Raw genomic sequence first — 144,179 nt, 5'->3', positions numbered from 1 at the left:
CCAACAGCCAAGGTCTTTTCTTCACTGCATTGATCTTGCCAGAGCTGTCAGTCCGGAGTAAAAAAGTCCTAAATTTGGTCCTAAAAGATAATTACAAGGTTGTCTTCAAGTTTATATCAAATGTATGTAGTTTTCTTTACAGGTCTGATCTTATCTTTAGATCTCTGTCAATGCAGATCTCATACTTCAAAACTCTTTTATTGTGAGGAAGCTCCACGCTGAAACATTCATGATTCAAAACTAGAGTCAGTTTGTTATTATCTTCCCCACTATTTTTGCACACTCACCTGAATCTCTTCACAGAGTTACATTTTACTTCTTAACTGTGTACAAAGACAGATGGGAATTCTGAACAAAAATGCTCTTTACTTAAGAAAGAAAGCATAAGCAGGCCCATAGCCTCCTCACATCATCATCATTATACTATAGACTTTCCAGAAAATTACTTCCCCTTGCAGAATCCTGGGTAACTCCATCATAGCACTTTACATTCCACAGCAATCAGGTGGGGTGTTTTTTCTCTCATAGTCTTTTGAAACAGTACCTTCCAAAGAAAGTGTTCCTAGTTGCATCACAGTTAAATGCTAGTTGAGCTTCTGGGTTTCTCAGCAAGAAGTTGCAAACTTCTCTATTGGTAGAACAAATGTAAAGATAGATTCACATGGGGGAAAAAAAAAGAAGGGGAAAAAAAGAAGACCAGCTGTACCACCCTAAGATTATCTTCAGTTTCCTATCAGACCTAGTAGATCATATTCATGACATGAACACTTTAACTGAGTGAACAAATCTATTCTAAGGGCTTTATATATGTACAGGGATGTCTTTTTTGACAGTCTGCAGGAAACGAACTCATTAATGTTCTTTGTGGCACCCAGTCAGCAAAGTTCCTTTGAGCTTAAAGGTTATGTTGAAGTCCGGTGTCTTAAAAGTAAAGTACACGCTTAAACGGATTACAAAATGAAATGTATCTATGCCCTCGCTTAAAGGCAAATATGTGCAAAAACACTGCTGAAATGATAGTTTTATGGTAGCTCATTGTCTGGAATAATTGCTCTTTCAGAGTGTAAGATTCTTATGTAACTCCCATTTGCTTCAGTGGGAGTCTTTTATTGGCTTCAAGGAAAATGGGAAAGAATTTTTATGCAGAGTGAGATGCTGCCACTTCCCTCATCACCTGACACTCAATGTATGCTGGAACAGTGTTCTTAATGAGGAGAGGAGGTAGGATGAAGGGGGAGAAGGGGCTAAAACCCATTAGCTTCCCTGTTAAATCCATGCCTGGGATTTTATGAAAGGACTCAAAGAAATTGTAATGCAATAGTATCCGGTCCTCACAGCTATTTGCTCAACAGCCAGTGACAAGTTCAGATGATGTAATGCTTCTAGCATGTACATTGTTACTTAAGAGAGTTGCTAATTAATACCATGCTGAAAGAGCTTTGGTTGGGTGTCAAGCTACTCAGAGTTGGTCTCTGCAGCTTAGGGAATGTTTCTGCTTCAGCTCCCTCTGTTCTTAACTGTGTGCACAAAGTCCCCTCTAAGCAAATCTTTTTTTTTTTTTCTTTTTCAGGGTTGTGTCTTGGGTTTTTTTTGCCTCAGGCCTCTTAATTGCTACATACACAGCATATGACAAACACTGCTCCTAAATGATTCTAGCAAAATGAAATTTCTCGTGTGTCCTGACAAATTATCATTAATTTCTTGACACCAGAAAATCATTCTGGCAGTACTTTTCTGGGACAGGACCTGGACTGTAAGAAATTTTTTTAAATGGAATGGAAAAGCTATTTAAGAGTGATCCTTTCAAACTATCCATGAGAAAGTATTTGCTCTAGGGATGCACGTGATTTTTTTATATGCAGCTGTTTTTCAGTATTTGGAGTGTAAAGTTCTAGTGATTAACTCACATGCTAGGATTAAATACATGTCCAGGGTCTGCAATGATCTTGCTAGATAAATTGGAAAAGGCCTTCAACCTCAGTCAGATTTAGAGGTCTAATGCCTACAGACAGTGCTTATTTCCAACAGAAGCAATTGAAGTTAGACACTTACCTAAGAACTAGTCATGCAAACACTTTCAAGAAACTAGTCCTTTGCACCTCCTTGCACTATTTCTTAGTGATGTTTCCTGATATGTAATGAATATTAATTAATATTTAGAGGAAAGGAACTGGAAATATAATATATAATGCATATTAATAGAATATCTTATTTCCTTCCAAAGACAATTATTATTCTCTGAAGTGATATAAACCAAACTGACGCTCAGCCTTAGATCATTTGTGTGTTGCTCTCATATAGTTTACTTTTTCATTTACAAACCAGGGACAAGTATATTTATATCTGCCTGCTTTAGGTAGAAGATTTATAAACTTCAGGAAGTTGGGGTTTTTTTTTTAATTTAAATAAGGACAAAACAATCAAGAATGAACACTGAATTGTACACATACTTCTCATTGCTGAAGCCACTGACCAGAGTTAACATGAAACAAACCCATATCAAAAAGTATTCACAAAGCTAGAGCTGTCTCTGCCTGGGACTATCTGCTCTCATAGGTATATAAACACATCAGCATGCCTGCATCAGGATCGCACTTGCGTGCCGAGGCCTGGCACTACACCACAGGTTACAAAACAAAGTTCCCAGCAAACAGACACACTTTTTTCACAGATCAGCTCCAGACAGTAATACACCTAACAGCCATTTAATTAATAATTAGATGTGATCTATTTGTAGCAGTGGAATCTCATTGAGGATGTCCATCCTTTTTTGGAGAGTTCAGAGGAACTGGCTAAAACTCTATCTGTTGCAGCTGAATTCCTATTGTCTTGCAAAATTACCTAGACCCAGGACATATTTCAATTAATTACTAGGAATTTTACTATTTCACTATAGCTACTTAAACGTGATTGGCAAATATCCCATTCAGTTTATTGGGGGAGAGATGAAAAAAAAAGAGATTATTGTAGGTTTGCTGAAAGCCAGCTTCTCTGAAAAAGCTATGAAATATTCTCAAATGCAAACTGGATTTTCTACTGGAAGTACAGCACAACACCCTGAATGCCATGCCTATAAGACGGTAACAGAAAAGCTGCTTCATATGGTTAATCTACGAATGCTGTGAAGGTTAATCTAAGGCAATATGACACGAGTCAACTACTAAATGACTAATACACAACCCATGTTACATTTATTGTCTTTTTAGTTAAAATTTTGATTGTATGATAACTCATGAGAAATAGAGTGTGAAGGGTGGACCAGGGATTGATAGAAGTCCCTGGTCAAAATGCTTGAATGTCTTAAGTGTTTACAAACAGTAAGACTAAAGTGATTTCAGGGAAAAAGTATGCTGGTGTCCCTAGCCAGGTTTCTCACTTAGAAAAATTATAATCCAGTGGGGCTTTGTGTTAATATTAATCCTAGACTGTCTTCAGAGGGCCCTCGATGCAAGAGGTCCAGTCTTCAGAGGAATAGCGAAGTGGCAGAATATCTGAAATAAAGCACACATGTCATTGTATCATATCTTAACTAGGTTGCTGTCAGGATGATTTGTTAAATGCAAATTCAACAGGGACTGTGTAGAATTGTATCTTGGCAAAAGCTCCAGGTAAGTTATTTGTGCTATATATAGCAATGACTCAATCAGTAAAAGAAAGCATAAGGAAGGCTTAGATGAAAATTGCTTATGTTTGAGCTTTCAGAACAAGAAGACATGAAACTGTGATATGAACATAGTATTTTCTGATATTTTAAAAAAATCTTCAGGTATATAAAGCTAGAATGTTACCCTATTATGTTTGTTTAGGCCAGTTCAGAAAGTCTAAAGCACCTAAAAGCTCCAAGCAGTTTTTCCTATGGAAGCTGACAATAGTACAGAATAGTACAGAATTAATGAAAGGGAATTAATGGTTTTTGTTACACATGGCCAAATTTTTATTCCAAAATCCTCTAGTAAGTGACTGGTCCTTCCTCTGGGCAGAAAAACAGATATGCTGAGACATTACATGGATCCTGCCCTTACAAACATGTTTTTTCTTCCATGTCCAGGACACAAGTCAATGCTTTTCCTTTAATAACCTGAAACAGCTAGAAAAAGATTAAGATTCGATCATCCCCAATGAACATCTAAATCTGACTTCAAAGAGACGAGACACAAATGCAACATTTTTATTAGTAAACTAAGCATGGACCCAGGGTGAATTCTCTAGCACTTGTGGGTGTGTTGCACAACACAGCCTGAGTACAAATAGTTTCATATGTTTTCTAAATCTATGTCTTTCCTCTCAAAAGATAGGGCAGACTTATTCTCACCGCTCATTGGGAATAATCCCTGCAAAATACTATTCCCAAAATTCTGCCAAGGCAGTACCTAGAAAAGTACTATGAACTTTTAGGAACAGCAGCGTTAGAGCCCATGACCTGGCCCCACAGTAGCTACACCAGTAAAAATAGTATAGAATTTTAGTAATGTATACCATTTTGTATATAACAGCATATAATACTTTTATAGTTTACATAGTATGTAACAATATAATAGTGGTCATAGTGGTAGATTAGACGCAGGAGTTATGCAGATGCTCTACCTCCTTGGCAGGGTGCCCAGGAAGCCCAAGGTATCATAATTGTCACAAAAAGTGAATGATTAGACTCCTTGGGAAGGGCCAGTAGGTGTGCACTTGGGGTGAACTAGATTGCTTCTGTGGCTCTATTAAACATATTGATGAGTTCTATATTGACTGTAATGGGACCTGGCATGTATGTAGAAGTCTACATATAGACACCTAAATTTGGGTCAGTTTAATTTCATCCAATACATAGTTATTATAAGGATTATCTGGTTTGTGCCTAAGACATCAGACATGAGGTAGTTTTTCACAACATAAGGACAAACAGAATAACAGACTCCAATTGTCTTTTAATGAGACAAATCAGGCAACATATTCAGAGGGTGTAAACTATCATAACTTTATTGACTTTAGCAATGTCTTTAAATTGTGTAAGTGGTGTGTTAGACCCTGTTTTCCTAAGTTGGAGGTGCTAAACACTTTAAGCATAAGCACAAAATCCCTGGTGACGTAATGCATCATGTCCACCTAAACCTGATGGAGCACACTGTTTTAATCCAGCATTTCTGTGTACTGTTAAACACTTTCACATGTCTGGCTAGATAAAGTGATCAAAAAATTAAGCAGTTAGAGCCTTTGGTAGTCTTCTGGTCTAAAAATGCAAGTTTTTACTGTTGATGATGATTCCCTGAATGGGAATAGAATGACTAATGGAAGGCATCTAGTTGTGTAGAGACAACAGCACACAGCTTGCATAAGACCTTGTGTACAGTTGGCAGCACACAGTAAGATTATTGTTCATAATAGAAACTGATTATTAAATGGTGTCATAAATTAGAGGGGATCCTGAATAGAAAAACACAGACAGTGGGTTAGACTGAAGCCACCCTACCAACTCAGTTTAGAAGGGGATTTGCCAGGTGACTGAGGAAGACAAACAGCAGCTTCAAATGGCACAACCATTTATTCTCCTTGCATATATCGATGTGAAAAGCAGAGGCAGTCTGCAGCTGTTTTAAATTGGCTAATCCCCAAACCTGCTCAGCTGAGAGTAAAGACCCTCGGAAAACAGTAAAAGTTCTAATTATTTTAAATGTCATCCAGACTAATTCTCCTTCTATCAGCGAAGACCTTATTGAATAGAAGGGTCAAAGGACAGTTTTTAAATGCTCCACTATATGACAATGCTGCTTGATTCACTGATTAATCCATTTTCCTGGCTTTTGATTCTGCTGTTGCTTATGAAAAGGCTTCCATTAGGATGTGTAAAAATAAATAAGAAAGAACTAACAGAGTGTCCTATTTTGGTTTTAAAATTCAGGAAATAATATTGAGTATTCTAGTCCTGGAATGTACTGAATTCTCATACAGGGTGCTTCCTAGCAAGGCCTAGTAACTGACACCTCTGTTAGTGTGAGAACAAATGCATGAGATTAAGGTTTATACCTTAACATTCCTGAGTAATTCCAAGTGGAATTACTTGCTAAATCTTTGACAGTGTGTCGTGGTTTCAGCCCAGCCGGTAACAAAGGACCACGCAGCCGCTCGCTCACTCCTCCACCCTCCTCCGGTGGGATGGGGAGGAGACGGAGGAGAGAAAAGAAAAAGAAACTGGAACCTCGGGGGTTGAGATAAAGGCAGTTTACTGGGACAAACACAAAGAAAAATTACAACAACAACAACAGCACTAATGAAAAAGTATACAAAAAAGAGTGATGCACAGTGCAACTGCTCACCGCCTGGGACCCAACGCTCCGCCACTTCCCCCACCGAAAAACAGAGACTACCTCTCGGCTCGCTCCCCATTTATATACTGAGCATGATGGCACATGGTATGGAATAGCTCCTTGGCTAGTTCAGGTCAGCTGCCCCGGCTATGCCCCCACCTCCCAGGTTCCTGTAAAAATTAACTCTATCCCAGCTGAACCCAGGACATTATCCACCCCTTATTCTATACCTTCTACATCATGCCCTGATCTTACATTTTGCAATCAACCACTACTACTTTCCTTTCCTTGTCTTATATATAAGTATATGAACTCCCTCCCCCCCCCCCCGACCTCGCACACACACACACATGGTGTTCCTTTAGCCTATGGGTTATCCCTCTAATGTGTCCATCGATTTTGGGGGCTCTATATGCTGTAACAGTTATTCAGGATAAGAGAGAGATGGTGTGAGATGTTGGGTTGTTGTATGCTGCCTCTGGAACTTGTGGCTAGTACACTTGGTGCAACTCATGCTCTTGGTCTGCAGGTCGAAGATGTTGATGTTGAGGAAATTGCTGGGTGCCAGTTCAAGTTCTATCGCTGTTGTACTTGGCTCAGTTTCAAAAGTCCATCCTGTAGTCATTTGGATAATTCTCACAACAATACCCTTGATTGGCATATAGACACTATAGATACAATGACATGCATTGGCAGGTTATTTAGCAGTTAAATATCATACAGCCCAATTCACTGGCTATTCTCTCCCAAAATCAAATCTCCCTGAGGTACAGATTGAACTTCCCCATCCTTCTGCATCACCCACCAGGTGTACCCAGGTTCTTGAGCAAAAACAACCCCTTGAATGGGTTTGCCTCTGCTTGAGGGAGGACTAACCCAGACTGTCTTTCCTAACATGCTCCTCATGCGCACTACAGGGACTTTATCCCCTTCTACAGTATGTGGAACTCTTGGTTGGGCAGGGCCAGCCCGATTGGCAGATCCTCTAGTATTAACTAACCAGGTAGCTTTTGTTAAATGTGTATCCCGATGTTTGAAAGTTCCACCCCCCATTGCTCTCAATGTAGTTTTCAGCAGTCCATTGTATCGTTCAATTTTTCCGGAGGCCGGTGTGTGATAAGGGATGTGATATACCCACTCAATGCCATGTTCTTTGGCCCAGGTGTCTATGAGGTTGTTTCGGAAGTGAGTCCCATTGTCCGACTCGATTCTTTCTGGGGTGCCGTGTTGCCATAAAAATTTCTCTTCAAGGCCCAGGATAGTGTTCTGGGCAGTGGCATGGGACACAGAGTATGTTTCCAGCCATCCAGTGGTTGCTTCCACCATTGTAAGCACATGGCACTTGCCTTGGCATGTTCGTGGGAGTGTGATATAGTCAATCTGCCAGGCCTCCCACTGTTTATATTTCAGCCATCACCCTCCATGCGACAGGGGTTTTTGCCACTTGGGTTGCTTAATTGCATCACATGTTTCACATTCATGGATGACCTGTGCGATAGTGTCCATGGTCAAGTCCACCCCTCGATCTCAAGCCCATCTATATGTTGCATCTCTTCCCTGATGGCCTGAGGTATCGTGGGCCCACTGAGCTATAAATAGCTCACCCCTACGTTGCCAGTCCAGGTCCACCTGAGACACTTCAATCTTCGCGGTCTGATCTACCTGCTGGTTGTTTTGATGTTCTTCAGTGGCTCGACTCTTGGGTACATGAGCATCTACGTGACATACTTTTACCACTAGCTTCTCTATCCGAACAGCGATATCTTGCCACAGTGCGGCAGCCCAGATGGGTTTACCTCTGCACTGCCAATTGCCCTTCTTCCATTGCTGTAGCCACCCCCATAGGGCATTTGCTACCATCCATGGGTCAGTATAGAGATAGAGCACTGGCCACTTTTTCAGCAAGGTCTAACGCTAGCTGGATGGCTTTCACCTCTGCAAACTGACTCGATTCACCTTCTCCTTCAGCAGTTTCTGCGACTAGTCGTGTAGGACTCCATACAGCAGCCTTCCACCTCCGATGTTTTCCCACAATGCGACAGGACCCATCAGTGAACAGGGCATATTGCCTCTCATTTTCTGACAGTTTATTATACAGCAGGGCCTCTTCAGCCCGTGTCACCTCTTCCTCTGGCAACATTCCAAAATCTTTGCCTTCTGGCCAGTCCGTGATCACTTCTAACATTCCTGGGCGACTGGGGTTTCCTATGCGAGCCCGCTGTGTGATCAGTGCGATCCACTTACTCCACGTGGCGTCAGTCGCGTGATGTGTAGAGGAAACTTTCCCTTTGAACATCCAGCCCAGCACTGGCAGTCGGGGTACTAAGAAGAGCTGTGTTTCAGTACCAACCACTTCTGAGGTGGCTCGGACTCCTTCATATGCTGCCAAGATCTCTTTTTCAGTTGGAGTATAGCGAGCCTCGGATCCTCGATATCCCCAACTCCAAAACCCCAGAGGTCGGCCTCGGGTCTCCCGAGGTGCTTTCTGTCAAAGGCTCCAGGTAGGGCCATTCTCCCCAGCCGCAGTGTAGAGCACATTTTTAATATCTTGTCCTGTCCGGACTGGCCCAAGAGCTACTGCATCAACAATCTCCCGCTTAATTTGTTCAAAGGCTTGTCGTTGCTCAGGCCCCCATTTAAAATCATTCTTCTTCCGAGTAACTTGGTAGAGAGGACTTACAATTTGACTGTAATTTGGAATATGCATTCTCCAAAAACCCACAACACCTAAGAAAGCCTGTGTTTCCTTTTTATTAGTTGGTGAGGACATAGCTGCTATTTTGTTGATGACGTCCACAGGGATCTGACGACGCCCGTCTTGCCATTTTACTCCTAAGAACTGGATCTCCTGCGCAGGTCCCTTGAACTTACTTTCTTTTATGGCAAAATCAGCCTCCAAAAGGATTTGGATTATTTTCTTCCCTTTCTCAAAAACTTCTTCTGCCGTGTTGCCCCGTACGATGATGTCATCAATATATTGCAGGTGCTCTGGAGCTTCACCTTTTTCTAGTGCAGCCTGGATCAGTCGATGGCAAATGGTGGGGCTGTGTTTCCACCCCTGGGGCAGTCGATTCCAGCTGTACTGGACGCCCCTTCAAGTGAAAGCAAACTGAGGCCTGCACTCCGCTGCCAAAGGAATGGAGAACAATGCATTAGCAATGTCAATTGTGGCATACCACTTAGCTGCCTTTGATTCCAGTTCATATTGAAGCTCTAACATATCTGGCACAGCAGCGCTCAGCGGTGGCGTGACTTCATTCAGCCCACGATAATCTACTGTTAGTCGCCATTCCCCATTGGATTTCTGCACGGGCCATATGGGACTATTAAAGGGTGAGTGAGTCTTGCTGATCACTCCTTGGCTCTCCAGTTGGCAAATCAGCTTATGGATTGGGATCAGGGAGTCTCGGTTGGTGCGATATTGTCGCCGGTGCACCGTCGTGGTAGCAATTGGCACCTGTTGTTCTTCAACCTTCAGCAACCCCACAACCGAAGGGTCTTGGGAGAGACCCGGCAGGGTAGACAGCTGTTCAATCTCCTCTATCTCCAATGCAGCTATACCAAAGGCCCACCGGTACCCTTTTGGGTCCTTGAAATACCCGCTCCTGAGATAATCTGTACCAAGGATGCACGGGGCCTCTGGGCCAGTCGCAATGGGGTGTTTATGCCACTCATTCCCGGTTAGACTCATTTCAGCTTCCAATACAGTTAGCTCTTGGGATCCCCCTGTCACACCAGAGATACAGATGGGTTCTGCCCCTTTATAACTTGATGGCATTAGGGTACATTGTGCACCAGTGTCCACTAGAGCCTTATATTCCTGTGGGTCTGATGTGCCAGGCCATCGAATCCACACTGTCCAGTAGACTCGGTTGTCCCTCTCCTCCACCTGGCTTGAGGCAGGGCCCCTCTAATCCTGGTTAGAATATCCATTACTCACTTTCTGCACACGTGAATCAGAAGACCCTTCAAGAGGATCAGAAATGAGATCAGCCCATCTACTGCATCTGGGGGACTGCTCACGGGAAGCTGGAGCAGCAGTTTTCCAAGAAGAATTCTCTTTTCTGGTTGCTTTTTCTCGCAACTCCTGTAGCCGTGCATCCAAGACTGAGGTAGGTTTTCCATCCTACTTCCTCATGTCCTCTACATGGTCATGCAGGTAAAACCACAGGTTAGCCCGTCGTGTGTACTTTCTCTCTCCTCTCTCTTGGGCACAGGAACGCTTACTCCCAATAACTGTGATGCGGGCCTGTACAGGTGAGGAGGAGGACAGATCCACTTTGAATTGCTGGAACTCTCAGGACAATTCCTCTACAGCTGAGACACAGGCCTGTAGGGAGGAACAGAGACTCCCTTCGTATTGCCGGAGTTGGACAGCCAATTCATCCACCGTTTGTCCATAGCCTTCTTTCCAGGACATTAGTGCCAATGAGTTGGCATAGGTTGGTGGTGCGCTTCGTAGAAACTTCCGCCACATGGGTTGTGTGCATTGGACTTCATCTGGATCTGTGGGTGACTGTGCATTTTTTGGATCATTATAAATCACCTCCAGCATGACTAATTCTCTCAGGTACTGGATACCTCTCTCCATGGTGGTCCACTTGCCTTGGTGACATGTAACTTCATCCCTGAAGGGGTATCTTTCCTTTACACCTAACAGAAGTCGCCTCCAGAGGCTGAGGACTTGTGTTTTTCTCCCAATCACCTTGTCGATGCCCCCTTCCCTAGACAGAGATCCCAACTGCTTGGCTTCCTTACCCTCTAATTCCACACTACTAGCCCCACTATCCCAGCATCGGAGCAGCCAGGTAACAATGTGCTCACCTGGGTGGCGGCTAAAATCTTTTCCCATGTCACGCAACTCACTCATAGATAGAGATCGGGTAATTATTTCAGGTTCTGCCTCTTCCTCCTGTTCTCGCGATGATCCTGGTTCATCTTCATCTCTCACTAAGCGAACTGATTTCTTGGTGTGTTTCTTTTTCTGTACAGGGGCGACTGATACTGGCACAGGTGGGTTCTCTGGTTTAGCTGCAGTGTCTGTCACTGGGGTAGGGGCAGCCATGGTGCCTGTTGTTGGGGTATGGGCAGCCACGGTACCTGTTGTCGGGGTAGGGGCAGCCACGGTGCTTGTTGTCGGGGTTTGGGTAGCCACGGTGTATGTTGTCCTGTTTTCCATCTTTTCCCCCTTTTCCCCCTGAGGGTGCTGCATAATATCAAGCAATGTTTGGTAGATACTGGCCAGGGCCCAGCACAGTGCAGTGAGTTGTACGTCTTTGGAATAGCCACAGCATTTGTCTTTCAAATATTCTACCACTTCATGAGGGCTCTGTAGTTGTTTGGGAGTGAACTTCCAAGCACTGGCGGTGAGAAGTTCTCTAGATACCTGCCCACATCCTCTCACATGCCGTGCCACCCATGAGTATCCAGCTTTGGGGGAGATCTCTGGGTGGTCCTCTTAAAAAGCCTTTTTGTAGCCCTAAAAAAGACCTGAAAAATATTCAGGAGGCATAGCACTAACAGCACACTGGCTTGTGCATCCCAAGGATATTCAAGATTCTCGAAAGTTGTTGTAATTAGTCAGGAAAGAAGGGAGGCGAATGGACGGGGGGAAGTGTCTCCCCCTAACTTCCCCATGGATTGGGTGTAATTACCAATAAAATCTGACAGAAGGTGACCAAAGTATGGAAATTATATCACTGACTGTCCTGGTTTAACCCCAGCCAGCAACTAAGCACCATGCAGCCGCTCACTCATACAGATACCAGCTTAACCTCATGACCAGTGATGTAATCATTTCACAAGTCAACATTGCCCAGTAGAGCAAAATGATACTCCCAATCACTCCCCCAGAGATGAGATACACAACTACAGGCAATACATAGAGCATATAAGAACTTACAAAACACCACCATGTAAAAATGAAACAACATTGTGACTAACATCTATTTATCTAGTGTAAGAAATGCGTATGACAAATTTGTTTCAACACACTCTGGGCAGATCTGTTGTTATCTGAACCCTTCGGGCCCCATGTTGGGCGCCAAAAAGGACTGTCGTGGTTTCAGCCCGGCCGGTAACAAAGGACCACGCAGCTGCTCGCTCACTCTTCCACCCCCCTCCAGTGGGTTGGGGAGGAGACGGAGGAGAGAAAAGAAAAAGAAACTGGAACCTTGAGGGTTGAGATAAAGGCAGTTTACTGGGACAAACACAAAGAAATTACTACAACAACAATGGTACTAATGAAAGAGTATACAAAAAGAGTGATGCACAGTGCAACTGCTCACCATCCGGGACCCGACGCTCTGCCACTTCCCCCACCGAAAACAGAGATCACCCCCCGGCCCGCTCCCCATTTATATACTGAGCATGATGTGACATGGTATGGAATAGCGCCTTGGCTAGTTCAGGTCAGCTGCCCCGGCTATGCCCCCACCTCCCAGGTTCCTGTAAAAATTATCCCAGCTGAATCCAGGACACAGTGGCATGCCAGTTTTGGGAAGTTTTTTTGTCCCTGTCCTATCTGCCTCCCAAATCTGTTTGATTCCAGTTCCTTACACCAGAACTAAATGCAACTCCCCTTAATGCCAGAAAAGCCTGTTTGTGGGAGTGGGGCATAAATAGGGTCTGTCTAATGAGCTAGATTTTAAAAAGACTGTATTATGGGGGAAGGAAGCTGGAAGTCAGACTGAGGAAAATGTAGTATATTAACTACTCTCTGAAAGCATAGTAGAGAACAAACTTCAACTACTACATTTACATGTAAAATCCAGAAAGAAATCTTATCTGTCCCATGCTCAATAGAGTGTAGAGCACTGTCTTAGAGGACACACCCAACCCCTTTTCGTGAAAAATGGGAGATATTTCCATGAAGTAAAACAAGCAGGAACATATTTGTATAGAGTAAGCCAAGATTTGACAACACATTCTTCTGAAGAGGGGAAACATTTGGCAGATTACCCATTGAGGAAAATTTCTGCCTGAACTATTCTGCTGCTGGATCAAGCAAGGAAGTAGGAGGAATTTGTGTCTCTCTCAATCACGTACCTTTGCCACACCTTCTGTGGGTGATTAAATAAGCAAATCCATATGAAAATAAGCAGCTACATTGCTTTAACTCTATAGAAACAATGGCATCTAAGGTATTAAAAAAGTGGAATAAGGTAATTTATGCTTGAAAACATATACTATCTTTAAAAGAATAAATTGAAAAAAAATTCTTTAAAAACTGTTAACAAAATGCCTCAGCATTATTAGATAAAAATAAAGAATTAAAAATAATTTAATCTATTATCAGGTGGATTAAATATAGAAAAAGGATGGATTAAAAGGAAACTTTTCACTACCATGCCACTTTTCTGGTCCTTGAAATTGCTAGGTGGGCAATATGGCACTAAATGTGACTAGCAAGAGGTATCAAGCCTCGTACTAGCATGTAAAACTAGCCAAGCTTTGGAGAATAGCATAATAGACTGGGACTCAGGAAAGATGGTTCTCATCCCAATTGCACTACTTTCTTCCTGTGTTACATTTTAATTTGGACACTTTACTAATAATGTAATTTGCAGAACATTTTGAGGTCTCTTATTCTCAAAGCTGTCACGCAAAAAAAGATAGGTAACATTACTGATATCTTCAGGTATGATTATCAGAACACTTTAGTGAAGTATACTTGCTAAATATTTTTAAAAGTACACACAAAGTAATATGCGGGACATTTTGAGGAAATTCAGATTTAGGAACATCAAGCAATTTTTCACATGCGAAGTCACTGATCAGTTCCTTCTTTTCGCATCCTAATGTGTCTTTCCTCCCTAAGCACAAGCATACAGCTGAATCAACTCCTAAAGCTAAGTCCCATTTAATGAAAAATTAGCAAATTATTTGGGTTTTTTTTCAAATTTTTGAATTTATTGATTCTATGTGATATGTTTCCTATACATACAATGAGCAGTACATGGAGATCGTGTTCTGCCAGCTGAAGAAAAGAAGAAGAAAAGAAAGAATAAGAGGAAAAATACCCGAACAAACAGTTCTTCTAAAGCGCTGTTAAAGGTATGGGCTAAGTATACTAGAAGACATATAGAAGTGGCTGAGATTGATCTCTGTGTGTACAAATGGTATTGTGTCTGAAGCCTGTTCAGACAGCAGATGATATTCTGTACCAATTGATTCTGAATTAAGTGTATTTTAATTTATATAAGGTACTTTAAAATAACCCGTGTTGGTTATGTGATTAATGGCCCACCTCTGCACACAGAGAGGATCCCAAAGGCACAGTGGCAGGTGGGGAAACCCAATGACCGTGTCAGAGACCTGAGCCCCTGCCCGCCCTCCCCAGGGCCGTCCCAGGGGACACTCAGCCCCGCAGGCTGGGGGGACAGCCAGCAGCAGCCGTCAGCCAAAAAGCTCTCCAGAGCACCCTATGACCGTGGGGGGTTATGAGAGACCTGGGGACTGCGGGACGTTTTATCAGATGCCGGGAAGAGCATTTTGGGATTGCACAAGGATTATGATGGAATGGTTTGGGGAGGAACCAAAGGTGGGAAAAGGAAGAGGTCAAGGTGGTTTGAGGCCACGTGTCTGGGGTGCCAGTACCCAGAGAGAGCAGAGTGTGTGTGCGTTGTGGCGTACATATGTCAGTGTGGGATCGCCAGCGAGACACGCTGGACTAGCTGGCAAATAGGAAAGGAGGCTTGGGACCCAGGATGAAGCACTACCGGAGGGACTAGGAGGTCCAAGGCAGCTGCAGGGGAGACCGTGGGTTTGGGGGTCGACTGAGAGACCTGTGTGCATGTGTGTGTCTGTGTGCAGCTGAAGGCCAGGGAACCCAAGGCTGGCTACCGGGAAGACTGGGTGTCTAAGGCCAGTTACTGGAGGGATCCACAGTGTGCATGACGGGGTGTGTGTGTAGGTGTGTGAGGAGGTCTGAGGACCAGCAACCGGCGTGGGGCTGCACCCTTGGGGACTTGTATCCCCATGTGCTAGGAACTGGGAACTTCGGGATCCAGGGGAAGTTATTAGGTTTCTGTGTATCATCTTCTTCAAAATTAAATTTTTAGTAACAGATACGCTATGAATAATAAATAAATCTATTCTTGAATATCAAAACCAGGAAAGCCAGCCAGCAGGTTTAGCCCCTCCATCTGTGAGCTCTGGAGACTTGTATTCTTCTGCCCTCCCAAGGAATTTTTGTCCTGAATTTGTCAATAGCAGTCAGGGTCACTGGAGACATCTACTTTCCTATTCTAGAGGAAATTAATTGGATATTTAATTAATCATTAACTTGGGATTATCTTCCATGGGTGGAAAATTAGTAGACCCGTTTCAGGTCTTGTTCTTTGATACTCATGCATGTTATTATCAGTTATATTATATTAATCTTATTTTGATGTGTTAAAAATAACTGCTTAGAATGATAAAATCCAAATCTCATACCTGTTTTTACTTGAGCAAATAAATCTTTTGGACCTATTTGAACATTTCTCCACTCTTTCCTGTTCTGGCTCATCACAAATTTAATATAGATGTCCTGAAGCATTTGTCTGTCACAGATTCACTCAGTTCACAAGGAAAGGATTTGCTTGGCATAATGATTGTCTTTCCCTGGCAGCCAGACAGCAAGGTCTGAGTTGGGAAACTAATGTGTGGGAAAAGGTACAGGGGAAAGTGTCTGTATTCTGTCAGAGGTAATGGACAATTATAAAGGAGACTTCAAACATTAGATAAACCTGTTAAGCCCTTTTGCTTACATCTCTATTGCAATTTAAATGTAATTCTGCATCTTACCTATACGTATCTTAGCTAGCTTCACCTTCATTGTTCACATACTGAGAGAAAAGAAGCCTCAGACCCTGGGTACTTTGACTGAAACAACCTTCCAGTAAAGTCACAAAGTATATGCATGGTATATCTGAATAAGACAGACTTTCAAAGGGAGCATCTCATATTGCTCTTGCAAAGTTTCATATTGATACGTTGGTATAGGTGTTCTAAGAAAGTGCATGTGGAGTTGGTACTGATTTGCCAGTTCAGTTGGTTACATGGATGAACAGCATTCTTCAAGGCATCTAGATATTGCCAGACTAAGTTTTTTTCACATTCCTGTTGTGAGTATCTAAGGAAATAAAATGGTACAGGCCAATACATCTTTTTGGACAATGGAAACGGCATACCTTTGGAATTGTAATGCTGAATCAAATGAATACCAATCTTAAGCCAAGTACATAAAGATGAATAAATTGCCATTTGGCTAACTGATTGCAAAAGCCTTAACAGACATAATAAGTATTTCTCTTACTGGGGTTACTGAGCATGTTTTCAAACATAAAAGACTTGATATATGTATTAGGTTTTTAAAATGACTTTATGCCCCAAATAATCAAAAACTATTTTAAGGAAACTAAAAGAGAAACCAGAACTTGTAAAAAAAAGTTCAGAATGAATTGCAGTTCGCTGAATTATTTCTCCATTACGTGTATGTGGAGACAGTTCTAATATGAAAATAACAACATCCCCATCATACATGAGATTTTTAAACATATTCTTTTTAATTGCAGTAGGTACTATAATTATTTTTTTTCTTACATGGTCAAAACTGTGAACAGCTTGTAATATAAATATTGCTCACTTAAAATTAGTTAAGAATGGAATTTAAGCCAATAGTATTATCCATCCTTAATAGAGAACTTGTATGAGGATATAGATATATAATTTAGAAAAAAAATTCATTACTGAAAGGGCTGTCAGGCATTGGAACAGGCTGCCCAGGGAAGTGGTGGACTCACCATCCCTGGAAGTGTTCAAAAAAACATGTAGATGTAGCACTTCAGGACATGGTTTAGTGGGCATGGTGGTGTTGGATTGATGGTTGGACTCAATGACCTTAAAGGTCTTTTCCAACCTAAACGATTCTATGATTCTGTACAAAAGGAACTGGTTGCTTAGAAATATATCAACATTCATCACTGTGCCAAATAAGTGTAAGACCAAAGAAACACTTAAGCCCCACCTAAGACCTGATGATACAATGTAAGTGGCTTTGGACACTCAAACCCTTGTAGATAAGGGTGAATTTCATGCAGAAATCTAAAGATAAATTGATTTTGCAACACACTCATTTAAAATATACAATAAATCCTCCTAAGAGAATACAGAAAAGAAAACAACTGCTGTGGTTTAAGAACAGAACTTAGGAGTCTTTACCAGCATTACAAAATAAGTGGCAAAGGCACTCTCCCAAGGAATACATGATATAAAAATGTCAGAAACAGCCAGATGAAATAATGACAGAAGCCAAAGGATTTGTTCCTCTGTCTCCCATCCACGAAAAAGAAAAAATGTTTTGAAATAAAAAAATGGTTTAGCCTCTTTTTTCTTTATATAAAAGCATATAAACAGGCATGCAAGAAGTCTCTAGGCAAGAATTTATGCTGACATGTATGCAGAGTAATGTAAGTAAGTCTCACAGAGGGCACTTAAATAAATAGGCTTTTAAAAGTATATTTCTTATAACTTTTCTTTCCTACCCTAGAATCTGTTTGCTCATAGTAAAAGAAATACATAAAATGGTGTGGAAGATTGCTTTTGCAAAATTGTCAGTATTGGGCATTGAATCATAATATTTGTTATATCTTTTAACCTTAGCCACAGCATGTGAAGGGGCAAAGTAGATTCATGAAAGGAGTTTTGTATGAGTCCTTTCATTCCTCTTATAAAATGAATAAGATTTCAATGATGTTTTAGTATATATTTCATTATTATAAAAAGGGCAAGAGACAAAGGCAAAGTTTCACGGTTTGATTGTCCTCCCCAATCAAAATGTTCCATAACTGCAGTGAAGTGAATTCTGCTAATGCTGCTCACCTTTGTTCAAGGGACAATAAAAGGACTACAGATGATTGTATTGCTTATTAAGCCCAGTAGTGCAAGCAATACAGTCTTTACGCTTGGTGTCTAAACAGGGGTGAATTTCACCTGGAGGCAACTTTGGCCTTTTGTACTAGCAATTATATTATTATAAAATATGAGTTTTACAGATGAACTAAATCCCATCTAGAATCTTCACCCAGAAAAACCAGCACTGCTGTGCCTTGTTCAGAATTTTTCTATTCCAGAGCTGGCATCCAGGTGTGCACTTGAAAAACATCTTTGATTTTACATCTACAATAAGCATAACACAATTTAAAAGCACAGATGCCACAGAGCTTAATTTAGAAACTGCTGCTTTTATTAAATTTAGCTACTTTCCCCCTGCAGCTTTACATCAATATTGACTTCAAAGCACTAGTAGCTTTCATTAAATTGAATTACTTTCTCCTGTAATTTGAAAAGTAATGAGGCAGCTACTAAATGAAGCTGTTGACAAAACAAGAGCAGAGGCTATTAAAAATGACATGGCAAAGTGTGAGTCATAAAAAAATGATGGTTAGTGTTCAAGGGTGGTTTCTTAACAAAATTCCACAAAACCCACAAAATAAACAAATGTCCTCAGTCATCTTCTGTGTGCATCTAAGAAATGTGAATTCTACCTGATTAATTCTTTTATTTCTGTTCTGTTTCAAACAGGTTCTATAATGATGCGCTGCCCATTGTATCCGAGTATCTTCCAGTTGTGCATTAAGTGATACAATCAGCATCTGCTACAATTAACATCTGTTTTGTGTCATTTGTTCTTTCATTCTCCCCAGAGGGAGAAGTGGAGTTTCTTGTTACAGCAGCATTTTTGTTTTGGTGTGCTTTGGAAGTGCCTTTCCAGGAGGAAGTGTTCTTGGATTTATAGACAAGCAGATACAGATAAGGTTCTATAAACCTAATTAAAAATACTGCAACCAGTATAGGAAGCCGAGGATGAGTTTAATGTACTTTCTCTATTCTTCATTGCTTCACACATAGTGGCATTCACAATAGCTGGAGTTCCAAATCCTAAACCCTTTATACCTGGAGTTGATTTTCCTGGATTTCTGTATTTCTTTACAAAGATGCAGAAATGGGAAACTGTGACCCAGTCCTCTTTTATCAGGTTAGAAAGAATTGCCCACTCAAATAGAAATAAATTGAGGATGCTTTCCTTTGATCTTGAACTTTACTTCTGTCCTGCTTGCAGTCAGTGTCGGTTGCTAATTTCATGCAGGAATTGACTTTATCTTTGCAAATGGTCATTTGGTTGTAGTACAGCAACCCAATATGATGGCACTTTTTACCAGTAGCACATGGCCATTTGAACATTTGACATATAGCTTTATTGAAAAGTCTTCAAGGGAGGAAATGGATGCACATATGAAGTGATGAATGACAGAAGAGAAACTCCCCATTGGTACTCTTTGGGTATGTCTCCCTTTCCAAATGGTGCAGGACAGCAGGTTTGGTTTCCTGTGACCTGTTAAGGTTTCAGGACCAAATGTCTACATAACGTTTTTACCAGCAAGGAATTTTATGTCATTTGCCGGTTCTAGTTCACACCATATGCCAATAATGAGAAAATTCCTGAAAAACTTTATGTACAGATTGCAATCAGGGCATTCTAGATAGCACCTAGGTGCATGGCTTCAACCTTGGTTGCATCAGAGAGTGCATCTTCAGAGAACTGTAATGCACTTCAGTGTATACAGAAAGACTCCCAAGTGTAGGTGTAATGCAAATTCATATCAAAAATAATACTTCTCTGCACTCTATGACTAATAAAAATTCAAATGATCATAACATATTGTCTAAATAATTCATTCTGGAAAGCCAGCATTCTTCTATAATCAACTCTATAATCAAGTGTGAAAAAGAGGTCTGAGAGATTAAGAATAAATATTTGTCCTTTTTGCATGGATAGCGAAGGTATCTATTGTTGTGGTCAAGTTCTACTGTCTCCTGGGCAGGGATTTTGTTTTTGTGAAATTTTAGTGTAGTGCCTACTGGTTGGGTTGCCAGAATGTGGTAGGAACCAGTGGAGGATGAGCCTCACAAAATGCAGTGCAAGTGCAGCAGTGACCTGACCTGAGCTGGCTTTGGTGCCCAATAACTCCACGCAACACACCACCTCTTGTTACCTGAGTGACAACCATAACAGATGGAGCCCAAAGTCATGGACTAAAAAAAACCTCAATGGACATTTTATGGACATTTTACAGACATTTCACAGTGGTGGTCCATAGACTAAGGGAATGATATCCATGTATATATCAGAGGATGGGAAGGGGGATGGTGGTTAATGAGGATGTATTGGACAGAATGGGACCCCAGCATGACACAAATAGTATGGTGTAAGGGGTGGAGAATGTACTGGTTTTGGCTGGGATAGAATTAAATTTCTTCAAAGTATCTTCTGTGGCCTTATATTTTGGATTTGTGCTGAAAACAGCGTTGATAATGCAGGGATATTTTCCTTACTGCCGAGCAGTGCTTACACAGAGCCAAGGTCTTTTCTGCTCCTCACCCCACCCCACCAGCGAGGAGGCTGGGGGGCACAAGGAGTTGGGAGGGGACACAGCCGGGACAGCTGACCCAAACTGGCCAAAGGGATATCCCACACCTATGACATCCTGCTTGGCAATAAAAGCTAGGGAAAGAAAGAGGAAGGGGGTACACTCGGCATTATGACATCTGTGTTCCCCAGTAACTGTTACACGTGACGCAGCCCTGCTTTCCTGGAGATGGCTGAACACCTGCCTGCTGATGGGAAGCAGTGAATTAATTCCTTGTTTTGCTTTGCTTGCACATGCAGCTTTTGCTTCACCCATTAAACTGTCTTTATCTCAACACACAAGTTGTCTCACTTTTACCCTTCAAATTTTTTTGCCATACCACTGGAAGGGAGTGAGCTATCAGTTGTGTGGTGCTTAGCTGCCTACTAGGGTTAAACCATGACAAATAAAAAACAAAAACAAATTTCAAAACCCAAAGAAAAATAAATGGTTATTCAGATTTACTTACTCTTTATTTATGTTCTCATCAAAACTAAAATTCACAAAGAACCCGCAGGGCTCAAGAGCTGTGAATGTTGAGTTAATCAGTCAGTTGCCCAAGTATGGATTCAAATACCTCATTTTAGACAATTCCTTTAGAAAATGTAAGATACTGTATCTTTCCTTAGGAGTTTAAACTGGTGTCAGTGTCTTGATCAAAAGCAAGGATCAGCTTCTGAGCTGGTGCTTTTTCATTAACTAGTGCTAACTCACCACAAAAACCTCTCAGGGCAATCAGCTCCCCAGAACTGCCCCCACCCCAAGTATTCACATCACTGTTTAAAGGACCAATTTAGTAATGTGACTGCCACCCTGGACCACTCGAAAATATTTGAACTAAATGCAGTAATTGCTGTACTATTAACTAACTCCCAAAGATGTCATCCATTAAATAAGAAGCCTGTTCATGACTTCTAATAAACTTGTATCACAAATAAGCCTTACTGACAGGTATTGCATGCTTGGCATTTGTCTCTCAAAGTTCTCTGAAACAGGCACTGAACACAGTAATCACTAAGTGTGCTTCTTATTTGCTAGACTGCAAGGAGATTTACTCATGAAAAATGATTCTTAATTATGTTTCATGGGTGATAGCCAACCCTACTATAACAAAATGAATGTATGTGACAATATTATTGACTCTTCTTTCCAGAAGATCATGTTAAATGCTTAGTGTACAGCCCCATGTCTGTAGAGGGCTATGGATCTGACAGGAATTTCAATGATTTTTCAGTAGCTGGCTTGTTAGGAAATGCAGAGCAATAGTGTTGAACACAACTGGATGCCTGCTTAATGGACACTGTCCAACCTTAGATCTATATAGGGTATGTTATAGATAAAGTACCAAAGAGGGGAAAAGAAAAACTATTAGTTAAATGTCTAATTTGTCTCCCATTTACTTCAGTGTCATTTGATAGCTCCTTTTATGGAAGTTTCATCAGGATTAGAGGGGTTTGTTTTATTTTATTTTAAAGACCAGAACATAAAGGATAAAATTATTATTTGAGTAACTTTACTAAGAAGAAAAACTTTACATTGAGGGAGGACTCAATGAGCATTTAAAAAACAAAACCTTTTCTGCTAGCTGAACATGACATTGACAGTAATTCGTTCTGAAGAGCAACCCAGTGTAATACTTAATGTTTTTACATTCAAATAAGTAATTACATCTCTCATGGCATAATGCATTCTGCAAAAAGGGACTACCAAATTTTTGTCATGATATGTATCCTATTTTTACTGTCATAAGTCCTGTGAGGCTAGAGCATAGGCAGAATGAAGAAGAGAGAAAGGAAGGAAAGAAGTGTAACTTTATATCTGGAACTATTTTCTTAGTCTTACATGAAGTATATGTAAATTTTAATGATATACTTAGTTCAGTTTCAGAACAAAGAGACTTTTCAAGGGACTTTGTTGTAAAATAACATTCTGTAGAAGTCATAGCAGACAGAATGGGAAAAGTCAATCTCCAAAGGCACTGCACTCATTTTTACTGAGTAATCTTTAATAAAAACTTTCTTGTGGCAGAAAAATATTTAATTCAGCTTTAAAACTGATGCATTTTGAAACTGCTGCAGCTATCCATCAGCTTGTTGCCTTTGCATGGTCCTCCGTCTTACTGTAGCCTTTAGGGCACCATCACACAGGTGTGGTCTTTTTATAGACAGCATAGAGATCATTGCACCTATGCTCTGATCATACAGGATAAAAGCTGGCATGGCACAAGAAGTTTTGTAACCACACTGTTACCATGCCCAACCTGATAACACCGGATGAGAAGTCACACAGTAAGGCCAGCAGGCTGCCCAACAGTCTAAAAGTCCAGATGTCGATAAACTCCAACTGATTAGATAGAAGGGGCTGGTGAATACCAGTGACAGGTCTTTTATCCACCACCAGTGTAGGATGTCTCTTCTAACTGGGGGAGTTATGCTAATATAAGAGAAGGTGTGTCTTCAAATGGCACACCTCATGGGCATACTTATTTCTGTCCAAGGGTCTTTCAAGGTATTGTTTTTAAAGTTATTGAAGGTAATTTGAATTATGCCAAAAACATGAATCTCCAATCAAACTGCTATTTTGATTTCAAACCTTTTTTTTTTTCAATAGCAACCAGTAGTTTATAGCGCAACTGCAGATTTCTTTTTGTTCTATATAAAATTTAAGATTTTTATAGAGTTTATTATAAAGGCAACCATACTTTTTTTTCCCCTCAAACATTATTAGAGATTCATCTTGCTATATTGACAAATGATTTTGCCTACATTCAAATACGCCTATTTGCTTTTACCTCTCATATTAACAAGGCTATTTTTTCTGTCTATACAAACTTTGTAGTTTTGATTCTATTTTCACTGAGCCTGGCAACTGCAAAATCAAAATTAAATTGGATTGCTTATACATCTGAATAAAAAGCAAACACTGCCTATGGGGATAGAAGTAATCATACACAATTTAAACTACCCCTTCAGGAGCCTCCAAATATGTAGGGTGTTAAATAATAAGATGTGGACAATAGACTCTGTGGATGATGACTTTTTAGAAAAAGCAAATGTTGGCATGGGAATATTGTCAGTAATGGAAAGGAAAAGAAGTAAATTCTAGTTCAAAACTGAACACGAACTCCTACTTGTTTCTCAAGCAGGACAATTTTTGTCTCTGAGGTGAACAATTATTCAACTATATACTTCCATGAAAATGCTGGAAATGTTCACGTAGCTCTACATTAAAAGCAAATTATAAGGGATTCTTGAAAAAGGATCCTAAGAGCTATTAGAAAGCTCTATACTTGTTTCTTTTTCTATATGGCTACTTTATTTTTAAATCCTAGATTGTGAGCTTTCTGTGGGTTGTCTTGTTCAAAATGTGTAGAGTACAGTATGGCTCTGCTCCATCTAGGGTTCCATAAGGCTTCTCTCACTAAGGTGAAATGTAGGGGCTTTTCCTATACTTATTTTCATCACCAATATGAAAAAACAAGGCAACCCATTAATTCATAATAGACATATTATGAGTAATGAATACAAACATTTGTCATAAAGGAGGACTCTCTAGTTGAACTCCTGGGACCTAATTTACCCTGCTCACTCTTGTGAAAGTCAGTACTCTGTCGAAACTCATCAGTGTAAGAAAATAAAAACTATACCCTTGATGGGCAGATAGATCTTCAACATCTGTTAGATTTTTGTCCTTTATACATATCCCAAATGTCAGACCTTTACTGCAATGTCTTCTTGTCACAACTTTTTTCGTTAAATGGACTCTGAATTTTTCAAATTCACATGACTCCAGCAATCAAAATTTTAAAGCAACTGCCAGATATCAGAAATCAAAGGACAAAATTTGCAAGAACAGACAAACAAAAACTACCAGTTTCAAGTATTGCTTGTAAGAATGGGATCAGCATCATGAACCAAACTAAACTTCCAATCTGAAATGATGTTGCTCTCATGTAAGTTATTACAATTCAACAAGCCTCAGCCTACCCAAAATGAAATGAGGTCCTAAATGCTCTATATTCACGCCCTGACATACATCAATGGGCTACATCTGCACTATACCCAGCAGCCTGTTTGCAACTGCATTGTCTTTTTGGCAGCCTAAAAGCCTAAGCTCAGGCTTCCTATAAATTCCATTTGTCTTTCCAGGGCATGCTGTAGAAGCAGGCAATGTCACAGAAGACAGAAACACAAGAATAACTCCCTTCCTTTCTTTACTCAGACTATTTTATCTGGCTGATATCAGTCATGTTGATAATAGCAAAAAAAATGGATGGGATACACAGGGAAGGACCAAACAGCCAGAGTATGTGGGGGTGCCTTGAAGTGAATTCTACCCTCCAGATTCCCGCTGAGTTTTGCCCCAGGAAATACAAGCCAGAGCTGTTTTAAAAGGGTTCCCATACAGGCAAACAGTATGGACAAGTGGCAAATTTCATCACAAGTCTTCTCTGACCCAGCCACAAGAAATTCAGTGTAAATGTGGCATAAGTTTTTCTGCTATAAATTCCTAGTATGTTGGAGGAGACTTCAAACTCACTGAGTCCAGCATTTGGCTCAAAACCCTGCAACCCCTTCAAGAAAACTGTTTTAATTAATTTATTCCCCCAAATTCCTCCTACAAAAAAAAAAAGGCATAAAAGGAGAGATATTTTGATAATTTGGGTATTTTGCAGTCTTTCAACTAATTTCTGTTTTTCTTCTCACTAGTCAGTAAAAAAGGCAACTATTTCACCACTTTTCAAAGCCAGTAAGCGAAAGACAGTCAGAAAAAGAAAACATGTTATTCTGCTCCGTAAGTCCACTGAGAGACTTCAGTGGCAGCAAATCAATTCACAGGAAATTGAAACTATATCGTTTACTAGATTTTGGAAGGAACAATCCTGGGAATTATTTAAAAGGATGTGCTAGAAAGCATCTGAGGGAAAACCAAACCAAAACAAACAAACAAAATAAAGCCAAAAACAACAAAAGAAACAATAAAAGAAATCCAAATCACTTTAAGTAGGGGGGGGGGTTTAAGGATGTGGAGGCCATAGCTAAAGAACATGAGACAATTTCCAGCAGAGGTTACCACAAGTAGAGTCAGGAAAGTTCAGTGGGTTAATGTGTATGTATATATTTGGTATTAAAGAAGGTCTTTCATCTCATTAAGGCAGCATTAGGAAAGTTTGAACAATAAATGAACCAAGAATTAAATTATTAGACAATGGGGGGTGGGTGGAAATTATGTTAATAACAAAGGACATTATGAACAAATACAGTATTATTTTTCAAGATAACAAATATATGAGTCAAATTTTTGGCCATACCCCAAATACAGAGAAACTGAGTCATAAATCAGGTAAAAGTATCATAAATGTCATCTTTGCTTTGCCTTCAGATTTGAAAGTCTTGTTTTCACCTAGCTTTATATCAACTGTATGGCATCCTTGGATTGATGCAGCCTCCTTTGGTACAGTTAGGAAAAAAAGAAAGTTCCTGTTATTCAGGGTGATTCACCAGAAACCAACCAGCACCTCAGAATGTTTTGTAATTTTTTTTTCCTCTTGAAAGAGGTGGTGTCCTGCATACATTATTTTCCGTTGTATTTTTGCATTAGATGACTGAGCTCTGGCACAGGTTGCCCTCAGAGATTGTGGAGTCTCCATCCTTGGAGATATTCAAAAGCCACCTAGACACGGTCCTGGGAAACCAGCTCTAGGTGTCCCTGCTTGAGCAGGGGGGTTGGACCAGATGACCTCCAGGTGTCCCTTCCCACCTCAACCATTTTGTGATTCTGTGAAATGTGATGGTTAATAGTGCTTATATGAATTATAGTATTCCATGTACAAAGTTATTACTGAGATTTGAAAACCACCTCAGCATATGACAGTATAGATATTAATTTTTTTACAGTGGTCAAATGGTTTGATTTCAAAGAAGTAAATGCCAGCCCAATTGTTAGCATATTTTATTTACTGTCTGATTAGAAAATGGTTCTGCTCATCCATTCCCAAGCATCAGCAACATTTCTGAAATCAGGTGAGGAAAATCAATAATCATTTAGAGAAGTGTTAAGCTACATCGAGTATTAGGTTGCATGAATCTCTGTGACAGAAGGAAAGGAATAAGAAAAAAATCAAAAGCCAAAGAGAAAGGGAAGGCAGGTTCACAGATGCAGGCTGCACTCAGGAGAAGCAATGCCCAGAGGTAAAATTTTGCATAAAACCCATCTGCAAGAGCCACAGAAAAAGGCTGACAGTCTTTCAGCTTCATGAAATTAATGAACAGCCTCCTAGAACTGATCAAAAGTATAGAGAACCATAAATTCTTTTTTTTTTTCTTTTTGATTTTACATAACTGTCTCTCAGTCTGTGAACTACTTTGTTTATCTTTGAATCGTAGCATTCATATTTCCTTGTACCATCACCTGTGCCTGGTGTTAAGGGTGACTGGCATAACCATAGACATGCTGTTCCTAGCTGAGAAGAGTCCTATGATATTGGCCTACTGGCTACCTAGCCCTATCCCATACACCAGTTCTTAGGGAGATGTGAAGTGCTCTTTTCTTCTAAGCTACATGTGCCAGGTATTATAATGCAGTGTGAGATAACTCCTGATGGCAAGTGTTAGCCTGAGTTTCACTGGCATGCTGCATGTTCCTGACCTTTGTAACTTTGAGAAATAGAAATTCACCTCAAGTATCAGGTCAATCTTCTGTGAAGGTTATTCATGTATGTGCAGCAGTACTCAGGACTCCTCACTATTCTTTTCTGTTGTCTCTTTGAAAGGTAGTTGCAGAGTAAAGATACAGTAAAGGGTTGGATAAAACAGAAAGACCAAAATTTGTTCACAAAAGACTGGGAGAATTCTTGAGAGTAACAACCACAATTACAAAAAAATCATGATCAGTATGTGGGCAATTCACAAAAATACAAAGTGCAACAATTGTCACACATCTTTTAATATAGAAATAATGGTAATGATATACAACAGCTGTATTTCCTTTTTTTTCTTATTCTCTTATCCTCCTCCTCTCCCCACCCCTAAATATTTTCTGCATAGATCTACATATACTAGTTTGCTATTATGAATAAAAATTGTACAAATAAGAGAGGCCGATGGAAATGAACAGGAAAAAATATGACTATCACATCATTAGTTTTCATTACTGCAGTTTAAATGTGTTCATGATTTGGTGTAGCTATATTTTCCCAGGAGGATGTATTATAATGACTATGTTTTCAAATGATCTCTGATCTCATCTAGTGCCTTCTACAAGGGACAGATTTTCCAAAGGACTAATGCACCACAGTGCATTAGGTGTTATTTTATGCTGATATTATATCCTCACCTATAGTTTCTAACCTTGTAGTCCAGAAATCAGACTTTTTAGAAAATTTAGTGTACAGGTTGCGCTATACCAACAAAAATATGAGTGCCTATTTAATAAAAACACCACCACTGTTGGTTCATTAAGGTTCACTTTGGAACCTTTGCATCATTGGATTTTTGTCCTGATTAATAGAAAAAAAGAGGCATCTATACTTTGCCCTCTGAGTGTTCTCGAAACAGTGCTAACAATGAGAGGTTTAGGTTGTGCAATACCATACAAAATCATAGCATGTATTCTATATTCCACCTCATAATAGCAGAGAGTAAATCCACATAACTAAATTAAAGAGGTCCTTGTTCAGTCCCCATAAATATTCACTAAATGCAAAGAAAAAATCAGAGCACTCTCATAGCATTTGGGACACTTTTGGGGCCAGGCAAAATATCACCTAGAACTGATTCAACATGAGTCCCCTATGTCTATAGAAACAAGTAGCTATTAGTTTGTCTGAGACTGCTCCAAACAGCTGGCTTTTTACATTATCCATTATTTTTACAGTGCTTGGGTTAAATTCTGGCTCTGCGTTCAGCCCGCATAAATAGGCTGTGTGCTGGGGGGTCTGCAGGGGTTGCCAAAAGAGCTCCTCTCTCACAAAGAAAATTAATGACAGTAAAATTGTTTCGCGGTGCAGGCCAGAGTTTCTGTCCCATCCATACAGCAAATCCAATTCTCTTCTGCTTTGTTTCCTGAAACCTTCATGCTGGAAGAGATATGCTGCATTGTATAACCAGGTATTTACAAAACATTTATTTCAATAGTAGTAATTTTTTTAAAATACCATCAATTTAAAGAGACTCTTGTTTGCTTCCTGAGTTACCATTTTGTATTGTTGACCAGGAAATGAGCCTGGGAACAGGAAATCATGCATGCTCTGTTGTATAAGTTCATGGAGGTAGCAGACTATGAATCCAAATTAGATGTCCTTTTAAGAAGCCTTGCCAATGTTTATTTTCTGTTTGTTTTTGAAGAGTGTAGAGTATACCATCAGCTTGTGTAAACTAGCAAATTTCCCTTGAAGTCAAGATAGTTGGTCTGATTGACACCAGCTGAAAATCTGTCTTGAGCTTTTAAAAGTCACTGTGATTAAATGTCGGTGTTATTTTTCTTGCATAGTATTGTCTGCCAAAGTGGAAAACGAAGCAAAAGTTTCAGGGATAGAAAAGTTTCAGCTATGCATCTCAAAGACAGCTGGGACAATGGGCCATTACAGGGAGTTGCTTCTAACATGACAGTAAATGTAACAGATGTTGTTTTACTAAAGCTGTGTCCCTTAAACCAATAAACCCTGTTCATTATGCCAGGGCATAAATGCCCTGGCAGAAAGAGGTCAAGGGAGCTGTCAGCTGTGTCAAGGACAGAGTTTGTCTGAAAGCCAAAGAAACTGTAACTTCACTCCCAAAAGATTCAGGCATGCCAAGTTTCAGACCAGCCCCCGTAAGAGAAGGCAGGGAATACCAAGCTCAAGGCATATCTTGGGCAGAAAGGCATCTTGCAATGAGACCATTCCCATGTCTGCTCCTTTCCTTTGGGTAAAGTAAATTCTACCTTGCTTGGAAGATCTTCCTGTGTCTTAGTGTACTAATGTTATTAACAGAAGTAGGAGGTACGAAGACTAGTCAGCTTGCTGTGTAAAAAAGCTGGCATCCGGAGGGATACACCCAACTGGATCATAGCATAGCACTCCAAAAAGACATATGGGGATAAGCCTGTGGAGAAAATCTGTGTATTGGAGGGAAAAGAGCAAGATCTAAGAAGACTAAGCCTACTCATGGAATTATAAACAGTCCTACTCAGGCTGTTTGAAGTAAAATGAGAGACAGTCATTCTTGTGATTTGCCTCCAGGAGAAGTATTTTGAATAATCTGTATATCTCTTTGTTAGTATTTTTTCCTCTGAAATAAACTCCCATTGTTTTGGATGTTCTATAATCCATACCACTTCCTCAAACATTTCTAACCCTGAATGCTTCACTTCCTCTGCTCTACACAAAGCTGTTCCAGTGAAATCAAAGAACATTTTCTTACACCAGTTCATTCACCACACTCAAATCTCTCTGGTTTTTTTATGGAGCTAATGTAGAAAAAATTTGGGTTTTGCAGAGTATTATGTTATCTCATGGTATTGCAAAGCTTCCGACTTTTACATTAAACTTCTGAGTTGAATCTTCAGCTGATATAAATAGGCATGAATGGACTGACACAATACTTTAGGTCTGAAGAGGTCTGCCAGTAATTACAAGACTGAGTATCACGCATCTGAAATAGCAAAACTCATCATCACTTTCAGCAGACTGTCCTATTTTGTAAAAGACATGTTCTCTGGTGGGCTCTTTGGACTCCTGGCAGTGGAAATTCTGGACAATGTTTAGAGCTAGATGAAGGTAACAGGCATATACTCAGCCTGAAGAGTCATATGATGAGACTGAAATGTTTTTTATGGAGAGTAATATGAAAATATGACTGTAGTATAACATCAACAATAGTGTTTGTCAGTGTCCGTAGAATGCCCCCACCTAAAGAATGAGAAACATCAACTAATCCCTACTAATCCCAGCATTAAACTTCCTGATCCTGAAGCCACTGTTTGAGCATATTATTTGTAGACTAGTGGGAAGCACTAAAGGAAAGGCATAAAAAGGATACCTTCTATCAATAGATCAACCCTGTCCCCCTTAAGATCCTCACAGAGAAGCTAATGAATCATGGCCTTGATGAGCAGACAAGTGAGTAGATTAAAAACTGGCTGAATGGCTGCACCCAGAGAATGATGATCAGTGGCACAAAGTCTATTTGGAGGCCCGTAACTAGCAGTGTACTCCAGGAATCTACACTGGGTCCAAGCCTGCTTAACATCTTCATTATTGATCTGGGTGAAGGGGGATAGTGTACCCTCAGCAAGTTTGCTAACAACACAAGACTGGAAGAAGTGACTGAGACACCAGAAGATCACACTTTCATCCAGAGGGACCTCAACAGGCTGAAGAAATGGGCTGACAGGAATCCCATGAAGTTTAACAAGGAGAAGTGCAAAGTCTGGTAACTGAAGAGGAGCAACTCTGTGCACGAATATATGCTGGGGGCCATCCAGCTGGAAATCACCTTTGAAGAGAAGGACCTGGGGGTCCTGGTGGACATCAAGTTGAACATAAGCCAGCAATGGGCACTTGTGGCCAAGAAGGCTAACAGTATCCTGGGCTGCATTAGACAAAGTATTGCCAGCAGATTGAGGGAGTTGATCCTTGCCCTCTACTCAGCACTGGTAAGGCCACACCTGGAGTGCTATGTCCAGTTTTGGGCTCCCTAGTATGGGAGAGACATGGACATACTGAAGAAAGTCCAATGAAGGGCCACAAAGATGATTAAGGCACTGCGGTATCTCTCCTGTGAGGAAAGGCTAAGAGGGCTGGGACTGTTTAGCCTGGAGAAGAGAAGGCTCCCGGGGATCTTATTAATGTCTATAAATACCCAAAGGGAGAGTGCAAAGAGGACAGAGCCAGGCTCTTTTCATTGGTGCCCAGTGCCAGGACCAGAGGCAATGGGCACAAACTGATACAGAGAAGTTTCCCTCTGAACATCAGAAAACACGTTTTTCACTGTGAGGGTGACCAGGCATTGGCACAGGTTGCCCAGAAAGGCTGTAGAATCTCCATCCTTGGAAGTATTCAAAAACTGTCTGGACATGGTCCTGAGCAGCCAGCTGCAGGTGGCCCTGCTTGAGCAGGGGGGGTTGGACCACATGTCCTCCAGAGGTCCCTTCCTACCTCAGCTGTTCTGCGATTTTGTGATCACCCTACACTTGAATGTCCCGGTGAAATGGATTAGCTACTTTTCTGTAAAGGTCTCTTCTTATTAAAGCACCTAGTACCAATAAGACATTGTGCAGAACAGGCAATGCTGATCCTTCTTCCGCTAAAAACATTTGAAACACTGCCATAACTAAAACTTTATGTTGATGTCATAATTTGGTGAACAACTTGCTTCTTTCATAAGTATTCTTATAATTAGGAAAAGCAAGGCTATCATTACTCCAGTTTTCGATAAGCGTCACAGATATTGGTGGGGTTATTCTGTTAAATGATTTACCCCAGTTTAACTGAAAAGATAATCCAACCTTTCATTTATCAAATTGGCAGAATTATATCTAACAACAAACAGCTTGACTGCTTCATAATACAGTTTGCTAAATTTCCTAGTGCACAAAAACTGTCTGTTGTCAGTATTGTTACTGTACTGAAGATGCCTTTGTTATCATGCTTCCTTGGACATGCTCATGGTACAGCAGGACTCCCTCCCTCCCTCTGTGATTTCACATGAACATTTCCAGTGACAGAGCCCTGCAAGGAGTCTGCCATCCCTCTAGCCCCGCTGTGCAGTGCAGTATCACCACAGACATCCTCTCAAGATTTTCTTTTTCTTTGTAACTCCCACCTTTGACTAGGAAGGAAAAGAGGCATTTATGCTCTTGCTGAGACTCAAAGCAGCTGGGTTAGGTGGGAGGAGAGACACTACCTCTATTTCACAGTCACTTCTGTCACTAGGCATGAGTTATGAGAGTGAGACTTGGGTAGCAACTTGAACTGTGCAGATACTTTCAGTAACTCCAGGGTCAAACCCAGAAGTTGTACTGAATAACGAGTCTTTCAGCTAACACATACCATGCAGTCACTAGGTTGAAAGAAGCTATTTCCTTTACATTGGCTTTTTGGGGACACAAACTGCATTCCTCATGAGCAGCATATCTTCCTTGCACTGTGAGGATAACCCACATATTATCGCATCTTTTGTAACTTTTCGCCAATGCATATTCTCTGGATTTTCACTCCTAACACATTGCTGTCTAGGAATACGTATGTCTAGAGAGTATTGCTGATCAGTGAACTGATGGAGATACACAGTGAACTACAGATTGGAAGGAACAAGCAAAGGGAAGAGGTTTTTTGTTGAACAGACTACAGGAATTTAAGATCATTTTTAAGGTCTTTGTAATAAATTCAAAATAAAATTATGGGTTGGCACCCTTATATCTAAAGAGTTAAATAATTAAGTAATTAGCTCTAGAAATTAAGAGAAACTTGATGATTGTTCAGGTTAGAAGACATCATAAGACGTTCTTGCTCACTAATCTAAGCAACTTGGGACACCTATGGCAAAATTATAGAACAAACCACCCTCCATCCTGTCTTCTGCTTAGTGGATACTCTTCTGAAGAATTTGACCATGATCCATCACCTCCAGTCTCAGAGCAGTTCTAAGAGGTACCAGTTCCCCAATAGTTTTTATTTCATTAGAGGATTCTGAGAGGTGTAGCTCTGTATTATAAGCAGTTTCAAGGTATAAAGATGTATTTCTGAAATACAATGAGGAATATTTCTTATTTCACCTCAGTTATCACTAAATAACTTTAGAGCTGTATTTGCAAAAACTCATTGCAAATCAGTTTCCTCTGCCAGTCCTACAAAACAGGTAAATGTAACTCAAATGGACACCCATTTAAGTGATTTGTTTGCAGAAAGAACAAAGCTTACAGGAAAACTGTTTACAGAGAGTTTGAGTGCTTGTGAATGAACCTTAAAATTTACATCAGATTTTTGTGTATCAGTATACCTCAGCAAGCTCTTATCCACCTACAAACAAAATTTGTCAAACTACAGACAAATTCTCCTTCTCAGCCCCACTGACCTCGGTATTTGCCTATTTTTACACACCAAAGAAAAACAGTGAGCCTTGAAATGTTATTTGAAGATTATTTGGTGTGGGACAGTAACCAGACAGTTTTAAAGTACTGAGATCAATCTTTATTAAGATTTATTCTTTATATTGTAGCAGCATCTACCAGTTCTATTCAGGGACCACGTGATACAGGCACATAAGTTTGTCTCCTAATATATCAAAGTGCCCTGCTTTACTGTAAGAGGCATTTCTCATATTCTCTGAGACCTCAGCTATTCTAGCCTTCAGCTGCAAATTAGTCTCACCTTTCTTGTTAAAGCCCAATTCTTTGACAGACTACGGTTGTTAAGTTCTTCAGTATATTACAAGTGACATTGAGTCCTTTGCCTATGCTTTTGACTAGTGCTAAATAAGAAGCTGGGTTGGAAACTCAGCCTTCTGGGGACTCATAGACTGCAATTTTTATAGGAGTGGTTCTGGGTTGTTGTTTATGTGCTGTACTGATGTGAGATAAATAAGAGCTGAATATCTTCTGAGACCATGGTAGAGATGGTGGTTTTCCTTAAGTATATTTTAGGTGTTTTGATTGGACTGTACTTCTCCAGGGATTGTAATGAAAACTACAAATTGAACTGAAGCATTAGCAGGAAAGAAGTCCTAAATCAAAGAACAGTATTTTTATTGTGTACTAGATGCAAGAGCGCATCTCATTCGAGGTATGGCTTCCTCATTTCTAGGAGAAATCTTTACATATTACAAGATAATAACATATTACAAAATAATTGTCTTGTAACTTTTAGAAAAGTGCTTTAAAATTATGTGGGCTTTGAAGCTGCTGGAGCAGAAGCTTCGAAATACAAACTGCTTTAACATTAGTGCCAAGCAAAAAAATCACTGCATCTGCACAATCTGCACATTATTGAATATGTTCACTATAACATGCTTAAACCCTCGACCAGTGGCAGAAGGGCAAGTCTTTATCAGCAAGCCACCAAACCCATCTGTCTAGCTATACCTTTTATTTAAAAATGCAAACTGATCTAATTTACCCCGTAATTCTTACTGGATATAAGACGGGGGCTCAGAGCATTTCACAAAACTATTCTTTGGCTCAGTTATAGCTGTGCCAGAATAGGACTATCATCTCCAGTACAGCAAGCACTAAATCAATTCATACAATGTACTACTTTGTGTACTGAACTGGGCTAAATCCAAAATCTGGGACTAAGTCCTTCTGCATAAAATGATTGCTCTGTTTCTCTGCTTAGTACAGCCTGCAGCCCCAAAGGTCTTGGAGTCGTTCTGACACAATAAAAGAAATGCTTATTCAGAAGACATGATCTTTCAGTAGGAAAAACCCCACCCACCACCACCAAGAAACAGATGGATTTCAACAGATAAATAAGGAATGAAGATTGAACTGACTACAGGGAGATTTATTTAGCAACTGTTTCCAATTTCTCTTTGGGATGTACTGTAGCAGCAATTTATGAGAAGTCAAAGCCAGCTTGCTATTTATGTTGCATATAAACAGCCCTAAGTAAATAATTAAGCAACTGAAGTACTTGTTTTCCAACTGTAGGTTAAGTTTGGAAGTCTTACTACCCCCTAGCACTTTTTGTTTCTTGAGCATCCTAAAAATAATTAGTATTACTACAGATTCTTAGGAGTCTCTCAGCCTTTGGAAGTAATTCCAAAAAGATATGCAAGCAAGTTTAATGCAAGTTCTTATATTTATTCTAAGACAATACTCCTAATAAGGATATTGTCTTCATAAAAAACATTCATTCAGAAATAACTGCAAACACACCAAATAAAGTTTGTTAAACTGCATAAGCAGTCTTTATATTAAATAAAATTTCAAGGAGATTATTTCTAATATTGCTGGTGTTAGCTGCAGCAATTTCTGTTCAGCTGAAGTAAGTGGGACTTCTTTGAACAACTGAATTTGTTACTAAACAGTTAGCATGTGCTGACATTTTTATTTTGTTATAATGCTTATTCTTTAAATTAAATTAGTGAATTTAAAAGCCCAAGAGTTATTGCCACTGGCAATTGAAGTCTTTTGTGTGCCTGTTAAGAGATATAGTATTGCAAAATTGTTCATGTTGTTTGGCCAGTGTTCATAACCAACAACGTTGCTGCTAGCCTTCAGACACTCACCCCATTGTTAGTAAAGAAAAAAACAATATTGGATACAGCACTGGGGGCAGTATCCCCTGATACTGAATTGAATAACTAGGGTAATTATTGCAGAAATCAGTGTGTAGTGAGACATGGAGCATCATAACTGGCTGTTTTGGTTGCATGTTCTTTACTTTCCTCCTTTGGTCCCTCGTATTTTCCTATGCCTTACTATATTGAGCTGGTCTGACTGGGGGGCTTTTGCTGGCTTCTGGAAACTTAAGACTCATTATTAGTACTTTTTGCAAAGTGCTATGGTGGTTTAATGATGTAGGCATCTGTCTCCTAGCAAGCAGGCTAAGATGAACAAGACATTTAGCACAGATCATTGAACAGCTGATGGCAAATTTCAGGTGTCACATTATCATCCTATTTTAATATGGAGCAGGAATGACACTTTATTGTGTTTTCACAGTCCCCTAATACATGACAAGGACTTCTCATTCAATAACAATAATATCAATAAAATCAATAGTGACCATATATAAAATACTATTTCCATCGTTTATTCCTGACAGCAAAGGCAGGCTAAAGCTATGGCTGACAGCATGGCTTCTTTTCCCATATGCATAATGTATGTCTTTATAAAATCATATGTAATTTTCTGAATACTAAAGTATGCTGTCATTTGTATATCTAAAGCTCTGTAAGATGCATATTATACACTGAATGAAACAAAACTCTTCAGGCTTTTCATTCCTTGTATAATTCCCTAGAGTTCCACAGATGCTAGAAAAAGCCTTAAGACATAGAAGTGTGACAGTACAGTATTTCATACAGTATTTATATAAATTTCAGTACAGAATATTGCACTGTATGAATAATCTTTGTAACTTCCAAATATTTACATTTCTAAATCTGACCCTTTGTAAGACTACAGAAATTGCAGGAAATAAACCTTCCCTTGTGTATTCATAGGAAGCTGGGTTATCTGAGTTTCAAGCCAAATTCAAAACGTATTTCAAAAGCAATTGCCACACAGAAGACACTGTTTATGTGAGTAACTTGGTTACATCTCTGCCATATGAAGTAAAGTGCCGTGCATTTTCCTGAGCATATGTATCAATACACACAAAAAAGCTACTATTACTTTTCTTCTTTTAAATCCACTGAGAATCCATAGACAGCTGACAGTCTGACATTTACATAAAACTTGAAACAGAGTACTTCACTAATTAAAAACCTGTAAACTTACAAACGTTATCCCAACCTGTGTTTCAGGCTTGGTTCCAAAAATACTTGATGTATAATTTCTAGATCAGACTGTCCCCTGTGGAGAAATCAGACACAAGGAAGTCTGCAAACTCTCTAAAAATTCCTCAGTATCCACAAAGTTTAGGAAATGTTTCTTCGTTTCCTTAGTTTATGTCCAGTACTACGAGCTGTCTGCTGACATGAGTGCAGGTCCCACGTTCCTTAAAACTAAAGTATTCTCATATAGCCATCAAAATGGTGAGAGACTGTTAAAGAATTATCCGTTTGGGTCCAACCATTTTCTTTCATACTAACTCTTGTTTAGTTATGAAATTAGCTACTCCAGCTGGAAAGGATGCCGCATAGCAGAAAAATGCCTTAATTGATCCTTAGTGAAAAGCTCACCAGGCAAATGAACTACGCTTCACAAATACTTGACTCCTCTCCAAATGACTCCTATGCTTTTCTTCTGAAAAGATTCCTCATGGAGCAAGTCATAATGGGAAATACCACAGGATCATGGGAAAAGGTTCATATGTACTCTTCCCTGCTTCATGTAAGTTTTTAAGGGCCTACTGTATATTGTGGGTTTACATTTCTTGATACTTTAGGCCTTTCAAAATTATAAATGGCAGATATCAATGTATTAAACCAGCTTATTTTCTGTTTTTTGGCAGAAGATTTTTATGGATCAGTTATAATAATGCTTGTTGGGTACTTATAGGTCTTTCCTTGGAGGCAAGCTAAATATTATGAATAGCATGAATGAAGCTTTACTTTCTTGTTGATTATCCTTTTTTTTATTTCGAGTTGAGAACATAATTTTGTAACTGCTCAGTTAACCAATTCTTCAGCATTTAAAAGCTGACTTTCTTCTATATTTTTTCATTAAGCTGCAACAAGTTTTCTGAAACTGCTAGTTACTCATTTGGGCTTTCTGTGAATTAGTTTGTGACCATCTGGCATACAGTTGCTTTGCATGCAGACAAAAATACCAATGTTTAGCTCCCACTCTACAACTGCTTGGAAATGTCTACTCATTGACTCATTACTTACCGTAAATACAGAAGAGAATTTCTCAAAAAAGCCATTGTTAGCTGGAATACTTATATTATAACAGGATAGAATCATTGCACGTGGAAAAGCAACGGGACTCCAAAATTTGTGCAAGGGAAGATATGAGGAGAAAGAGTTCCTCACCTCCCTTTCTTCTTGTCACTGTGTCGGTTAGCAGAGCTGCTCGCAGCAACCATTCACACATGTCGTAGGCAGCCCCCACTTCTCCTCCCACCAAGCACTAACTTCACCATTATGGCACCAAGGTTCCACCCCTGCCCCCTTGCACAGGAACTCCCAGCAAACATAGGTTGGGCTTTATGGATGACAGCGAGGAGAGGAAGCCAAGATATGCAGAAGAACAAAAAAGACATCAGGAACAAATGGAGGAAAAAGGCAGAAATGTGGTGCGGCAACTGTGTTTCCATATGGACTCCACGCCCATCTACCCAAAGTGAGGAGGTTATGGTTATGACCGAAGGTGTGACTGTCTTGTTCTTTCCCTCAGCCCAGGCTCTGCACTGCCAGAAAAAGGGGTGCACCCTACTGCCTGGGCAGCAGAGCAGGGAGCTAGCTCACTGCCCAGGCTCTGCAGCACCCAACAGGTCTCCCATGGGCTCCTGAGGAAACGGCTGGGGACCATGGGCCAGGCAGGGGACAAGGCCAGCCTGCAAGAAAGCGTCCCACCTGTGTGGAAAGGGACACTACGGTTGCATTCACACCGTGGCGTTTCAAATGTCTCCCTCAGCAGTTCTGTGTGTCCTCAATTTCAGAAGTGGCCTTACTCCACTTTATGTTCTGGTAACCCCAGCTGTCGGTATTGCAAGGCCTTTCTGTGTCACTGCTTTGGTGCTTTTAAGAAAAGGCGGTGCAAGTCTACCTCAAGCCTTTGAGTGACTTGGAGTCCCATCAGAAGCAAAGTCTACTTGCACTTTGATTTCAGTTCTGAAAAATGGTTAATGCCGGTATTGCAAAAGCTATATAAAGCTTCTTTCAAGCTGCCACCACCTGCAAAAAAAGGGGTTATACATCAAAGACTCTTTGTCTCCCTCATCAATTGAATAATTTCCCAAATGGAACTCCCAAGGTGATCATCAGTCTTACAAGGCCAAAAAAGAATGTGTAATATAAAAACCTGCTTGTCCCCAACAAATGTAGCTAGGAACATTCACACTAGAAACATTTACCACAACAGCAAATCATTGGACTGAATAAAAGGCGGTGGCTTTTTTATAATCACTTCCTGACACAGAGTTCCCCATTACAATAAGATGGCAATCTGTTCCCAAAGACCCTGGTCAAAACTTGAAAAAATTACCAGAAGTTTTATCCATAAAACTTCCAATGCAATTAATGGAAGTTGTATGCCTAAATGGCCTTTATAGCTTTTAGAACATCAGACTATGTCTACTGCTTGGTCCGACACTTGCAATGTTTAGGTCAGAAACCCCCCCTAAATTTTGGGTGGCTATTATTTTTTTCTTCTTGAGGCAGAACAAACAATTCAAAAATAAAGGCTGTCAAAGGTACGCTTACTGTGTAAATTAATTTTATTCAAAACAGATTAAAAAAGCTAACAAAGCTTGCCTAACTACATGAGGTAGTACATGTAGCAAAACAGAAGGCAGAATATAGCATTCTGAAATATGAAGAATACGAATAAGTTTACAAGTTGGAAGGAAATAAATTCAACAACAGAAACAAAGTATACCAAAAATACAGTTTAACAGCTTTTCAGTCTTAAAGCACCAATACACTTTTCATAGAAAGAAACAGTTATCACCACTACATGTTCTTCATATACCATAATATGGTAAAATTAATGCACAAGGCTGTTCACCATAAATGAATTTCTAAAAATGGTGAAGCAACAAATGACACAATTGTCACTGGGCTCCGTACCACTATACTTCCTGGCCCGCAGGAGTATTTGCCAGGTCATGAGGAGCAAGGTGAGCCTTTGTTACCATTTTCTTTAAGTTTTTTTTTAACATTTACCCTCATATTAATGTATAGTATACGGATATCACATACAGCTTAAGGCCTCAAGCTTGAAAATTTTTATGTATGTGTATAATTCTATGTTTTTTCTGAAACCCAATTTATGTAAATTGAAGGAGTCACATGGCAAAAACAAAGCATGCGTATGTGCAGAACTGCATTGCAGAACTGATGGCTTATTCCTTAATTTCAGGTTACTCCTCTATATGAAAATTTTCTTAGATCCTTCAAGGTTATATACGTCTATCTCTCACTTACCCATCCCAAGATCACTGAATATCTGTGAAGGACTGGGCCACAATGAATTGGTTATTCAAACTAAAGAGCTTAGCAGCATCCAATAAACATTTTATTAACATACTGAAGAAATAATAAACATCAATGGCCCAGTCTCTTAAAGATATTTCTTTAGAGGAAAACATGCTAATACGACCCGGGAATTCCCTATATTTTATATTTTCCACTTTATTTCAAAACAGGTATTTGTACTTGTTATGATTAGTGTGAAATTGAAAACAGTCTAGCTCTTCATTTATGCTTGCATGGCTAATGCTACTGTAAGTCATCAAAAAGTTATATATATTTTTATTTTACTTTAAGGCATGACTTATGATATTGAATTATTGGGATGGCTTCTTTTATGTACATTGGAAATAAAAACTCAGGCCTCCCTATGGTATAGTTTTAAGGTTACTGTTAGTGGCATATATAAAGCACCATACAACAATATATTCAGATGAAGAAAACAAAGAACATTTATGAGCTTTGAATTAACTGTATAGGAGTAACTGCTAAGAAAATATAGCAATATTTAACACAGGATTCAAAAAATTGTTATATATCATTATAGATTTTCAACTGAATTTTTCTCCCATGTTTACTTTTACAGATTTTTTCCATTAAGATATATATGTAATTTAAACTTTTTGGTGGAAAGCAGTATACATCTTCTGTACAATAATGTTACAGCTTTATACAAATTTTAGGAATTATAAGAAATGGCCTTTATTATTCTCTTCCAAGTGCTCTGGTTTCAGTTGCCTATTTTACATTTTACTTGCTAGACTTAAACAACAGCAAATACTCTGAATGCCTTGCTTCCTGGAGGGTTCTGTAAACTGAAACATAAAAACATTCCTAATGTTATTTTTAAGACTGCAACACTCCAATGACAACTTTTTTTAATTGTTAATTACAGCTCTAGGATCCTGCAACTCTTCTTGTGACTACTCATAACTTTAGCTAAGATTTTTTTTTTAAACTGTTATAAATAAAAATTACATGAATTTCAGATTAATTTTTCTTCCAAGAAGCTTATTAGGAATAACTTATAACATAAAAAAGTTCAAGTAATCCTTTGTGATGAGGGATTCTAGTTTAAAGAATAAAGCTCTATTGAAGCAAAATATTAAAAAAAGGTTTTAGGAAAAAGAGAAAGCATGCACCTTATGCTCACTATTCCAATAACTATATTCAGAGATAACTTGCAGAACCAGATCGCTTGTTTGTTAGTTGCTTATAGGCTGAAGAATAGATTTTGAAAGAGAACTGATATTTTACAAAAACAAAGGAAATGCCTTCTGAATGGATAAATATCTGGCTTCAAAAGAAATTAAACAAAAATACCCAACTGCAATGAAATTGTTTTAGGATAAATATTTTTGTCCTATAAAATGAACCAGCAAGTCATGTTTAATGGTCCCATTGTTTTCTCTTTTCTGGGGCATACGTGGGAAGGAAAGGGAAATGTAGGTGAAACTGAGGAAGTGCACAATGAAACAGGTTGCCTGCAACCACATTACAATCCATCATCTTCTGCTTCACAGAAAATTTGCATGGGACTGTTTTCCAAACTGCTGACCTTCTAAACTTTACCAAGATGGTAAAGTACAAATGATTAAATTTGCAACACTTTTCCTGGCTACATCTATACTCAATGAGATTTATATGGAGAACAAAAGTGTCAGTAAGGAAGCACTCTTTCTGAGGGAACGGGATGGTCATGGGGAAAGGCCAAAGAATATGTAAATTCAGTCACCCGCTAAGCAAAGGAAATCCATATTTTACAAGTTTCCAGGTTTGTTGAAAGGTTTGAGTGAAAGAGGCAAGACATCCCCCCACCCCCAATTAAAAATAAGAAAAAAATACTCTATCTTTTCCTACTTCAAAGTTCTCTACAGAAACTTTTGGAGTTTTTTTCCCACACAAATTTCTTGGAAAGCCTATAGTTTTAGATGTAACAATCATTCTTAGCTTTACAAGGACTAAAAGACTGGTACAAGGTTTTTTTTAAGGTAATTTCTCTTTCTGCCTTTAGAACCTGGAGAACTGTTTCAGGGATTAAATTTAATCTGCAACATGCAGCCACACTTTATCATCACAGAACACATGAATACACTGAATACAACTAAATGAACTTTCACAGCATCTCCATGTCTTTCAGAAAACCACTGTCAAAAACAGTCAAAGCATTAAAAAAAAACTTAAAAAATATGTTTTAATGATTGTGAATTTTAATGTTTGTGAATTTTATTTATGATCCAGGCTCACTGCTTCAATACCATGTAAATTAGTAATGAACATTTCATCACGAACCAATGAACCTGCATCAGCTACTAGTACTCATCTATTGCAGATCCTCTAGCTTGGGCAGAATAAATCACTAATGTTAATTTAAAAAAAATCCCAAAGAAAGCAAAGGCAGTTTTCTTATCAAATATTGTGTTAGTTGCAACAGAATCAGCAAAGTAAAGAGGGTTATTTTATTTCATAAGCAGCTTTCTAGAGCAATGATTTAGGAGCTTAGAGGAGGCAGGCACCTCTGGTACCACAGCTTCTCCAAAGTCACCACAGCTGTTACACAAGCTTTGTAAATCACCCATGTTAGCCTATTTGTTTGGTTTCTAGCACTGCCCCAGGTACAAAGAGACACCATGCAAGACTTTGTAAATCTTATCGAGGTGAAGGGTAAAGTGTAATCTTTGAAACTGGGCTCTGTACCTTTCTGAATATATCCCATTTTGAAAGGAAGCAATGTACACCTTTCTTTTGTCTACTGGCATAACATCAACATAACCACCCTGGTTGCGGACTACACCAGCATGTACTGCTGCCCGGCAGATACTGGATATCTAAGAAAGAATGAGGAGAAGATTAGTTTTCATTCAGCCTTTTATTTCAAAATTGTTTAGAAGAAAACTAATAAAGACATTTAAACCAAGTTCTAGGAAACATAATCATATTTATTGCATGACTGATTTTATTAATCTTACAATATTTAAATCTGTTTTTTAGAAATTAGGCCAGTTTATAGCAATGCAGACACTGCCTCTTCAAAGACCTCCTGCAGCATGACCCCCAAATAATTTATTTCAGGCCATTTCAGTTCAAAGATCAGGAATACGTTTGAATTCTTGAGCCTTTCAAAATGAAAGGCTTTATCAGCCTTCCCTTCAACAGCAGAGAGGCAGTAAAACCCAAACCTTAGTCAATTATTACAGATCAGGAGATTCAGTTTCAACTCCAGCCAGAGCCAAACAGCGGAACTGTAGAACAGCAAAGGCACACCGCAGTCATATGTTTCTCAGAGTATGTCGTACCCCAAAATGGAGACATAGACTGCAATAATTCCATCTCTAGATGCAAAACCTCAAACATCAGTGAAATGATCTATATTCAAAGGGAACATTACAATTTCCTATCCAGGCATGGACAAACACTAAAAGCTAATTAGATTAAAGGCATAATATGAGCATCAAACAGAAGATAGAGTTCTAAAATAATTCCTTAGCTATGACAGTTGATTAATGGCAGACTAATGGCTTTAGCTCCTCAATTCTAAAGAGCTAAATAGAGTCAGGAGGTAAGCACTCTCCAGTTGCTTCAAAAGAAGAATTTTTAAATCAGAGTCTAATTCCATAGACACTATGCAGGCAAAATTAGGCAGCACTGTTGGGCCCCAGGCCTTGAGAACAAAAACCCAGGTTGAAGCAAACACAGACCCATCATCAGTGCAGGAAGAGTTGGTATGCAAACTATTACAGAAGCCTGATACCTACAAATCAATGGGCCCTGAAAATATCCACCCAAGAGTGTTGAGAGCTGGCAGATGTCATTGCAAGGCCGCTCTCCATAATGTTTGAGACATCGTGGAGATCAGGTGACGTCTCAGAAGACTGGAAGAAGGCTAATGTCACCCCCACCTACAGAAAGGGCTGAAAGGAGGATCCAGAAAACTATAGACCCATCAGTCTTACTTCAGTCCCTGGGAAAGTTACGGAACGAGTCCTCCTGGGGGATACCACAAGTCAAATGAAGCACATGATTGGGAAAAAACAGCACGGATTCACCAACGGCAAATCATGCTTGACAAACCTGATCGCCTTCTACAACAAAGTAACCTGCTCAACTGATGTGGGGTGAGCAGTGGACATAGTCTACCTGTATTTCTCCAAGGCTTTCAGTACGGTTTCCCACAGCCTCCTCCTAGAGAAACTGATTCTTTATGGTCTAGACAAGTGGTCTGTGCGGTGGGCGGGGAACTGGCTGACGGGCAGCACCCAGAGGGTGGTGGTAAATAGCTCCTTTTCAAACTGGCAACCTGTCACAAGTGGGGTCCCCCAGGGATTGGTATTAGGCCCAATGGTGTTTAATATCTTCACAAGTGATCTGGATGATGGGATCAAGTGTACCCTGATAAAGTTTGCCGATGATACCAAACTGAGTGGGGAAGTGGACACTTCGGAAGGCAGAGCCACCCTGCAGGAAGACCTGGATAGGCTGGAAGAGTGGGCTAACAAGAACCTTATGAAGTTCAACACGGACAAGTGTAAGGTCTCACACCTGGGAAAACACAATCCAGGAGTGCAGCACAGGCTGGGATCTCTCCAGCTGGGGAGCAGCTCTGTGGAAAGGGACCTGGGCTTCCTGATGGACCACAGGCTCAATATAAGTGAATGGTGTGCTGCTGCGGCAAAGCAAGCCAGCAGGATGCTGGGTTGCATCAACAAGGGCATCACCAACAGAGATAAAGAAGTCATTATCCCACTCTACTCAGTGTTTGTCAGGCCACACTTGGAATACTGTGTTCAGTGTTGGTCCCTGCTATACAAAAAAGATGTGGACAGGCTGGAGAGGGTCCAGAAAAGGGCCACAAAGATGATCAAAGGACTGGGAAGCCTGCCATATGGGGAAAAGCTGAGAGAACTGGGTTTGTTCAGCCTCGAGAAAAGAAGGCTTAGGGGAGACCTTATCACCATGTTCCAGTATTTAAAGGGTGGCTACAAAGAAGATGGAGACTCTGTTTTTACAAGGAGTCACATGGAAAAGACAAAAGGTAATGGGTACAAGCTAATGCTGGGGAGATTCCAACTGGACACAAGAGGAATAGTTTTTCACAATGAGAACAATCGGCCATTGGAATAATCTCCCCAGGGAAGTGGTGGATTCCCCAACGTTTGACACTTTGAAGATTCAGCTGGACAGGGTTGCTGGGTCCTCTTGTCCAGACCGTGCTTTAGCCACAAAAGCTTGGACCAGATGATCCTTGAGGTCCCTTCCAACCTGGCATTCTATGATTCTATGAAAATTCTCTGTGAAGTTAACAGCAGCTTCATGTGAGTGAAACCTACATTCTCTGGCCACTAATTTCTCTCATGAACCTACATAGCATAAATATTATCCACAGAAGAATTGCTCAGTGACAATCTTGATAATGTTCATTAAAATAATTGATTTAAATTTGCAGTCCTCTACTACTCTTTCAGCATTTTAAAAATTAATCACCAAGAAGAATGAAACTTCTTAGATACTCCTGAATGTACGTCTCAATCTTCAATACACACCACAGCAAAGTGTAGTTCCAGCTACAGTGAATCTCCACTTAAAGCCAAGTTGTTTAGTGGAAAAAGTCCACTGCAATAGGTCTTTCCACAACCAACCTAAGAAACTTAGCCAATATAAATATCAATAGCTGGTCACACAGGCCACTATTTAAACAAGAATTGCATTTCTTCCAGTTATAATTGGAATAATTTGTATCTGTTACCATAGCTATTTTGTAATCTCAAGGCTATATAAAATCAGTAATTTAAAATGGCAATGATTTTCCTACTCTTATTCCAAGCACAGAACTTGCCAGTTTCACTGTTATATAGTTTGTCTTTTAATGTTACAATATTTCTAGGAGTAAAGATTTTAAATTGTTTATGCAAAGAATCATTTGCAAAGACACTTTAGAGTTTTTGTTTTCACACTGCTGGCTGCAGTTTTTGAACATGCCAGAAGGGATGCCATTTATGCTCCTCTGTACTTTTTCCTTCCCCTCCCAGGGCTGCAATACTTTTGTTATATCCTGAACACCAGTAGTTACCTAATTATTAGGATTATAGTATCCTTTATGTACTCATACTATGGGAGTAACTAAAGATCAGACTGATCGTGTGCAATTTCAAATATACAGGGGGAAAAATGGCCTCCTCAGTACAGGATTACAGTCTAAAGAAACAAAAGACAAGGTTTACAGGCAGTTAACTACAGTGAAGAACTAGAAGAACACTATTAATTACTAGTACTATAATACAGTAGCAACTTTGTCTTCAGTTTACAGTGGAGATATAAAAAAAGCTAGAGGTACATTTGGGGAACAGAAAGATCAAAGATTGTCACCTCTGTAATAGTAACCAAAAAGCTACACTTTGTGTCCGTCATTAGACAGGTAGGTACCTTCATAATTACATTTGAGGGTAGCTAAGATACTGGCTGTTCCAATGTTATTTGGAAGTTTCTAGTCAAGTAAAAAAGAAAGGAAAAGGCAAGAGATGGAGATTTTGACAGAAGAGGCTGACTACTTGTTGGAAACTATTTCCAGTAAAGGATGGGGTCATTGTTAGGGTTGACAAAGCAGCTGGTTACTGGATCAATGAAGTACAGCTAGGCTAATGCACAACATTTTAAAGCTAAAGGCAAGGCACTTATATGGGATATGTGAAAAGGGAGAGGTCAGAAGAATGGGATTCATGAGGCCAACTCAGAGGCCATTTTCAGATGAAAAATAAACCAATATTCTGATGCTGTTTTCCAGATGAGACTAGAGAACAAATGTGCATAGTTTTTGAATATATGAACAATTAAATGAGTATAAATTCATAATTATGAACTAGCTTGTAAGAACAGACATGAATAAATGCATATGGTTTTATCAATATGTACAAAATATAATTTTTTTTGAGAAAGTCTTATCTGCTTTGAGCTTTCAAGAATGTTTCACTGGCTTGGCAATCTTCATCTAAATGGAATCAGATTTCAGTTCTGATGCTATAATATTTTCTATACTTAATAATATTATGTCATCCTTACCACACTTCCTTGAATTGCTAAGGTGAACCTCCTGTTAATTTAAGCAGAACAGGATTTCACACTTAGGTCTATCATAAATTTCAGCATATAATTGATATTTTACATTAGCAGCCTTATGTCAGGTTCTGGAAGTCTTCATCAGAGATTTGGGGTTGTTTCTTTAATTTTGATGAACTCACTCCAAAGGATATATAAGGCAGCATTTTTAAGTTAACAGAAACATTTCATACAGCATTATATGACCATGCTTTATTGCTGTGCTGTGAACCCTCTGAAATTTGTTAGTATTTAACAGGTCATAGAATCTGAATACCAAGCTGCTTAATTATTTTCCTTCTTCAGCTACTCAGCAAAATACCAAATATCTACCACAGCATAGCAGTACTCTGCAAAGGCATTTTAACCACATTGATCTCTCCCTCACCATCACAGGACTACAGAACTATTTGATAGATTTTGACATCATATTGTTTATATTTTATCACAGCAGAGAATCATGAATACTTTTGCACAAGTATTAGGGAAATATTTCCATATATGGTTACTGAACCAAAACTTAATATGGCCAAAGTCCTCAGATGGTATGAAATTACACAACCCCATCAAATTTTTTAGATAAAAGACCTTTGTTGATCTCTAGCCCCCAAAAGGAGGTTCAATTTTTTGTAGAACTGCTCAGACAACACCCATAATGTAGTCACTACTGGTAAGAGATTGTCTTTGGGAAAATGTCGCCTACTGTGAAAACAACAGGATAAATATAAACCTTAATCTCTTTAGAAATTCTTACAAGGCAACTGGAATGTGGTTAAGAGCTTCTAGCATATACACATCTTAGGTGTGTCCATTAAAATAAAATTTTACCAAAAAAATCTGCAAGTGAAAGAATTTTCAACTGAACTATTGTAGCCTCTCCTTCTCTCTATGAAAACGTTTGTTATTTTGGTACCTTGATAATCCAGGGACTAACAGTAAGAACAAAGGACAATCTCTGTACAGGCAGGTGCTGCAAGATAGTCTCCAACAGAGTTCAGACAATCACATTGGGCCTGACATGATTCAGTTCTTGGGAAGGTTTTTATTTTATTTCTTAAATGAGGTCATATTGAAAAGTGCTTTAAAAATACAGATATTATTAAAATGCTTGTCAACATGACACGATTCTGAAATTACAGAAATAAGACTCAAAAAGTTTTAGACAAAATGGATTACCCAAAGTTGAAAGGTGGAACCACCTCTTCAGCACAAGATAGGGGGAAACTTTCTTTTATTCCTGTTCTCCCAACAAGACAAAGCATTGCCACATGGAAACTCTTAGTGGGGCCAGCAGGGACAAAAAGCACAAAGGTGGCGATGTGTTTGGGCCATAGGAAGAATGAGTAATTTGTACTTCTTTCTGCTGAGAATGACACATACTACAGTTCTTATTCATACCATAATAGCTCTATTCAGAAAACACAGTAATTGTACCATAAGCTCAGAATAAGAGATACTTTATCTCTTGCAATCTACCTCCAGACAAGTGAAACAAAAGATCAACTAAAAAATAGGAGGCAGAGAGCACAGATGGATGGGTATTATGTGAAAACTCCCCACAAACATAAGTTTATAGATGCTGGCTATATGAACCATGGCTGTGATTTACCTGCCACAGATAAAGAGACAATAGCTAGCAGACTGGAAGAATGGAGGAAGAAATAATGGGGGGTTCATTTCAATCAAGTTAGGGACAGTCATTGCAACATCAAAGGAAAAAAAGAATGGGAGGAAAAAAGGCTAAAAATTCTGTGGGGCACTACTGATAAACGAGAGCACAACTCTTCTCAGGAACAAGGAGGAAAAGAAGTCACTGCAAAATATGAAATTACTTGAAGAACAAATGTCTGATCAGACCAAAACCAGAAAAGGAAAGGTTTAACTAGATTATTCTCATGAATACTACAAAAACAGTTTTGCAAACATAACTTTTTGCATTAGTCACATCAATTAATATTATTTGCTTTTTTCCTTAATATCTCTGAAAAATATTCTTCCTTTACTGAATGCAAGTGGTCTAATCAGTAGTGCAAATAAATAGCCATGTGCATATATGCGTACATCCATATACATATATATGCATTTTTGAAACAAAAGAATTTGCAGGAATGTCACAGAAACCCCATCTTTTTTGTGGAATCAGCCAAGTAGATCATGGACTGCAATTTCAAATACATTTGCTGTGACAATTGGGCAAATAAATTTTCTGTATCAGTGAACAAATCTGTTAATACATGAAAAACTGCAAAAGAATACACACTTATTAAATAGATCATTCTCTATAAATACTTTACCTGAAACTAGTTACATAATACAATGCACAAAATACTCGATCATATAATTTGGTGAAAATTTCAATAAAAAGTATCTGAGTTTTAAAATAATTTAAATGTTAGCAACAAAAGAACATTGTAGAAAATCACATAATACTTATACCATCGATGGGAACATCTGTACAAATACAGGTAGGACACATCTGTCTACACCTGAGAAGGATGCCCTAGGACCCTTCTGTAGTAAATGGAGAGGAACAGACATCTCTATTAGGCAATTAATCTCATACTGAGGCAGACACTCTGAAAAGGTCAAATGAATTCTGCTCTGCAGATGCCTATTTATCTCCTTTACCACTATACTGTATGTACTGCAAACTACTATAAACATAACCTAGAATAGCACCTCCAGTGTAGATATCTACCCTGACAGCATCTGAAGTTGATACGAAGACTCCCATCCCTGGTTTCTTACCTGTATTTATGTCCTTTTTTTCCTAAAAGCAGTATGGCTGCACACATTTCTATACAATGGAGATGAATAATGAGATAGTACATCTAAAATAATTTTAAAGCATAACTCTATAATACTAATTAAAGTCATCTGAGACTTCTCCAACCAAAGCAAATACATATTCTGAGATGTTCTCCTGTGTAAGTTAAACAGAAATGGGTCTTCTTTCTCCTTCAACAAAGTATTTTCTAACTCACTGGGAAACTTTGGCTGTAGCCTTTGATTGCAACCACCGAACTGAAAGAAAATCTTCTTCCACACAATGGACTTTCATTGAATCTATTTTCACTGCCCCTCTTACACACATTAAGGTCCCAGTTCCGCACGCACCAATCAATTATCTTCCTGAACTGGAAGTACTCCTCACACATGTAACATGACTTACGGACAAGAGTGTTTTCAGGACAAGTTACTCAGGTAATCTAATGGAATGATCAATAAATACTTGCATATTATTTTCACACCTTTCAAAGCGCTGGAAAGTAGTGAAAATCATCATCTGACCCAGCTGGTTGCCATACTATTCCTTATGACAGCTAAAAGACAGTTAAAACATACAGTTTACTGGCAAAAATGTGAACTGCTCTCTCTGCCACTACATCTTGCCTTGTCCATAGAGAGATGACAAAGGAGGGGCATAAAAAAGAACTCTTTTTTCGTTCTTTCTCCCCACTTCAGAACTAAACATGATGTAGAAAAGACAGGGAAAAAAAGGTGACTAGGAAACAGAACAACAACCAGAAAAAAATACAGTATTTGTCTGTTAAAATAATGTGACAATGTGAGATACTTTACACAAATATATCAAAATCCTGCTGCAAATATTTAGCTATCTACACAGATAAGAAATATCCAAAATAATGAGACTCTGGACATTTATTTTCAGAATAATTTTTTTGGTTAGTTTAATCTCACAGAAGTTATGGTTGCATCAGGGTCTAAAGAGCAAGTATTTAAATAAGTATACACTGCCAATACTGAACAAATCAGTGGGAATTTTGATAAAAAATTGAAAATATGGGTCCAGAGACTACCGAAGTCTACACTGAGTTTTCAAAAGCTTTCCATATCTTCAGCAGCTGAGTACTACTAACTTAAATGGGAGCCTCTGAAAAAGAACATTTGAAATGACTGTGTAAAAAATCAGCATATGGAGGAAAACTGGGTATCTATATTATATCTTACTATCTTTACATTATAGCTTTTCATAGGATTTTATATTTCATTATATAATGTAATGTAAATCGCTATACTTACATCAGAGTAAATTCGTGTTCCAATTACACGAGCATAGTGTGGATTTGCCTGCATACAGTTGCGAGGACAATACACCCTGAAATATCAAAAATAAACCACACAGAGTTAGAAAGAATGGTATCAGAGTATTACTATATCATATTCAATATCAGCATTATTGAGTATAAATCAGTTTGATGATGCATACATATGGGTCCATACCAATACTAAAAGGCTGTCAGTTTTTGAGGCTTTAACAATACAGGTGAAAACATTGCTGATGTCAGTTGTGGTTCATAACGAAGTGCTTGAAAACATACTTCAACAGGTCTGGTCTTCTTCCCTTTGGGTAAACAGATGGTGTTCTTGTTCAACATATGTGAGGCCAGTAGAAAAGCCAGTGAGAAGAGAGACTGTTCACTCTTATATTATTATCTGTTTCTACAGAATCCTGTACAAACTGCACAGTTGAATACCTTCTCAGGAGAAGCAGATCAGAATGAGGACCTGCTATGTTGCTGATGACTTGGTGATGCAAGCCAACTTAGCAAATTCGAATGAGGGTGAGCACTTGGCATCTGTGACTAAAATGAAAAACTTTGGAAAGTAATGCAATTCCTAGCTGATTCTAGGAGATCAGAAAGCTACTGAAACAAAGACTGTCTTTATTCAATTGCATTCTTTTAACCTTTGAGAAAAACTCTGTGTGATTCATGCCTGCTATAGCTCCAAAATGCACAGGAAAACCATGTGGGAGGCTAACAGTTGTACAGAAGGTGTCAAGCATCTTATTTGGTGTCGTGGTTTAACCCCAGCCAGCAACTAAGCACCACGCAGCCACTCACTCACTCCCCTCCATCCAGTGGGATGGGGGAGGGAATCAGAAGGAAAAAGGTAAAACTCATGGGTTGAGATAAGAACAGTTTAATAGAACAGAAAGGAAGAAACTAATAATGATAATAACAACAATAATAAAGTGACAACAATAATAAAAGGATTGGAATATACAAAACAAGTGATGCACACACTCATTGACTGATGCCCAGTCAGTTCCCAAGCAGCGATCCCCCCAGGCCAACTCCCACCAGTTTATATATTGGGCATGACGTCCCATGGTATGGAATACCCCTTTGGCCACTTTGGGTCAGCTGCCCTGGCTGTGTCCTGTGCCAACTTCTTGTGCCCCTCCAGCTTTCTTGCTGGCTGGGCATGAGAAGCTGAAAAATCCTTGACTATAGTCTAAACACTACCGAGCAACAGCTGAAAACATCAGTGTTATCAACATTCTTCTCATAGTGAACCCAAAACATAGCACCGTACCAGCTACTAGGAAGAAAATTAACTCTATCCCAGCTGAAACCAGGACATTTGGTAATTGCAATATGCTACAAGGAGGAAGTGTCAGTCAGCTCAAGGTCTATTCTGTGCTGGTTTATTTAAAAAATGGGTCATGCACTAATGGCTTTGGAGCCACCCTACATGGGGCAGCCCTGGGCAAGTGTTCTTCTCAGGGATGCTATCCATGCTCCAATCAATATTTGGCATGTCACACCACTTGGGCATGCTACAGTCTTACCAAATAGGTAATTCAAACAGTCTGATGCAGCTAGGAAAGAGACTTTTGTCTGAAGGAAGCAAGATGCGAAAGCAGCCTCTTGAAGACCTGCTGATTTATGATTATGGCATGAGAGGGGAAAAAAGAGGTTGTGCAAACAATGCCATAGCTGATGACTGCTTGTAACTTCTGAGACTACATTTTCAGAATTAAGTTAAGAGCATGTGCAGAATCTTGAATGAATCACTGCTGTTGTGAAGTTTCTTAAGTTGATACATCACAATTAATCAGCCATTTTTAACCTTGTTTTTATTTTTAAATTTTCTTAAAGACAGAACCTATTTTTCTCTTAACGGAGCTAGTTTTAGTTTTTAATAATAAAGAAAAAAAAGAAAAAGATAGAAGTATGAGATCGTACCCGTCCATTCCTGCATTCCACTCCTTCGCTTAGTTCTCCACACCTTCCAGCTAGAAATCCAGGAGTCATAGCCAAACACCAAACAAGTCCACGGACCCAAGTGCTACATGAAGGGATGTTTTCCTAGCAGCTCTGGCTTTGTACTTGCTTCCTGTATTGGCTGTAGGATTGCTATGAAAGTAATCCTGTGGATATCTCCAGCTTAGCTTGCGGTAAATCATGCTACAGTGTATTTACCTTTGACTCATCTATGGTTTTAAAAACTGTTACTGATTTCCTTCCTCAAAATATTGTGGCACAGGCTCCTTTCAAAGAGTTAAAACATAGGCTTCAAAGAAATGGCATATATATTTAAAGCTGTTAACTGACCTGCAGACCACACCTTACCTTAACCATATACATTTCAAATTTTTTGCAAACTTATTTGCTCACTCTATCCTCCGGAACTCCCAAACAAGTTGATAACTTCTATGATAAATGTCTGTATCATATCCTTTTATTGTATCTGTTTTACAGGCAAATAAACTGAAATAAAGTGTATTTTGCCCAAGGTGCACAGATGTAATAGTGGACAATGAAAAATAAAACCACATTTTTCTTTGCAGTCTTTAGTCTAACCAACTATGATTTCACTAAGATTTACCAAGGGACCAAAGAAAGATCTTTACGGGCAAAAGAAAGTAAGAATCTCCTAGTGAAAAAGCCTGTAGATCATCTTTACCTACCTGGCCTTCTAATTTGACCAAAGACTAAAATACCAGTAAAACATTTCTGGCTTCACTTTTACAGCTACTGTTGTCACCTTTATCAATGACAACTATAGATAATTAGTAACTGACAGAAAATGTGGCAGCACTTTAAATTAATAAAACTCAAAGAATTTTACCTTGGACAGTGTGAGGCTGGTTTTTGAAATGGGCACAGTTGTTCCACTGTTGTTTCACAGGTGACAGCTTGAACTGAAGAAAGTAAACCAGAAACAAATAAATATGTGCTACTTAGAAAAAACGTAACTCAAAGTAGTAATGAGTTTATAAGAAATAAGTGCTAACCTGTTACTTTAGAGACAGTGAATGAGTTAGCAGACTGGTATTTTCTGAAAAAGAAATAACAGAAATAGTCAGTAAATAATCTCAGTGTTTTCTTTCAGCTAGAAGAATTTTTATTAGAGAATCTAGAAATAAACTCAAGACATTGTCCCCAATCAATTTTTACTCACAGCACCCCCTCTCCCCAGTTGTGAATCTATTTATTGCAATGACAGATTTACTTTGTACTCCCAGTGAATCTGTTTCAAAACCAGGAATGCAGGTTAAACTCCTTCAGTAATTTAATTTGCTAAGAAAATAAGTGCACTAGGAACAAATTATGCAATCTGTTTGTCCCTCAAAATCTGTGGTTGCTCAGAAGCATCCATCTACCAGAAGAGATCATTCACTTCCCCCTAAAGGTTCATTCCTACAAACAACTCCAACACTGAAAAGAGTTTCTCCTGGCAGCCTTTTTGAAAATTTTCATTAAATTTTACTTTTGGATCTCATGACTATGTTCAATTATCAGCAGTATCACTAAAACCCCAGTATAACACGTAACAGTCTGTTTTTTTCAGTAATTATATGGTACCCAGATGTATCTATTTCCTGTTGTTTATATAAAGTCAGGTATATATATTCTGTTGTTACATTAAAATTGATGAACACTTCTATTTTAATCCTCTTTATCTCCTATTTTCCTCCTCTTTATTTCTCTTTTAACTCATTGGCTATGCCTCTGATTCTAATATTTTTCATCTGTAACAAAGAACCTGATGATGCTTTTGGCACCCATAAAGTTATTTATTATTTAAAAAAAGCACCAAGGAAATTACTCCCTATTCACCTTTGGGGCAAATTACTCTGTGTGCTCCACAGCACTGCAATTTGTATTCAGAAACTGTTTGCTTGCGTTGGTTTATTTGGCTATATGGCCCACCAATTTCATATTTGCTCATTTATTGGATTCCAATGAGTTAGCTCATACTTCTGTTGCCCTAGCATTGTCCAACACTGATGTGGGAAGAGTTCACTGTATTCTGCTGTCAATTAGCTTATTGAGATATTGTTAAAAATGGTATCCTATACTATGAAAATGCAACAGTTGAAAAAACATCTGTATTAGCAATCCTCATTATAAATCAAAGGAGCTGAAGATTAGGAAGTTTGCTGTATGTTGCACTGACATTCCTTTTTTTGTCTTTCTGTTTTGCAATATGCATTAGAGGCGAGATCTACTTCATTTCATCTGTTCATTGACTAGATACGTAGTCTATGCAAGGCTCCACCTAGAGACACTGGTGAGAGTCAGGTAGCGGCAAGGTATCCCCAGCCTTATTGATGGACCTTTTGAAGGCTGAACTTTGGTAAATTGTATTTATTTATCCCAAAGACTTTGATTTATAGGCTGACTTATGAAGCTCATGCCTGATTACAATATGTTGTAAATTCACTCTAAAAGGTGATGTCCTAAATACTATAGGACATTAATGAAGAATTATGTCATCTGTGTGCAAACGTGGCAGCAGGAGTTTCCTGAAATATACTTGTAGATAGGAAGATATAGATATGGTCCTCTAACAGTCTTTTATTTATAAGGCATCTAATTTTTTTTACAACACCTGAATCATAGAACCAAAACCAAAATGGCCATTACTGTTCAGCAATGATACAATTATCCATGCCCATAGCAAACAAAACCCAGTGTTAAAACCTCACTCTGAGTTCTGATTCTCAGAGGATAGGTGCTAAACACGCTCTGTAAACTGGACACTCATACAATTTTGTCTCATACAGCACAGAAACACATAGATTTCAAGTCATGGGAAATAAGTTCCTTCTAGTTTGAAGATTTTCTACAGTTTAACTACTCCTATATTTGCAAGAAAGCTGGCTTCTAATATGTTAGTATTTATATAATCAAGATTTACTTCCTTGTCTCAGAGCATTTAAAAAAGAGATTTTTAGGTAGGGTAACTTAAACCACAGTCAGATCATCAGATGATCCAAAGAAACAGATTGCTATCCATGCCTTAAGTGCTACCCAGGTAGCCCAAATTATAGACCACTGAATTTAGTCTACCTGGTCAATGTTTCTCTCTATCCTGGATTACGTAAATCTGTTGAAAAGAGAAATTATGACAGGTGTCACAGCATGTGGCATTCGTTCGCACAGCACAGAGTGAGAGCACAGCCTCTAAGGATTACTCATTTCCTTACCCTTGGGTTCACACCTAAGCCAAATATATCACTCAGCAAAATTCAGTTTTCTTTCAGGTTGATATTACTCCTACATTAACTATTACACACATGCTACTATTACACATATACTAACTATAGACCGAAATAAGGATAGCAATGTACAGCTCTGCAGAATACATTATGATATAGTGAAGTGTAATTGCAAATATTAATATCTTAAGATTCAAACATACTAATATTGACATTGTCCTATCATTGGATAATTACATATGGAAACAGACAAGTATTCTCCACTTCTATGCACTGTTTTTCGGGTTTTTCTTTTAGCATGTCAACAAGTATTTGGATCTGTTTTCATATATCAGCCTTGGGGCAAGCACCTGAACAGTGTAGTACACCTCCAAATGAAGTTTCCACAGTATGCAGTATTATTCCATCACTGGCCAATGCAGAAATTTTGCAAAATATTGGTGCAAAATATCATATGTAAATTGCGGAATTGTGCTGAAACTATCAAACATATAGGAAGAGGTGTAATTTCTACTCTATTCATACAGTTCATATGCACAGTACAAGATGGTCACTTCCAAACACAAACTTGTAAGATTATTGCCTTGTTAGCTGTCACAGATTGCTGTGTCCATGGTCCAACCCTGGAAATATTACCAGCTTTGTCCAAAACATGTAAAACAAGCTACTTCGGTGCCAGTATGTACTAGTTTTCTACAATAAATATATACACATACAAATGAATTAACTGAATATTCCAAATATTGAGATTATTTAACTACAAATTCTAACTTACTGCCCAGGTGATTTTGTAAATTATTTCACCTTCCTTCGCATCATTATTGGATCACTTCTCTCCACCATTAAACACTGGCTAAAGTTTCAGAATGGATACAATACCTGTATATCCACATGCCTTTTTACAGCATTTTCATATTCTTTATGATAAAAAGTATGAACAAAATGTTATTACTGTGACATATTTTGTATGAAATAAAAAGAAACTGGTGAAAACCTTTCCATACCATTTAATTTTAAGAAAACTTACCCAACTGACTGAATGCCATTTCTGTAAGACTTGATAAAGTAATTTTTCCTTCCTTGTCTAGTGACATCAACCCAACCACCTTCATTGTCTAGGATGCCATAATGTATGGCAGCTTTACAAATACTGGATTGCTGAAAAACAGAGTAGGAGAAGCAGTTCCATGTCAGACAAACCCACTATTTTACATTGTAATTTATTTGTGGAAAAAACCCAGGTTTTAATTACAATGTGTCATTAAAAACTTGGTAGGTAGTCTATTAAGTTTGATGTGGTCTACGTAGGTATTATTTCAAATGAAGAAAACACGACTTTCCCTTACTTAGAGATAAACTATACTCATTTACAGTATACTTGTTTACAGTAGCTATTATTTCCTCTACTGTTTTTCAGTTCTATAGAATAAATTATGTATTTTCAGTTAGCATTAAGTTTACACAAGTAGGTCTATCTTACTGAAACAATTTATATGACTGTACCCACCAACTGCTATATTTCTCCTTAAGTCTCATCTTCATATGTTTACATGCAAGTATGTGGACACAAAAATTCTACTTCTGTGCATGTATAAGAAGCATGAAGTACATTCGGACAGTACATGCAGAATAGCAGAAGCAAACTTAGATCATCTGATGCTCTCTTAAACATTTGGTGTAGGCTTTTATTTTTGGTGAATATTGACTTCTTAAAAATCAATTTTTAATATTATTTTAACTAGTATTCCAATAGAAAAGACATGTCATTAAACATTCTACTGATACAAAATCTAATTTAAAAATATTTACCATTTCATAATGTACACTTCCAATAACTTTGGCTTTGCTATCCAAACAGCCAGCAGGACATTCATACCTAAGAAAATAAAATACAACTTGGTCTTAAATCCTGGGACTACAAAAAGGGAAAATATTGCAGCTCACATACAAATAAAGCCTTTTAGAATAATCTCAGAATGACAACTGTAAAATTTACCATACCTATTGCAAGTTGTTCCTTTGCACTGATCTCTTAGCCTTACTTCACATGAAACAATCTGAGCTAAAACAAGCAAAAAGCAATTTCACTGCAATGAATTTGATACTATGTAATTCAAATTTTTTGACCACTTGCAAATAAGATAGATTCCTTACACATTTGCTGTGTGCTTATTACTTCATTTTTCTCACTGTCATCAGTGCCTGTGGAGCCTGAAGGTGAATGAGTTCTTGGCCAGCTTTGCACCGTTGCATCCTGGGCTTTGGATCGCTGCCGTTCAATCTCATTGGTTTCCTCTTCTGGTTCGTGGGGAGAATAAGGCCTTTCTGAATCCTCTGTTTCAGAAAATGGGAAAAAAAATAATCTCGCAGGAAAAAAAAAATAAATCAGTGTTTGTGGAATATAAATCCTTTACCATGTTTTGGTAACATGGCTTTGCTCTCATAAAATGGTGTATGAATACAAGCAAGAAACCAAGGAAAACTTTCCACTGCTTCATAAGTTGAAGAACTCAAGATTAATAATACATCTCAAATATGTTTCTGATGCTGATAAAAGGTAGATTTTTTTTCTAGCACAGCAGCAGAACTAAATGTGTATGAAAATGCTCTTAACAATCCTGGTTTAGTATCTTTATGCTATCAGAAAACCAGTAGAACAAAGATGATATTTCTATTATACATTGGAATAGCTTCACCAACTTCATAGGTGACTTGTAACTAAAGAAGCTGATTTCATAAAAACATACACCTGAAAATGAGGTCTTTCTATTCATACATAATGAAAATAATTTTGAAATACTCATCACTGAATCTACATTTCTTATTTAAGCAAGAACCATAAGGAAGATATTTAGGCAGACTTGTGCAGATTTTATGGTCCATAAGAAATTTCAGAAGTTACTAACAAAAATTGCTTAATTACTTGTACACAGAGTAAACCAAAAAGAAATAGCAGCTTCATAACATGCTGTGTTTCAATGCTATAAAATATGACTAGAATTATGAAAATTGTAAGAAGTTAATAATGATCCCAGCTGATATTTTGTTTAATTACTAATGTCTTCTAGTCTAGTTCTTGATTCTTCTTATAGTAATGCACATGGCTATGCCACTGAGATAACTTTTCCCTATAAATAAACGACTGCATAGACTTGCACTATTATTACAAAAAGGCATACAAATAGCACCCAGCAACAGCCTACATCTTTGTGTACTAGAAGACCTCAGCTGGCACTTAAATCAGCAAGAGTTCAGTACACTCCACTCCCTCTGGTCAGGCTCCGCCTCATGTACCTTAAGTACATTATCTCATTCATCATAGTAAAGTAGGACCCTACCAGGTTTTTGGGCACATGCGTAATATATTCTAGTCCACTATGTTAAAGCATAATGAGGAAAGAAAGCAAAAGAAAGGTTACATGTCTCTTCCCATTTATAGTTGTACTGTTGAAATAGTACATACCTCTGTAACAAAGATTTTCTCTGCAACCTCCTCCAAAACTAGGGGGACATGCAGAACAAGGACGGCCAGGTTTATAAGGAGCATGACCCCACCAGTTACCCCTTTACACGGAAAAAAAAAAAAAAAATAGCAAAACATGCCTTAATAAATTAACATATGAACATTAAACAGCATTTAATATGTGAACAAACAAATGATGAAAACCATCAGACACTTAGGACAATAACATTGTTTTGATATTCCCAAGAAACAAGCGATAGGATGAGAGGAAATGGCCTCAAGTGGCACCAAAGGAGGTTTCGATGGGATATCAGGAAAAATTTCTTCACTGAAAGGATTATCAAGCACTGGAACAGGCTGCCCAGGGAAGTGGTGGAGTCACCATCCCTGGAGGTATTCAAAAGACGTGTAGGTGTGGCGCTTAGGGACATGGCTTAGTGGTGGACTTGGCAGTGTTAGGTTAAAGATTGGACTTGATGATCTTAAAGGTCTTTTCTAACCTAAATGATTCTATGATTCTATACCAAATGCACAGGAAGTAACTGAAAAGTCCATGAAAAAAAACCTTAAGTACTGCCATAAGCTGCTATAAGATCTTTTCAGATTGGCATAGCACCATAAGACTAAATTCCTCAATTACATGAGAACAGGCTCTGCTCTCCTAAATAGAATATCCTATAGAATTTGATCTTAACCATGGGCTTCATAGTACACATTCCTTAAAGACACAATGGGGAGATACATTTAATTTTCAGACACTACAACAAAGATCTCTGATGTTGTATGCTAAAACACAGGCCAGAAAACTGAAGCTCTAGAAAATCACAAGAGTATTTGTACAGCCAAAGGCTGCCTTGGGAACAACGCTCTACTTTGTAACAGTACAAAAAATAGAAAACCCAGACTGATTTCTTTTCAGATTGTTTCCTGGGTTATTATAAAGCACCTTGCCCCCTCAAGATATTTTTGGGTGTCAGCCTACTTACTTAGGAGAATAATTGCATACAAGATAGACTGCCTTTGGCCAAATCTGTCCCCAGATGTTCATGTTATGACACAAATTTATTGCACAACCGATTCTGCTACTTGTAGCCCAAACAACCTATGGAAAAGGAAAGAGAAAGACATGTGAAAACCAAAGCTGATTAACATAAAATCAAAACTGTCTCCAAACTTAAACATATAAAACTCAAATTGCAAAAATGATGTTACATTCCCCTCTGTTATAAATGGGTTGAAGTGACCTAATTACAATGTCCAAAAGGCCATGCAGTTATATCCTTATTAGAAAGAAAAGCTTTACCTTGATACAAAAGATACGGCTCTTATTTTATGTAAATGGTCTAAGCATATATTTGGAAGCGTAGCAAAATATCTATAAAACATGATCCGAAGAACTGATTCTTGGAATTACAATTAATAGATAATCGTGAGTTAGATGTTAGGTTCCTGTGCCCTGGAGTTCTCAGCACAACCTAAGGACCCAGAAGGGTTTAGATTAGTAAGACTGAGAGAATAGATATTTGTCAGCAGTGAAAGGAGATAACATAAACAATAAAACTATTCACAAAAAAACTCACACACTGAAAAGACTCAAGTCATGGATTCTAAATTAATATGCTTTCCTCTCATTGCAATCTGAGGTGGCTGTGCTCCTTTACTCATCTGTTGAAACAATTTTCATTGCAGATCTCAAAATGATCTGAATGACAAAGGCTGGAACGTTCAAATTAGACAAATATGACAGGTGTTAAACTTTTATAAATTCAAGATAAGCCAACTGTGTAGTTCCAGCAGGATACAGGAGTTGAAAGAGATAGGTACTGTGAAGAATTAGTACCACAAAGAACTATATATATGTATTGTAGATTTTGCATGTAATGGATAAGTGTAATTAAAGGTATTTTTACAGAAATGGTAAATAAGAATATGGAGGTAACTGAGTCTTGAGATTAGATACAATGGGAAATAGTGCTAGTAAACAGAAAAAAATGTTTAAAAATTAATAATTTAGAAGTTTTCTAATATTATATTGAAAATTCTATAGGGATTTTAGTATAATCTGAGGATCATGTATGTCCCATTCACTGAAAACATGACTGGTCCCCTCTGGAAAAATTCAGGCTAGATACACAGAGTTCAGAAGTACCAAATAAATTAGTTCTTATGCAATTTCAAAACCTTGCTGAAGTTAAAGCAACATGTTAAAAACTGTTTTTTAATCTGAGGAATTCACCTAAGAAAACTTTTTTTTTTTCTAACTGTGCTGTTTCTTCAGCATATTACAGAAAGGACTACCAGCATACCAGCACAGAGACTAGATTATGCAAAGTGCACTGAGCAGTAGCACTCAATTTAATGCTGGGTTTTGTAAGCTTCTTCCTTAGTCCTGTTAAGGAAGTGATATTTATGAGGATGAAATCTAAAGATTCACATGAAAACCCTACTCTATGTCACCGATACCCAATGCTTTTAACTATGGAGTCTAATAACAAGCAGCCCCTTTTGTGGTTTAGTGCTATGGTCTATGCTGCAAGATTAATATGTTCTACGTGTCATACAGCAACCTAACTGGAGGTCTCAACCACTCTTCTCCATAGCTGACAAAAACCAAACCCACCTACATACCTGTGTGTAATGTGTACAAACAGGACCAGAGCATTTGTAAGGACAATATGGGTTGCATTCATGAGGATGGGGATACGTGAAATCTCTCACTTCATCATACCATGCTTGGACATGAAATGTTGGAGGTCTGTACCTATGAAAGCCAGTAGTAGTCTATTAGATCGTTCAAAAGTTGCAGCTTCTATCATTCTTCCTTTAAGTAACAAACAAATTCTGTTAAGACTTAAATAAAAAATATATAGTATAAAACAGTATCTTAAACTACCTGCCCCAGTGTGCCCCCAAATTCTGTCCAATTGATGGAAGAAGGCTTGCAGGCCCATGCTCCCATAGACAGGTTTCAGCCCACGACTCTGCAGATCTCTCCAGTTCGGTGTCCCATGTCTGCAATTTGAAAGAAAAGAAAGGGACACCTCCTTAGAAATACTTGGTGTATATCTCATACTAAATAAAAAAAAAAAAAAAAAAAATAAAAAAATAAAAAAAAAAAGATCGTCCATTTTTAAAGCTTCTGTTACTGGGGCAGAAGACTGAAGAAAAAGTGAGACTTGACAATTGTATGCCCCATTTGTGTTACATAAGAAAGAAAAACGTTTTCACCAAGAGAAAAAAACGTTTTAATCCCTTCACAGCACTCCCTTTAGAAAGCATGTGCAGCCATGCCACAGTGAATAAAGCACAAATATGAAACTGAAAGGCTTAGTTCAACTTTCCAAGCTAAATTAAGTGCATTTTCTGTCTTGTGAGATTTCTTTTTAGTAATAGGCACTTTTTTAGCCAAAAGTGTATTATCCAACACACTTTCAACGTAAGGCTTTACTTCCTCTAAACCAATAGTTTATCTGAAGTGAAAGCAATTTTCTCTTCTTTTTCTATAATCACCTTTTTAAAAATAATACACAGTGCAAACACAAAATAAGAAAGCTAGAGTAAGGTTGTCATTCATTGATTTTATGGCTAGGCTGGCAAAAAAGGAAGCATTCATGTTAGTAAGAGGCATGCTTAGGAAAAGTTAAAGAAAAAAATTATGAATTATTGTTTATCACAATTGTTATCCTTATTTTTTATTCTTTAAGGGACAAGAAAGAATAGGCTTGTAGCTGAAAGGCAAATGCAAGTCTCTTTCTTTCAAAAGCATACTAAAACCCACTCCTCTTGAAAGACATTATACCATACTGTGTATGTATAGTTCTTACTGCACTAAGCTGGAGTTTGCTCAAAGTGGTCCCTCTTGTGCAAAGTATCCATACCGCTGCTTGACTTCTTAAATCTCCTGATAGTTGCAGAAATAGTTTCCAGATACCTGACTCTCTGATACCAATGCTCGGGTTAGGAAACTGAAATATTTCCAGGAAGAAAACACATCTCTTGATAGAACCTCAATTATTTCATCATAAGTTCAGACTAAGTTTCATAGAGTGAGACTGTGTTATCTAAATAACAGTAATTCAGTATTTCCAAACCCAAATTCCCATGCAGACATTGGAGATCATGTCTACAAATTTTTGGCACAGATTAAAGGTAAAAAACTCCTTAACACAGCCAAAGAATACACAAACATAACAGACAAATTCCATGTGCTAGAATTTATTTTTCTTTTGATTTTGACATGCAGTTTTCACCTTATTAATTAGATTACTCATTAAAAACAAATATGTCCTTGGTTATGCAAGACCATGATTATGTAAAGACTTTAATATCACTCAGTTTAATCCTAGAATATCTGTTCTTAGTTTTTTTCTTCATAAGTCTCTAATGCATTGCATTCCATTTTGTCTGTTATTAATATCATCAGCAAGTAAGAAATTTACAGGGTACATTTTGACTCCCCAAATGCAACATTTATTTTGACAGAATTACTCTAACAGTATAGTAATGAAAGAATAAAGCTTTTAGCCCAAATACGGATACAAAACCCAGACTTTAGGAAACAGTAGGAATTTTCTATTCATCCTACTGGGCCAGTATGTCAATGTCATAAGCCATAGCATTCTTTAATTGCCATAAGAAAACATTCTAATCTTAAATCAGAAAGTTTTATAAGACAGTTTGTATAAATCTTTTCCTCTTCCCTTTCCTTGTCACACCATCGTAGATGGTTCTTCTTCCTATTGTACCCATTGTAAAAATCAGAGTAACACACTTTTTCCACATATATAATTTATTCTTATAAATTGTAGTACAATTGCTTGATCATTCTACAATAGAATCATGAGACTGTCAGTTTTTAAAACAAAGGCCACTACAGTTTGTCTTAGTTGCATATATTGTTATGACATTAAGTCGCCTCAAAATCTTGTAATACTTAAGATTTAGCTCTGAATATGAACATGTCATAAAGTTAACATATTTCCCAAATAATTGCTGTTAAGAATGGTTTTACCAACTGGATTCTGAAATACAAATTTAGAGTAAATTAGACTTACACTAGACCAAAACACAGGCACCTGCTCACTTTTAAAACTTCCCACTTCCAAAGCCAGCTAAAATTTCTTGTAGCTCTTGTGAACCTCAGAATGCCACAATATATTCTCTTGTAAAGCCTCCCCCATTTTCTCTAAAAACAGCTTTAGCAATCTAATCTTTATAACACTGGAGAAAGAATATGAGTTTTAAAACTTGATTAATTCATATTTCAGTACCTTTATAAAATGTCTGTGATACTATCTCATAGGAACTGTCTCATATATCAGAATTTAAATACAAGCATTAAAAGACTGGTATCTTTTTATAAAAAAATGCACACAGTGTCACAGAACACATTTCATACACTAAAATTCTGATGAAAAGTGGTAAATAAAAAGGTTTATGATAAAAATAATCAGAAATCTTACAGTAAATATTTGCTTCTGTGTACAGACTGAATTCACCCAATCATACTGCATAACCCAAACACACAGTAGGCTAATCAATCAACGGATAACCCCAACTTCAACATGTTGTGAAACGTGAATCATGTGTCAAAATATATTTTGGGTTTGCAGCAAACGATGTGACATGTCTTGCTTTTCTCCCCAGTGCATGTACCACACAACAAAGTCACTTCAGAACAGTCAGCTGTTCAGGAAAAGCTCTCCGTGTGCCACAGAAGAAAGGACTCATTCATTTGTTCCTCAACCTTTAACACCTAAACCCCTTGTTTTTAAAGCCAGATATAAAAACTACCTCGCATGGATATTATGCACATATATCTAGCATATTTTGTCATCAGAAAACACTGCCTATTGTCCTGCCAGCCAATGTTTAGTTTGATCCAGGGGGTTTTTTGGATAAGAAGAGGTCATGAAAAATATCAACCTACAGTACAACTTAACACTGCCTCTTCTTCATCAAGACTATATTTGAGTTCAAATGTGCTCAAATATACAATGGTTATTGTTGCTAATGGAGCCTGTTATTTCAAAGCTACTTCAGGTATCTCAGTGCCAAATTGCAGTCCATAGTATGGAGGAACACCAAGTCGATTAGCAGGATATAGCTTAATTTCTTCTTCATTTTGATTATTTAATTATTGGTTTGGGGTGTGATGGAGTAAATACTAAAAGCATTACATACTCAGATATAAAAAATCTGTCAAGTGTAAATTGCACTTAGGAAACAACCTCTTTAATTGCAGTATTCATTGTCCAGCTGTCTCATTTTCTCATCAAAGCTACCACTTCCTGAAGTGTCTGGTAATCGAAGTTAGATTGAAAATAAAACCTCTCCTATGTTACATCAAATTTATGAAATATTCTGGGAGAAATGACCCAATGTCCCAGTTCAAAAAAATTTCCTTGAGATCCAAGTCACTTTCTTGATTGCCAGAGACTTTCAATGGAAAAAAAGGAATAAAACACTCCTAAAGCCAGTGGGAAAAAAAAAAAAAGGTAGAAGGGATTAGAAGTCACTGTTACTTGGGGTCTCCAACCCCTACCAAGAAAGAAGCAATACAAAACAACTCCAAATTAATAGTCTGTCAATCTCCAGGATCACTCTAACGATTTTTAATAAAAAAAGGGGAAACTGACATCCTAATCCCTGACACAGTTCTTTGGAAAATGTTATCTTACATTTTTATCTGACTATTCCAGTGATGCAAAACTTTTACACAGGTGCTAATAACATCATGAACAGGTACAGAATTTCTGAAAACAAATGAAACACTTATAAAAGAAATCTGACAGACTGCAATCCCATATCACAGGTAACAGAGTAAATTAGCTTAAAGGTATTTTTAAAGGTAATTTCTACAGTTACATGTAGTTGGAACTTAAACAATTCAAAAGATTTTGTACTTCTTTGCCAACTTGCCTAAACATTGCTTCAGACTGGATCAAGAAGAGGAAGAAGCTGCTTTACCTTAGTCATGACACATTGATTTTTGTCCTCTTCCAGTAGTTAAAATAGGAGATCCAAATTTCCCTCCTAAATTAATTATTCTGGTTGAAGTTATATGAAGAAAAACTGTGTATGTTAATTCTAAGGATTAAAAGGCTGTTAATTTTAAAGTATTTTCATACTAATCCAGTCAGATTAGCTCTAAATATAATGCATGTTATCATATTTGTTCTGTGTTTGCTCACATAGCAGGCTAAATGAAACAAACGTAAAATAATCTGTATAAGTATAAAAAAATCTACCTGCTTACTGGAATAGGAGTTTTGTTCCTGTGCTCTTAACAGCATTCCCTAGTTTCACTTACATGATGGCCAGCTTTTGGCTTCAAACAATGAAAGCAACTCCATATACAAAGAAAGATAGACACATATGTTTTCATGTTTCATTTCATGAAATTCAAAAGGCTTTTGTTCTCCTAGTGTTCCCTTCTTCCTTAAAGCAGTGAAGAAAAAAGATAAAGGCAGGAAAGCAATATATAAGGAAAGGTTTCCAAAAACATAAAAATGACCATTCAGAGCAAGTTACACAACGAAGAACTTCAAACAAATATAGAACTAATTAGTGAATCTTTAAAATGCCAAGGTGCTTGGCATTTTAAAAAAAGCCAGAATAGAAGTGGAAGAATATTAAGAGTCACAGCAACATAGGTATTTTACGTCCTATCAGGAGTAGGCATTTCTCATACTTTAACCACATCATCATTAGTGATATTAAAATCTTGCTACTGAAATATATACTGACCTGACATAGTTCTGATGCTTTAAACTTAAGTCAAAAAGTTCTTCCACAACATTTATCATCAGCAGCTGGTATTTTACAGATTTAAACTAAGGACACTGCTAAAACACCTTAACTCTTTGAAAAAATTGGTACAGAAAAAGTTCAAAAGAAATCTCTGCATAGCTGTAGGCAAGGATCCTTTTGCTTAATGAAGGATGAATAAACTCTTCAAACACCATTACTTGAAAATACAGGAAGTTATTTCTTTTCATAAAAAGGGTGACTACGGTCTTTTGAAATGGAGGTGTGTGTGGCATCTGATTCCTCATCCACTAGTTCCCTCATTCATGCTCTGACATGACTAGGTTTCAATGACTTTGCACTATCAGATTTCTTTGATAAATACAGGGTGCTGATGGGACCACAAGAAGATGGAAGTGCAACTACGCAGCAGTCTGACAAACTTCTTGGCTGCCAATTGTTTGATACTACGTGCAAGGTAATTCAACCTGTTTATCAAGAAAAAGTATTGCTCACATTGTCAGAAAACTACATGTGGTCTACCTTTTGGGTAAGTGATCATCATCAGGGTTGGTTTTCTACATTGAGATAGACAGGTAGACACTGAACACATCACCAACTGCCCAGCAACACAAACCTACTTGAAGCTATTTCTTTTGTTTCACAGGACTCTGTTAGAGTAGCAACAAATGTAAAAGGAGTTGCTAGCATGTCTTAAATTGAAAAATATCCTTCTACTTTTCAAATCTTACATTTTTCACTTGCAAGAGAAGATCACTCAGTGATGCTAATTATCAAGACCAAAAGATGTTACCTAGCAACTGGAAGACACAGCGCTACTGCAAAGATGAGGAGAAACTCAAGAGGTTTTTTGCCCTCTTGTCCATCAGCACTCATGATGTCAAAGTGGATGTAGCTACCAAGTTACGTAGCTCTCTTTCCCTTCTCATGTAGAGCAAGCTCACATCTGCACCTGGCTTGAGAAATGCAGGTTGTACTTTTCTGCTTTGGACATAAGAGGGCAAGACAGGTGCAAATCAATACATACTCAAGTCTAAGAAAATGGTATATGCTGTACCATTTTGTGCTCGACAACCTCTTCAGTGCCATAGTTTCTTCCATGATTCTATTGAATACAGGGTTATCATGACAAATACAGCTTTCTGACTCATAAACTACATTTTACCAGAGTAAAATTTTCAAGATGGCCTTTGGTTCAGTGCTTTCTAACCTTCTGCGTACACAAATAATTGTGCACCAAATCTACAGGAAATAATGAGTGATCACCATTTGAAATGAGAAATTTCAGCTTATGGAAGCCTGATTCCATTATCTCTTCCATATTATACTTAGGCACTGAATCCTTCCTAATTTCAGCTTTCACAGATAACTGTTTGTATATGCAGACTTTGACTAGTCTTTGACTACATGACAAGTCATGTAAATGGCTTTTATAAGTCACGTACCAGTTTTACAAGTTTATGGACCTGGTCTTAACTAGAAAGACATTAAATCTCTTATATTCCAGTCTGTATCTGATGTTTCATCTCTTTGAAGTTTCTCCTAGATTTTTGTCCACATCTGCTTTAAGGATGAACTATATAAGTAAAAAAAAAATACTATTTTAATTAAGCTACAGATGATAGTATCACCACAAGTCTACATTTGCTCTGTGAGCACACAGGTGTACATTTCTTCTGATTCACATGGCTAATTCAGACATCTGGTACATTAAATGGTGCTAACAGCAAAAGGGTTTTGGGTACCATTATGCTGACAGCTGACGGCTGGAGTGTTGAGTACACACATATTTCTGAAGACTGTAGCAACAAGTGACTTCGGACATTTAGGTTTTCATGAAAGCAAAGGATGATGTCCCTCCTGCCCCCATTATTGCCTACTGGTTTAGTTCCAAGTGGTGAGCATATTCTTTAATCCAGACCTTCCTCTATAGAAACAAATCATGTTTTTATTATTCTAATGATTTTTTTTTTTTTTTTGGTGGCATTCATGGGAGCTTGTCTGTGCTTTGTTGAATAAAATGAAAAACTCAAATATTTGGCAGAGATTGCTGAGTGGTAGGGTGGTGGTGCTGACTGTAACTTTAGAGATGCTCATTGTGTTTCAGTGTTTTATATAGAAATTTCCAAATTCAGAATGAAATGACCAAAACCCAACAAAACAGGCATAGGTAAAATTGAGTTTACTGATATTCAAGATCAAGATACCGCAAGGCAGACTTCCTCAAGAAAGTGCTTATTCAATAGTTAATCAAGATACTATCTTGATTAAGCTCTTAACTTTGCCAAATGTACTCTTCCTAAAACCCCTAGGTCATGCAAATATAACTAAGTTCTCAATAATACCCCTCTCTATGACAAACAATCTTTCCTTCTAATGAAACATGTACATTCAGAACAGAAGATCCAGAGGCTGGAAACCAGCTTCTTAGCTATCCAAGAGGACATACAGTTCTCTGTAGAAAGTTACCAACATAACCACTTCCCTTTTACTCTTGTATTCTCCTATGTGACAGAAATGGTCTACATTAACTTCTTATGTATCATTGCTGTGAAGCATGTTTCTTCCATGGTATAATTCATTCACACACAAAACCCCATAGTTCAAAGCTCAGTGCCGCTCTAGACTTCATCATCTACTCTGAATAGTCTACAACTGACAAGATGGCATGGTCTATAGCTCAGATGCTTCTGCTATCCAAAACAGTATACCCACACAGTAAAACTGCTGTTTCAAACTTATATTTGAGCCTCTATGTACAGCAGGAACTTCCAGCCCCTGGAAGCACCTATTTCACAGTAAGAGAAGAAAACATTTAGCTCTACATACTTCAGCCTTACAGTCTCAGTAGGTTTGTATACTTTATCTAGTGCCTTCCTGTTTCAGCTTTGGAAAACAACTTGCATATCATCTGCGTATCATGATTATTTATGCTACTTCTGCTGCATTTCTTAGAGTTCACAAAGATCTACAATCTAAAACATTCCCTTTCATGAAGCCAGCAGTCAGGATATGATGCTGATCTTTTAGACTGGGTTGCAATACCACCATGACTGAATTCAAAGCGCATTAGGGGTTTTTTTAATTTAGATCAGAGGTGTGCTTTTGAAATGAAAGTCCCGATCACTCGCACTTACTGTGTATCACAGACCACTCTTGCAGTACAAACTGGATCCCTTCCAGACAAAATGCCAGGAGGTCTGCTCTAGGAGCGCATCTAACACTTGTTCATGGGTATTCAGTCCACACAGATTAGACCTAGTTCAAAATAAAAACCCCTGAAATGCAGACAGCATGAATGTCAGGTGCTCAGCACCAATTCTTTTGCTCTACAAATCTGCTCTTACTGCACCACGCCACTTGCCAACAGAGTCATTGCCTTCATCAGTATCCTGTTAAAACCTAGTACACCGTCAAAGACATTCACATAGATACGGGACTATCAGCATTTCACAAATGTTCCACATACGCTAGACTAGCTGAAGCTAAAACCCTGGTGGCAGATTAAACTGAATGGTAGTAGCAGTTACTGACTAGCTGCCGAGTCGTCTTCTACTCCGGAAGGTTACGAGTTTTGCAGCAGGGATGTTGCATGCAATACGGATCTTCTGAATGCTTCTGGTTTACAACATATCACGTTAAAATAAACCACAACTAACATGAGTTTAACTTTACAGACTGGACTACAAGTTGTGGTATTTAACCTCTGTCAACATGGGGTTCAGGTAGTGTGCAGACTGAAACCACTGTTCGGCTTATGGAAGAGCTGATGTTTCAGTGAGGATACCGCAGCTTAAATTACAATTCATCAACAGCCAAACTAATCACATAGGGTGGGATTATCCTCCTCTGAATTTAAACAGCCTCAAAGCAGATACCTACATCTGAGCTAATTATCTAAATTACCTTTGCAGTTACATGGACAAATAAGCATCTATAGAGGGAGAGAATTTTAGCTACCCACCTTTAATTGAGATAAACTATGTGTTGGAAATTCTTATTTTCCTCTACTAATTATAAAGGACACTGGCTCAAATGCAGGCATCTGCAGCACAGGCATCAAAAGCTTGGTGAGATGAATCTCACCATTTGTGCTCTGTGAGTGTTAAATCAAATAAGTACATTCTCACCCAAGGCAGACCAGCATAAGTGAGTCCACCAATTATACCAACTGGTATTGCAACAGAACTGGCAAGCTCAGTAGCTCAAAAAATATTTTCCAGTAAAATAAAAAAGAGGACAGTGATACCATTTTAATTGGAGAGACTTTCATATATGTAGGAAGGCAGAAAAAAATCATATGGAATGGGACTATATGGATAAAAAAAAGAGCTAAAATTTAAGCTCAGTAAAGATGGAAAAGTAAGTACAGTGGGCACCACTGAAAGTAAACATTTACCATGGCATAGTATAAATACCTCATTGCTGTATACATTCTAAATATAGGGAGAGAGTGGTAAAGTAAATACCACAGTACAGTATGTGTATTTATTTACTTTTTAGTAGAATCCACTGTATTCTTTAAGACTAATGACACTGAGAAGGAAAAAAAAAGGAAAGATGAAACATAGAATGAGAAATGCCATAGGCAAATAAGCCAGAAATACAGTTAAGAACTAGAAATCAGCTGCATGCCATCAGCACAGAATGACAGAAAGGTACAGCTGAAAATAACTTCAAGAGACTGATCTTGACTGTAGTCTATCTAGCCTCTTCCACTGAGCCAGAATCAAATATATGTGTATTATCTACATTTTTAAAATTAAAACTAATAACAGTAGTTTCAGAATAATATTTACTGTAATTTTCTTCTGGAGTTTTATGATTGTAAGAGTGAAGAGGATTTCCTTGGTATGCAACTTAAACCTCCTGCCCTGCAATGCTAGCTGATGTTTTATTGCCAAGAAAAAAGAAATCTCTCTTTCCTGTAACAACCTTTATTTACTTCCCAGATTAAAAAAATTCAGCTGCTTCACTCCTTCAATCTTCCTCATAAATCACATATTCTGTGTTTATAATCAATCCCATTAATCTCTTTCATTCTCTCTAGAATGGCTAGACCATTCTTAAAAAATGAGCAAAAGTGGACATTGCATTTCAAACATGGTCTCACCAGTTTCACACAGAGAAGTCTCCTTTCAAAGATTGCTGCCTCATATTATCTTTTAACTTAGTGCAACTCCTGCATCATTTTATTGCAGTGTTACCTCTACGTTTTATTCCTTGTATTTTACCTGTTTGATTTCTTCCTTATTCCATACCTTGCAGTTAAATTTCATCATGTTGACTGAGGCCATTACTTTTGTCAAGTTCTTCTCATTTTGATCGTGTTCTCTAAAACAACACCAACCTGTGCCCATGTTAATGTATTCTGCAGTTTTCAAGTGTATTCTTTGCTCACACAAGTCATAACCTAAGTACTTAACCAAAAAGGGACGGGTTCCAACAGTGTCAACACCTTCAATCTTCTGCCAGGTTAACAGGGAGCTTCTGTCAATTTTCACTCGGAAGAATGTCGGCGTGGACAGCGTCAGAAAGTCTCCAGAGTCAAAAATATGACACCTACGACTTCCTTCTGATATACTATGCTGGTTAATTACTGGGTCATAAAAAAATAAAATAGATTGGTTTGACATTATCTCTTCTTGATGAACTGACACTGGCAGTTTTCATCGGCTTGGCTTTCAGTTATGCTTAGGTGAGCCATTTTCATCTGTACCAAGGCTGCTGAAGGAAGTCCATGGAAACTAATGATAATTAGCACATCTGAAAAGTCAGTAACTTGCACACAACTGAGATGCTTACCTTCAGTCATTTGAGTTTGAAAAAAATTGTGGCCTCCATACTAGTCCAAGGTCCTTTACAGTATACAGCAGAGTGACCACAAAAACCCAGGGGTACTGAAACACCAGACAACTCTCCTTGAAAATACAAAATGAACCATACTAACTAGTACTGATATACCCTTTAAGAACAAAGAGATAGGACAGCTAGAATTGCTAAACTTCCTACTACTAAGAAAGTTAGGCATTCATTTTCCATTGGAGAACTACTACCTCTCTAGAAATGAATGGCAAGGACCTTACATGCTACCATGCTGTGGACTGGCGTTTACAGAGCTTTAAACTGGGCAGAGATCCCTGAATAGACCTTGAGGTTTCAGCTACTCTTTTGGAAAACAGTAAAAAGCAGGGAAACTGTGGCTTTTGCCTGGAAACAGGAAAGAGGTATGAGGCCAAAAATATTGTTCCCGAACACTGAAAAAATTGCACCAATATTTAGAAGTATCTCCCTATTACAGTTTCATGTGTTTGAGCTTTTTGTGTTCAAAAAGTAAAACCAGGAATAGGAACCAGCAGACATGACTAATCACATTTAATTCTGTGTGTACTCTATGCACGTTAAAAAAACCTTGCTGGAATATTCAGCTTTCCAAGGGTGTTCTGAAACGGTACATTTACTTTGCTACCTTTCAAAAGCATAAAGACTTTCTATTAGAACATGACTAAAAATCATCTATTCACTTCTATATTCTGACACGAACGGAAGAGAAGCAACAGTGTAAAAGCTGATCCTGATTTCTGCATTTTATCCATTGTCAAAGTATGAATTACACACATTCATTACAAATAGTATTCATAAATATTTATAGCTAATCACAAATTGACCAAAGCACAGGTCCTTACCTCAAATCCTAGTAGTGATTACCACGATAAACTAGGTATAACTGATTGCTTTCATACAGCAGTTTTAGAGATGCTACAGAATTTCCTGGACTTTGAACAGGAATTAGCCGCAGTATCTCAAATATGTATCACAGTGAATGCTCTTAGAAGGTGACCACTGTTATTTGACGTAAGAGAATTGAACTTACTGCCAGACAGCACCCATTGATCATATGTGACTTGACACTACTGTGAGAAATATGCTAAAATAAAGTCTAAAAAAAGAGAGTTGGAAAATGTATTGAAGGAGTTCCTTACCATTTGGAGATCCAACAGGGAATTCAGGACAAATATATTGTGATATATACCAGGCAGCCAAAATTCTGGATTTAATGAGTGAAATAGCCTCATTTTAAGAACCTGTTATCTTTCTTCATAATAAAGTAAAAATTGTCCTTCTCTATATGGACAGAAGATGGTTGCCTTAATGAATCACACTTTTTAAACTATCATAGTCACTCTACTGATGCCAAATATAAGGCTGAGGACCATATTTATAGGTAACAGGATGAATTCATATCCAGCATTTCAATGAAATTATGTTAAGCAATAAATACTTTTTTTCTCAATTAAAAAAATCTTAAGTTAAAGAAGATTCCCAGGCAGATATCATGAAGATGACAAGCTACATGGAGTTACTTTTATAAATCTCATTGATTCTTTCTGTGTTCAGTTCGTATTTTGTATTTAAGCTCTGATTCTGCTACTACTGAAATCTTTTTGACATGGGGGATGAAGAAGTTCTCTGACAGCAAAAATAAAAGATGAACAGTGTCTGCCCTGTGTTGTTAATTATTTTATTTTGGGAAGGCTCCCTTAAACTTTGAGACAGTGAGCCTTTCTGCTACTTTCCACTTTCAGTTTCTTTACTTGGAGTTGCTTAGTTGTTGTTGGCATTACATCAATAAAAGTCATACCGTGGACTTATCCACTTTCTTTCTTGGCCACTTCACATTGCACAATTCTTTGCTAAAACTGCCAGAGAGAATAAGAGGATAAGTCAACGTCACTGTGTTCTTTGATGCACTGTCAGTAGCCTTTGAGCACAGGCAAAGGAGCTGAAGCACTTCCACCAACCTTTGAAGTGGAGCAGAAAAGTGGAAAACCAGAGGGAAAGCAGGCAGGTTCACTCTGAAAAGAGCTGCTCTGTTCTTGGCACCCAAAGTGCTCTCCAGCCACTTAAGGGATTCCACAAACCAAAGTCCTCTGCTCAAAAGGAATGGCAATTGTTTTTAACCAAGCATCCCTGAAGAGTTTTGGCAAAACAGACAAGATAGATACACTAAACAGAGGCATGAAAAAGTTTTGTCAGAAAGGCCTAGGAAATTTAACAGGGCACTTCTATTCAGCACAGAAAAATTCACCAAAATGTCTAAGTCCACTACAAGGCCTTCCTTTATGTTTCCTAATGCTGTTTCAATTCTCCCAAGTATACTACAGGCAAAATATCTCAGCTGGGAGCTGACAGATAGACATAGAGACAGAAAAACTGCTACATCCAGACTTATGCAGATCATAGGATCTAAAAGCATCACAAAATAGCCAAAAAATTGTTTAAATCCCTATTCAGTCACTATGATGACATGAACAACATTTTACTATTATCCATGCAAGAGCTCTATCCGCTAGTGGGTTCATATGATCCAAAGTCCAATGATTTGTATTTAAATACAGCAGGAATTTGCCTGAGGAAAAAATAAGAAAAATCTAAAAAATGAGAAATATTTACAGTCATTCTTAATTTTTTTCTTCTTGGAAGTCTTCATGATGTTACTGGAAGGGAAAGGCAAACCTTCAAGCCTCCCAAAATATAAGACCCCACCTAAGTCACCAGTCAGTCATGGTTTTGAAAGGAATTATATGGTATCAGCACTTTCAACACTTCACTATCAAGGTTTTCAGACTAAGATCTTCAGAGGTATTATACCAACACAAAGTAAGAATAAATATATTTCTTTTTTTTTTTCCCCATGAACAAAATATGGATCCAACACTGCTGCCAGATACACATCCATAATTGTCCCTAAGAACCATGCAGCTATACCGAATAAATTATTCTAACCAGAACTTTCTAAAAAGTACCTCTAGAAAATTGTATTTTCCTTACCAGGTCTGCAAAATAAAATTTTATAGAAGCAAGCGGTGGGCTTTGCAATGACAATCCTAGCATTTATTGGCAGGATCTGGCCAAAAGAAGACTAAAAATAATTAAATAAGTAAAGACTTTCTTGCCCTAGAGGATACTGATGTTCTCCAATTACAGTAATCACAAAATGCAGTGTGTGGCTAGGTGCCAAGAAATACCAGGTTGAAATGCACTGCTATCTATCAAGCTGGGAACCTAGACACTTTCCAGTACAGCAAAGGCACATACATGGAAAGAGGATCTTGCATGAACTATTTGACTTACTCATTTGTTTGGGAAAATATGTATGAAATCAAGGAATGAATACTAAAAGAACTGTTTAAAGTAGAATGCATTATAAATTCATCAATCAAAATTGGTTTTGTAAATTTTATTCTTGGTGGGTCCTTTTATTTTGCAGAGTACAACTGTTTGGAATATAAAGGAACTAACAAATTCCACTATCCAAATAATAATGACTATTTTTAAAGTGTTGACCATGATAATAATGAAAAAACCTCAGTTGTCATTAATATGTTCAGATTTATTAAGGCGCAATGTTGCCAATGCAATTATCGGGGGGGGGGGGGTTGCAAATTCAGTCCATGACAAACAAATAATGCTTACCAAAAACAGATCAAGAGGCTAGGAAGCTGTGGGGTTATGGTGTCTAAAACAAGTCTTTCAGTTTTATTAACACTTTACAATCTAGTAAGAATTTATTAATAATGCAATAAAACCCTTTCTAACTGAATAACACTAAATAAGGCCTTCCACATGAATGTACGACAAACCAATGTACCAATTTCCAGATTTGGTCACGGTCTCTTGTATGATACTTACTTAAGGGTGGGATTGATGGCAGTAGGGTGCATAAGGTTGTCTAAAGTCAATTCACCAAATAACGATTTTAATCACAAAAAGAATGTATTGCCTTATATATTCTGAGATTATTACATACATTGACAAGTATATGACAAAGCACAATGGTTCCCATTTTTGTCTTAAAGGTAGAGCAGCAGAGCCTCAACTGCACACTGCTTTGGCCAAACTGCCTGCAGATTTCAGTACTAGCTCAGATCTCTCTTCCATATGGATGTACCCCAAGTGTGTACATGGTGTGAAGGCCACACTGATGTCAATGGTCGAGGGTGCAAAATTTGAAAGCATGATATTTTACACAACACTTCGATAAGTGTTGTTCGGATGCTTTGGAAGGGCAGCAGGGAATTGTTATCCCTCTTTGCTCTCTTTCTAGCGCTGTTAAATTCTTGTGCGCACCAAAAAGAAAATGTTCCTTACTCCTTTCTTTACTAGGAAACAATTGTGCACAGCATATGGCAGGATAAACATATACACAGCATGCATCTGCCATACATTTTCATAACAAACTGCTCATGATAACCTCAAGAAAGATTTATTTTTTTTCTACTGAAGTCATAATGTTGACAATTCAAAAACTCTCTCAGCATTGAAGGAAGAGGTCTAGGAAGGAATGATCTAACATGCAGTCATAAGGTCATATAAGGCCACTGCAGAGGAGTGAACTGAATTTGTTGGACTGCTGTTCCCTACAGAGGAACTTACGCAGGTTCGCACACCAGACTCCTTCTATACAGAGAAAGAGAGAGAAGACAAGTCAGAGGATCCATATCAGACTTAAGAAACATTGGATAAAGCTGAAAATATTAATAGCATCAAATTGCCAGGACTAGACAATATGCTTCAAGAATCTGGAAGAACTTGACCATGAAACTTCTCAATTCCTGTGTGGTAAACAACTTCTCCTAAAATAATGGCCTCATTACCACAGTAACAAAAAACAGCACGTAGGTGTTAATATTTTAAAAAGCTTCCAATAGATCCTGAGATACTGCAGACTACAAACTGACTTCCATTGGGATGATTTCATAGGACAAGTTAAAAAACATATTAAATATATGGATAATATGAGTTCCTCCCAAATATATTAGACTTTGAAGGTGTCAAGAACATGTGGAAAAGGATTAAATGCAGTTAAGCTTTGTAGAAAGTTCCTATTTTTAAAAAAAAAAAAATCAATAAATGAATAAAATGAAGCTATCATGACATAAAGAAAAAAGTGATAAAAGACAGAAAACAGATTTAAGAATACAAAATCATTTTTCAAATTCCCGGCAAGATGTGTCCATGGTCCTCTGCTATATACTTTCTTCACAATAGCCCAGGAAAAGGGAATGCAAGATGGTATTAACTACTTAAGATAGTTAAAAACAAGATAGGAAAATAAAAGATAGAGATAGGAGACCCACTAAGTGATTGGAAGACAAAATGATAGATAGCATTCAATGTGAACACATGCAAAATAATGAGGAGATCACCGGAGATTACAGCCATCTTTACATACATTGTAGTGTAGTAAATGACCTCTTAGCACACTGGAAAGATCTTGGAGTGACTGTAAATAGCTCTATGAAAATGTCAGCTTTGGTTTAGCCACAGTCAAAAAGTAAAAGAATGTTAGAAATTATTAAGAAGCCAAAAAAAGAAAGAAAACCCAACTATATCAATTTGCAGTATGCCATAACTATCAACAGTTTGGCTTGTTCCCTTTGAATTAACAGGAAAACAGTAGAACCATAGCAGATTGAGAAGGAAAACAAAATGGAATAGCTTTTCAGATAGAACAGGTTTCAAGTAAGAGCAGTAAGTACTCTTCAGCTGAAAAAAAATGTGATCATTGAGGAAATTATTGTTTCTTACAATAACGAAAAACAAGGCATCAAAAAAAAAAAGAACATGTTTAAAGCAAAAAAAGTACTTTTTCACACAGTGCATAATTAAATTTATAGAGCTCTGCAATTTGATGCCATGGATTCAAAGAATACAAACGGACTCAAAAGCATCCAGATTCATAAAACAAAATTCCATCTAAGACTATTGGACACAAAAAGTATAACAGCAGATTTAGGAAGTCCCTAAGCTGCTGTTTGCTGGAAGTTGGAGGGTCTTATTGCAGAGATTTCTCTGTTCACATACTCTATTCTTATCCTCTTACCCTAGGAATCTATTATTGCTCACCACCAGAGCCACAGTACTTCAGAAGATGAACTTTTCATCTGGCGAGTTCAGCCAGAAAGCCACGAGAACGTTCTGTTCATTAGACATATCTACGGTGAAACTTTCTGCAGCTAGTGACTTTAGGTCTCTGAACTGTGATAGCCCAGTACCCTTTTTCTTTTTCAGGGCATAAGGGGAGAGTGTACAGCTGTACAGAAAATGAGTAATTCAACCTTTTTGTTTTCTTTTTTTTTTTTTTAAATAGAACCAAGACCTTCTATGCTGGAGACCATCCTCAAAAGCTTTTCTCCTTGCACGACTTAAACCAAAAAGTGGCATTAGCCCTGCAGTTCTCTCAAAGGTAAGGCTGGACTTTGCAAGTAAGGCATATAACCAATAGCTCCTACCCAAAGTGTGGGTCTTCATCCCTCCCATTCGTTAGCTATGCATTCCCACCCTCTTTTATCAGCACTGGTACTCATCTGATTCAGCCATGTAGGGAGCCGGTTTCATGACTCAGACTGGAAAAAAAGCTAAAAAAATAAATTAAAAAAAAATAAAATATGATTCTTTAAGTCCTTGCATCAGTCTCATCATCAACTTAGAAACGTGCCAGGGGCAGGAGCAGGACAGAGGCATTTCAGCCAGAGCCCCCTGTTAGCTTAGCTTCGTTGTTACACTCTTAACAGTGCAAAGAGAGCATGCAGGCCCCAGATACCTTCTCCCAGCCCCAAGCCCTTAGAGATCTTAAACTTTTCAACTATACAACAGCCTACCAGAGAGACAGTTGTACCAGTGAGGCACCAGTAAGACACAAAACTTCACTTCCATAGGCAGAGCTAGCTCTATTTACAAGGAAAAGGTTTTACTAGTACAAGGGGCAGCTTACAGTGACATGACTGTGCCCACAGCGGGAGATTTTTTTTGCCAGCATGTCTATACTAATAAAGCACCCCCAAAGTGGACAAAAGTATTCCAGCTGTACTTATCTAGCTCTCTAAACATCAGGCAAACATCTAGAGGGATTGTTTCCCTATGCTAGAGCACTGGAACGCACCTTTGGTAAGACCCAATGTATAACATTGCAAGGGGTTTTTTTAGTGGTATGGGTCTGTCTGCTGAAACTTTTTTTTTTTTTTAAAAATTTATTCTCATCCTTTATTTTACAAAAAAAAGCCAAGTACAGTTTTAATTTGACCAATTTAGGTGTTTGAACTTTCTGTCATCCACAAAACTGACCCAGAGGTGACAGACCCTTGGAAAAGCAGATCTAAGTGTGCTTATTTCTTTATCTGGAAAAGTGGGACTTGTCCATCCTGTTATTAATATGCATCTAGAAAAATAAAGTGACTATTAAATGTCAAAACAGGCATTTGTTTTAATTATGCACAAAAAGCTAGCAGTAATAGTTTATACAGCTGTATCTGTCAAAAGCTATGAAATGATAGAATGGAGTTTGCTTCTGTAATTTATTTCTTACGTCTATGCACTATGATAATGACCAGATATTAGTTTTTCCAAAGGAATCTCTTTGCACAAGACAAATCATGCTTCCTTAATGGACTATCATTTATTGTTCCTCCTTTGCTGTTCAATCTGTGGCTCCACACCACATTTACAATTTTGTACTCAAATTTCACTCTTATTAAACAATAAAACAGCCCTGATTCCTTTATGACACCTCGTGTAGTAAAGAAGGTGGACAATCACACAATCACAAACTGTGTCATAAAAATATATGTGCAATCAGAAATCCCGTCATTTCCTCCTTCTGTTCAAGCAGTGGAGTGCTCCTGCTGACTCCTAAACCATCCTCTTGCAGTTCTCAATGCTGACTCCTGCCTGCTTCCTCCAGGTACAATCTCCCTTCCCACTCACTCCAAGGCTTAGTCTTTTTAAGTAGCCTCTTAGCAAATTTCTGTGTTCTTACCCATCCCTCCATAAACTCCTGCTCCCAGTTTTTTTCTGCCCAGAGAGTCAGTTCTTCCCCTAGCCACATCTATTCATCAAGTGCTCTTTACCTCCATACCACTGATTTCTCAACATCTTCTTGACCAGACTCTCAGCCTCTCTCCATGCCCTTCTTATGGGTCCCTGTCCCTGAACATGCTTCCATCCCTTTGACCAGATCCTTTACACAGACCCTTTGCATTCACAAATCCCAAACTCTTGCCCATCCCAATCCCTGATTCCCTTGGATATTATGCCAAAATTGAATCCCAATCTCCTGAAAGCTGCTGTCATGTTCTGAATAATGGGACGTAAGAATATCTCCTCAACATTAAAATTGGGTAATCTCTTTTCCATGCTACTTGTACTCTGGGTCAGAGGTCATAGGGGAGCACAAAAACAACACCAACAACAAAACCCAAAAACTTGTTCCAGATGTAGACCTAACACAAAGTCTAGGCCAAAGTGTGTGCAGTGCAGGAGGAACCTTTGAAGAATACAGCTGTCAAAAATCTTAACGCCAATGAGTACATCGAAATTGTTCTTTTCGAGATATGTAACACAGGCAAATGTAGAATGGCATTACGAATGGAAAAAGGCACATAACTAAAGAGTCAAAGCTACCCTTTTGTAGAATCTTGGGAAGAAGTTTTGTGGTATTTTAACATGGGAAAGCAATACAGTCTTCCTATTCTCATTTTACAAAAAGGCTGGACAGCTTTTCCTTAAGTTTTCCAGAAATAAATCAATCTGAGTTACTGGGAACAAAAAGGTACTCTGTATTATAACAAGGTCTGAAAAAGTCACAACAGAAAACAAAGTTTAAGGATATGTGCAGACAATTGTAACTGAAAAGGTTAAAGGGGTTTCAGATATTATCATCCCTTTGTCTGGAGATGAAATGTGGTAACTAGTTCTCTGATGGCCCTTAGTCTAATATAGTAACACTCATACAGGTAAACTTAAGTTAAACTACCTTTATTGATGGTTTAAGCAAGCGTGGTTTCTCCAGGACGCATATATGCTCAGTTCAATCAGATCTCCAAGCTGAGAGACATCACTCCAAGCTGGGAAAGATATCTTTATCTTGAAATGTGTTAATATGATCCTCTGTCATAACCTTACAAGGGAAAGTGTCAGGAAACCTGTGTAATATTTGGTATAAACAACCCAACTGTAGTAATGCTATTTCTCTTGTGCCTGGGCAGATAAACAAATAATACACAGTGTGGACACAGGAAAGGGATTTGAGCTTTCCTGCAGCAACAAGAATACAGAAGAAAAACTGCCCATTCTTTTCAGACCTCTGGACTTCTTAAAAGCCCTAATGACCTGATTTGATCTAATTAGCAAGGAGGGAGAGAGTTAGCCTTGAACTATGGCATAAAATCAAAGTTCAAAAACATGGGAGATTTAAGTCTACTAATAACAAACCAAATACAGAGGCTTCTTAAAGGCAAAACACAAACAGAAATTATGTATTACATTATTAATCTGTTAAACACAGGAACATACAGGACTTCAGTCCAGTAACACATGCCAACTTAAATACAAGACTTTCTTGTTATAGAAGCCTCATTTTGCCCAGAAATTCCGTCCAACCTAGAAGCGTGGGAGAGAATCCATGTTATTTTGAAACTTCATAGTTCAGTACTCTTCTTAGATGGTAAATTCTTAGGCAACAATCAACTATTTTGAGTAATGCAATTTTGGAAATTGGTCCCTAACACTGAGGAACTGCCACTCAAATTCAGGAGAGCTATGAGGGATTAAACCCATTAATATCTATAGAACATGGCATTTGATCCACAAACAGGCATTTTTATCTCACAGTTCGCCCCTGTACAGAAAAAAAAAAAAAGACAAACGAGTAACAAGTGCTTTAAATGAGAAAACAAGCTAAGACTGGAAGTGTGCTGTTTTATAAAGTGACAGTAACTATTCTAAGAACATTTCTTTCTGCACGTCGCTATCAGTTTTTCCTTACCATATATTCCATATTGGAAGCTGGTGGATACACCTGACCCCGTAATTTATTATGAAGATCCAAGATACTCTGCATGTCACTGTCTGTGATAGCCCTTTTCCCTCTCTGCTTGGCGATCCACCACTCACCATCTTCATCCATGTACTTTTCCAAAAGTTCCTCTAAGAGCGTGGCATTGGGAAGAACCATTGCAGAAACTGCTTGAGCTATGAATAGCAAGGTAGTTACTCTGAGCCATTCCTGTACTACATACTTCATGATGAACGATCTCAAAATGCTCAGGAGTTAGCTCCAAGACAAAGTCTTTCTTCCAGGTCTGTTGGCTGTAAATGCATAAGAGAGAGTAATGTAATTTGGAGGCTGAAGTACCGGCCTGTGTGAACTTACTAAGCAACAAAACCTGTAGTTTGTACGGAGTTTGCCACTGTTGTTTTAGGGGGAGAAACCAGGATGCAACTTTTTTTTTTTTTTTTTTTTTTTGTACTCTACTAAGTATACACCATGGATTTGGGAAGATGGCTTATCTCCAACCTCATGAACTTCAGTTTGTTCAACTGGTTTTATATAGTACACTGTCATGCGCATTTCACTGCCTGCATGTGAGACAGCATGCTTTTCGTATCTACTTAAAAGGAGCCAGACATCAATGAAGATTAGACTGCAGATAACGTCTTCCAGTATTGGAATTTATGCACAAAAAGGAGTTAAAAGGCTTGAATTAGTTGCCAAAATGGGAACTGAAAACCACAACGAAGTCGGTAAGAAATATCCCCTCTTGGTGCATTTCAAACTACGACTTTGACTGAAGCTTTTGTTCTAATAAAACTAAAGGTAGTCAACTCGGACGAGCAAGTGGGGGGCGATGGGGTTATCCTATTCACCAAACAAAGGAAAGCACAGACAGCTCTCAGAAGTAGCACCACTTCCAAGAACACAGTATTCCGACACCGCCTATTACATGACTGAGTGCTTTAGGTAGGAAAGGCACGCTCGCTCCCTCGCCCTGGGTGAAAGAGCGTGAAGCCCGCCACGCCGGACCCGGCCGCTGCGAGGGGAACAAAAAGAGGCGAAGGGGGCAGAACCGGGCTCTCGCCGGCGCGCCGCCGCCGCCGCCCGCCGCCGGCCCCGAGGAGCCGCTCCCCCCCCCCCCCCCCCGCAGCGCCCCGCGGCCGCCGGGGCCTGGATGCCGCCGCCCCCCCGTCCCGTCCCCCGCCGCGGGGAGGATGCTGCGGGGGGCCGCCGGCCGCCCCCCGCCAACGCCCTTACCCCTCCGGCGGCGGCTGCCTCCTCTCTCCGCAGCCAGCTTCGCTCCGCCGCCCACCTCCTCGCCAGGCCCGCGTCGGGGCCGGGGCCGGGGCCGGGGCCGGGGCCGGGGGGGGCGCAGGCACGGCCTCGCCCCGCTCGCTGCGGCGGGCAGCCGCGGTGGGTGCGGACGTGTCCAGCAGCGGAGCCGCGGCGAGGGGCTGCCGATGACCGAGCCGCTGCCGCCGCCGCCGCCGCCTCCCCCGCCGGCCGCCGGATCGCCGCCGCCCCGTGGAGCTCCGCGCTTCTCCTCCTGGCTCCCGCCCCGCCGCGCATTTATCGCGGGCGGCGCTGACGTGCGGCGGACACCCCTCCCCGGCACCCCGCGGGGCGGGACGCGCCGCGCTCCGGGCACCGCGCCCGCCCCCGCCACCGCCACCGGCACCCGCGCCCGCACCGCCGGGCCGCGCCCGGGCGGGCGCGGGAGCGGCCGGAGGCGGCGGAGCCCGCACCGGCTCCCCGGGCCGTGCCCCGAGTCCCGCGGGGCAGCGAGGGCGGTGCGGGACCTCAGCCTCCCGCCAGAAGCTGGCCTCGGTCCTGCAGAAGCTATCGCCCAGAAAAGGTCGGGGGGGGACGGGGCGGGGGGGGACACGGACCGTCCCTTGCCGCCTCCATCCGTTGGTAGCGGGCGAGAGGGTGCTGAGGCAGCCTGCTCCTGCTGAGACACGGCGGAGGGAAAAAGCTGGGTGTTCGCACGTGAGCTCCGCGAAAGTCCGGAACGTGCAAATATGGCTGGAGGTATCGGGACGTGAATTTTACTGTGGGTTCAGACCAGCCGCACGGGACTTCTCTTTGCGAAGCAGAATTCCAAAGCTTCTAACAGCTCATTTCTGTTTCCGGCAAGACTAGGCATCAGATAGGTACTTCTCGTTGCATTTCAATCAAAGTCTTCTAGCCTGAATTTTTTGTGCAAGCTGATGGGGACAATGTTTCATTTATTTAGTGTAATTTGGTACACTGAGCTAAGGGCAGGACTGACCAGCTTCCAGCCTTCACAGGACTGCTGTACCAGCTTGCAAAGGTTTACTGTATTTTCATTTTCAGAAACGAAGAGGCTGAGGTTAAAATTCATCAGAATCCAGCTGGCTTCAGACCGTCTCTATAAATGCTTCCAAATTTCATGGGCCCAAGAGAAACAATGCCGTGCAAGTAACACACTGCTTCTTATTGTACTCTCTCCTTCTCAGTTTTAGTTATAATTTCCCTAAAGACTTGGAAACAAACCTGTCTTGCAGGACGCTACAGGTACTCTGTTACTTACGCACTGTGACATGCAAAAATTGTTATGCTCTATGTTGGTTGATCTTTATGGCTTATTCTTTGCACTGCTGGGAAGTGGACTTCTGCATCCAAGTATTGGCACTAAACTTTTCTCCTAGCAAAACTGTGTGAGGTAAAATACCACTGTGCAGCTAGATACACAGACTAGACGCAAGTTTTTTCAGGGTTTATGCACCAGGATGCCTTAACATCTGTCATTTTTGGTACGGAATAACAAGCCTTACTTACGGTCTGGTCTTCCAAAAGAGTTTGAAGAGAGGGGAGGGAAACCAAAAATTAGAAGAACTTGATACAGTCTACATGTCAAATCTGGATTTTTATAATACTCACATCCCATTTGTCTTGCTAGATAGACTTAAATCCTCTTTATATCTCTGGAGGCCAAGATGTAGACTCTATACCATCGGGACACAGCTTCACCATCATCACCGAATAAAGAATATGTGTCGTATCAAGCCATTTATTCTGTGTTCAGGCACAAGTGCTATTTCATTAGAAAGCATCAGAAAAGGTTTACATTAATGGTTGCATACAAGAAACTGAAAAATTCTAAAGGAATGAACATATTTATGGAGTTCCCATCAATCATTGGAAAGCACAGTAGCTGCCCCTTTCCATCAGCACTGAACATCTGCTGGGCTTCAAATAGAATATAGATCAAACATCACCTTCCATCTTTCATTTTGAGTATTCATCGTACTTTGCAGAAAACACTTGATCGTATTTGGTCTTTGTCAGATTGAAGACCTTAATAGATTGTAAAGCAGGTTTTAGATTGAATAAAATAAATACTAATATAAAAAGAGACAGGCCTAACTTAAATTGCATTTTTTTTGTTTATCAATTAATTTATCATCAAGTGTCTAAACCCCTTATACTCTATGACTGTGCCCTTTGTATTTGGTTTATGGCTGTATGATTTGTGACCACGTAAAACTTGTGACTTTGACAAATGATATTTTGACCTATCCACTAATTTTGTGTATATAATTAAGTCTAATTGCCTGGATATGTTGTCTTAATCAGCTTGCAGGAGACCTTTTTCTCCTTTTTTTGTTATTCTGGATTGGTTTAAACCTCTGACCATAATTTAAAATTGTTATAATAAACAGTTAAGCACCATTACGTCTCCCAAAACTAAAGCTAACTATCCTCCCTTCCCGAAGGCACGTACAGACAGGGCATATGCAGACAGACAGATTCAGTAACTGTCTTCTGAACAGCTGTAGCAGCAGCAACAACAATTACAACAAAAACATCCACTTGAAAGAAATCAGGTAGGGGTCATCAGGTACATGCTGGACAAGCACTGACAATATGGCACTGAGAAAATCGTAGAAAGGAAGATTTTCAGCCTAAACTTTGGCTAAATAGTGATTTAAAGTTTGAGGGAAAAATTATTTTCTGCTGTTTGAGTCCTCCTGAGTTCGAGGAGACACAATTCCCACAGTCATTGTAAATAAACAAGGGCCTGAATGAAAGATATTTTACTTCATCATCAATTTGTTTTCCTAATAGAAATAATACACAGGCCTCCCCAAGCATGGATAATTGGTTTAAGAAAGAGTGACACCACCAAGTAAGACAGAGAGAAAGACACTAATACATATAAACACGTATTTAGCAAATCTGCTAAATTGTAAGAGCTGGGCTTTTAATTGAAAACAGAAGGAAGAAGAAAAATCCAGGCCATCTTTCTGTTGATTTTAAACATCTTTAGTTAATATACCTTCTGGTTTGCTACTGCATTAGCCAGAAAGTACTATTGAAAAGTCTGATCCATTACAGGAGTTTGGTGCCTAACTGCAAGAGGTTTGGTTTTTCTTTTTTTCCAAAAATTAGACCCACAAAAATGGTGTTTAGTTGTTGCCTGGTCCTGTAGGCAACTAAATCGTGGAAACAGTTTTTGCCAGAAAAATCTGTGGTACACCTGAAGTTCAACCCCCTGGAGGTATACATTACTGCATATATCACAAACTGGCTCCAGTGACTCTCAGATCAGGCACCCCTCTGCCTGCCTGTCCTGACAATGTGGCAAATTGCTTCAGACTCCCACAAAAATGGCCAAGCAGAAGATTTTTCAAGAGACATGTCTGTGAGGTGGGATACCAATTTTCAGTCATAGAATCATAGAACAGTTTGGGTTGGAAGGGACATTTAAAGGTCACCTAGTCCACCCTCCCTGCAATAGGAGGGACATCTTCAACTAGATCAGGTTGCTCAGAGCCCCATCTAACCCAGCCTTGAGTGTTTCCAGGGATGGGGCATCTACCACCTCTCTGGGCAACCTGTTCCAGGGTTTCACCACCCTTGTTGTAAACAATTTCTTCCTTCTATCTAGTCTGCATCTACCCTCCTTTAGTTTAAAGCCATTTCCCCTTGTCCTATCACAACAGGGCCTTCCAAAAAGTTTGTTCCCATCTTTCTTATAAGCCCCCTTTAAGTACTGGAAGGCCTCAGTAAGGTCTCCCTGGAGCCTTCTCTTCTCCAGGGTGAACAACCACAACTCTCTCAGCCTGTCCTTATAGGAGAGGTGTTCCACCCCTCTGATCATTTTTGTGGCTCTCCTCTAGACCCGCTCCAACAGGTCCATGTCTTTCCTGTGCTGAGGGCTCCAGAGCTGGATGCAGTACTCCAGGTGGGGTCTCACCAGAGTGGAGTAGAGAGGGGCAGGACCACCTGCCTTGACCTGCTGGTCACGCTTCTTTTGATGCAGCCCAGGATACGGTTGGCTTTCTGGGCTGCAAGCGCACGTTGCCAGCTCTTGTCCAGCTTTTCATCCAACAATACCCCCAAGTCCTCTCTGCAGAGCTGCTCTCAATCCCTTCATCTCCCAGCCTGTATTGATACTGGGGGTTGCCCCAACCCATATGCAGGATCTTGCACTTGGCCTTGTTGAACCTCATGAGGTTCACATGGACCTACTTCTCAAGCTTGTCCATGTCCCTCTGGCTGGCATCCTATCCCTCAGGCGTGTCAACCACACTACTCAGATTGGTGTCATCTCCAAGCTTGCATTCGATCCCACTGTCTATGTCATTGATGAAGATAATAAACAGTACTGGTACCAATATGGACCCTTCAGGGACACCACTCACCACTGATGAGTCACTGTTGTCACAACTTGTCACTGACGTCACCACTCATCACTGATGTCATCACTCATCACTGACATCACTGATTCAAATTTAATCTCTTCCTGATATGTAGCAGGCTCTTGAATGCTCCTTCACTGACACCTAATGTGCCTTCCATGTTGCTGAGCGGTCTGATTTGATTTTGCTTTTGGTGGTTCTTGTTTAATCTGTTCAGTTTTACAATTGAGTATACATAGAGCTAGAAAAGGTAAATATTTTCATCTGCAAGTTGGTGGCTAAAATGGAGGAACTGTGTTCAAAGCCTTGCTTTAAGCTTTTGCCCAAACTGCCTCTGCAGTTTTTTTGTTTTCTGCCTGGTCAGATTTAAGAAACTGTCACAAAAGGTTTCTAGCAAGGAAAACAAATGAAGTAGAGAGATGATGGGTGTTGTTATTTGTGCTATTCTGGGTGTGGTGGGAAACCTTTATCCAAAACAAAAATATTCCAATGTTGCAAGATCTTTTGATAGATGGATTCCTTCAGCTGAAAATGTCTTGGCCACATCCATTGCTGAGGATCTCGTGAACTGCTTTATACTTGAGGAGCACAGCTATGTTGGTAATTCAGAGACAGAACTCAACAAAAAAAGCAATGGGCCATAGCTTTCCTATGGGTGGATTTACCAGAGTAAAAAGTTGCATAAAGATCCCATATTGTCTATCAGAAACCATACACGTGCCTGGACACTTTGCACGTACCAAGTAGCATTTCCAAGCATTTCCTTTTATCAACAGGTATCACTATGCATTCTGTAGTACAGTTTGTGCAACATGCTGTTGATTCAAAAGTTGGTCGTCTTTAGACATTGTAGCATCATAGAGAAAATTTTATATCCATTGCTTTTGCTATTTCACCACCAGAGTTAACAAAAATCATGGTTTCCCATTATCTCTCCGGGAAGCTTGAAAAATACTTAAAAGAACAGGACTTAACAAAGATACCTGTAACACTCCACAGTTCCTGGCCTTTGGAAAAAGGAGCCATACCTATTATCATGTATTATCCATCACTATGATGAAGAGTAAAATTGGCAGAAATGTTTTTCTGCACCATCTTCACCAGCTATTTCACACAAGTGACTGAAAAAGTAATCACAAATGTCTGTAAAAGTAAATAGTCAAATATAAATTGGGTTATAAAGATACATGAAATAGTCATACAGTGAGTTCTAGAACAATTACCTGAACATAATTTTTTACACTTAAGTTACAAATACATGGCATGAAGATTTTACTTTTATGTTACTAGTTTTAAAAGTTTCATTTTAAAATTTGAATACAATGATTGGGTGAGGATAGAACTATAATTTCACTGTCATTGTATTACTTTGAAAAAGTAATTCTCGTGTATTTACAGTGAATGGAAGCAATTATTTCTACTAAGGGGAGCTTCTACTTTGCTTCTAATTGAGACAAAGAACAGTTTATTTTTTTAGTTTAATTTTTTTCCAAGATCAACAATGAACAACAGTTATCAGCAGTTAACATTCTGCAACTAATATGAAATCCAAGAAAGATTTTAACCAATGGAGAAATGTCAGAGCTGCAGGGCACTAGGGAGCTGAGGTGAATGGAAGGCAGGTTATCATTAAAAAGAAAAATGACAAGATTTAAATTACTTTGAAGATACATTTTAAAAGAAAGATACAGGAAATTGTTTGGATTTCTGAACTGTTATTTATTGTAAAACTGGTTCATTTGCTTCCCTTGGCTCTTAAGCATATAAAGATTTGGTTTGTTTACCAAACAAAAAACCTCCTGAAATTAAGAACAATTGGACTCTCACAGAAATAGTCTCTGACATTTAGATATTAGCACATATACTCATTGTTTCAATATGGCTGTTCATAAAAATATAAAAAAAGACAAATACATACTCCCTTTTCTTTTACACAGTACCACAAGAGATAATCAGTCAGCATCTGAAAGAGTGGGTTTCCATTTCCACCCCTCTCTAAAAGGATTTGAGCCTGATTGTCCTTGATTAATTCCCCCAACCTGTACATTACAGTGAGTCAGGATGGCATTCTCTCTGTCACTTCTATTTCTCAAAATAATCAAGTATACTTTGAGCCAGGAAGATGTGTAGTAACGCTTTTGTAACCCAGTGATGAGGGTACCTCTGGTAAAATGAAATCGCACTGAAAACCAATAAATACATTTAATGTATTTGAAATAAAGTACTAACTGGGGTAGGTATGTGGTACCATATATATTCTCGTTGATTTAGTCTCCTGTTTCTGCTCACTTTTAAGCTCACAACCATATGCTTTTCTCATTTTTTTGTTTTGGATGGATAGGGGACTTACGAGCATGCTGGTTTTTTCTGCCTGAACAGATATACCCAGACAGCTCCAACAAATTCAAGCCTTAAGCGCAGAAACACTTTGTTCTGAGTCCCTTTGCTGCTGATTGATTTGGAATAGGACTGAGAACTTTGTTGGTGGTTTTTATTGTCTCCAGCTATTTGTCCCATAAAATTAACTGAATTAAATGTTGCATTTGTGCTCAGTGTTGCTGCAGACAGGACTGGAGCATTTTGCCCCAAACCAGCTTTTACTCCAAGATAGGTGGATTTTGTTGTGATAAGTTTTGAACAAAACCCATGTTCTTATGTTTTTTATATGAAATGTGGCTGGCAATTTATTTATAAAATCATATGTATGAATCACTTGAGCTGCGTGTATGAGGGAGCAAACCAAAGTTTGAATCCTTTCCTGCCAGTTAGAACAGAGTATTTAACATTGCAGTGGCTTAACAGTTTAACAGTTTAATTAATGGTGCAGTCCTGTCCAGTTTGACCCTGTGAGAGTCATTAATTCCTTGTTTACTCTCTGTAAAAGAAATGGCTTGACTTAGCCATATCAGCTTTTCTAAAGTGAGGTAGGACTATCAGTACTTTTTCAGTATCACTGTTAAAAGTAGCATCTTTACCAGCATATGAATTACAGCAAGGATTCAAAATAAAAGGGAGAAAAATGTTTGAAAATGAGAATTTATGGAGAAGTATGTCCCTGGACCAAGACCTTTCCATTGAAAATGCTCAAGATTTTTTGGTTTGTTTGGTTTGGGGTTTCTTTCCCCCCCAAGGAATAAATTCCATCTCCCCAGGCATCCTGATTGCTTGTCCGAGTTGGCTGGCACAGAAACAGTATCACAGAGGTGCTATGAAGTTTAGGCAGTTAGAAGCATTTTTTTTTCTTCTGATCATCTAAATCTAAGCATAGGAAATCTTTGAATAGCACAAATAACTGAAGGACATAAGGGGTGCCCTGCTGGGTTAGACCAATGGTCCATCTAGCCCAGTGCCCTGTCTCCAATGCCAGCCATAGAGGAGGCTGCGCAGGGACCATAGGTGAGCCAGCCGCTTTCTGCTCTCCGTTCCCCTCGCAGACTGAGCTGCAGCCCAGCCGAGGCCAGCCAGGGCAGAAGGACAAGCCCTGCCCCACTGCCTTTGCTTGTGGCAGGGCCTGCTGGCTGCAGCAGCACAGAAATGGAAATGCCTACTGCCTCACTGGGGGCTGAGGAGAAGGATCAAACGTTTACTGTCTGAACTGCTGCAACCACTGTTGCTATTGCCAGGAATGGATTATCCTGCTACACCTAGACTCCTCAGTTTATTGCCCCTTGAAAGGGAAGGGACAGAGAAGTGTCCTTCCTGTTGGCTTCTGTCCTGTCCCCCTCCCCCTTGCTGCATCTTTCTCCTTTGTTCCTCTGGAGTATCTAGGTAAATTTTTTTGGTTTGTTTGGGGTGGGGGAGTAAGGCAAATTTTTACCCTCACTGATCGTGTTGTCTTGCCCCAACCTGAGACCCACACAGACATTGTGGAGAGGATGGGGCTCTCAGCTGTGGTGATGATTCTCTAAGATCCATAAGAAGATGGCTGCCTTTGTGCTGGGGAACAACTCCCTGACAGCAGTGCAGAAGGAAATCTCAGTGTATAGTATCACCATCCCATTCAAGTCTCTATGGTTATAAGTAGTCTTCACCCCCCTTCTGCCTCTCCTCTTCTCCCTCCGCCATGCTGCCCTTCTCCTTCCCTTTTCTAGCCTCACTAGGCCAGTTCCATGTCCGTCCGTCCCCAGCCCTCTCCCACTGGGGTGCAAATACCTTGCCTTCTACCACATGCTTTCCTTTTGCTGGGAAAACATCATCCAAATGCCAGTGGCAGCGCACAGTGCGACAAAGAGGAATAGGAATGTTCTTTGTCACCTTTCTTTGTCAAGGAGAGGTCGCTCTACCTGGCGAACTGTTCTGCAAGAGCAACTTGGTGCTATTCCTGCTGGCTGTGGGAGTACCTCAGGAGGGACAGTCCTTTGGTGCAGCAAGGAGCTCCGGGGCCCCAGTCAGTGGATTACACTGACTGTATCATTGCTGTTGACTCACTGCAGCTGAATGTCACCCTTCCCTTGTAACGCTATCCAAAGAGCCTGCCCAGATGCAGAATCAACCACGTACACCCTTCCCATTACAGCCAGTAAAGCAGATGAGACAACAAAGCCACACAAGGTCCTTGAACAGCAAACTAGAGGAAACCGTGTGTCTGGCATGGAAGATGATCATTTCCAGGGTAGCCCATTTCCTTCCTTCCCCTACCTCCTGATCCCTTCTCTTTATGCATTGTCACACGGTCCTCAGTCCCGATCCCCTAGCCAGCTATCTTGGGGAGAGGGACAAAACCAGCAAGTTTAAATCGTGGGCCTAGCACATTCCTCACTAAGGTGGGAAAATTCTTGAGACACGTGAGAAGGTAAACTGTGGGCCTGTGGCTATAGCCCAGAGATGGCCCAGGAGGTAGAGTTGGCTACAGAGGCACAGAGAGCTGCAGGGAGCAACTCCTCAGCTGTTCCTTCAGTTGTGGAGCTCTTAGCTCGGGAGGCCTCAGGTGTGGTTCCCTCACCGTTGTGTCATCAGCACCTCCACTCACCGCCGAGACACTGACCTACCCGTTACCAGGCATTTCTCTTGTCTGCCAGGGAAAGACTTGGCCTCTTTTAGGGAGGCTGGTGCTCTGTAAAAGACACAGAGGGATGACAACTCTTTCCAGTGGGCCTCTATCTTTGCACTGTCCCATCTTCCCCTAGGGTGTCAAGGTCATGACAGTACCTGGGTGTGATGCCAGCATGGGGCCCCACCATCCCTACTCCTAATCCTCCAACCCCTGAGCTGTTTTAGCAACATAGGTACCAAGGTTTCTGTGCCCCTGACCTACAGCCAAACTTAGCCTCAGTGCGGGAGCAGAGCCACATACTTCTGCCTCCTGAAGACATCTCTGGCAGATTGGCAATCTTGTTCCCTCCAGAGCTACATGCTTAACACTGCAAGTTACCCAGGCCATGCTGGTCACCTGCTATATCACCAGGCCCACAGGGATGGATCAATCATTACTTTGGTAGTGAGAGTTTGTAGACTTGGTAGATTTCCAGCATGACCTGTGCAGCTTAAACTGGGCACAGTTGTAGCATATGCAGTCTGCAAGTACCAGCCTCGTACGTTTTACCAGTGGTGATGTCTGCAGGCCCTCGTCTCTACTCCTTATTGAAGGTGTTGGGATACATAAGAAGAACAATAACTGGTGACAGTACACCACCCTACAAAGATGAAGAAATTGTTAGAAATTGTTAGTGGGTGGGAAAAATGATACATGCATCTGTGCTGAGCTACTTTGGCCACTGAACAAACTAGGAGTCCCACTGACAGTTTAGAAGATACTGTGGGTATCTAGAAGCCACCAACTTTGGAGGGAAGGCAGAGATGCATTGGTATCAGACTTGATGTCCTATTAGTGTTTGCCTGCTTTATCCTTCACAGTTGCAGTAAGGCAGATGGTCACAAACTGTAACTTCAAGTGAAATTGTCAGGTTTCAGTGGTACTGTCACCCTGAAAAACTAGAAGGTCCAGTCTGAGAAAAGCAGCAGCTGAGAACTGCTGTGACTTACATAGCACTGGTATGACAAGTGCTGTGAGGTACCTTGAACTAATAGCAATGCAGTGCTCCAAATCCTGCAGGTTCAGAACTCTCTCAGTGAGCTGAGAGAGATGCATGGCTGGTTATGTGGATGAGAAGTATAGGAAGTAGCACTGCCTTGATCCCAGAGCTAGAAATGGTGCAAGGCATAAATGTTTTACTTTCCTGCTGACAGAAATGTTTGGGTCTGGTTTGTGTCTGTTATGTATGTATTTGGTTTTTTTAAAATCAAACACATATGAAAAAGGGCCTATGGAACAGCTTCTACACAGGCTGCTTTTCTTTTCTCACAGTTTCCTGCAGCATAATCGGGGGACTTCAGATGTCTTGACTGGCCTGGAGCAATCTAGCTCTAAGAAACCCATTTTCACCCTGGGACAGCCTCTGCCATGGTTGTGCCTGTATCTTGGACTCAGCTTCTGCTTCCCACATCGTCCTGTGTCTTAAAAGCTGTGAGGTGGAGCAGAACAGGTCTACTTACTTCAGCCAACCTTCTTATGACTGGAAGAGGACAACAAACAAGGCTGACAGTGATACCAGTCCAGCATCTTCATCTGAGAAACGTGTTCAGGTTCCAATACAGAATCATCTGCATCGGTATCTGTAACACCTCACGCTATCCATGCCACACTAATTAAGTGGCTCCTTGGCTGCAACCTTTCTCCTAGAGATCTGGTACATCCAGCACTTCTGCCTATGTACAGATGTTCGAGATGAGATCCCACAGTGAAATACAGAATGATTTACAAGTCCCAGGCCTTGCTTCAGCTGAATCACATGTCTTTTTAATGCGGGCAAAATCAGACAGAGGCGTCATAATTCCACTGATCATAGGTAGCATTCACCTAGAGAAAGGATTGATGCTTTTTAGGGATTTGGGGGGCAGAAGTCTCCAGGAGCACCAGAAGCCAAAAGAACTAAGGAGATACTGGAATCATGCCTGTGGTACAGTTAGTACATCTAGAGCACTGGATAGTTTTAGGTAACACAGAATAACTTCTTGCACAGTTGGGTGTTTTTTTCTCCTGAACAAATCTGCACTAGTACAGGCATATAGATCAGACAGAAAAATTGTATTATTTAGCTATTACAATTCTGAATTGGTGCTGGGGGTCCTTTAGTATCTCATGATACCACAGCCTAAAGGTCAGGTGAAATGACCTATATTCACATTCTGATAGAACAACTGGAAGACTCTGAAACAGCAGTGTTCAAGGATCAGTAAGAATATTTAATTCTGATTTTATGTTGGCATGACTAAGCATGCTAATTCTTCTATTATAGGCTGTTAGTAATTCTTTTTTTCTCTCTATAAATTACTCAGACCCTGCTGTGCAAAACAGGGTCTTTATAAATTATACCAGTATGGACAGTTATGATTCCACTAATTCAGAATTAATTTATGTCGTCCTACATATCACCCCAGTTTTCAGTAGCAACTCATTCTAGATAGCAAAAATCAACAAGATGTTTAAAACAAAGATCTTAAGATTATTCATTTTTGTTGTTATTATTATATTTCCTGTAAATTTCCAGATAAATGTAATTAAATATATGATTCCACAAGCACATGAAAGGAAGGAATGGTTTAAAAATTGATTCATAAAGGAAGATTTAATTAGGATAACAAAGGAGAATGAAAGCAATGAACTTTGTCAGTTGGAATATGGCTCTTTCATAAGTAGATCTTTGAAGAAGGCACTCATTAGCATATTTCTATATTTTGCCCGGGAGCACTTCAGCCAGACTTATTCAAGTTTCATTAATATTTTAAAATTTGTGGCAAAAATGTAACTTTAATTATAGGCTTGGATTATTTGAAAATTAAAATACTGCCTTTAGCTGTACTAAAAGAGCACTGAGAAAAGACCTTGTGAGAATCTTATTTCTCCTTAAATCCCACAAGATGGAATCAATTTCTCTTTTAATTAATAGCTTATTTGCCAGTCATTTACAATTCAGTGCATAGCCTTGACTGTTAGCACCTCTAAATACTCATTCCTCACACTGGGTAAATTATTTTCCAGTATCAGGAAAAGGTCTGTGATGCAATATCTTTTTTTGAGACAATGATGGCTTTAGGAATCGATCCATGTGGCACATCTGGTTGTATCAAGGAGAGACGGGTATGATTATAGAAGAGCAAGACCATTGCAAGGATACCGTGATGTGGATGGGCTGCCACCCTCACCAGCAGCAGCAGCTTCCAGCTCTGCGTCTGCAATGCAGGTTCTTCCATCATTTCTTCTTTAAACTTAGCGGTGTCAAATGTTGATTGAACGAGATCAGCCAAGCACCAAATTCTCCTCTCTACTTCATTCTGTCCCAGTCCCATGCTTCCCCCCTTCCTCTGCACTTCTGCTGTGTCCTTCCACCAGCAAGCAACTAGACCCCATACTCCCTCTCATAGCAAGACCCAGCCCTTTAGTTTCTGCCTCTTCAACTTCGTTATTCCATTTACTTACCTGCCTCATATCGGGACCTCCAACTCCTTCTCAGGAGCAATCTCTTTACAATTCCCTATCTTCCTACCTCACCTCTCAGAATAACTGGGCACATATTTCTAAGTAGATATACCATTTATTTACCACTTTTTTGCTTGTGTAGCCTGGGTTATGCATTAAAAAATCCTACATTTGGCAGCAGTATGGGCATGGGTATACAGGTGGCTGAAGAATATAAAGGGATGTTTATTAGAGAACTCCTTTTTCCTAGGAATCTCCCATTTCATCAGTCTTCCATGCTCTGCTGTTCTGCATCCAGTAATCCCAACTCTCTCTTTCCTCTGACCCACAGTTAAAACAGAGCACTGCTGCCAAGGACTGGGGAATATGCTGCATCCACAGCTGCTGCAGTAGATTGCAAACCCACACAGCTGCAGCTACAGCTAAAGGAGGGTATGTGAGGATTTGACTTGCTGCTTTGAAGGAATAGCACCTTTGAAGGAGTGCAGGTTATACACATCAAAACACTTGACCTGTTCTCTGAATGCTTGTGTTGTAAAACATAATTAATTGCTCACAGAATGTGGGGCCCCAGAAAAGGAAGTTCAAGCAAGCAGTATAGTAAATGCTTTGCAAAGAAGCTTTCACATTTGCAAAGTCTATTGGCGCTTTCCAAAACAGCGTCGCCAACGTCAGCCAGGTGTGTGCCATTGAAAACACGACCAGGGTAAATACTGAAAGGTCAGCTCCCCTTTTGTGCCAGTTGTGTGTGCCTGTTCTTCAGCCTTCTCACTTTAAACAGACTGATATCTGTATGTGCGCAAATATTAAAACATACATTCTTACATTGGTGCCAGTGTCTGTTTTTCTTAAAGAAGCAATATTTATATATGCAAACAAGACCGTTACAGAGGGTATGGACTGCAATATTTTCATACCACAGTTCCTTCTTGCCTTGAAAAAAAGGGGAAAAGGGACAGGTCTTTCATGGTGTGGGTAAGAGATTTGGGATCTTGGCATCTTTGCAATAGTACCTCACCAATCTGAGGATAAACTTTGTGAGCCATATGGCCTTTTGCAACTGATCCTCCTGAGGATGTCATAAAATTCAGTGCAGCCAAGTGGAAGCAACAACGTTTACTCAAAGTTTGCTTCCTTTGGAAAAGAAATTTGATGTGGCTTCATTTTAATTAGTTTGTAGCATGCAAGAAATACACCGACTGCAGATGAGGTGTGAAATGTTCAAAGGTGTGAAATGTTCAAAATGCAGTAGGGCTGCTGGAATCACAGTCTGGATCTTGTGGGGGACAGGGAGTTAGAAGGCTTCTGTGACTGGCACGGTCTGATTGTGCAATTGAGACGTATATCTGGTAGGGTCAGTGAGCTGGACACTTCTGCTACATGGGAAAGGTATCACTGACTGCTGCCATTATCACTAATGAACTAGACCTGTAACATCCCCACATGTGAGTACATGGCTAGAAAGGGGAGATTTGATTCCTTTGTATCCTCTGTGCAAATCATATTGATTCAGTAATGGAGGAAAAAGGACCTATCCCTCAAATGTTACTGGTAGTCTGTATGTCCTTTGCAGTTAGCAAATCAAAATACTGCTGTGTTTGTGTTCTCTGCTATTGCTTGTCAGTGTTGTAATGAAATAGCGCATAATTTCTGGTCTCTGGTCTAGCGTTAGGAAAGTAAAGTTTTAATACCTGAATATTTGTAGGTTTGCAATATATTCTGTAATAGATCTGATAAGTGTACAGTAGTTTGTTTGATTTTTTAAAATCTCACCATAGCACTTTGAAAAATAGTAAAATGGCAAAATACTGCCACTTACGTGCAAAGTTGTCAGGGTGCATAGTAGGGAATCTGTATTAAAAGGTGCTTAAGCCAGAGTTAACTACTTCTGAGAAATTTTTCAGAGGTTGAAAGTTTTTGGGGAAGATTGTGAAACCTGATCCTTGTGGTTTCAGTGAAAACTTGTGAGTGACATTTTTTATGTATTGTGGCATTTTTCTCCTAAATACTTCAAATCACACGAATTTACAGCTGAATTACTATGTATGAATGGTAGCATATCACATACTCAAAATAATATTGTCATAATAAAAAGCCATACAGCATTAATGTGGTGACCCACCTGACACTTGGCAAATTTTAACTCTACGCACTTTCTCCCCTCAGTCAGGTTTCCCCTTCACAATCACTTCCTGACATCAGGACCACCCATTCACTGGCATATGACAAGGTTTTGAAAAATGGCCTGTCAGCAAGACTCACATCTATACTTAACTAATCATGATAAAAATAACTGAAATGTCTAAGGTTCCCAAAATGTACATTAGAAAAAAAATGCTCTGAGGGAGCTATATAATGCATTATTTCCAGATGTATAATAAATAGCATGTTTCTTTAAAAAATGCTAGGAAAGCATTTTCTTCCAACTTTTATGACAGTTTAAGGGACAAAGGCACGTAAAGGAAACAGTGTTAAGTGCAGGAAAGATGGTTTGGCATTGGTAATGTCTATAGAGATTACTGTAAGGAAACTAAAGTTCAAAGTCCTTCTAATTTTAAAGCTTTTTTTTTATAATAATCTTTAATTATAATATATATATTTCCATGTGTAGAAGAGTGATTTAAAACATCCAAGTGAAAATATTTCTGTTATATTTCATAATTCCCATATCCAACTGCTTATCCAACTTCCATACCTCACCAGGCTGCTGCTCTTAGTACAGTGTCTTTGTCAGTTCTTAGAGGCACCTCCATGCCTGCTCCCAGCCTTCCCTTCCATATGAGATGCTACTCCCAAATCTGTTTGGGAAGCCTTTATTCTTTCTTGGACTGCAGATATTCTTCAAACCAAGCTTTGAACCTCTGGTGATTTAATGTTTTCCCTAATCTCACGGTACATTTGGTAACACAAGCCAAGGCAAGATGCACACATCTCCTGTCAAAGTGGAAAGTACCCAGTTGTGCAGGGGAGCGCTCAAGAAGGACAGCTGGTGGTTCAGATTTCCTGAACAACCATCTATTCTTGATAGGGCCTAAGAAAAATGCCTAACCAGAACTGATACATTTTGAAACATTTCTAGAAGGCTTGTAGAAATAACCCATGAACATTTACATACCATCTACTGAATACAAGGAATCCACTAAGTTTAACTGGAATGTATAGAAGTTGCTTGTGCAGTATTCAATACTACACCCTATATTTTGTGCATTTACAACCACCTTTTATCAAATTCAGGATTTTTTTCCAGTTGGCACTTTAAAAATATTTTCCACAATTTGCTCACCACAATATTGTTTCAGCCATTTGTTGCCTGCCAGAATGAATTTTGTCAGTCTCTTTCATTTCACAGCTTTCCTTTTCTCTTTTTCTTTTTTGAGCCTAAACTCTTCTTCCTTGTTGCCTTTCTTATGCTCACTGTCCTTTTCCTTTCATTCTTAGAACAGGGCAGGCAGTTGTTCCACTGTCTCTCTTTCTTCAACTCCTCACCAATTGTTTTCACTTTCCTTGCCTTTATTTTATCATCTTCTCTCCATTGTTTCTTGCTCCTGCTCCACTAGGCTGACATGGTAGTTCAGGCTAATGCCATTGCATTAGACTCAGGAAAACATGTCCTCTCCAGCTATAGATGCCAGATATAGCAAAAGCTGAAGTCAGCCGTGTCCTGTTACACAGATCAGATTTTTACTGAAAGTTTGATTGTTAAATGGCAAGTGCTTGTATTTTCTTTTTTTGATGTCTACTTTTATCTTTACCTTTCAAGATGCAATGCAGTATCAATTTAACAGTATCAATTTAATGTCACTGCTACAAAATAGTTAGTAAAACAGAAGTAGAAGCTGCATAACATGTAGGGAAGGTATGGAGCTTCTGACAGATAATACTGTGTCTCTCAAGTACAATCACTTTCTGATGTCATGCCAGTTCTCTTTGCCTCCTTGATTGAAACCTATCTATTCAGTATCCCACTTGGCTACAGAATATAATCTGGATCCTGGTTTTGATGTTTTGGTTTTTGGTTTTGGTTATTAGACATACTATGGAATATCAGTGAGGGAAAAACAACAGATAGCACCATTTCAGATTTCTATAAGGAACTGAAAAATGTAGTCTGCCTTGCTTTTTTTCAGATGTCTTCTGTTCATTCTCTGAAAGCATCCTATGCTGGTTTTGGCTGGGATAGAGTTAATGTTCTTCATAGTAGCTAATATGAGGCTATGTTTTGGATTTGTGCTGACAACAGCATTGATAACACAGGGATGTTTTTGTTACTGCTGAGCAGCCCTTACACAGAGCCAAGGCCTTTTCTGCTCCTCACCCCACCCCACCAGCGAGGAGGCTGGGGGGGCACAAGGAGTTGGGAGGGGACACAGCTGGGACAGCTGACCCCAACGGACCACAGGGATATTCCAGACCATAGGACGTCATGCTCAGCATATACAGATGGGGGGATGTTCAGAGTGATGGCATTTCTCTTCCCAAGTCACCGTTATGGGTGATGGAGCCCTGCTTTCCTGGAGATGGCTGAACACCTGTCTGCCAATGGGAAGTGGTGAATTAATTCCTTGTTTTGCTTTCTTTGCGTGCGTGGCTTTTGCTTTACCTATCAAACTGTCTTTATCTCAACCCATGAGTTTTTTCACTTCTACTCTTCTGCTTCTTTCCCACATCCCACTGTGGGGGAGTGAGCGAGCAGCTGTATGGAGCTTAGTTGCCGGCTGAGGTTAAACCACGACACATTTTCAGTGATCTTGCACAGATAATAACAAACTGGTATGCTTTTTGTATTTCCACTTCTTTGAGTTCCAAGCGTGCCATTTAATTGTAACCATTTCAAAGACTTTTTGTCTTTGAAGAAAATCTATGAATTTGTTACTAAGCTCTGAAAAGAAGATGAATAGAAAGGAAATTCTCTGGTAAGCTTTTAAATCCACTAAATGAAATGTTGATGTGGCACAGGTAAACTGATGAGATGATGAGAAAAAGATGATGAAAACAACCCATAATTAATTAAATGACATTATTTGTAATTTACTAAGCCAGTCTCTCCTGGTGAGGAAACTGATTTCAATGCACCTCACTTTTTCTCCATTAAAAGAAAATCTGTAATAATATTTCATTAATGAGATAATCCTCCTTACTTAAAACACCACCTTAGATCTCTGCAGGTGTAGTTTCAGAGAGATACTTGCTTTTTAAGAACTAATTGTAGTTACCAGAAAACTATTAATAGAATCTGCATTTATAATATGCCCTTTTTAAAACAATGTAACACAGAACTCTGATTTTGCATCATCATCTTCTTTTCATATCTACAAGAATATTTTCCTCCATGTTAGGCCTATACTATAGTTGGTAATTCTTTGTGGTTCAAAATAAGAGAAACACTCTTGTCTCTGTCTGTCACTGTTCCTTCCTGGAGTGCTGAATAAGACACCTCATTTGCATTTATTAGTTAGTCCTACTTCTCTACCTTTTTATTCTGCCTTTCTGTCTTCTTTTATATGACTTTTTAATTAAATCTTATTCTGTCCTTTCATTACTTATTAATGTTCTCATTGAGGAAGCAGGGTTTTCACTCTCCTCACAAAGCAGAATCAATTTATTTCAATAACCTCATTTAGACTTAGTTATCAGTAATAAAACAAATAAGCCATTTGTTAATTATGCAAATTGAAATGACAATTTCAGAACACATATTCCTAACATAATGTCAAATGGTCACACCTGGAATGTGGCTTCTGCTTCATGAACAAATGTGCTGACTATTAATGTGACAGCATCTGATAGAGGTTATTCACAACTTCTAACTGGGAACACTTGAGATAGGTAGCTAAGCAGGGATGATCTCCCTATTTCATCAATGATGACAAATATGACTGTTATGAAGATTATTTTGAACATCAAAATTAACCTTTTCATCTTGTCCAGCCCTCTAAAGAAGCCTACATTGACTATACAGGAGCTTAGACTCCTAGTTTAGGTGCCTGAAGTTAATCAGTGTGAATAACCTCTTCTCTATGTCTCTGCAAATAACCAGATCCCATTAAACAAAGTATTCACAAAGATGGTTTAACTGTAGCTTTTGTTTTGGCCACATTCCCATGGAGCAGTTTCCTGGTGACATCTCCAAACTTCTGTTACCTGAAAACCTCCACCCACATTTCATCCTGACTGCTACATTTCTTGTAAATTTGCCTTCATCGAGTAATGGTTTAAAGTGAACACCAACGTTTTATGTACTTTGTCTTGGTTCCTCATCTTCTTTACGTTACTAGTGGACTAATTTCTAGCACTTTCAGTCCTACCATTATAATCAACAGTAGAATGTAACATCTACAGTTTCCTTCAGAAAGTATTTAACAAATAAAATATGAAAGAACCTTATTCCACGTACTTCCTTCGGTTTTCTGATAGCTTCCTGTACGCAGTGAGCAATTCAAGCAACGGCTTTTTTTCCAGTATTGACAAAGACTTAGCTTACTTCTAATTCTTCATAACACCATAACGCAGAAGAGTACAGATGAAGGGTTGCTACATTTTTCTTGGCTTGAATCATATGGCCTAGATCAAGGTTATAGGAAATTTTAGCAGTCTGACATCTGTCACATAGCTATTGATAAGCTATGATTCCAATGGCTGCCAGCTTCACCACGGCTTGCTGGTACATCAGTCTGAAAGGAAAGAGCACACACAACATAATTTGCAGGTAAGAACCTCTTCTTATCAGAGAGGCTGCTACATAACCCTGAGGGACTGTGTGTGGAAGGGATGTATAGACTTTTGCCACCCAGAGGTTGAGCTCAAGTACCATCAGCAGATTTAGAGTTGTAATCCAAACCAAAACAGTCTGTAGAGTGAAGTGTAAAAGTAGCTCACACCAGTAAAAAGTTGCTGAGTATTGTTGAAATATGCAAGCAGATGAGTAGACAGGAGGAAATGATTTGCAAAACAAAAGATTTCAGTGTTTGCTTGAAAGGAAAAGTGAACTTTTTCAGAGAGGTTATTGGAGCTATGAACTGTCCTTTCCATCTGACTCAATGCTCTGTTTCAAGCTTCTCCTCTTCTGTAGTTTACTGGCTCTTGACTAATTATAGGTTAATATGTTAAGAAGCAGTCACACAGAATTGCCTTCTGTATATTGGATTTTACATGCTAGCCTTTGGCTGCTATCCCCACCACAAGATCAGGCTGCTTGTATAAGTGGTAAAAAAGACACACTGGGCAGTGAAGACAAACAGTAATCACCACTGCAGCCACAGCCCCACAGTGGTACAACCACAAAAGTAGCATTCATAAAATAAGGCATTACATACAAGAAGCTGCCTACGCTGAAAAAATAGACTTTTCAGGTGCTAGAGGTGTTAAATATAAGTGTGAGCACATTTTCACGAGGGTTCCACACGATGTAGCAGTGATATCTCAGAGGCTAAAATACTGTGACGATATGACATTTTATGGTATATGACATTATAAGACAACCCTTTTAATTTATTGGTTTCAGCTCAAAAACTGATGTAGAAAAGTGAATATTGAGAAGATGTTGTGTTTAATTGCTGTACCTGAGAAAAAACAAAAAAGCAGCTGCACTTTACTTATTGATACTGTAATACTCCCACTTTCCCAGAGGTCCTGTGTATAAGACTGCATGCGCTGGGTTGTGTATCAGCACAATCAGGTGAACATAGGGACCCCCAAGTCCCCTGGCTGTGTACATGTCCTGGTTTCAGCTGGGATAGAGTTAACTGTCTTCCTAGTAGCTGGTACAGTGCTGTGTTTTGAGTTCAGTATGCGAAGAATGTTGATAACACACTGATGTTTTCAGTTGTTGCTCAGTAGTGTTTAGACTATAGTCAAGGATTTTTCAGCTTCTCAACCCCAGCCAGCGAGAAAGCTGGAGGGGCACAAGAATTTGGCACAGGACACAGCCAGGGCAGCTGACCCAAACTGGCCAACAGGGTATTCCATACCATGGGACATCCCATCTAGTATAGGAACTGGGAAGTGGGGGCGGGGAATCACCGCTCGGGGACTGGCGGGGTGTCGGTCGGCGGGTGGTGAGCAATTGCCCTGCGCATCATTTGTACATTCCAATCCTTTTATTACTACTGTTGTCATTTTATTAGTGTTATTGTTATCATTATTAGTTTCTTCTTTTCTGTTCCATTAAACCGTTCTTATCTCAACCCACGAGTTTTACTTCTTTTTCCCAATTTTCTCCCCCATCCCACTGGGGGGGGGGCGGGGTGAGTGAGTGGCTGCGTGGTGCTTAGCTGCTGGCTGGGGTTAAACCATGACAGTATAATGTCACGCATGATGTAGCATCATATCATCTCTTGTACTGAGGCACTATCTCTTGGGTGGAATTAGTGGTAGATGACAGAACCAGCCAGGCAGCCACACTGGGATGTGGTATTGTGGAGCACGAGAGGTGAATTGGCAGTACAGAGTCTGAAATAGTATGGACATTGCAGAAGACAACCATAAGAAAATCAGATGAGTGTTTCTCACACAGAAAATCTTGCGGTTGCTTAAGAGCCTTTCTTCAGCCTCTCTTTCTGTCCAATGCAGCATTTGTGAATTTTCTAGTTTTGCTCTAAGATTTATAATGTTTTCAAGTTTGTGTTAGTATGTGTTGGTACTGGTAAATAGTAACAATTTGCATATGACTGCCCTTTTCTCACTTTATTCTCCCTTGCACCTTGCAGTATGTAACTGTACTCTGCATGAACAGTTGTCGTTCAGTGTTGTTCATGATTTTGTCCATTAATACAGTGTGGTATGCTTTTCAGGTAGGTGATAAAAGCCACATTTTTAAGGACAGCCACTGATTTTTTTCAGTGTAACTTTTTTCATGCCCAAAACATGTTGTATAGTCACTATGAATACCAGTAAGCAAACAGATTTCCTACTGTCTTCTTTCCCTCTCTACTGTATATATCCATGTAGAGAACTTCTGAGCAAGGGAAAAGAGCAAAGAGCCTTTGATAAAGAGCCTACTAGCTTGGTAAAGGTTTTGATCCTTATTTCTATTCTTCTGTTGTTTTAATTTGTGGTTATAAAAATTTTGTCTTGCTAAGAACAGTTTCCTATATTATTTTGGTGGTTTGGTTACTTAATCTGCTAATTTATGAGGCATTTAACCTGAATTTCAAGAGCTGTTGTGTGGGTATAGTGGGAATATGGAGGGTACTGAAGTAAAAATACATATACAGCCATTACATTTTACTTGTTCACAACAGCATCTGTCACTGATAAAACACAAAGCACAGTTTTAACCTTTTGTGATTTGGCAAGAGGGAAATGCATTTCATCAAAATAATATTCCTATTTATTGATTTCTTAATAAAACTGCAAATGCAAATACAAAATTACATCAGTTTTGAAAATACTTTCAAAGTTCCTTTAGCAGAATTATCAAGCAATAGATTTACTGGTATTTCTTAAACAGATTTCTTAAATTCTGATGCAGCTAGGATTTTTTAAGCTCAATACAAACTGATTGCTTTTTAATATATTCTTGCATTCATAAAGACATACCTCTCTCTGATTTTTTTCTCACTTAGCCTGAATTTGTATATACATAGATAGTTTCTATATAGTCAGAAGAGAATGGCAGACTCCACCCAGGAAAAGGAAAAAAAAACCAAACCCAAAACAACAACAACAACAAAACCTCCAGACCTTTATAGCCAGCAGCAGTTACAGTATCTGGGCAAATAGTCAGGTATCTTACTAACTTCCAGAAACAAACCAAGGATTTGTAACATGCATTTAAAGTAACATATATCTAGCATGAAGCCTTCATAGTTGTATACATCCCATAATTGTATACTGGTCATCTACTAAATGCCTAGAGTTGTTTCCATTTCCTTTTTCTTTTGAGCTCTGATTGAGTCACCTGTCACGTGGTGAAAATGTGGAGCCTGCAAGCCTGGAAAGAAATCTTCCACGGAGCCTGTGAAAATATACTACGTCTCAGAAGTCCAACCGTCATTTCTACATGATCCTGGAATTTCTACCTGACTCAACTTTTACTCAACATGCAGCAATTCAGGCTTTTCCCTTCTGCTTTTCGTGATTTCGTAGGCCTTCAAAAAAGTGCAAGCATAAACCTTCAATTCTGCAAATAAACTCAGTGATACCTGTGAGCACTCAGCAGCTCTCTCATAACACTGTAGCAAGTTCAAAAAAACCCCAAACCAAACCAAATGGAGATATTTACTAACAAAAGTCATATTTAAACTATGTAACTCATGATCATGTGGCAGTTTAGATGACAAGAGTTGTTATGGGCTCAAAAAGTGAGTTGACAAATTCACAGAGAAAAAATATCAGAAGATATCAAACACAAATATATCTCTCATGCCTGAGGAAGTCCATGAGCCACAGATTGCCAAAACCTGGGAAATTATATCTAGAAGTGTATATGGTTGCCTTGCTCTTATGTTCTTCCTAGAGCACCCATGCTGGCTATTTACAGAGGTGCAGTAATGAACTAGGTATATCATAAAATCACAGAATCATAGAATGGTTTGGATCGGAAGGGACCTTAGCGATCATCTAGTTCCAACCCCTCCGTCACAAGCAGGGACACCTTCCACTAGACCACGTTGCTCAAAGCCCCATCCAACCTGGCCTTGAACACTTCCAGGGATGGGTCAGACACAACCTCTCTGGGCAACCTGTTTCAGTGCCTCACCACCCTCACAGTAAAGAGTTTCTTCCTTACCTCTAATCTACATCTGTCCTCTTTCAGTTTAAAACCATTACCCCTCATCCTATCACTACAGTCCCCCATACGGTCCCTCCCCATCTTTCCTGTAGGCCCCCTTTAGGCACTGGAAGGCTGCTATAAGGTCTCCCTGGAGCCTTCTCTTCTCCAGGCTGAACAACCTCAACTCCCTCAGCCTGTCTTCATAGGAGAGGAGCTCCAGCCCTCTCATCATCTTTGTGGCCCTTCTCTGGACTCACTCCAACAGGTCCACGTCCTTCTTATGTTTGGGGCTCCAGAGTTGAACACAGTACTCCAGGTGGGGTCTCACTAGAACAGAGGGGGAGAATCATCTCTCAACCTGCTGGTCATGCTTCTTTTGATGCACCCCAGAATACAGTTGGCTTTCTGGGCTGCAAGCGCCCATTGCCGAGTCATGTTGAGTTTCTCATCAACCAACACCCCCATGTCCTTCTCTGTGGGGCAGCTCTCAATCCATTCTCCACCCAGCCTGTATTTGTGCTTGGGATTGCCCTAACCCATGTGCAGGACCTTGCACTTGGCCTTGTTGAGCTTCATGTGATTTGCACAGGCCCACCTCTCAAGCCTGTCAAGGTCCCTCTCAATGGTATCTTTTCCCTCCAGCACATCAACCACACCACACAGCTTGGTATCATAGGCAAACTTGCACACAATCCCATTGTCCATGTCGCCAACAATGATGTTAATCAGTGCTGGTCCCAATACCAACCCCTGAGGAATGGTACTCATCACTGGTCTCCACTTGGACATGCTGACTGCAACTCTTTGAGTGTGACCATCCAGCCAATTCCTTATCCACCGAGTGGTCCATCCATCAGATCCATGTGTCTCCAATTTAGAGACAAGGATGTCATGCTGGACACTGTCAAAAGCTTTGCACAAGTCCAGGTAGATCACGTCAGTTCTTTATGTTCTGCATATTATGCAGTAAAGTTTAGAAACCCAAAACGTAGGAGAAAAAATATAGAAAACAATTGTATCATAAAAATATAATGTAATGCTGATTTCTGGAAAGCGCTCCAGGAATTATACAGGGAGGCAATGAGGCATATGTTACTCACTGCTTGAGATCAAAATCCACTCCCTGAAATGCTAAAAGCTAATCACGTAGATTATTTACCCTTGGCTCTTGATGGTGATTTGGCATTTGACCAGTGAGTAATTCACAGATCAGGAGGGAGGTTTGCTTCCTGGTTAAATGGATAACAAATATTTTAAGTAGATGCTCAACATGAATACAAACCAATAATAACACCCTTCCACTGTGAACTTTTGAAATTTATGGATAATTTCACAGATACTGCATAGCAGCCCAAACACTTACTGGTAGTACCTGATTAGATCACATAGGTAAAGTGAAATAGCCATTCTATTTTTATGTTAAAGTGTGTACACATATCCCTTCCATTGTCAGGGTCCTCATTAGACCATTCCTGCTCTCGAGTAGCCTGGTAACATGTAGCAAAAACCATAGGTATAAATTCAGCACCTGAGTTACTCTCACTGTTTTCCCTGGGAAAAGATACTAGTTTCATAGACAAGGTTTCCAACTTGTCTTCCACAGAGGACCATGTGCTATCTGAGAAAGTTCTTAAAGAAATCATGCCTAAATGGAGATAGTTACTGTATCTCTTACAGCACCAGCATTTTAGGACTTGTCTTGCATTGGGAAAGATTGTGCCTGAGCTTTCAGTGTGACTTATGAGCTTGTAGCAGAGAATCCAAAATAGATAATCTATGAACTCTTTTTTTTATTTGCCTGTATTAAATCTCATAATTTCTCACATAATTAATATTTCTCTCCTATGTAATTGGACCTCGCTACAGAATTTCTAAAATTCAGTGAAGACTTTATTAAGCAAAAGTGAGAATGATGCAAATTATATAGGTTAATATGAGCATTGTTACAGAAACCAAGCTACATAGGTGATTTGGCAATTCAGTAATATGTTAATTTCAGAAAAGAAAATTCAGGGTCAGTGATAGTGGAAGGGACTCTTTCAAGTAATCATCAGAGCTGCTGATGGCTTCTACATTGAGTACAGCCACTCAAATAAAGTCCTAACAAATTTTTTTCAACCAGAACTGAAAATAACTGCTTATTTTGCAGTAATGTACAGAATAATAAACAACATAGATACATTACAAACATGTGTCAACAGGTAATGCTGCAATTAAATATTATAACTTTACTATTTACCTATAATAGTGCACTACTTTTGGTCACTTGTATTGAAAAGATCCAGCAGAAGGCAATTTGAATTATTAGAGACTTGGAATGATTTTCATATGAAAGAAAAAGGTCTAACAAGACAAGCATTTACAATAATCAATATTTTAGAAGGGGCTTGCTTAAATGTCTATTAATTATTTTACAATGAAAGAACATAGGAACACCTAAAAGATTATTTTTTTTTAAATGTTACAGTTAAAAATAATAAGGAGAAAAATGTTTTCACAGGCATAGTTTAGCACCACTGACAAAAGCCAAACATGTAGGAATTTCTCCCAAAATAACCACTTGTCAGAGACCACAGGATGACTGCAATGTATTGCAGACCACAGGCCCTTGCCTCTGTGGTGGGTTGACCCTGGCAGATGCCAGGTGCCCACCAAAGCCACTGTATCACTCCCCTCCTCAGCTGGGCAGGGGAGAGGAAATATAATGAAAAGCTCATGGGTCAAGATAAGGACAGGGAGAGATCACTCACCAATTACGGTCACAGGCAAAACAGACTCAACTTGCGGAAATCAGTTTAATTTATTACCAATCCAATCAGTGTAGGGTAATAAGAAATAAAACCAAATCTTAAAACACCTTCCCCCCACCCCTCCCTTCATCCCAGGCTTAACTTTACTCCTGATTTTCTCTACCTCCTCCCCCCCAGCAGCGCAGGGGGATGGCGAATGGGGGTTACAATCAGTTCATCACACTTGTCTCTGCCGCTCCTTCCTCCTCAGGGGCAGGACTTCTCACACTCTTCCCCTGCTCCACCGTGGCATCCCTCCCACAGGAGACAGTCCTTCATGAACTCCAGCATAAGTCCTTCCCAGGGGCTGCAGTCCTTCACGAACTGCTCCAGCGTGGGTCCCCCGCGGGGTCACAAGTCCTGCCAGAAAACCTGCTCCAGCGTGGGCTCCTCTCTCCACAGATCCGCAGGTCCTGCCAGGAGCCTGCTCCAGCGCGGGCTTCCCACGGGGTCACAGCCTCCTTCAGGCATCCCCCTGCTCTGGCTGGGGTCCTCCCCAGGCTGCAGGTGGATATCTGCTCCACCATGGACCTCCCTGGGCTGCGGGGGGACAGCCTGCCTCACCAGGGTCTTCCCCATGGGCTGCAGGGGAATCTTCGCTCCGGCGCCTGGAGCATCTCCTCCCCCTCCTTCTTCACTGACCTGGGTGTCCACAGGCTTGTTTCTCTTACATGTTCTCACTCCTCTCTCCCGTGGCTGTTTCTGTGCTGCAGCAACTTTTTTTCCCCTTCTTAAATCTGTTCTCCTAGAGGCACTACCACTGTCACTGATGGGCTTGGACTTGGCCAGTGGCAGGTCTGACTTGGAGCCAGCTGGCATTGGCTCTGTTGGACATAGGGGTAGCTTCTGGCAGCTTCTCACAGCAGCCACCCCTGTAGCCCCCTCCCTACCCCCCCCCCCCCCCCAAAACTTTGCCACGCAAACCCATTACAGCCTCACAGACCCCAGTGGTATATGGATGATTTGGGAACCACCATCTGCACACTGAGCTGTGGAGCTCCCTGGCACAAGATGGTACAGCAAAGAGCAGGGGTTTAAGGACGATTCAGCATTTTTACACTTGTAAAGAATATCTGCAATTCCACTCAATAAAATACAATATATGTATTACCAAAAGATGCATACCTTCATGCTTTGAGACATTATCCATCCATAACTTCCTGCACTGTAAAAAACCTATTCAATAACATGCTATTGCAAGCTATTGTAGGGATTTTAAAACTTTTTTTTTTTTTTCTGAAAAATTTGGTATTGTCTCAATTCAAAGAAAAGATTTTGGAAGAAATAGACCATTGGTTTGATCTGCTCTGGCAATTCATATAGTACTTGACAGGTGCTTTGTCATATGAAAGAAAGACTAGTGTTTTGGATGCTGAAGCCTTAACAGTTGTGATTAAGGTGAAAGAGGGAATACATATTGTAGAAAGAACATCACAAAATAAAGACTGGGAGAAAACAAAGTGTATATCACATGGGATTAAAATGACTAAAACCATCTGGGAAACAATAGCTGGCAAGGAAAATATTCAGGAAGTAAAGATAATGTTGCTTCCTTCTAGCATAGTCAAATTATTTGATAAGGTATTCTAGACCTAATGTCTTGTCTGAGTCAGCCATTGAAAAGAAATGCAGATGATGCTGAACTCCTAGTCATTCTATTAAATTTAAAATGTTGATTTTAAAAAGTGTAGAAAGAGCATTAATGCAGAACTACTGAAGTTTCAGAAAGAAAGATTTTTTTTTTTTTTTTTTTAAACTTAACCAAGATTGGCTGCAGTCAAAAAAAATAACAGGACATATATCAAGAAAAGTAAAGTTATTCAGCAAGAAGAAACATATATTGGGGAAAAGAAAAGAAGATACAATGGACAGGAATATAGTTATTAGACAGACACTGAGGAGATAATTTAAAATGAGAAAAAAAAATAAAAATTAGTGGGAATGTTATAAAAGCAGTAAAGAATGTAACTGACAAAATTCAGAAAGTATACCAAACAGTTCATAGGAATGCAGCAGGAATTACAGATAGTTTTAGGGACAAGTGTATGGTATGATGAATACATGAGCCAGCAATGTGCCCTTGCAGTGGAGAACGCTAGTGGTATCCTGGGCAGCATTAAGAGGAATGAAGGATGAGGGAAAGGCTGTGGATGTTATCTACCTCGACTTCAGCAAGGCCTTTGACACTGTCTGTCATGGCATACTCCTTGAGAAACTGGCGTCTTGTGGCCTGGACGGGTGCACTCTTCACTGGGTGAAAAACTGGCTGGATGGCTGAGGCCAGAGGGTTGTGGTGAATGGGGTTAAATCCAGTTGGCGGCAGGTCACAAGTGGTGTTCCCCAGGGCTCGGTGTTGGGTCCTGTTCTGTTTAATATCTTTATTGATGATTTGGATAAGGGGATTGAGTACACCCTCAGCAAGTTTGCAGACAATACCAAGTTGGGACGCAGGGTCAATCTGCTTGAGGGTAGGAAGGCTCTACAAAGAGATCTGGACAGGCTGGATCGATGGGCTGAGGCCAATTGTATGAAGTTCAACAAGGCCAAGTGCCGGGTCCTGCGCTTCGGTCACAGCAACCCCATGCAGCGCAACAGGCTTGGGGAAGAGTGGCTGGAAAGCTGCCCAGCAGAAAAGGACCTGGGGGTATTGGTCAACAGCCAGCTGAATGTGAGCCAGCAGTGTGCCCAGGTGGCCAAGAAGTCCAACGGCATCCTGGCCTGTATCAGAAATAGTGTGGCCAGCAGGAGCAGGGAGGTGGTTGTTCCCCTGTACTCGGCACTGGTGAGGCCGTACATCGAGTACTGTGTTCAGTTTTGGGCCCCTCACTACAGGACAGACATTGAGGTGCTGGAGCGTGTCCAGAGAAGGGCAACCAAGTTGGTGAGGGGCCTGGAGCACAAGTCTTATGAGGAGCAGCTGAGGGAACTGGGGTTGTTTAGCCTGGAGAAAAGGAGGCTGAGGGGAGACCTTATCGCTCTCTACAACTACCTGAAGTGGGGTTGTAGTGAGGTGGCTGCTGGTCTCTTCTGTCAGGTGGCTGGAGATAGGACAAGAGGAAATGTCCTCAAGTTGAGGCAAGGGAGATTTAGGTTAGATATTAGGAAAAAAATTTTTACTGAGAGGGTTGTCAAACATTGGAATGTGCTGCCAAGGGAAGTCGTTGAGTCACTATCCCTGGAGATATTCAAAAAGTGAATGGACAGGGTACTTCAGGACATGGTTTAGTGGGCATGGTTAATGGTTGAACTCGGTGATCTTGAAGGTCTTTTCCAACCTAAATGATTCTATGATTCTGTGATTCTATGAATGTTGCCAGCAAATGGAGGGAGGTGATTTTTCCCCCTCTATTCAGCACTGGTGAGGCCACACCTGGAGTGCTATGTACAGTTCTGGGCTCCCCAATACAAGAGAGACATGGACATGCTGGAGAAATTCCAATGAAGAGCGACTAAGATCATTAAGGGACTGGAGCATCTCTCCTATGAGAAAAGGCTGAGAGAGCTGGGACTGTTCAGCCAGGAGAGGAGAAGGCTCAGGGAGGATCTTACTGATGTGTATAAATACCTGAAGGGAGGTGCAAAGAGGATGGAGCCAGGCTCTTTTCAGTGGTGCCCATGATAGGACCAGAGGCAATGGCCACACACTGAAACACAAGAGGTTCCCTCTGAACATCAGGAAACACATTTTTACTGTAAGAGTAACTGAGCATTGGCACAGGTTACACAGGGAGGTTGTGGAGTCTTCCTTCTTGGAGATATCCAAAAGCCATCTGGGCATGGTCTTGGGCAACTGGCTCTAGGTGGCACTGCTTGAGCAGAGGGGTTGGACTAGATGACCTCCAGAGGTCCCTTCCAACCTGAGCTATTCTGTGATTCTGAATAAGGAAAGGTGATGGAACAGTGAACATGTGGGAGGTATTCATTAAACAGGAAGTTTTGTCTACAGGAGCACTTGGAGAATGGGCCTTCTAGAATAAAGAATGGAACTATTGATAAAAAGATCTTTAAAAGACATAGGATACATTTGGAAGAAACTTGTGCAAATTCACACATAGATTTAGTGACAGCTGGAAAAAGATCATATGAATGGAGATATAGCAATAGAAAAAGAAGTACTGAAGAGGAAGAGAAGAGACAGCATGATGAAAATGTGTCCTAATATTAATGACAACAAGAGCAATACATTTACTGAGTGTATTGTATCTTACCCAGCTAGAGTTGGATGAAGTCAGGGGAAAAATACACTGAAATATTTGTATAACAATAAGCTTTAGCAATAAAATAAGTACTCTCAAACTACTCAGACAGCAGATGAAACTGGATACGATAGGAGTAACAGAAATCTGTGTTGCACAGTGCCTTAAATGCCTTACCCTGTGTAATGTGAAGGACTTTTCATTTGCAGTTCAGTAGCCTCCTTTTCACTTGCAGCTCTGCAACATCACTCAGGTTGCCCTGACCAGTGTTTTCTAGAGCTTCTCTGGCAGTAGTTTTCTCTTGTTCGGGTTCTGTTGTTCCTGCAATCTTACACCTGCAAATCCCCAAACTATTGTCAGGGCAGGGTCTCATGGGAAGTTACCCTGCAAATGCATTTCAACATCCTTTGTGCATCACATGGACTCTCATGACTCTCAGGAAGGCCTGTCTAAATATACAGTCAAGAACGCTGCCCATGACTCATGGCAATGTGGGACTCTGCTGAACTGAGAAACAAAGGAAACTGGTGAGAAGCCCTAGAAGTCTTGTGTTTGCCTCTGTGAAAGCTGCCTGGAGCTTGTGGGTAAGCAAAAAAACTGAAGAAGGGTCTTGAAGCCTGAGAGGGGCATATTAGGATTAATCATACAGCAAAGACATCAGTAAAGAGAGCTCTTCCTAGAAGCCAAGATATACTGAGGTAAATTGAGGATTTTTGAAAGCTAAACTATGCTGTATCTTTAAAGAAAAAAAAAAAAAGTTAAAACCAATAGCAGATTTACCAGACCTGTATCTGTGTGGGAAAAGAGGTCAAGGAATAAGGAATCACTATGCCATGCTGTGATGACTAAATACAGTTTAAAGATAATCAAAATATAGTCCCAGACCAGATTAATATTTTGCTTTCCTTCTCAGTAAGAGTAATTATACTGCACATAAGGGCAAAGACAGGATGGTTAATGGGAAATGAGAGCACAGAAACAAATAGGTCTTCAACCGAAGTATAATCAAACTTCAGGACAGCCTGCTGTGTTACAGTGTGCTTTTTTGGAAACTAGTATTTGAGCTGGATAAGGAAGGGATTAGCACAACAGTTGAATGACCTTGAGGACCTAAGTAATAGAAACGGGAAGGAATTCAAGAGTGCAAAGTATAAAGTCATGCACTTAGGGACTAATAACAAGAATCTCTGCTATAAACTTGGGAGCTCATCCATTGAGAATGACAGAGGAGGAGGAAAACTTGTGTATGCTGGTCAGTCACAGGAAACCTGGATGATGTGATGTGTCTGCGAAAAAGGCAAGGAAATATATATCCGCTAAGAGGGAATGAAATAATAGTGCCTTTATACGAATCATTGGTAGGGCTCCATGTGTAACAGTGGCTGTCCATGTCCAGGAAAGAAGGATTCAGAATGGGACAGAGGTGCAGAAAGTCTGCTAGGAAGATCACAAGAATAAAAACCTTTTATATAACAAGTGACAGTAACTGGATTTTTTTTAACAAATCAAAGGTTGAGATATTCTCTGTAAGTATGTCTTGAGGGTGTTTTTTCATTCAACAGCAGGAAGATAATACAGCTGTTTAAACTAAAGGACAGTGGTGAAACAAGACAAAGTCATAAATTAACTATGACAGTACTGAGGCTGGAAATTAGAAGAAGGTTTTTAACCACAAACATGAGACTATCAAGTAGGTTTTAAGTAAAAGATTTGGGGGCAAATCTTAAATATTTTAAGTCAGAGTTTCAGCAATTTAAAAAACGTATTATATGACCTTGCATTATTCTGGGTTTTTGTCGTGTATCGGCCTAGAGGTCCCTTTCAGTCTTTTTTTAGATAAGATCGACATTATCTAAACAAAGGGCAAAACTATCACTGGCCCTCATTGCCTTCTGTGAAAGCTACCAGCTAATCCTGTCATCAATGAAATTCTGTCAGAACAGAAGATCTGTGTGTACACATATTCTGCAAATTCTGCTGATTAGTTCTTGATCAACTGTTCTGTGGCTGAGGACAAAAGCACTGATTGGAAGAGAAATATTAATTATAGCAAGTACCTAAAAGTATAGCTATGGACAATACCTGCACATCTTTCCTTCAAAGCAGCAACCTTTTTCTCTCCTTTTAGAAAAACGTATATGTGGAAGGTGTTGGACTAAGGCCTATAATGGTAGTGTATTAGGCATGCAAATATTTCAGTTAGCAAGTTGTTGTGCAGATTTCCCAGGTGTTGCTATAGGTTTTTTTTAATCCAAAGTTGTGGTAAGGAATGACTTTATCTGTGTGTCTGTGTATCTATCAAAAGGATATTCTACTGCTCTGGTTGTTACATGCCCAAGGCTATGGAAAACACTGAGTGGCATCCTAAAGAAATTGTTCTTCTTGACCATGGATAGATAATAGCAGAGCGAGTATGGAGGACTTTACACAATTGCATGCACATGTGCAGGCACAAACATTTCCACACAGCCCGAACAGCCCATATACCACCAGTTTGGACAGTTTGAGTACTTAAAACATGTACTCAGTCCTTGGTCCACAGATAGTAATGTCATGTTCTGCTCATAGGGCCAAGAAGAGAACATGGAAAACATAAGAAACCACATGTTCCCAATAAAAGTGTGCTTACTTGTTTTTTTGTCCTAACAGAAGATAGACCTCCTCATCTATGATCCTTATGAGTCCCTTCCAACTTGAGATATTATACCATTCGGTGATTCTATGATCTCTGTATACCTTTAATTTGTATAACAGCTGTACATTATTTCAAAGTATTTGATTATTTTTATTTGTATAGAAGAATATCTCTTGTGTTTTTCCAATTGGAAAAATACAACACCTAGCCCATTCCCTTGGTAAATCTGATTCCTGTGGCAGTCTTTGTCCTAGCCACCTGAATTGTAATGGGAAAGGATAGTAACAGACTTTCACTCCGGCATCTTATCTACAGGAGTGCAGTTACAGCTTCATTTTAACCTGCCTTCTGATCCCATGTCTGAATGCTGTTGTATTTGGCTTGGTTATACAGGCTTTAACTGCAAATATCAACACTCAAAGTGCTGGCTTGTGAAAGAATTTAGGCATTTTCCTAATTTTAGGAAGTGACTTCAGTGGGGCACCTCTAGTCAGACCTGTGTGTAAGTACTTGGCTGAATCAGAGCCAAGGTGCTTGTCAGTGTAATTCTTGCCAGAGAAGGGCCTCTGTCCTATGTCTGCCCGAACCTGTCCCACTGAGTTCACAGAGAGATTACACATTCCTTATCTTTTGTGAATTCCTTTGGGTCACCTTATCCCTCCAAGTCTCTCGCAAGTTCTTTCTGATCTTTAAGGTAAGTAGTTGGCAAAGAAATACTTCCTGAAAAGGTGTGCCTGGACCAACCAGGAACATGCCTTTCTAAAATGATGGCTGATTTTAATAAATAAGTAATATAATATATTTGTATATTCATAGAATCATAGAATACCTTGAGTTGGAAGGGACTTATTATGAAATATATCTTAATATATTTAAAATATCAAATATTTTATAAAATATTTGATATAAGTAAATAAATAATACAGTATGATAAAATGATCGGGAACCTGGCAACCAAATTATGTGGAAGGACTTCAGGTAGCAATCAGCTCTCCCAGGTCACATCTCCATGATTAGATTTTAAAACTAAAAAAATGGTTTGGTGTGGAGAATATTTCCTGGGGATAACAGATCTTCTGAGAGAAGAGGGAGTAGGAAGCAAAGGGTACCCTCTCTTTTTAGTACTTTTCAGCTCAAAGTGCACTGAAGAAGAAAAGGTTACTCATCCTTTTGTAGTGTCTTTTTCCAAATTTCAGTCACTGTCCTACAGCACATATAACGCATTTCCAAATTAATTCATTAACTGACACTTTGCTCTGTAACTGTCTTCTTTGGCTCAGCGTTCTTTGCCTTTTATTCACCATCATTATCTGGCTTAGCACTCTGCTTTCTGGTTCCTAACTTTGCCTGCTCCATATTTTGGTGTTGCTTCATCTGGAAAAAGCACAGGGAGAGGTTGTGAAGGATGTGCAACCAGTGCTATATTTCTACTAGGCAGAAGTAGAAACCGTCTCCAGTTTCTCTGATGGTAGGAGGCAACAGTGCATGCTGAGCACTTAGCATAGTCTTGACCCTTCTAGCAAGGTGTAAATCAATTAGCTGTTGAAGTAGCAGCCTGAGATAAGGCTGTAGAATGAGGGAGAAGAAAATTATGGCTATCCTGATTTGGATCTTAGGATGTCTTTTTTTATATTTTTTTCCCCCTATGGGGACAGGTCTCCAGTGCAGCAAGGTATCTATTTTCAGTTCTGGTTAATAGTATCAGTGCATCTGATGTGTAAATGTTTCTAAATGTGAGGCTAATTCTGAGCAGCGCTGAATTCCTTCAGTTCCCAGTGATTACAAGGGATAGTTCAACACCTCAGAGGTCTTATTTTATGAAAGTATCACCTATCTCATCTGCACTGATTAACATTAATTAAGATCCACTGAGGATAAAATTCTGAACACTCTCACTTTTCAAAGTATTCACTACACTGAGTAATGACTATTTTCCTGGGTAAGCTTTGCCAAGTCTGGGACCTTAGTAAAGCATTTAGGGCTCTAAAAGGCAGCATTTACTCATATGAATTATGCCATTTTACAGCAAAAGTTCCAGAGAGCTACTCACATGAGTAAGAATTGCAGTTCGTCCATCATTAGGAAAGCCATCAATAAATAAATGTTAAAATATAAATACATGGACATATTCTTAATGCTGCAAAGCAGACTTTTTTAAGGTGTACTAATAATTTAGCCTGCCAATAAATGTTCTTAATGAAACCCTTCAGGCTAGTGTTGGAAGAATTTTGCTTGATACAAGTGGAAAAATTGTGCATATTAACCTGATGGGGGGGTCACTCAAGGCAATGTGATTGCATGTGTGTTTGGGAGGCTCTTCACATAAAGGAAAAACATTCAATAACAGTAAAATACAAATATCACTTACAATGTCAAGAAAATAATATAAGGAAAGATACTTAAAGGATTTCAGATTATGTTTACATTATTATTTTTACATATTTCTTCTTCTGAGTGAAGAATGCTGTTTGTTTAAGGAGAACACAGAGCCTGTATGACACAGTGAATAAATTTAAAATGCCAGGTATATTGTGAAACACATGCAAATGAAAAGTAAAATGCCCATTATTTTCCTTCTGCCCTTAAATTTTAAAATGCTCACGCCTTTATTCACATGAGGACAATTTTTCTGCTCCACACAAGAAGTCTGTGCAAGAAACTTGCCTAAACAAGATGCCCTTTTGTTATGTTTGGCATAACCTTACAGACCGGATTGTAAAACAGTTAGAGAATTGTCTACAGAGAACCATGAAGGCTCTGCTCCTACTAATTTCAGCTTTCACTGCCAGGCTTCCTGCCCTTCAAGACTTCAGCTGCAGCAAACGTTTCTTCTTCAGGATGTAATTGAAGATTACTTCACAAACTGTTTTCTTCACCTGCATAAATACTTCCCGCATCTCTTCCTTCTGTGTTCCTGCTCTTAGACAAAGAAGGAAACTGTGACAAATGTCAGATTTCTAAAAGAAAGACGAGAAGTCCCATTAATTCCTCAGTTGTTAAATAGGAAGGTCTTTAAAAGGTAAGCGAGGCTGCCGAAACACTGCGAGTCCATAGGTAGATTGCTCCCTCTTCTGCCAAACCTGCATATTGCAGGACGATTTTTTAACTAAAAATGAGGTCTATTAATAGATGTTTCACTATCAATTCTTATTTTTGATCACTTCTTATAAAAATTCATACAAATTATGAAATATTTCCTAATAAGGTCTGTTCTGTAGTGCTACACCATACTGGCTACAATAAGGAAAAGAGCATCGCTTAACACATATACTAGCGAAAGAGATATGCTGATATTTATCAAGGCCTGGCTGTAACTGAACCTGCCATTTTTTTTGTGGAGAAGGTTGTGAAGCAGGTACATAAGAACTTTTACTTACTTCTACAGAAGAGAAGAAAGGAAGCTTATCTGGGCTATACATATACTGGAACATCACTTTACCAGGATTTCTAAATCTGTGTGCTCCATTTTATAGTTTCAACCAATCTGAGGTCATGTTTGGTTCTCAGAGTTTGCTGTGCCCTGTTTCCAATCAAGTCTGGGGTTTCTCTTAGCCTTTGATGTGACCTAAAACTAGTCAGAAGCCTGTATTTCTGCAGATCTCCTAGTCAATAATGCCTTGACACACCAGTTGCAAAAAGGGCACAAACACTATTTTCAGTGTTGCCAGTACACCAAGATTTTATGATGAAGCTCAAAATATGTAATTTTTTTATTTCATGTAGCCACAACTCATGAAGCCAAGTGTCCATCAAGAAACAAAATCTTCATTTTGAGACATTTTAGAAGCAGCTGGAATAAAACATCAGCAATAAACCCTCCTGAAAGCTCAAAAGCTGGGAGGAAAAACCATCTATAGTCAATTTTTAAGTTAATACCATGTATGAGGGTTTGATTTGTGAGGGCTTTGGTTGTTTTCTAAAGCTTGGGACTGACATTATTACCTGAAATCTTTTACTGTTTATCGAGTGAGGTCAATTATTTTTTGGCTATTTGTGAACATAATCCCAATAATCCCCAAAATCCCAGTCCAACCAAAAATTATAAAATATCATATCAGACTCATTAATTCATTTTCCCCTTTAGAACCATGTAGCCTAGAGATGCTCTTTTCTTCGTGGATAAAAAGCTGTGATCTTATGGCAAATCACTAATTTCCAAGTTTCAGAACATAGTTAAAGAAAATAACTATTATGAGATCAATAAAACCACCTTTTAGTGTTAGCTGAACACTAGCCACTCAAAGGTATAGACACTAACCAAGAAGGGAAAAGGAGGTGCTCACCTTCTCCTCTGGAGAGGGTGCTTCAGACAGAGGATACCCTGGGCAGGAGCACATGACAAGTCAGTTCTGGTGGTCCATGTTGGAGCCATGACGCCCATCCTTGTGCAAAGAGCTGAACAGCACTGGTGTGAAAAGGCAGAGGGAGACAGTCTCATGCCTGAAAGCATCTTCTACAGCCAGAACTTGATGTTGATAACTGGGTGAGCACAATGCTGACCCCCAGGGTCGCGGGGGGTGGGGGTGGGGGTGGGGGAGAATGTCTGCTAGTGTTAATGGCAGAAATGTCTTGTGTGAGAAGGGGATATTTAAGATATTTTTCTTAACAGGTGAATACATCCTGAGGGTACTATTTCTATCCCTATTTCAAGTCTGGTAACCACAATTTCTGTGGAAGTTCAGTTCTCCTGGGTGTATAAGGATGGCTCACTTAGGTCGCCTCTGGTTAGACTCCACTCTAAACCCCACCACTTTGTCTTCTTTTCCAGAGCAGACAAGCAATATCCTTAGTAATGTTCTTAGTGTTTATTTCACAAAGGAACTTCATCATTTGTCAGAAAATATGGCAGCGTTTCCTCCAGTAATTGTGTGATTCACTAACACCAAACTGGATGTTCCCCAAGAGAACTTCCATAGATTAAGCAGTCTCCGACCAACAGATATTTCCTTTGAATAATAGAATAATGGAAAAGATTTTCATAACTGCTAGTAATGCTGTGTGGAAATAGAAAGCCTTCCTTCCTGCAAAGCTTGGAAGCAAGGAGCAGTGTCTGTGGGTCTGGGAGAGAGAGGGATCAAGCCAGGGAAGCTGGTTCTGGCCCATAGTCTCCAGCCTTCCTCCACCCTCCAAATACGTAGTTCATGCCAATCCTTTCTGTTACAGAACTCAACACCCCCACTAGTACCATCAGGAAGATTTAGAGAAGAGTAAGTATTCAGAAGACTGAAACGAGGACAGATAATTTAGAAAGCATGGAACAGAACAAAATAAATGAAGCAACCAAAAATTCTTAGAGAGCTAATACCCATTGGGATTGTATCTTGGAAATTCAGATTCAGAGAAGAGTTTGGATTTCATATCTATGTGCAAAATCCTGGGCTTAGGAAAGATCTCACCTGAATAAGGCAGGAACCTGCCTTTAAAAGTATACAACCAAATCATGTTAAGAAAAGAAATTATATAGCTGCCATTCAGAAGTCTGATTAATATTTTACTCCCAAGAAAATAAGGCACCTGAATGGTGTAGATTTCATGACACTTATGAGACTTGGGAGAAACTGAGGAAATTTTTTCCAAATGCTCTTAAACGAGTCATCCTTGATTACAGATCAGACACTTTGACCAGTTTTGTTGTATGGGAACAGAAAGCGATTGGAGTCAGGGATTCAAAGATAAGCAAAAACCTCTTGGAAGATGCAAATTTGGCTTTGGGGAAGGATTTGTCAAGCTGCATGTGCACCTCTAGACAGAATGGAAGACATTAAAATGGAAAGAAAGCAAGAAGGAAAGCAAGCAGGAGGCAGTCACACCAAACAGGTTAACAAGAAAGAAAACTAAAAGGAAAAGGATATGGTAAAGAACTCAGAAGTGACTCGAGGGAGAAAGATACTGTAAAACACCGATTTGAATGAGATAACAACACAGGGAAAACCCAATGTCCAGCAGCTTACAAATACAGCAACACCTGAGAAGTGCTTCTCAGCACACAGGGATTCTGAATGCCTTACTGAAAACTGCTGTTTAGTTACCCATGATTTCTGTAAGTAAATAAAAATTCCAATATTTAATAAGTTTCTCTTGAAAAAGAAAAAAAAGGAAATGTAAAGAATAGCACACAGCTTTAAAAATCTGACAAGTAGAACCACTCTACTATGGAGATCTAATGTACACTTTGTTGAAGGTCTTCTTCTTACAAAAACTAAACATCACAAGATGGAAGGGTCAAAATTAGATCCTTGTTGTGAGGAAAACTGCCTTTTTGTACTGCAACTACTACTTCCAGGGTATCATGGGGAAAGTTGGTATTGTTTTTCTGTTTCAAAAAACAGTCAAGTGAGCAACGTTTCAGAGCTGGAACCCATGTTCACACAGTAGTGGCACTTTTTGCCAGGAGCTAGGAGCACTCAAATCCCATGGGCTCCTATGGAAACTCTGAGCATCATCTTAAAAAAATAATTCAGCATCTTGCATCTCAAATCCCTTTCTCCTCTGCAGGGAAAAGCTTTGCTCAAAGGAAACATTTCCATTTGATATATAATGTCTAAAGAGAGCATCACAGTTAAGAACTTTTAAAACTAGATGAGACATTAAAAGCAAAAATACTTTAGATAAACATGCTTTATTTTGGTATCTAAATCTCTTTTCTGTGAGACAGTTAGGCCCAGATTTATTTTGGTTTTGTGGTTTTGAGGATTTTTTCTTTCATTCTCAGGGGTCCTCTGAGTCAAAACCAAAACCAGATCTTGCTGTCTTTTATAATTAGATTTATACAGATTAAGCTTGGTATTTATTTTGTGCAGGTTGTTTAAAATAATTAGCATCAAAATTATCAGAGGTAGTCTTTGAAGTTCATACCACTTAAGAGGAAGTGATGGAGTTTCACACTGGTACTGGTACTACTGGTTCTCTGGGCAAACTGGCAATCGCTTAATAACAGTGAGACAATGAGCACTAAAAAGTAAAAGGATCAAGACACATTTAAATGAAAATTTAACACCTGGTAGACACAGTGGAATCTGTGCCACTAGTTTTTTGATCTACTAATACATTTAGGGTGTCTTTCTTACAAGCTTTTAAAAAAGAAACTTCATGGGTTTTCTCTTTTCTCTCCCTTCCTTCATTCCTTCATTTCTTCCTTCGTTCTTTCTTTTTCTTTCCTCCTTTCCTTCTTTCCTTCTTTCTTTCCTCTTTCTTTCTCTTTTCTTTCTTTTTTTTTTTTGCCTTTTTCTTTCTCCTTTCTTTCTTTTATCTTTTTCTTTCTTTTCTTTTTACATTATTCTCTTTACTTTTTCTTTAATTTTCTTATTTTTTCTTTCCTTTTTCTTTCTTTCTTTTCTTTCTTTTTAAATTCTTCTTTCTCCTTCCTTCCTTCCTTCCTTCTTTCCTTCCTTCCTTCCTTCGTCCCTCCCTCCCTTTCTTCCTTTCTTCCTTTGTATTTCAGTGACAGTTATCTTTAAGAAAGAATGCATTTAAAAGGAGAAACACAGAGATCAGACACCAAACATAGCTTGCAAATGTCTTGACATTTACAGAGGATGTCAAATTCCTTATCAAAGACATTCTAATCTATGAATAAAATTAGATGATGTCAGGTTTTTTTAACAGGTATATTTGGAAGAAGACTTCTTAGAAGATAGGCTGATGCTGTTGATTTATTCTGCCTTCTTTAGTTGCCTTAGGTAAATAGCCCATCCATTACTGTCAGAAGTAGGGAATAATATGAGGAGTTCTTGCCCTCTCATTACCTATAGAAAAGAACTATGCACAGCTACAGAGGTATGGTCCTAATTTTGCATTGCTTAATGTTTCTTGGCATGGGCCCCATGACCACAATTCCTGTTGGCTTTAGGTCTGGAATATCTTTGAAGTCGTTCAGAGGCACCACAGCACGTGACAGAGCACCGTAGTTGCATCTTCATTGCTAATACAAGCTGGAAGAACCTTTTTAAAATTTATAAAATGCAGTCAGTTCCTGTAAAGAAGGAACAGAAAAAGATGAGGACATAAAAGGCTGTTCCCTATAAAAAGGGCATGACTCACTATCAGCAATTTTGGTTGTCCCCTCCCAGTAGAGCTCTGATTCTCCTTTGGCCTAGTTTAAACAGACTCCAATCAATAGGCACTTCCTTTGCATAATGGAAAAGACTGCTACAAATATTATCACAACTGTTAGTAATGCTGGATGAAAATAGACAGTTTCCTTTTTAAGGACCTGATTTGTTTTATGTGCATAGCCATTTAGCAAACCATTTCAACATCTGCGTGAAATACAGTAGAAAATTTATCAAAGTTGTCTCAACTGTTGCTTTATAGCAGACCTGGACTATTCAGGAAAAGTAACTGAATCCAGTGAATGTCCAACATGAAAAATAGCTAAATTATTTCTCAGCTTTATTTGTTTAATGAACAATTAGTTGCTCTCTTGGATTACATAAACAGCAATTTGAGTTTTGTATGGTTTATTTGTGTTGCTGTACCACGTTGAATTTCCCACTCCTGATTTCTGGATTGTTGTTCGAAGTTTTGTCCTGGTACAGTCTGAAGTAGTTCCTGCTCTTTTAGTCTCAAATCACTTCTTTTATTTCTGAGGATATATTGCATGTCACTGAAGTCAGATCCTCAGCAGAGCAGCTGCCTCCCACTACTATGAATGAGCCAGATCTGTCCTATGCTGCTGTCAGTGATCCAGCTGTTGGTGTTGACCACTCTTGCTTCTAGTCCTCACTACATAAGCACCATTCATCAAGACGAAGAAGTAGTCAGTGTATTAGGAAATCTTTATGGTCACTGTCCTAATTCTACTCAGTGGTGTTTTTCCACAATTCTTTTTTTTTTTTTTTTGCCATAGCAAACAAGCTGTGCCATTTCCTCATATGCTCAAAACCAAACAACTCTCTTGTCTAACATCCAATACAAGTGTAGTTAGAATTGACTCTCACTCCTACACTCAAAGAAACTTCAATACTTTCTTCCCAATTAAATTTTGTTACATGACCATGTAAGATACCTGAAATCACTGAAAATAAACAGCAGCATTTACTCTAAAATTCCTCATCCACAAATGAGAAGGCCCCAGCATATTTCTTACGTGGGAAAATTGAGCACATATGAGGGTCTGATATATATATTAAAAACTAGCTCACATTCAAAAAATCTCACAGGGGCAGAGATTCTAGACCTTTTGTCCTGGTTTTGGCTGAGATAGAGTTAATTTTCCTCCTGGTAACCAGTACAGTATGTTTTGGGTTTAGTGTGAGAATAACGTTGATAACACACTAATGTTTTAGTTGTTGCTAAGTGGTGCTTATCTGAAGTGAAGGATTTTTCAGTTTCCCATGCTCTGCCAGCAAGCAGGTGTACAAGAAGCTGGGAGGAAGCATGACCAAGACACCTGACCCGAACTAGCCAAAGCTATATTCCATACTATAGAACATCATGCTCAGTATATAAACTGAGGGGAATTGGCCAGGAGGGATGGGTCACTGCTCTGGCATTGATCAGCGGGTGGTGAGCAATTGCATTGTGCATCACTTATCTTTTCCTGGGTCTAATTTCTCTCTGTTATATTCATTATTATTATTATTATTATTATTATTATATTTTTAGTAGTAGTATTAATGCTTTTTAAAATTTATTTTAGTTATTAAACTGTTCTTATCTCAACCCACGAGTTTTACTTTTTTTCATGATTCTCCTCCCCATTCCGCTGGGAGGGGGGAGAGGTGAGCGAGCAGCTGCATGGTGCTTAGTTGCTGGTTGGGGTTAAACCATGACACCTTTGAAAATCAAGACTACATTTTTAAAAGAATTCTGTATTTTCTGCTGGTATCTCTTCTTCTTTATTCTGTCCATTTAGTCTTCTCTAGGCATGTGCTGTCATAGACAGGATCCTGGAGTAGATGTACATTATGTTCATTCTCATGCTATTTTTGTATGTCTTTCCTACAACAGATGATCATAATACAACCAAGGCTGCCTAACTATTTGCTGTGTGGCCACCACTGTTCCACTGTGTATTTTATTGCTCGACTTTATGGCATGAAATTTTTCTTTGCTTTGTTTCTGTTAAGTTATTGTGAAGGGAGAACTATTTTCAGCAAAATATGTAGCTATTTTGACAGCAGCAGTGTAGACATTGCTGCACAAATGAGAAGGAAGTTGTCTGCCCTATAAAGAAAACTCTGATCCCTTGAAACCTCATTTAACCTTTAGTCTTAGACTAAACAGTGTTTAGATTTCACTCTGATAAGCCGCAGAAACTGCTATTTGAAAAGGGTAGGAAAGTTATGGGCCTGCAGAATAATTATTCGCATGTTCCTTTTCATTTCACTGTTAATGCAGTTGTTAATTCTTCCTTGCTGCATGAAAGTAGATGACTGATGTGTGAATGTAGCAGAAGCCTGCAAAATCACAAAAGTCATAGAAAGAATAGATACGGAGCTGTTCATTCTCTCTTCCAATACAAGACCTCAGGAAAGGAGGAGCATCAAATGGAGCCAGGAGGAACCAAGAGCGAAACAAAAGAAATAGCAGCTTTCTGGCTCTTGATCGCAGTTGGTTGTTGTCCTATAGCCTCCTCTATAGAAGCAATTCTGGATACTAGAGGTTGGATGGGCTCAAGAGGAAAATGGACAAGGTCATGAAAGAAATAATCTTTAGAATGTTGCTAAAAACACAGCAGTACTAAAAACCATCCCCTGGGGCTAAAAATAATTGGAAGGTGACATAGTATTATGAAGAAGTATTATATAGGTTTGTCAAGTTTTTATCCTTCTCTGGGCCTACATTTAGAGAAAGGACAGCAGGTTAGATAGACCTGTCACCTGCCATTCTTGTGTTCTCACCTAGTAGTTAAGCGGGACAGAAGATACAAACCAACATAGATACAAAAGGTTCTCACACTGGAAAGAACGAAATACACTTCAACAGGTTTTAGTATACATACAAACACATTTGAGCATATATTTTATCTGGAGTATATATTAACTGATTTTGGTACTTCCATGGTTTATTCCTCCTAGCATCGATAATATCAGTGATAAAATAGTGAGTTCTGGAAAAGCACTGAATCACTTTTTCAGCAGATATAATGTACAAAAGAATCACAGAATCATAGACTGGTTTGGGTTGGAAGGAACCTTTAAAGCTTATCTAGTCCACCCCCGCTGCAATAAGAGGGACATCTTCAACTATATCAGGTTGCTCAGAGCCCCATCTAACCTGACCTTGAATGTTTCCAGGGATGGGGCATCTACCACCTCTCTGGGAAACCTGTTCCAGGGCTTCACTACCCTCACAGTGAAGAACTTCTTTCTATCTAGTCTGCATCTACCCTCCTTTATTTTAAAACTATTACCCCGTGTACTATTGCAACAGGCCTTGCTAAAAAGTTTGTCCCCATCTTTCTTTTAACCCCTATTAAGCACTGGAAGGCTGCTATAAGGTCTTCCCAGGGCCTTCTCTTCTCCAGGCTGAACAACCCCAACTCTCTCAGCCTTTCCTCATAGGAGAGGAGCTCCAGCCCTCACATCATCTTTGTGGCCATCCTCTGGACTCACTCCAACAGGTCCATGTCCTCATGTTTGGGGCCTCAGAGCTGGATGCAGTACTCCAGGTGGGGTCTCACTAGAGCAGAGCAGAGGGGCAGAATCACCTCCCTTGACCTGCTGGCCACGCTTCTTTCGATGCAGCCCAGGATACGGTTGGCTTTCTGGGCTGCAAACTCATGTCCGGCTAATGCTTACACTGAAAAGCAATCAGTTTAAATCAAGTGGCTCATTTGTGAGTAAACCAAAGAATTCAGAGGTTTACTTGTGTTCATATAAGATTACAGCTGAGATAGTTATCTGACCATATACAAATAATCTGAACTTTGTGGCCTGTAAACCTATGCTGAAATTTTTGCAAGGACAAACATCTTGAACTTTGTGGGTTTTTACCAGGCTGAATATAATGTGGCAGCAGTGTTTATGAATTATTTTGGCAATTTTGTATTTCGTAGCAAGTGAACAGCTGTATGATATATAAGCTTGTCACAATTTTTTTTTTTTTTAATCGGAACAACAGCTTGATTTACATTTGTTTCAATTTTAGACTGCAACTCACCTCACTCTTTGAATTTTCTGGGTTCTTTGGAGAGATAGTGTCAAGATGTATACACCTTGCTTTACACTGCTGACCTTCAGTCTTTATAAACTGCTGACTTGCAAAGTTAATTAAACAAATAGCCCATCTATCTAGAACTGTTTGTACGGAGAAATGTATGTTCATAAATTTACTGAACTCTTACATAGTTTTGCGACTTGTGTGCTTCAACTTCCTTGTTATGCGTACCTGAGGTAGCTATTTAAAGCGGGATCAGGTCTGATAACATAGTCTACATCTGTTGTAGCGTAGGTACAGCTCAAGAATCTAGTTTTATTTCCCTGATTTGGTTAAAAAGGTGTTAGGCATATCACAAAACCAACAGAATATACATATATGTTACGGTAGATGTTACCTTTCTTTACAGAGGGGGGGTTACGAACATCAGTCCTCATTTCTTCATGTGGCTACTAGACTTTATTTCATCAGGGGCATATGCTACCAGCCTTACTACTCCGTCAGTATGCTAATGATCATGATCCAGGACATCCAGATGCAGTCCTAAATTTGGATGTAAAGGCTTTAATTCACTGTGTGAGGCTAACAAAGAGGACTAAGCACACGTCAGTCCTGTGCTTTCCTTCTGAAAAGACAGAAAGTATAAAACATCATAAAACTACTCAGCCATGGGCTCAATCCAGCAGAAATCTTGCAGGAAGCAAAGGGAAGCTTAGCTTTGAAAGAACTGCACTGGTCATGTTCCAGTCTCCAGCACATGTAAATAGACATAACCTCACTGTCAGGAGAACACAGGCAGTAAGACTGTAATATTCAATCCTTTTGAATAAGCTATTTAAAGAGGGCCAAAGTATAGTAAAAACCATTAGAGGCTGTTTACTCCTTGGCTAGTAAAATCTTTGGACATGTAGCATGTGCTGTGATGGGAGAGGTGGAAGCAGACATCTCTACCATCAATGACTGCTAGCTTCTGTTCTGGATGTAAAGAATAATTTTTTAAAATTTCTTTTCCAAATCTGAACATTGTCTGAGCAAAATGTTTTCAGAAGTTTTCTTTGGATATTTTGAAAATGCATGATCCAAAAGAAATAGTTATTTTGAAGTTATGTTCTCTGTTCAATGGCATAGATGCATCTATGAATATGATACTTCTGAAGGCTCTTATTTCTGCTGGGAGTGAATCTGTTGGCTCCAGACTGACGTGGGGGGGTGAGGTGTTGGGTTCCCACAAATACACCATGAGAAAGCAGTCTTTTACTTCTTTTGCATGAAAGACAGCCTGAATGTATGATTTTATTATTCAGTGCATGGGACTCAATACCTCTTCTTTCTGCCTAGGCTTTAAGAGCTTCTAGTTCAGTCCCTGTGAGTGCTCTATCCCAGTAAAGCACTGATGCATTTTTTCTGCAAGTGCCATGGTCACTGTATAATCCTGCCTAGTAGATCTAAGGGCAGTGGGGTGTTCTCCATCTCTTAACAGAGAGTAAGCTGTCCCAAAACTCCTCCTTTTGCAGTCACACCATGGGGATTTACCCACAGATCAGGATGAGCGCTGACTGGATGGCCGATACCAGTGAGACCCTGAGTACCAGTGCAGGAGCCAATACCTAATGAGAAAGTAGTCTGCCTCCTCTACACTGGCCAAGTTTCAGTGCTCCTGTAGACCTGATCGTAAAGATGGTTTATTGACCTCCCATTTGTATGCCTGTCTGTAGGGCTCTGTCCCAGTTATTCTGATGCTCACACTGCAATGACTTCTTGCTGCCGTGTCAAGGACACAGCAAACCTTCAGACTGTCAAGTGAGTATTGTGGGCAGACTTGGAAACCAAGGGATAATTTCATGCCCTATATGTACATTGCATTTTCCACTCTTACAAAGTTGGTTTCTGGTTTACTAGTCTGTAGGGAGGAAAGGGAACTGCATGAGAAATTCCCACGGTGTGAAGTTCTTTTCTTTTTCAAAGTGGAACAAACATAGAAATATTGCAGTAACTAATCATACAAAATTTATAAAATAAAAAAATAAATTATAAAGGGTGATAAAAATATCTTATTTCAATAAAAAATTCAAACATCTCATATAAGGGTACTTTTAACTGATAGGTTGTTTTGAAAAGGAAACAGAATATTCTGAATGCATAGTGATACCAACTTTTCAACAACACCAGAACACACCCTCTTAGGTTTTTCTTCCCCCAGTTGAAGTACGAGTCACTTTGACCACTTCTATTAAATATTTAATCGTGATTAGTTTCCATTTTCCAAGTGAAAGGTTTTACCCTGGAGAATGTACAACTAGTTCTTCTAAATGGCAAATGAAGAAAACACATGTTTCTTGTGTCTTGAAAAGAATGCTTAGCACAGAATGTACCTGTTGAGCATCCTTATCCTCAGACTCACCTAAAAATCCAGGAGACTCTGCAGCAAGAGGCAAACTAATGGCTAGCTCAATATCCATTCTCCAGTAACTTATGCAGAGCATAAGCTACACAAAGATTATTCCTGCCTGAGTGCCAGAGAATATTGGATAAAATTGATAATCACATCCAGTGTGTTTTCAGTATTTCATTATTCTCTGTATTATCATAGTTCTAAGTAGGCGGGTTACTTATATGTAGAAATACAACGGAGAGAAAGTTGTGTAGGATACATTGGAAGTATTATTTTAAGAATCAGAGCAAATTTAATTTATTTTCTACGCCAGCTTGTTCTGGATTACAATGCCTAATCCAGTTTCTAATACAATAGGATTAGCACCATGGTCTTCTATTTTACTGTCTGATTTTACAGTGTTGTCTGTGTGTCCTTGATTAATCAAACCTTGTTAACGTGAAGTGTCATTTATGTACTGTGTATTAATTTATGTTACCTTTTTGAAAGCTGTACTTATGTAAATATAATGTAAATGGATTATCTTACTTGTCATCTAGTCCTCAGCTCTACTTCTTATTCCTTTATATGTCTGAAAATTAAAAAAAATTATTTAAAACAAGAATGACATTACATTGCTTAAATTCTTAGGCCTGGAAAATGCTGAAAATATACATTTAAAATTCTGAAAAAGCACTTATTTGGGGCTCCTCTTGCCTTTTGGTTTGCTTCCAAAACAGAAGAAAGCACTTCATAGTTTTCTTCTCTGGCCTGGGAAGTTTTTGAGAGGCCCAGTAACGCCTAATTTTTCCTAGGAATGTCTAGACATCTATCTGATGGGTTCAGTAAAAACAATGTTCAAAAATCTTCCTTAAATTTTTTCCTTAGAATATGTGTAAAGGCATGTTTAGGACAAGTATGATTATCCCCTAAGCTAAACAAAGAAAACTTCTCAGTAATTGACTACCCTTTTCTACTCTCAATAATCTTGGGCTACTAACCTGATGTGGAAGAAGGATACCCTGGAGCCCAGAGAGAGCTTTCCCAGCAAATGTGGGAATACTGAATAGGATGTTCTTTTTTTCCAGAAGTCTTTCCATTTGCTTCATTTCATCACATCATTTCTCTGTCTTCTACTGATGCCAATTGGAGTTACCTATCTTAAACAGCAGGGTTAATTATGGTTTAACTGCAAAGAAATATTGTAACAAGAACATTTTAATGCCTGTCATGTTTCACCATTTGGGCAAGGAGGGGACATTTTTCTGTAACATTTATAGATCCTTCATTAGTAAGGAAATTAATTTTATAGCAGATGCCCTCTTTAATAAATGCATTAGAGTTACGACTCCACACAGATAGTTACGATGTACTAGGGATAAACTTAAGCTCTGTTGCTGAGCTTTTCTGACAGGAATAAAGCCAGTTTCTTTACAGCTTTTGGCACAGTACCTAAAATAAAGGCAGAGTCAGTGCAAAACCCACAAAATATTACTAGATTAACCATTTGAAACTGACACCAAAATGCAGCAGAATTCAAGGGAAAGAAAATATGTGTATTTCCATACTTTTCATCTCCCACCTTCATCTAGTATTTGAGTGACAACTCAAGTCTAGGAAAACCCAGAGTTGGAGCAAATGCTTAAATAAAATATAACTCTTTGCTGAGCAAAATTTAGAAGGCACTGAGTTTCCTTTAGTTTGAGAGTCATGACTTTAAGTAACAGATGTCAGCATTGTTCCCAACTGATATTTACTGGTGAAGAATTTCTAATTCTAATAAAAAGAGATACATTTAGGTAGAATACTCACAAAATCAGAGTTGCAAGACAGAGTAAAAGAAAAATTCTGAAAAGGAACTTAGGAACTTCTTACTGTTATCTAGAGGGAAATATGGCCATGACTTCTGCATGACTCAAGGATCCCTAAGCTAACTGAGGAGCAAGTATAATACGTCTATAAATATTTTCATAATTCTATACTTCAGAAAGAAAACAGATGAGGTGAAATGTGTCTGCCCTGAAGGAAGTCTGTGAAAAACAGGAAGTTTGGGGTTGTTTTTTAAAAAAACTTTCCTTTTCCTATATGCAATGCAATAAAACCAAACAAACTTATAAACACAGCCCACTGTTATTATTGGGTTTTCTTGCTTTGACCTCTTAGTAAGTCAGAAAGCCCTGTGTTGCCTGTCTTTACAGGAGGAGAGACTATTCAAGGATGACCCACTTTCCCATTCTTCTGGGGCTCCATGTGCTCCCCTGACCTGTTTTCTTGACTTACTAACATACCAGTTTCAGGTATAAGGTTTTCACTTGCATTTCCTAAAAGATCATCACAGTTTTAGGGTTTTTTTCCCATGCTTTATGGAAAGTCTATCTTCTTTCATTAATTAAGTTAGTACAGAAACACTGATTTGAAGTTGCTTTGCTCATTTCTTTAATTAATTTTTATTCTTTAAATTATAAAAACATTCAATACACTTTATGCCCAATAGATGGCAGCGAAACACTGTAAATCCACCAACTTTGTTTATGTTTTTATTTTTAAATGTCTTCTGCAGTGAAAAATAACCAGCTGCTGCCCAATGCTTGACCTTAACAACAGGCAAATTTACACCTCCCTCTAGATTCTGATATTTTGGGATGACTGTTTCCTCTGCTTCTGTTTCTCCTTTCTTAACTCTTGTCATTCACAAAAGTCTGTGCCTCTTTTTTGATTAGATGTCAATCACTATTGACAAGGTGATGAGAAATTCCTTCCAGTGCTTATCTCTTCATATAAATAGCATAATCTCTTCAGTGTCTTCAGGATGGTGACTGACTGACCTGCTGAGTATATACAGATCTTTCTGTGTTTGCTCTTCTGAGAAATATAGAAGCTTGTACTACATTACTTGAAGTTTTTGTATGAACCACATAAAAGCGTAGGTTTTGCAGCAGTCAAGGAAAGGACTTGAGTTTCAAGTTTCAAGGAGGAATGTTGCTTTCCACTGTATATAATATTCCAAGTGTCATTTGAAGCAGTAGGAGTTTTCAGAAAATCTTAGAGCAAATATTTTTCATGTTATTGACTGATTGTCTGCAAGGACCTTGTTGTTGCCTTTTCACCATGGGGCTTCATGCTAAAACTGATAATTTATTTGCAGTTCAGAAAAATGTGAGCTACAAAAACTAGTGATGTCCTATTTTTATGATTGTGCTTTCAGTCTAGCAAGTTCTTCAATGAAAAGTACCATAAAAGCAATATTTACTATTTGAGAACTACCTGAAAGGGCAGAAGTTGTGAAATATTTCCAAAAGGATGCGCATGATGTCTGATATCCAGAAAAATTGCACACCCACTTTATAAACATACTTATGATTTATGCTGCACAATACAAATCTTTTTCCCACCCTGTGGAACATATGTATCTTTAATAAAGAATTTGTATTTATAGTTCCATTTACTAAGAGAGTTGCTTTATGGCTGCTTGCAGGAGTATGCAACTTTTTCTCTAAAGATTTGAGGTTTTATCCTCACTTTCTTCAGAAGGTTGGCTAACATTATAAAATGGTATTCATACACAGAAGAGCCCTTGACAAGAAGACCAGTATGAGAGACGAGAAGGAGCAAGGAGAAGACAGTCTGAAAAACTAAGTAGGGAAGGTTCCTAAGTAATGATTTTACCTGTCAAATGCTGAAATTCTCTGCAAGAGAAGATTTCTACTTGCTGATTTCACTGGTTGACCTTGGCTGTTTCCATAAGGTCTAAATTTAACATCTGTCTTGTGATACGGAATACTTAAAGGGCAAATTGTAGGCAAAGGTGTCAGGGACTTGCCACTGGTGGTATGTTCCACCGCTGCCTTTCTAGCAGCAAAAGCCCAAAATACAGACCTGCCATTTTGTGGTCCCTGCAGCGCAGCAGCTATTCCACCCAGTCCCTAAACACTGCAGTTCGCAATAGAGATTCAGCTTTTTTGCTTTGGTAGTAAAAAAATTAATAAAATTGACCACGCTTTTTTTTGAACATCAGTTACCATGTGGTAATTTTTTCCTAACTTCAATATTCATATCTTTTTGGCCCACACCTCTTTCCTGTAACAACATTATAATAGCTCAGTGGTTTGGATGGAGATGATACATCTTTGAATATCATGTCAAAGATCAGCATAAATAGTTCAAAGAACTGTTTTGGCATTGGATCAAAATTCACTTGAAAAAAATATAAGCTTGTATTTATACAATAAACTGTGCTAAACAATGTAATTATGGTTCATCATATCAACTTGAATAAACTTGAAAGGTTTCACTATTTTTAATGCCATTGTAAAAATGTACCAAAAGTGAAAAACTGAATACTGTGTATTTTCTATTGAACCACAAAAGAAGTCTAAGTCCAGATAATACTAAGGGTCTCATTTAAAAACCACAAACTCCTGAGAATTTAGAGTTAAGGCTAAAAATACAGTCTTAACCTATTTTGTTGCATTTAGGTATTGAAGAGGTGGAACTGCAATACCTACACAGAACGGGGTTAGTTAAGGATCCTAAACAGAGTTTGAAAATATCCACAGACACAGCATTATATGTCGCCAGTCCCATTTATGGATACTGCTATATTAATGACACAATATTTGTTTTAGAGGCCACCAAATATCTTTGCCAGATTAAACATTTGTAATCTGGATCCAACTTTAATATAGTCTTTCAAATGGGAAAGCCACAAACAGCTATAGGCAACATCAACACAGTCTCCCTCAATCTGTTAATTTGTCAGAATTACAGACAAGGTAGAGCCAATAATAATAAGCACCTTCCATAAGGACATTAATTAGAATTTTAAAATAATGAGACTCCTTGCTATGAACGAATCTGAGTTTAACGTGCTGCAAGGAAATCCTACGCTATTTCAACAAAAGACTAGCAGCAAACAGAGATCATTCCAGTGAAATGAGAGCAGAGAATAAACCTCCTTCCCTCTTTTTATCCAAAGATGCCCACGATCCATAACTTTTGAATACACCTGGCCATCTTCTCTTTTTATCATTCAACCTAGTTTTCCATTTTAGGCATGTCTACACAGTGGGTCTGTTCACTCAACTATAGAACATAACTCTCTTAGAAATGTCCGCTTCACTTCCTTAGGTGGAACTAAGGGGATTATACTGTATTTTCTCTATAGCCACTGTATTTGCCTTTGCAATTCCATGGGCTTTCGATGCCATGGCAATAAGGCAAATGGAGAAGAAAGTGGAGCAACAATATGAAGTACAGCATTAATCTGAAGCAACTTCAACAGTGGAGACATTTTTCTGGACACAGACTGCTTTAGACAGATACATATTGGTGCTTAGGGACATGGTTTAGTGGTGGACTTAGTAGTGTTAGGTTAACAGTTGGAGTCAATGATCTCCAACCTAAATGATTCTATGATCTTCATAATCCTACCAGCCAGAGATGGCTAGAGAGAATAAAGGGGTAGGAGGATGTAGTGGATTAAGATGGTTGAAAAGAAGGGTCAGTAAGCAGAAAATGGGTTGGAGGAGGGGCTGGTGGGACCAAATGCTGGGAGAATTGTTTATACAGGGAAATAAAGATTGAAGTTTGACAAGTGCAGCCTTTTTTAACATGCTGAGAAAGAGCAAGGAAGAGGAGAATGGGGAGAGAAGAAAGCTAGTTGCAGAATACCACGAAAGACAATTCTGCCTTATTTAGCCCATATCCAGAAATCTGTGAAAACTCTTATGTTTGTATAATGGCACACAAAATACCTGCAAGCATAGTGAAGCATTTTCAGGTTTGTTTGGGAAAAACCTCCTCCTGATGGCCACAGTAATCCTTTGCCTGTCTCCATGATTAAGCAAAGCAATGCCTGCATTTGCAAAGTCAGAGTTTTGGGCTGCTCTGATAAAATGCTTCATGGTTGGGGCCCATGTCTTACAGGAAGAGCTCTTCAGAGGTTGTGGAGATGGGACTTGTCATGTTAAGCTAAGGGTGCCCCGTATTGCATGGGGTTTTTTTTACCAAATTTAACAGTAATGATTTTTTTTCATAATTTGATGGTAGAACAAATTTGCAGTCCACTTCTTTATCATTTGGACAGCATAAGATCCATAAAAGCTCCCTTTTCTGCCTCACTCTGTAATATCTGCAGAACGATGCCTGGCGTCCTGTCAGTTCTCCAGACAAACATGCTCCAACTCTGAACATGCTCCAACCAGGGCAACTGAGTCATGCAACTTGGAGCTGGCATACCCAGATGCAGGGACACTGCATGTTATAATTATCTGCCTCCGTTTTCAGACTGCAGCTTCCTCAGCTGCTCCAGGCTGCATGCTGAAGAGGAGCATCTGGAACAGCTCAGGATAGGCAGGTGCCTGAACAATACCAATCAAAACACTAAGCAATGGAGGATAACAGTTAAGAACACTCAGAAGAGTGGATTTAGACAGAACCAGATGGAGAGACACAGGGCCTTCTAAAACTGAAGAGGGATTTATTTCCTTCTGAAACTTGCCAGGGAATTGTGTACATTGGTTCAGGCAGGAAATGATCAGCACAGTGGGCAGCAGTGAAACGCTAATAACCTGTGTTCAGATATAAAAAGATGCAAATCCTAACAAGGCTCTTTTCAGCATGGGACTTAGTGCTGCTAAACTGATGGCTCCTGCCTAAAAGTCAAGCTTGTAAACAGAGGAGCTACAAATACAACTTCCTAACACAACTTCTTAACCTTAGAATGAATAAACTTACTGCAAAATGGAAATTCTTCTATTCCAGACGAGGTTAGAGACCTTATCTATTTTTGTTTATGTATATATATAAAATAAGATATATATGTATCTTTGTTTATTAGAAAGAAGTTAAGTTTGAAAAAAACTTACGCTTGGAAGTAAGCCACTTAATAGTGAACTAATTAAAATTGTTCAGATTTGGCTTTTAGGGGTTGAGATGCTTTTACAGTGTGCAATAGTCTGCAAGCACACAGTCCAAAATATGTTGCCACTAAAGTGCCTGGGATTTTTGGTCGGTTGCTTGGTTGTTTTACTGTGGTTACGTTATTAATAGATCCATACCATGTACAACATATGCCCCTTGAAAGATCATAGCTGGAGGGAGTGGCATTGATTTATAAAATTAATTTTGAGTGCTGTTATTGATTTCTCTTCCAGAAAATATGCTTTAAGGATGGCACTCTTGAGAATCCTGATAGATTGGGAAATAAATCAACTGGTTTATAACTCTGCATCACATTATTTGTACTTTTTGAGGAGGTCAGATAAGCAAAAGATTAGCAAAATAAAACTCTGATAAGTGCTTTGAGTGCCAACACATATATTTGCATCCAGTGGTTAAAACTGCATATTAAAAAGTGATCTGTATTTTTAGAAGTACCTGTTGGGGGGGGGGGGGGGGGGGGGGGGGAGGTCCCTCTATTCTGTGTTATTTCCTCATCCATGAAAGAAGCTCATTAATGTACTTGCATATGCCAGGTCGTTCTAACCAACATTTGTACGTGTATAGCCAGCAATTACAGAAAGTTGCAGGACATCCAGAGTCTCATAAGAAAGCCTCTGCCTCTTCTGGTAAAGCAAAAAGGGACTCCAACAAACAAATATTTACTCACATCTGTGAGTCACAGATGCTGTAACTTCAGGTTACGGCTTCATCTTCAAGCCTGCAAAGTACATCCAGTTCATATTTACCAACTACAGCAGTCTGCTGCGTGTGCTCTTTTGCTTTACTCCAAAAGTAAAAGCTCTGTGACTTGATTCTATGTCTCTTCTACGTAGAGATATAGGAATTAGTCATGTCGAGAATTTGATGATGTATATTTAAGAATGTAGTTAACTTTTCTATTATTTACTATGAGGAAAAAGAACAAGATTTGGCCTGTCTGTTATTTTTGTGCCTGATCTGGTTTTGACATATTCTTGTAGTCAGGGACTGATCCAACACCTACTAAAGTTAGTGGAAGCATTGTGTTCTTTTTCCATAATAAATGCTCCCAGATTTCTTTATTTGTGATGCATTAATATAAAATACTTTCTTTTCTGTTCATCAGCAAACTTGAGAATATTACTATATGTTGAAACAAAATTCTTAAAACATGTCAAAAAGGTAAACTTCATAAAAAGTATCTTTTCCAAGCCAATTAGCATGCACAATCTTCAAAAGATTAGTAGATTAAAATATTCAGATTGTTCAGAAGACATGACTGTGTTCACAGGGTATAATTTTTGGTGATGTGGTATGAGAGTTGCTGTCTACAGGGTGTAATGATCTGTGACCACAGACAAACTGACCCCAGGATCATCAGCCAACCACAAACACAGCACTGGGATTTAAATGCGGCTTCCAAAACCACAAACCTCCACCCACTGAGCTAAAACAGCAACTCTACTAGATCAGCTAATAGAGAGGACTGATGAACAAACACATGAGGACGTGCATCATGTTTTCATTACAGCACACGTGTACCTCAGTGATCACATCATTAGCAGGTACCAGAAGGTAAAGCAAAATAAAAGCTTCTCACACACAGACAGAGGCCGTACAGAGGGAGAACTATATTTGACAGCAGCCCTGGGACATGCTTGGTCCCTTTTTAAATAGATGAGCATTCTCCCTGGCTAGTGTCCCCTTTGGAGCCTCTTCTCAGCCCTGCCTAATTCATAATGATTCAGTGTTTTCTGTCTTTGTAATTGGAGGTGGATTGCTCTGATAGAGCCAAATAAACAGGAAAGTAATGGATGTACTGGAGAAAATTAAAGGTTCCAAAGGCAAAGCAGCAAAGACTCTTATCTGAAGGCGGGGGGGGGAAGAACAAAACCTGAAGAGGGAGAAAAGGTATAATTTTCATAAACCAAGAGATGTCATTCAGCATTATAAGCTCCAGCAATGAACTTCTTCCTTGCCAGGTTTCCATAAGAGCATATTAAAACTGGAGAAAACAAAATGCTTCATCAGGGTAGCCTTCATCAGGAGCCTTTGTCACACTTCTCAATTCACTTGTGCGGCTTTTATAATAAACTTACCCAGGGACAATATTTACAAATCTTCAACATCAAGGTTAAAAATGAAGTGAGGAGGAAGGTGAAAAACAAGTCATCTTTGGTGGAAACTCTGACAGACTGAAAGACTAACAACAGCTAAACAGAGCTTTGCAAACTGGCCTTCAAGTACTTAAATGCTTCATCTGATGAAGCCCATACAGGATTTAGGATTCTCTCTGCCATAATTCCTTGTATTTCCAGACAACATATTTTTTAAAAAAGCAGATGATGCCATCATATTGCAGAAGTATGACTAGCTGGAAATAACTGGGTTAAAAAAACACTGGAAGTAAAAACTATAAAAAAATGTACTCACATTCTCCTTGGATGTTTATATTAAAATCTCTAATCCCAAAGGATTTGAAATGAGTCTGTTGATCTTGTTCAATTACCTCTGTGCTGAGTTTTGTTAAAAGAGGTCTGTGTTCCTCAGAGCCATTTTTCAGAAAGCTTTCAAGTAATTTCAGTGAAAACCTTATAAGTTTAACAAGTAAAAGCCAGAGCTTCAATGGGTATAAAATATCAGAACTCTATTAATCCTGTCATTCTGGATCAGGAGGAAGTAGGGTTAGCTCAGGTGGAACTATTGGGAAAAAAATAAAACCAGCTTTAATATTTGTTTTCTCCTCCCATCCCAGTCTTTTGACTGCCGGTTATCTGACCATTAGACATTTAATGGCTACTTAAGCAGCTAAATTCAAGAAAAGCTGTTTCAAGTCAACACTGGCAGTCACAAAATTGCCATCGAGGACTTTCAAAACTTAGCTCTTTCGGAGCCTATATTTCCATTACTAATGTTGCTATGGTATCAAAATCTTTTTAGTAGGTATGTACATATCTGCCTGTAATCTGACAGCAGTAAACTGAAGAGTTCCTTTCTCATAGCTCAACTCCTTCAGGGCTCATAAAATGTGCATTCCTCTGCTTCTCGCAAAATACAGTTTCATTAGGTAGATGATCGTGCTTATCAACACCTCCCTACATCCTCACTTCCCACACATTCCCAAGCTAGCTGAAAGAGTAATTCCTGTTTTACTTGATAGGCCAGTCATTAAAGCTCTGGGTGCTTTTAACATTTTTGATCCCTCCTCCACCAGAATTTTTTTCCATATCCCAGAAGACAACATCCAGAAGACAACATAGGCTGCCAGGCTGTGGTATATTCCACGATGGCCTCTGTGTCACTTTCTCATGTAGTTCACATTGAGTATTTAATTTTACGTTGAAGGAGAAAAGGCATGAAAAAGTGAAAATGATTGCCCAATGAATCTCCCTGGAAAGGGCAGACTGGGACCCTTTACTTAAACAAATTATTTCTGTAAAGTGGAGCAGCTTCATCAAGGCTGTGGTAGAGCCTTGCACTAAGTCATTGCATTACTGCAGCATCCTAGAGCTGAGGTTTTAAGCTCCCTTCAGGCAAGAAAGGGGACTAGACTTTGAGGCCAGTCATCATACACAAAACAAGGACACTGACAAGTGACATCGATATCTATTACTAAAACCATATCCTGATCTGGTGTTTTGGAAAGGACTGATCTGTTCATATTATCCACTCAGATTGAATATCAACCAGAAATGTCTTGAGAGTTTATAATTTTGCCTGCAGTTTATATTTAGCAGTTATTTATTCCAGTAATAATTTTTTTTCCTGGCTTATGGAGTTAAAAAGAGCTATTTTTGCTGATTTGTACCTTTATAAAAATAGTCAATATATTAATTTATTTTGGATTTTGTTTTTGAATAAGTCTCTAAATCATTGACTGAAAAATATGTACTAATATTTTGTATACATGGGGTAATATATTTAATGTGTGTATACTGTAATGAAATAGTCCCCCAAAACATCAGACACAGGAGCAAAAACAGAATTATTTTTATGAAGAAACAAAAGTTTTCCTAGTGAAATAGTTTTGGTCATACTTTGCTTCTGGGTTAGCAGAGGAAATAACAACAAAAACATTCCTTTGGAAGTTTTGAATGATACCTGAGAAGTTCCAGTAGCTTGCTATCAAACACACTCAGTATCTTCTGGAAGAAATGAGTAACATAAATCCGAGATCAAAAGTGTTTGTCACTCAGGAGTCGTCACTGTCTATTCCCAAGAGGCAATTAATCATACTAAATTCTGCTTTTCTACCTGTTAGGCCATAAAAACGTGATTGTACAGCTCTTCACTAATGCCTCTGTAATGAGATACAGTTAGCTCAGCGCCATGGGAGGTTTGATTCCACTGATGGTTTCCT

At 39.2% G+C, this 144,179-nt stretch overlaps 1 protein-coding gene across 3 annotated transcripts; it reads right to left on the bottom strand.

Annotated features, from left to right (window-relative positions):
- Nucleotides 1-39,758: 39,758 nt before the first annotated feature.
- Nucleotides 39,759-85,418, bottom strand: CRISPLD1 (cysteine rich secretory protein LCCL domain containing 1). Of its 3 annotated transcripts, XM_049823948.1 has the most exons (15): nt 85,204-85,418; nt 83,938-84,260; nt 63,235-63,353; nt 62,970-63,102; nt 61,328-61,443; nt 60,342-60,442; nt 59,033-59,212; nt 58,880-58,940; nt 58,688-58,754; nt 57,906-58,036; nt 54,668-54,711; nt 54,502-54,574; nt 51,664-51,739; nt 43,228-43,358; nt 39,759-41,345 (listed from the first exon to the last, which is right to left on the bottom strand). In XM_049823948.1, the coding sequence occupies exons 2-15, from the start codon at nt 84,193-84,195 to the stop codon at nt 41,294-41,296; spliced, it is 1,542 nt and encodes a 513-aa protein (XP_049679905.1). In that variant the 5' UTR covers nt 84,196-84,260; nt 85,204-85,418; the 3' UTR covers nt 39,759-41,293. The 3 variants fall into 3 exon arrangements, with proteins under 3 accessions (XP_049679905.1, XP_049679910.1, XP_049679896.1); XM_049823953.1 differs by lacking the exon at nt 85,204-85,418 and having other exon boundaries at nt 84,066-84,152; XM_049823939.1 differs by lacking the exon at nt 39,759-41,345 and having other exon boundaries at nt 42,762-43,358.
- Nucleotides 85,419-144,179: the final 58,761 nt, after the last annotated feature.

This window comes from Accipiter gentilis, chromosome 2, assembly GCF_929443795.1.
Source record: "Accipiter gentilis chromosome 2, bAccGen1.1, whole genome shotgun sequence".
In the NCBI taxonomy this organism is placed as follows: Eukaryota; Metazoa; Chordata; class Aves; order Accipitriformes; family Accipitridae; genus Astur; species Astur gentilis.
The sequence above is the reverse complement of the archived record's forward strand: the minus strand, read 5'-3'. Positions and strand labels throughout refer to the sequence as shown.

Coding starts and splice junctions, on each gene's coding strand:
- CRISPLD1 (XM_049823939.1), bottom strand. CDS start 84,195: ATGAAGTATGTAGTACAGGAATGGCTCAGAGTAACTACCTTGCTATTC. Junction 63,354..83,937: donor CTTCCAATATGGAATATATG/GTAAGGAAAAAC, acceptor TTCAAATTGCAG/ACATGGGACACCGAACTGGA. Junction 51,740..54,501: donor CCAGCCTCACACTGTCCAAG/GTAAAATTCTTT, acceptor TTGATATTTCAG/GGTGTATTGTCCTCGCAACT.